Source organism: Ziziphus jujuba, chromosome 6 (assembly GCF_031755915.1).
Source record: "Ziziphus jujuba cultivar Dongzao chromosome 6, ASM3175591v1".
NCBI lineage: Eukaryota > Viridiplantae > Streptophyta > Magnoliopsida > Rosales > Rhamnaceae > Ziziphus > Ziziphus jujuba.
This window is the reverse complement of record NC_083384.1, coordinates 8,754,345-8,895,102: the sequence shown is the minus strand read 5'-3', so window position 1 is coordinate 8,895,102 and position 140,758 is coordinate 8,754,345. Positions and strand designations below refer to the sequence as shown.

Genomic DNA, 140,758 nt, shown 5'->3' with positions numbered 1-140,758 from the left:
CACAAAATCCCCTGTTTCCTCCTACTAAATACACTTCCCACTATTTCATGGAATGAATGCCTATTTATATATATATATATGTTTCAGGATCTGATGTTATTCTTGAATCTCTTCTTCTGTTAATCAAGATGAGTATTCTAGCTATCTAGCTAGCTTCTTTTCTTTGAATTTTATGTATATGGTTGTTATTTTTAAAATGCTTTGGATAAATTAAGCTAAACATATGTGTATAAATATAACAATCATTAAGGTTCGAAAAAGATTAAAAATTTCAGTGTTCGGGATTTTACTATTATATACCATAAAATGATATTTTTACTAGAAAATTTGAAGATATATGTAGAAATAAAAAAAAAAATTTTTGGGGGGTCTTTTTTGTTAGTTTATTTTATTGTAACTATTTTTTTATTTAATAGCAGATAAGGTATAGTGACCTGGAGAGCTCAATTGGAATTTGCAGTTTCATGTTGGTTAGTGACGTGGATCTCAAATTGTAAGGTGACTGTTTTGAAGCTTTATTAGAGCTGTTTGACAATGGTCTGTATCATATCTGTATTTCCTTTGTTATAAATTTGGGGGAAGCTTCATTTTCCAAACGCCAATCGTTATATTCAAACCTAAACTTTAGGTTTGGGGGAAGCTTCATTTTCCAAATGCCACTGCTGATTATATTCTCCAAATTAACCATGCAGATATTACCGTCAACATTATAAGGATCAAAACTTCCTCCCCCACAACTGTTAATTTCCCACAAATTGGAATAATTCCAAAAGCCTCCAAAACTTCTTCATTAGTTGGGAGTGGAATATTTATGTTTTTGAACATTCCAATAGTAAATAATTCCTCTCCAGAAAGCAAAAATTACAATAGAATAACTCCAACTATAAAACTATATAAGATACAAATTATTTATTTATTTATTTTTTTCCATGAATATGCATACAAAGAAAGAAAGAAATTCGGTTCCTACACTTATCTCCATGACCTACTAATTGACAACTTTAATTTCCAAATATCCATATGTACATAATAGCAACCAAAAACCAAACATTCGATGAGTCCACAAATTGGCTCTTTAGTTTTATCTTCTTGATATCTTTAACTAGGATTCCCAAATTCTGAATAGAAGACCCAACTTCTTCAGTAATTTAGTGAGCACATTTTGCAATTCTATCAATTGAGTTTTGGAGTTCCTCCCTTTTGCTTCCCATCACGATCTCTACTATCCTTTGTACGATCAACCTAGCACAAGCTTCCAATTCAAGCCCCAGATCCCAACACATTCCCACCTATAGCATCTTGACACAAAACATGCTCTTGTCGAGCCGAATCAACAGTATATTTCTTTTCTTTTGCACCCTTTTGAAGGTCTGTAGGAATAATCACATTCTGACCCACAAGAAATGGTGACCACTATTGACCAAAGCATGCTAAAATTCCAATAACTGAGAAACTGAAGCTTTGGCAAGACTCCCAAAACTAACATGTAGAGGCTATGAATCAAGCCAGGCAAGGCAACTTTGATATGCTTCCCATTGAGCGATACACGGTAAGCTAACAGATGGGAGTTTTAACCAGTTTTAGATCAAAGTTTAAGTTTAATGCATGAAGAGGTCCAAACTATGTAAGCTTTATGAAACTGCCTGGTAACATAAGGGAGGCTTTGTACTTCAAGCTCATCAAAGGTGTTGATTATGAGACCAGAAGATCCATTCATGCCGAATACATAATTATGATGAGACTGCATTACCGGGTGGTGTATATCTTTGGACAAAAAAAAGGGGGTAAATTTTTCCTTCAAGTCGAAGCACAATATTTATTTCATGATTCGTATTGTCATCTGAAAACAATAACTTTTTGTTACAATTAGTGGCACCATATGTATAAGGTCTCTAGATAATATAGTTCATGGAAATTATGTTGATTTAATGCATAGGCTACAATCATTAATTATCACAACCACCAATCAGAATTATGTTGATCAAATCCTAATAAGTGCAATATGTACATTGTTCTGTCACCACACCTTTCAAAGGTAACCTTATCCCGTAGACTTGAAAGATCGATGTATTGGGATTCTTTTTTTGATAATATCTCATCCCAGGTGTACTTAACAGATTCTTGAACGGTATATAAATTACAAACTGTATATAATATCTCAAATATTTCACAAAATCCCCCAGTTTTCCTCCTACTATACTACACACTCCCAACATCAAATGGAATCATCACCATGCTTACCATTTCAGGTGAAAGCCACAACTTATTGTACCCTCGAAGCCAACACCCAATGAACTAAAGAGCCTCTCAGACATAGATGCACAAGGCCTCGTGAGATGTCAGATTCCCTTCATATGGTATTACAAAAATAACCCTAAACCTTCAATGGAAAACAGAGACCCTGTTAAGCTCATTAAGGATGCACTTGGTAAGGCATTGGTATATTTCTACCCATTAGCTGGTAGACTTATGGAAGTCTCTAACAGGAAGCTTGTTGTGGATTGCAATGCCAAAGGGGTTTTGTTCATTGAGGCAGATGCAGATATTAGCCTTGAGAAACTCAGAGACAGAATTCAACCTCCATACTCATTTCTTCATCAAGTTCTGTATAATGTTCCAGGATCTGATAGTATCCTTAATTGTCCTATCTTATTAATCCAGGTGATTCTGTGTAGCTTCTTCCTTAAAATTATTTCTATTTGACTTAAAGTTTGGGTAGACTTCAGTCTCGAGAAACATTGTTACAAATTTTAAATACATCCATTAAGGTGTATATATATATATATATATATATATATATATATATAGATATGTATTTGGGGCAGGGGAATTCAAACTCATGTTATTATCTTTTTATAAAGAGTTAATTTTGCATTAAGTTGACTTGATAGTTTTATAAGAGTTCCTATATATGTGTATAGGGAAGGTCAATTTCATCAGGCAGAGTTGACACTTCTTTCTTTATTAGATTTTGACTAATTATAAACTTAATAACATATTAAAATCTTGTTTTAATAAAATAAACTCTGTAAGGATAATATATATATATATATATAATTAATATACTTTAAATTTCAACTTTTAAGCAATTCAAAAAGTAATCAAAATATAAATTTAATAACATATTAAAATTTTGTTTCAAAAAAATAAATTCTGTAAGGATAAAAAAAAATCATAATTAATATACTTTAAATTTCAACTCTTAAGCAATTCAAAAATTAATGATTGAAGTTATAATTGTAAAAAAATCAGGCCTGATTGGAATTGGTTATATAATAACAATAATAATAATAATAATAATAATAATATAGTTAGAATATTTCAATTTAATAAAATTAAAAAATAGTATAAATAAATTGTTGGACTGAAATAAAAATAACAGATTTATCCTGATTGATTTGTAATATATTATAAGTATAACAATTACCCATTCCATAATGGCTTAAACTATTAAAAAATAATAATAATTCAATATAATATCATACTAAAAAATCCTCAAGGTTCAAACCTTGATAACTCCATCCAAAAACAAAAGGAAAAAATATGTAAGGATCTATAAATACCTCAAAATTAATGCTAGAGGGGGAATGTTAACAACTTAAAATTTTGGACTTTGGTAAACCGAATTCTTATTTTAAATTTGATAGAATTTACGGATCTAAATATACATAATAAATTTCATAAATTATAAATTACTAACCTCCAAATGCAGCTATTGATAAATTAATTTTTTAATCCTACAAAACAGAAAACAATGTAAAGTAGTGCCTATGGACATACTACTCTTAAACCACTCTTAGATCTCTGAAAACCTTAATATCAGAATACCTTATATTATATATCTATTTGCTTGCCCTAAACCTTTTATAGTCTCAGCAAGTCATATTTACCCATTAATTTTAACACACACAAAATAATAATAATTTAATAATATAATAGTAATAGAAAAAATATGGGTAAGTCATTCGGCTTATAAAAAGAGTTGGTCCTCCAGTCCAATGGACCAACTAGAGTCTTATAAAGAGTATGTAACCAAATGCCCTACTACAAAATAATAAAACAAACTAGTCCTATTAATGACATAAATAGGCCCTGTAAGTGAGTTATTAATTATGCTAAGTCCACAATTATTTATTTATTTAACATTCTCCCATTTGGACTGCATAATCATTATCATAAATAATTCAAACTCACTTACTAGAATCTCCCGAACCATAATACCATTTCACTTAATATACAGCATGCCGATAGGACACAATAATATACTAGACTAGGCAGCAGATATTCTCCTAGTAAATCTCCCAAAACATGATACCATTTCAGCTGGCACTTTGCATGTTATAAACTCAGTCTAGGTAGTAGAGATTTACCTAACCACGTTAATCCCCCAACATACAATAATATTTCATCCGAGCGCATTGTGTATCGACAGGATACATCAATATACCCAAACTAGGTAGTAGGGACTCACCATGGCACCTGTGGATCAACATACAAATATACATAGACTAATAGTCTCAATAGGCCTGTAAATATAAAGAGCAATAATATATGTGTAATAAATCATCTTATAAATATATAATGATCCACATACATCAATGTATCAAAATAATAAATAATACTCAACATGGATATTACTGCAGAAAATATAACAAAATTCCACCGACCTATAGCAGTTTCAGCTGCCTAACAATCCTATACGGGATACATACTCCTCAAATATGCTAACTAGTAAGGCCTTGGTCAGTGGATCTGCCACCATACTGTAAGTAGGTGTATGAATAACAGTAATGAGACTTTCTTCAACTTTCTCCTTAATCACAAAATACTTTACATAAATGTACCTCGCACCAAGGGTACCTTTTAAATTATTGGAGAAAAACACTGCTGCAGTATTATCACAATACATCATAATAGGCCTCTCAATGGAGTTAACCACTCCCAAATCATGAATAAAATTCCGAAGCCAAACTGCATGACGAGTAGCCTTATAACACGCCACATACTCTGCCTCCATAGTCGAGGATGCTATCACTGATTGCCTGGCACTCTGCCAAGTTACAGCACCTCTTGCCATGATAAATATATACCCAGTGGTAGATTTCTTATCATCCACACAACCTTTATAATCTGTATCACTATAATCAACTACATCAAGCGAGTTGGTACATCGATATGTTAACATATGATTTTTAGTATCCTGAAGATACCTAAAGACTTTCTTATCTGCTTGGTAATGAATAATACCAGGATTACTCATAAATCTACCAAGCACACCTATAGCAAAAGCTATATCAGGCCGTGTACAAACTTGAGCATACATCAAACTATTCACTATTGAAGAATAGTGAATATTTCTCATCGCCATCCTTTCTTTATCATTCTTGGGACACTGATCCTTAGAAAACCTTTCATCCTTTGTGACCGGTACACTTCCAAGAGAACAATTATGCATATCAAATCTCTTAAGGATTCTATCAATATAGGCTCTTTGAGACAACTGCAACACATAATTAGTTCTATCTCGAACAATCTTGATGCCCAAAACAACAGAGGCCTCACCAAGATCTTTCATATCAAAATGTTTGCACAACATCTATTTTGTCTTAACCAACAGTTCAGTGTCATTAGTAGCCAAAAGTATGTCATCAACATACAACACCAGAAATATAAAACTGCTCCTACTGACCTTCATATATATATGCATCTATTAACAACATTCTCCTTAAAACCATTTTTTGTGATAACCTCATCAAACTTAAGATACCATTGCCTCAAAGCTTGCTTAAGACCATAAATTGACTTCTTAAGCTTACAAACCAAATTACCATTCCCTGTTTGCTGGAAACCAACTAGTTGAAGCATATATACATCCTTATATAAATCACCATTCAGAAAAACAATTTTGACATCCATCTGGTGCAACTCCAGGTCATAATGCACCACAATTGCCATAATAATTCTAAAAGAATCCTTATACAGGAGAGAATATCTTTGTATAATCAATTCCTTCCTTCTGGCTAAACCCTTTGACTACAAGTCTAGCCTTATACCTCTCCACTTGACCATTAGAGTCTATTTTAGTCTTAAAGACCCATTTGCACTTTATAGGCTTGCTACCCTCTGGTAACTTAACCAAATCTCAAACTGCATTTGATGCTATGGATTTTATTTCATCTTCCATGGCATCCAACCAAAAATTTGAGTGTGAACTGCTTATGTCCTCCTCATAAGTGATTAGATCTGAATAGTCACTTATGTCAAAATCATGTTCCTGCAAGTAAACCTCATAGTCATTAGGTATAGCTGACCTCCTAGTCCTTTGTGACCTTTTCAAAGGCACATTAGCATCTACAATAGCTGAGATATTCTGTTCCTCAATGATGGGTTCATCCTAATCAACTATTGGTTCATCAACTACTAGATTAATAATATTTCTATCAGGAACAACAATACTGGGAATGAATACATTTTCTTCTCTAAATTGAGGCTCCCTTGGAGCATTATTATCATCAAACCAAAATCATCTTAAAAATAAATAGCCCTGTTTGATTCAACAATTCTGGTGGTGTGAGATGGACAAAAGAATCTTGAACCCCTAGATCCTATACAATAGCCAATAAAATACCGGCTTATATTTTTAGGATCCAACTTCTTAACTGGGGGATTATAAATTCTTACTTCAGCTTTGCAACCCCATACTCGAAAATGATGCAAATTAGGCTTTCTTCCTGATTACAACTAAAAAAAAAAGGAGTCTTAGGAACAAATTTACTTAAAACTTGATTCAAAACATAAGTCGCTGTCCTTAAAGCCCCTCCCCACAAGTAATCTGTTGGCAAATTAGGATCACACCATATTCAACAAAGTATGATTTCTCCTCTCAGCTATGCCATTCTACGGAGGTGTACCAGGCATTGTATATTGCGTGTCAATGCCACACTCACGTAAATAAATTGCGAATGGCCCTGAGTTCCATCCAGTCTCATCATATCTGCCATAAAATTCACCACCTCTATTAGACCTCACAGCTTTTATTTTCTTATTCTTTTGAAGTTCCATCTTTACCTTAAACTCCTTAAAAGCAACTAAAGAATCTAATTTCTCACGGATAAGTTCAACATCTCCATAACGAGAAAAATCATCAATGAAAGTAATAAAATACCTATAATCATCCAAAGCAGTTGGTGTAAGAGGTCCACAAATATCAGTATGAATTAATTCCAAAACATCTCTATACCTTTCTATCTTATCCTTTCTAACCTTAGAAGTTAATTTTCCTTTCACACATTCAACACAAGTCGACAAGTCAGAAAAATCAAGATTAGGAATTATTCCATCATTCACTAATCTTTCCATTCTGTGCCTAGAAATATGTCCCAAATACTTATGCCATAATATTGAGCAATTATCATTAACTCTTGGACGTTTAGAAGCAACAATAGGGGCAACAATAGAATTAACAGAATAATCGAGACCATTATTAAATAAATTAAGTCTATATAAATTGCCACATAAAGATCCAAAACCAACAACTTTACCATACTTATACATTTCAACTTTGTTATTACCAAACAAAAAACTAAAACCTTGATTATCCAAAAGTGAAATAGATAATAAGTTCCTCCTAATTGTGGGTACATAGGAAACTTTTTGTAATTTTAAAACATATCCAGTGGCAAGCTTCAAATTGACTGTTCCCATGATATCTACCTTCACTCTTGAGCTATCTCCCATATAAACATGCTGCTCAAGATTGGTTGACCCCATTTGCCTTATCATCCATTGCAATGAATTAGTTACAAGAATTGTTGCTCAAACCACCAAGTATTCATAGGCATATTAATAATATTGATCTTAATCATTAAAATATTACTTTTCTTCTCTTGCTTTCCCTTTAAATGTGAACAATTTATCTTCTTGTGACCAACTTTATTGCAGTAGCCACATCTTCCATTGAAGTACTCTTTCCTTTGTCCTATGTGATAAGCACAATCCCTTGGCCCTTTAGGCTTCATACCAGTAAACTTCTTCCTATTAGGCTTGAATCCTTGTCTTGGCTTGAATCCTTATCCAGGCTTGAATCTTGTCCCTTCTTTTGGAAAATCCTCTTGGACTTATCTTCTTGATGTGATACTACAGTAACGGATCTCGACCTGCTTAGTTTAATATCATCCTCCTCCTTGACAACAATAGCAGTCAATTCCTCCAAGCTACAACCTTCCTTTTTGGTATTCAAACTAGACCTTATATTATCAAACTGAGATGGAAGACTCTTTAGTATTGAATAGGTCAAGAACTCCTCTCCAATGTCCATCTTAAGACCCCTCAACTTATTATAATAGGAAAAAATTAACATAATATGGTCCTTTACTCCTTTAATTCCATCATATTTAGTATTATTCAAAAGATCCAAATAATGATGCTTCTCATTCATATCAAACTTGATAAATTTCTTTCCTGTCTTTTCAAAAAGTTTCTTTACAGTTTCCACCTTTGGAATACTTGTATAAATTGATTCATCCATATAATTCTCCATCATCATCATGCAGCACTTATTAGAATGGCTCCAATCCTCATAAAGTTTCCTATCTGCTGCACTACTCTCATCAGTTGGTATCTGTGGTTAATCTATCTCGAAAGCCAAATCCAATTTCATAAAGGTCAAATTCATAACCAAAGTCTTTTTCCACTTCTGATAGTTTGTCCCATCCAATTTCATCATGACAGTCATAGGCAATAGATTCGGGGTGCTACTAACTGTGAAATAGTAAACACAACAAAACATTTTATATATATAAAACAATAACTATTTTTCAGCCCTTTAACACAACATAAAATCAATATCGTTAGGGTCTTTGTAGCACTAAAGATACCCTTTCACGGAATAGAGACAATCAACCAAATAACCACAATCAAATGCATTGAACTGAATCACCGCCAGGGTAACTCAAAACCTGCGATTCATGACATTCAATCAACTTCCACTGCCATTTCAGGCGTCATACAAAGTAACTAAAACCACCGACAGGGTAGCCTAGTTACTTGTATAGTTCTTGGTTAATAAGTGGGAGATAACAACATATTGGCAATTTCATGAAATAGGTAAATATAAAATATCCCATTTACTATACCAACATACATTACATTGGTACACATAATGCAGACAAAATAAGCCTCACGACATGTGAGTATTTAAAATTCCACACTACTATACCAACTAGGCACAAAATCTCTTTAGGGAAAGCTAACACAATCCAATTTTTTAAACATAGGTATTTAATTTAATTCAAAAAATTTGGAATGGAATAAATAAATAAATAAATAACAATTTTTTTATTTTATTTTTAATATTCCAGCTGCTGACGTCAGGTAACAGTCGTGCTAACGTCATCCTGAATAACTTGCACACATCATGAATACCAACAAGTTGTAGATCAACCAACAAACTTGGACCAAACCAACCTAGTTCAATGCTCTTTCTTCTTTAGTCCTAACAACATAAGGGCCATTAAGAAACATCTTCCCAAGCACCTCCACTACTCTTGCTCTCGCTACGAGTTGTTAACAACTTGTTTATGGAGATGTCAAACACTTGCATTGCAACTCGACCCGGAAGAGGTTGTTCGAGTTTCGATTGTTGTAAGTCTTCGAGGTATGAAGCATGGTGGCGGCGGCGGATTATTGCCTCTATCTATAGCATACTATGGCAATGCATTTGTGCTCAAAACTGCAATTTCAAAGGCTGGAGTTTTATGCAGAAACCCACTGGGATATGCAGTGGGAATGGTAAAGAAAGCCAAAGCTAAATGGATGATATTGTAGATCAAGAAGAGTATATAAGAACATTTGCAGATCTTTTGGTGATCCGAGGTTGGCGTCCTTATGTGGTAAAAAGGAATTTTGTTGTCAATGATAACAGAAATGCTGGAAATGGAGATGTGGATATTGGCTGGGGTTGCCCTGAATATGGTGGACCTGCATTGACCTGCTATTCATGTTGTCCACTGATGAAGTACAACAAGAATGTGAGGGATGGGATTTTGGAAATAATTTGCTTACCTCTCTTGGCCATGGATAGATTTAAACAAGAGATTATGAAAATGACAGAGCATCATGAGGCCAATTCTAATGCATATAAACCCGATCCACACACACAAAGATATAGCTTATGAAGATTTCTATGTAAAAATTATGCGCTTTTCTTTTGGGGGGGGGGGTGTTGTAAGGTGTATTTTTTTAATTAATTTCTTAATGTCTATTTTTATTTTGGTGAATGTGTTGTAAGGTGTATTGGTTATGGAATAAATTAAACCTGCTCTCTGTTTCATTCTTCTTCTTCTTAACAAAAGATTAAAAATTTCATTAATGATTGGGATCTTTTGCTTTTATATACCATAAAAATGATATTTCTTTGTCTTTTTGTTAGTTTGTAGTATTGTAACTATTGTTAGATCATTTACGGATCTAATGGAGTAAGAGGGAACTTCTAGTTACTGATAACAAAAATGCTGGATTTTTAAGATTTTTTTTTTTTTTTGAATTAATTTGGAGATTTGGACATTGGAGTGAGTTTGCCCTGAATATGTGGACCTGCCATGGCTAACCATCCAATTTGTACACAATTGAAGTAAATGAAGAATGGGGAGGATCGGAGTTGGTATTAATGTGCTTGCCTTTTTTGGTCATGGAGAGGTTTCAATGAGACCTTATGACAATGGTTGACCTGATCAAGAGGGAAAATTCAATACATATAACATTAAAAGCTATGAATGATTTTAAAAATAGTTTTAGAGATACCATCAAGTCTACTAAATATTTATTACTAAAATATTTATTAAGTGTACATGTGTTATTACTAAATTAATTGGTTTATATTAAGTTATACTTATCTTCTTTAAGAATTTATTTATTTATATCTAAATTATATTAATATGTTAACCCATAAAATAATAACATGTATATATTTGATAGATATCTTGATAGATAAATTAAATAATATCTCTAACATGATTCTAATTTTAAATCAATCCTCTAAGAGGAGGAATTATTACACGCCTACCATATGCCTCAAATCTCACAAATATATATATATAGTATTTGGAAATTATTTTATATAGGGATAATTTCACTTCGTTCATTTTTCAAAACTTTTTTATTTGTACAATTTATTTAAAATACATCAAGTGCATTAAATTATCAAATATCTTCTTCGCATTCTTTTTGTGGTAATAAATAGTCTTCTTCATTTTCAACAATGCATGAGCTACAACATTTTATGATCACAACTACCTAACCAAGAGCCACATTAATTAATTAGATACTGTGTAATACCCCGACCCAAACCACATCGGAATTCGTGCACGTTGACTGAGATTGACTGTTGACCGTTGACCGAGTGGGTCAAAAGTTGACTTTTTGTTCCAGTTGAAATTTCTAGTTGACCATGGTACCGTGGCGAAGTGCATGATACCCCGAGTTTGTAGACTAGTAGCACGTCGAAAACAGAGCTACGGTTTGAAAGTTATGGGCAAAACAAGTCGAGGTGCAAACTGTCCAAAAGGTGCCGAGAGTTGACTTTTTATCATTGTATATTTTTGTTTTGACTTTTGTATGGTTGTAAAGTACTCGTCGATTCGAGTTCATAGACTAGCGGCACGCTTAAATTGGACATCTGGTTAAAAAGTTATGGACGTGTGAAGTTCGTCGGATACTGTAATATTTTATTATATCTGGCTTAAGTGCACAGTAACGCCACGAGTCGTCACCTGATTGGTCCACGTGGGTGAACAGTGTCACCCACGGTGGCTTTTATTTGGCAAAAACGACGGAGAGGAGAGAGAAAGAGAGAGAGGAGAGAGAGAGAGAGAGAGAGAGAGAGAGAAACAATCGGCCGCTGGAATCGTCAAATTTTCCGGTCGATCCTTGCTACACGTGCCCAGACCGAGCCGGCGAAGCTCGGCGGTGATTTTTCTCCTCCACTGCCAGCCACTGCCGTTTGACCCGTTTCCGGCCATTTTCAGGCCACACGCGCCAGTCACCCTTCACCACCTCCTCATTTCCGGCCAGCCCACCAAATTTCACGGCCACCGAACCTCCGACGCACCGGGATCGGAGCATTTTCCGACGAGGCACCGAAAACCTTCAAACCCCGATCTCTTCTCCATTCGGCCTCCGTTTGCCTCACCGCCGGTCCCGTTGGAACCCTCTCTCCTCGATCTACAAAACCCCCAAAAATTTCAGCCATCGGCCACCGGACGTGCCGCCGCGGGCGACGGTTGCAGGTGACCGCGGCGGCTCGCTGGAAGTCATTGTTCCGGCGAGTATCCAGTTGCACCACCGGTCCCTGTCCACTAATTCCGACCTCCTGAATCCAAATCCGGCGTGCTTTTCCTCCAATTTGCAACGGTTTGGGAGAATTGAGGAGTTGAATCCCGAAAGCTTTCCTGTGAGATTCCGGCCACCTCGGGTCCGATCTCCGGGAAGTAAAACCGAATCCGTGATCCTTGTCACTCAAGCTTCGATTCGGTATATTACTCGTAATTTTTAGTTGTCGTTTGTGTTCGCTCCCCGGGTACCCATTTGGGAGTTACCTGATTAAAATATTAATATATTTGGTTGGTGTACTGTGGATGTTTTAGGTGCGCGTGTGGGTAATGGAGTTGATCCTGCGGAGGATCTTAGCTGATATACGCGCTCAAGGTGAGTGACTCACCTTTAAAAATATTTTGGGGCAATTAATTATATTTAATTGGTGTTTAATTGATATTTGGAATTATGCTCATGTGGTGCAATTTAATTATTATTTTATTGTGATTTAATTTTATTTATTACGCATGAGCAAGGTATTTTCAGTAATAAATCGTATGTGGTTTTAATATTATTTTTGAGCATAATTGGTTTAAATATTTTAAGGAAATTATTTGTTTAATTGGTGGTTTAAATTCTATAATTATGCCCGTGGTATATTATTTGTTGAACCTCGGTTATGAGAAAAAATTATTTGTATATTGTTATCGATGTTTTCGTACCGGGTATGTTAAAGAAAAATATGTGGGATGGTAAATTTGAAAATTGGTATATTTTCCACGGTGATTTTGGAAAATCGGCACGGTTATAATTAATTTAGTAATTATTTTAGACGCACCCATACAGTATTGGTATTCCGGTGTATATGTGGTTAGCGCGCAAGTTATTATGTCTCCCCTGAGTTGCCATTGGACCGTGGGCAGGCAAGTTTGATATTGGCCACAGCCGCCCCCTTCCTTGGCCAAAATGACGGTTTCAGCAGCGGTACTGTCGGGACGCCAAAGTATCGTTTGCAAGTTTCTCTCTTTAACCCCCCGCCAATCGGTGCTCGGGACGCTGGGTATCGGAGGGCATCACTAGTATATGGTGTGGTGCGTCAAGTATAAATTTTCGGATAGAAATTTCAAACCCCAAAGTGTTCAAAATTATTTATTATATTTATTTACATTTTAACTATACTTGGGGTATTTATTTACTTATTGTTTATTAAGTTGTTTGATCCCTTGGTTTTCGGGAAATACGAATATCGGGTTTTGTGAAAATGTTTTAAAAAGGGAACATTTCCAACGGAGTGAATAGTGAAAATTTTGAGAGAAATTATTACTTTCAACTGTTATTATTTATTTATCTATTTAATTGTCGGTATTAAATTAAATTTCCTTATTTGTTATATAATTAATATTAAAAGTATTCAGTAGATAGGGTCACTCACTGAGATGATTAGCATCTCACGTTTTTAAATTCTGTTCCCTTAGGTGCAAGGGGTGGTAGACGTTCTTTCGGAGTGAACCAAATCTCCGCCGCTATCGTAGTTCGAGAAGTACCTTTGTACTCGTTTATTTCAATTGTAACATTTCTTTCATCTTTGTTGTATTCTATGCTTAAATAGTACTTCATGGAGCTCTGTATATTGTTCTGGATACTTATGTATTATTTATGCACTGGATTACTGTTATTCCTATGAAGTGCTGTAAAAATTGTGGAATCAATTTGTAGTATTGTTGGAGGAATAAGGGGACGAATATAGAAGTGTGTTTTTAGTGCGGGAAATTTGTGGTAAATCCGACCCTTAGGGGAGGTTCTGCGGGATTTTTCGTTGGAGGGTCCGGTAGGGTTTCCCTGGGATCAGGGCTTGTCTAGGGTTCCGGTGAGGAATTTTGGACAGGTCCTGACATACTAGATCTCTCTTCACCAATTTTTGGATCTCTCTTTTAATTTTAAATTATATATTTTGTTGTAGATCAAAACTCTATTTATACATATGGAGAGTCCATTAATATTCCAACACAGATATATACATAATTTCACCAAAAAAAAAAAACAGATATATACATAATTTCACCCAAAAAAAAAAAAAAAAACAGATATATACATAGGAAAAACTATATGAGTTGGAGTTTAATTACATAGCAGAAATATGGAAAATTCATCATTGATTTTCTCAGTAACGCTTTGGGACATAGATGATCAAGAAGGCATGCGTTTTCATATGTCATTGATATTGTTCTATGGGAATAATAGTGGAAGTGACTTTAGGAATAACAATCAGATTGGATTTGTCCGAACCTTGAAAAATCCAATCTGACCCGATAAAAACCAATCTCAATTATACCCGATCCATTTTTTTGCTAATTGGGTTTTATCGAATCCGATCCAATCTGGTTTGAATGTGCGTAAAACATTTTTTTTTTTTAATATCTATTGTATTTTTTTTATAAACATATCTGGTTATTTGACGGATTTTCTTGAAGTTAGCACGACTAGGGTATAAAATTGAAAAACCAGACCTAAACCGATTGCCATCCCCACGTGACTTTGGAAAAGACCCTAAGAAGGTGGTAAGAGAAGCGTTTATCTAAGGCACTAGTGTATTACTATCCGTTTGCAGGCAGGGTTAGGAAAGGGGATAATAGGAAGCTCGTGGTGGATTGCCATGGTCAAGGAGTGCGCTTTTCATGGAAGCTGATACAGATATTACATCGGAAGAGATTGGTGACTCAGTATATTTACTATCATGTCCTTATATTGAAGAACTTCTATGGGATGTGCTTCACTCCAGTGGAATCCTGGCTTCTCCATTGTTGTTGATTCAGGTGATCATTTTTCTAACTTGTAAATTAAACAAAGCAATTTTTTTACTTGTTACTTTAAATCACCTGCTGTATATATATGTATATATATATATATAGCCAACCCCTTATTAAGACAATATGATTATTCACACACAATGAGTATAATTCACTGCTTTGAGTTTCATCAATGTCCGAACAGCACCACTCAAAACCCATGATTCACAAATCTTTCTTATTTAGCCATAAACAACTTTTATCAATCAGGCACACCCTTCCTCCAAACCTTCAAAATTCTTGCTCCACCTTTAAAATCCTCACTGCTTTTCTATGGAAATGCAGGACAATTTCGCTCTGCCTCGATCCTTCGGATATTGTTGGTATTTCCTACGTGGTTAATGCAAGAGGTAGGAAAGATATGCAAGTGCCTAATGGTTACTATGGAAATGCATTTGCATTGCCAATGTTGCTATCAGAGGTTAGTTTTGGTATGTGATAGGCCCTTTGGGTATGCACTAGAATTGGTGAAAAAAAAATAAAAAATCAGATGACTTTAGACTATATAATGTCAGGGGCAGATCTTATTGTGATTAAAGGACGACCTTGTTATAATACACAAGTTGAGAGCTTCATTGTGGTTGATACGACTCATGTACCGTTCGTGAAGATCGATTTCGGGTGGGGGAAAACCGGTGTCCTTTGGCATTGCCGGCGTTGTACCATCTATATATAAGTTTCTTCTCAAGGTCTGAAAACACAGGAGGAGAGGAAGGCATAGTTGTACACATATGGATGCCACCCCTTGTCATGGAGAGGTTTGAACAGGAATTGAAGAAAATTATTGACACAATAATTTCTAGTGGAATTAAATCAATGTTCTAATTATGTATAAACAAAGTTTGTCAAATTGTCTTTGTGACACTATTTAAAATAGGACAATATTAATTCATTATATACTTGTTATGTGGTTAATTGGAAAAAAAAATGCTGTAATTATATGATTAAATTTCCCTACTTATCTTTAATATCTGCACTTCTACTCAACATCTAGCTTGTTCAGAATATGAAGGAAATTATCGCTTCAACTAATAAAATCGATTAATTAAACATGAATTAATTAATCTTACATTTCGAACTCTAATAAAGAATTAATTATTATTATTAAAACCTCATTCATGTGGTCTATTATACATATCAAATTAGAAATTTTGATGAGTGTCAGATTATCTCGTATTAATTAGGTTCACAAAATCCCCGGTTTCCTCCTTCTGAATACACTCCCATGATCCCAAGGAAGCATCACCATTTGAGGTGAAATGGTGGTGTGAACCAGAACTGATTATTGCACCCACAAACCCAATACCCAATGAATATAGAAGCTCACATACACATAAATATGACCAGGACCTCTTGAGTTGCATTCACATTATAAAAATTATTACGCATACTACATTTTTAATGTCAAATGTCACTTTTTTTTTTTTTTGGTATTTTTCATTTAATTTGTGTTTACCAAAGCGTTAAATTCTTGCATTTTAATCTCATCATGTAATTTATAAAACCACTAATCCTTTCTGACTTAAAATAAAAAAAAAAAGACATAGCAAATTTAGGAAGTAAGAAGATGAAATCCATAATTAAACCAACTAGCTCTGTTCCCATAATAACATTGCTAGAAACATGAAACAAAAAAACACACAACACAAAACAATACGAATACCTATCAATCGCTATTGGTTTGGTATGAGTGGCTGGATTTACACGTAGACTTTTACCAACAACCGCCCTCATACCGCCCAACCAAGCCTAAACCTAAACCAAAGCCGTAACAGCTGCTACAACAAGGGTCCTTCATGGTGTTGCATAAAGATCTACGACATCCATCATTCCTACGGAATCCACCTTCTATCATAGACCTTGGGAGAGTTTGTTCTTCGACAATGAAGAGAAAGATGCATGATATTGACAGTGGCCCACGATGAATGGAACAAAGTTAGCCATAAACACCATGGTCACAAGCAACAAGAAAGTAGTAACTTTTTGAGTCTCCATATTTCTATATATATATATATATATAACTTGGTGAAATGTATATGTATATTAATTAATGTACATACAATGAGCTTGTTCTTGTTCTTATTTTTCTTTAGATGAGTTTTATAGGGTAGAGTTTTGCATGAATGGAGTGGTGCTACTGTTGACAGCTGGCTTTGCTAACATTGTATGCATGGCATCTAGCTTAACTTGCCTTATAATGTTGTTTGTTACTAATTTTATAAGAAAACAACACAAAACAAACACCACCTTTTTAGCCGTATGCTATCCGAATTAATCCAATTTTTTATAATTCTATATATTTCAAATTGTTTTATCAAATGATGTAACAAATAATATATGAATAGATATAACGAAAATTGACACTGCACTCCAAATTTTATTAGGTTTGCATTTTGTATTCTAAAAGTTGTTTCTGGCAATTTGCATCCTAAACTTACAACATCCTTGCACAATTGATTTTTTTTTGTCAAACATACAATGGAAAAGAGAGTGTAAAGTGCAATTTGTGTATAGGTTAGGGTGCAAATTGAAAAAAATTGCAAATGTAATTTTTCAAAAATAAAAATGAACATATTTTACATATAATAAATATTCTAAAAAAATACTAAAAATTGAAACCAATAAAATTTTTTGAATATGTATAAAAAAAAATGCATAGATTATTATAAAAATGCAAATGTAATTTTTCAAAAAATAAAAATAAAACTTTGTGCATATTTTAGAGGTTAAAAAAAATCAATTAAAAAAGTGATTAAGTATTTATAAAATACGAAAAATACTTTGAAAATTATTTTTATAAAATATGTTGTTTTATATATTATATATATGTTTTTTATACTTATACTTTAGAAATTTTATGTAATATATAAAATTTTATATAATATTATTATTTTATATATATATATATATATAATAAATAAAAGAATATATTTATAAAATAATATTTCAAAGTTTTTCTTTTATATTTTGAAATAGTTGATCACTTTTTTTTTATATATCTTTATGTTTTTTTTAATCACTCAAATATGCATAAATTATTATTTTTATTTTTTGAAAAATTACATTTGGCATTTTTATAATAATCTATGATATATTTTTAGTATTTATTTTTATTTTTTTATAATATTGATTATATGTAAAGATTTTTATTTTTATTTTTTAAAAATTACATTTGTAATTTTTTAAATTTTTTATTAACTTATTAAAAAAATAATAATCTTCTTTATAATTATTTTTTATTTCTCATTATTTTCAATTGAAAATTTTTGTAATTTGAATCATAAACTATATAAAAATTATTCTTTCCATTCTCATTTTAATGCAAAGATGTTGTGAGTTTGAAGGGTAAATTGTTAGAAAAAAAAACATTTTAAAATGCAAAATATCAATTTCAATAAAATTCAAAGTAGAATGGTACAAATTTTCCTAAATATAATTTGGTTTGAAAAATTAATATAAATTAAATATAGATAAGATCTAAAATCCAATACAAACTAGTAAAATATTCTCATATTATTTTTTTAATAAATAAATTTTATAAACGAATTTCATAATCATAAATTATATAACCTCAAATCAATACAGCCATACCACAAGTACACTGGGAGTTGAAAATAGATAATGGATGCCTCAAATCAATACACCCTTGATTTGCCTTATAATTGAAGAGTACCATTTCTCTACGTAAAAAAATTGCTAGAAATTGAATAATAAAAAAGCGTGTGAAATAAAATTCGGCTACATAACGATTTAGTCCAATGATCATCGTCGGCCGACAAGCTTGTACTAATTAAATTATTAAAAAAAAATTGAGGGAAATTGTTTTCGGAAACATGAGTCACGAGAAAAGAATTTTTAAAAGGCTGAGTATGAGGTACGGATGGAATTGACCTCGGTACTTTCATTTTCATGTTCAGAAGAAACACAGTCAAAAGACTCGTTCAAAGAAAAAAATAAAATATATATATATATATATATACACAGTCCGTTTATGGTGTGGATGGTCTTTATGCGGATCACAATATTGGTAACGGTTTTTCATAGTATTAGTGACGATTTTTTAAAAAATCGTTATTAATACTATGAAAATCCACCACTAATACTGGAGTTCTCATACAGACCATCCTCATTATAGAATTTCCGTATATATATATCTACATATATATGTGGGAGCACAATTTATTTGATATAAGAGTACAAAATAATATCAAATATATTCTTCATTTCATCACATGCAGCCCATTATATATAGTTCGACAACATTTCATAATCACAACACCAAGTGACCAAAATTCCATAAAAAATACAACACCTAACCAAAGGCCACATTACTTGTTTGGATATCTCATGTAAGCTTAGCCACTTAAATCTCTTCTTTATCTGCTTTTATATATATATATATATATATATATTATTATCTTAAACGAGATATATATATATATATATATATATATATATATTTTTTTTTTTATCTTTAAAATTTATTCAAATTCAGGATTTCAAGGAATGGGACATTGTTGCAAGGGGTATCCACCACAAAGACACATATTAAGCAATATAATTAGTTTGTATTAAATTATACTCATCTCTTTTAAGAATTTATTTGTTTATATCTAAATTATATTAATATATTAATTCATAAAGTAATAACATGTATATATTTGATAGATATCTTGATAGATAGATTAAATAATATCTCTAACATCATTCTAATTTTAAATCAATCCTCTAAGAGGATGAATTATTACACGCCTACCAGACGCCTCAAATCTCACAAATATAGCTAGTATTTGGGAAATTATTTTATATAGGGATAATTTCACAAACTTCTTTTATATTTCAAAACTTTTCCACATAGACCCTTTTAATTTTATATTTTACTGGAAGGTTTTCTTATTTTTAATTTTTAGTTTGAAATTTTTGCCTACTTTATTTGCATTTTCATTTTGCATTCTATCTTGAAAATAGTGGTTTTTGCCAAATAAATGATATTGAAGCATGACAATTGGCTTTGTTATTTTTTTCTCATTGACCATTGGCAATATCAGACTACAAATCTAGAAAGGTTTTCGATGCAACTGAAATTATTGAATCAAAGAGGGAAAAATTAGCCATTAAATATTAATTAATTATTTTAACAATTATTTTAATCAAGGCACTCTTTTTTTATCCATGACTTCATGATTATGTAAATTGCTTCATTACTTAAACTTACAATCAAAATCAAAACATAACGATTTAGAACTAATTAATATTAGAAACCTCATGTATGAAACATATGATCTACAATTAATTAAAATTTTTGATTTAATAAACATTAAAAGCTGTATGTGAAATAGCAAAGATGTTGTGAGTTTAAAGTGTAAACTGTTACCCAAAAAAAAAAAAATTAAATGCAAAACATCAATTTGAATAAAATTCAAAGTATAATGGTACAAATTTTCCTAAATATAATTTGGTTTGAAAAATTAATAAGTTTTAAAATCCAATACAAACTACTAAAATATTCTCATATTATTTTTTTAATACATAAATTTGATAAACGAATTTCATAATTATAAATTATATAACCTCAAATCAATACAGCCATACCACAAGTACACTAGGAGTTGAAAATAGATAATGGATGCCTCAAATCAATACACCCTTGATTTGCCTTTTAATTGAAGAGTACCATTCCTCTACGTAAAAAATTTCCATAAATTGAATAATTAAAAAAAAAAAAAAAAAAAAACACCACCTTTTATAAGAAAACTTGCCTTATAATTTTGTTTGTTACTAATTTTATAAGAAAACAACGCAAAACAAACACTACCTTTTTAGCCATATGCTATCCGAATTAATCCAATTGTTTATAATGCTATATGTTTCAAATTGTTTTATCAAATGATGTAACAAATAATATATATGAATAGATATGAGGAAAATTGACACTGCACTTCAAATTTTATTGGGTTTGCATTTTGTATTCTAAAAGTCGTTTACGGCAATTTGCATTCTAAATTTACAATATCTTTGCACCATTAGTTTTTCTGTCAAATATATAATGGAAAAGAGAATGTAAAATGCAATTTGTATATAGATTAGGGTGCAAGTTGAAAAAAATTTCAAATAAAAAATAATGAGAAATAAAAAAAATGAAAAAGAGGATTATTATTTTTTAATAAATTAGTAAAAAACTTTAAAAAAATTGCAAATATAATTTTTCAAAAATAAAAATAAAAGTATTTTACACATAATAAATATTCTAAAAAAAACACTAAAATTGAAACCAATAAAATTTTTTTGAATATGTATAAAAAATTACATAGATTATTATAAAAATGCAAATGTAATTTTTCAAAAAATAAAAATAATACTTTGTCCATATTTTAGACATTAAAAAAAAAGTGATTAAGTATTTCTAAAACACAAAAAATACTTTGAAAATTTATTCTTATAAAATATGTTTTTTTATTTATTATATATATGTTTTTTTATACTCATACTTTAGAAATTTTATGTAATATATAAAATTTTATATAATATTATAAATATATATATATATATATATATATATATAAAATAATATTTCAAAGTTTTCTTTTATATTTTAGAAGTAGTTGATCAAATTTTTTTAATATATTTTTATGTTTTTTTTTAATCACTCAAATATACATAAATTATTATTTTTATTTTTTGAAAAATTACATTTGCATTTTTATAATAATCTATGATATATTTTTAGTATTTTTTTTATTTTTTTAGAATATCTATTATATGTGAAGATTTTTATTTTTATTTTTAAAAAAATTACATTTGCAATTTTTTAAAGTTTTTTATTAACGTATTAAAAAAATAATAATCTTCTTTCTAATTATTTTTTATTTCTCATTATTTTATTTGAAAATTTTTGTAATTCGAATCATAAACTATATAAAAATTATTCTTTCCATTCTCATTTTAATGCAAAGATGTTGTGAGTTTGAAGGGTAAATTGTTAAAAAAAAAATTTAAAATGCAAAATATCAATTTCAATAAAATTCAAAGTAGAATGGTGCAAATTTTCCTAAATATAATTTGGTTTGAAAAATTAATATAAATTAAATATAGATAAGATCTAAAATCCAATACAAACTAGTAAAATATTCTCATATTATTTTTTGAAAATAAATTTTATAAACGAATTTCATAATTATAAGTTATATAACCTCAAATCAATACAGCCATACCACAAGTACACTGGGAGTTGAAAATAGATAATGGATGCCTCAAATCAATACACCCTTGATTTGCCTTATAATTGAAGAGTACCATTTCTCTACGTAAAAAAATTGCTAGAAATTGAATAATAAAAAAGCGTGTGAAATAAAATTCGGCTACATAACGATTTAGTCAAATGATCATCGTAGGCCGGCAAGCTTGTACTAATTAAATTATTAAAAAAAATAAAAAATTGAGGGAAATTGTTTTCGGAAACATGAGTCACGAGAAAAGAATTTTTAAAAGGCTGAGTATGAGGTACGGATGGAATTGACCCCTCTACTTTCATTTTCATGTTCAGAAGAAACACAATCAAAAGACTCGTTCAAAGAAAAAAAAAAAAATATATATATATATATATATATATATGTGGCGCACAATAACACACACACACACACACACACCCACCCACATATATATATATATATATATACTCTATAGGAAAAACTATACAACTTGGAGTTTAATTACACCGTAAAAGTATGGAAAATTCATCACTGTTTTTCTCAGTAAGGCGTTGCGAGCCAGAACTGATTCGACCGGCGAAGCCAACTCCGTGTGGATTGGAGCTTCTGTCGGAAATAGATGACCAAGAAGGCCTGCGTTTTCATATGTCATTCATATTGTTCTATAAGAATAATATTAATGGAAGTGAATTAGGAAAAGACCCTGTGAAGGTGGTGAGAGAAGCATTATCTAAGGCACTGGTGTATTACTATCCATTTGCAGGCAGGGTTAGGGAAGGGGATAACAGGAAGCTTATGGTGGATTGCCAAGGTCAGGGAGTCCTTTTCATGGAAGCTGATGCAGATATTACATTGGAAGAGATTGGTGATTCAGTATATTTATTGCCATGTCCTTATATTGAAGAGCTTCTATGGAATGTGCCTCACTCCAATGGTATCCTGGCTTCTCCATTGTTGTTGATTCAGGTGATAATTTAACTTGCAAATTAAACAGAGCAAATTTTTGACTTATTACTTTCAATTTTTGCCTTATTACATATAATGATCTGGAGATAACATGACCGTACGTAATTGGACGCCAAACACCTAGTATGAGCAATTATTAGAAATTTTATGTATCTATACATGTATATAAAGCACGGTTTGCTACAGTCACCTGTGGTTATTGTATTTACCTTGTATTGTGTGTCTGCTTGATTTTGTTTGATGGTGGTTTTTTATTTTCAAATTTTGGAATATGGAAATTTGGAATCATTGTCTCAAAAAACATTGCCAGGTCATCACCTTTCTAATCTCTTGATAATATGACTTTCAATATTGATGAACTAATTTTCTTTTCTTCTTCCCAAGTGATTTATTTTTCACGCAAAGCCACATTAATAATACTTTTCTAGATACCTGATATCCCTAAACATTGTGACTCAATATATATTTATTCTAATTTAATTTTGTTTTAATATATATATATATATATATATATATATATATATATATATATATATATATATATATATATAAATGATATTTGTCTGATCAAGCAGGTGACTCGTTTTAAATGTGGAGGATTCAGTTTTGCTATACGTATGAACCACACCATAAGTGACTCTCTCGGACTGGTCCAATTTCTTATCACAATTGGTGAAGTGGCTAACGGTGCTACTCAACCATCTCAGATGCCTACATGGAACAGAGATATCTTCAATGCACGCAAACCACCTCGTATTTCATTCACACACAACGAGTATTCACAGAATATTTTTTCCATGGAAGCCAAACACCACTCCAAAGCAATGATTCATAAAGCTTTCTTTTTTAGCCACAGGCAACTTTTATCAATCAGGAACAGTCTACCTTCAAACCTTCAAAATACTTGCACTACCTTTGAAATTCTCACTGCTTTCCTATGGAAATGCAGGACGATTTCGCTCGGCTTCGATCCTTTGGATAAGGTTGGGGTTTCTTACATGGTTAATGCAAGAGGTAGGAAAGATATCCAAGTGCCTAATGGTTACTATGGAAATGCATTTGCATTCCCAATGGTACTATCAAAGGTTGGTTTGGTATGTGATAGGCCATTAGGTTATGCACTAGAATTGGTGAAAAAAATAAAAACCCAAATGACATTAGAGTATATAAAGTCAGTGGCAGATCTTATGGTGATCAAAGGACGACCATGTTTTAATACACAAGTTGGGAGCTTCATTGTGGCCGATACGACTCGTGTACCTTTCGGGAAGGTAGATTTCGGGTGGGGAAAACCGGTATCCGCTGGCATTACCAGTCCTGTACCATCTATAAGCTTCTTTGCAAGGTCTAAGAACAGAGGAGGTGAGGAAGGCATAGTTGTGCCCATATGGTTGCCACCACTAGTCATGGAGAGGTTTGAACGGGAATTGAAGAAAATGCTTGACACAACAATTTATGGTGGAATTATATCAAGCCTCTAATTATATGTTAACGAAAATTTTCAAATGTCCTTATCACTCTAATTAAAATAGGACAAACATTAATATATTTTATATTTTGTTATATGGTTGGGATAAAAAAAAAAGAAAAAAAAAAGCTCCCATTTAAATTCTAAATGTAATAGTATCATGTGTGTTCTGTGGCTTTTTTATGTAAGATAATATGGTGCTTCCTCAACCACATGTGGATCGTTAATTAGTCCACGATCAAAATAAACATGTAAACATGGAGGTAAAATTTTGGTAGAGATTAATTATTTAATTTTGGAATTAAATAAACAGAAACCGAATGGGAGGAACTTTGACAATTAATTAATCCAGCGAATTAAAATTCCACTTCATTTTATTTATTTATTTGAATGAATGGTCATAAATAAAGATAGAAATGTTTGTTTAATTTGCCACTTATAGGAGAACTTAAAAAAGTTTTTAGTATTTAGTTTTGTACCCCAAAAAAACAAACGAACAAAACATTTATATTTAAGGGACTCACAAAATCCTGTTCCTTCAGCAAGTCTTGCCTCTTAGTGGAAGTTCGTTTAATTTTGTCCATAATCAAGTTTTTTTTTTTTTTTTTTTGTTTTTGAATTGATAAATCAAGTACTTACAAAAATTATTACGGTTTTTTATTGATCATGGAGTGTTATATATATATATATATATATATATATATATATATATATGAGATAAAGGTCAAATACGGCACTACAAAAATATTGAACTTCCTCACTAAGCTTTATTAAACTTTTTTGATGGGATTATTTTTGAGTTTGCATGGGATTTCAATGTGGTATTACAAAAACAACCCTGACTCTTCAATGGAAGATACAGAATTCAACCTCCATGTGCCATTTTCTTCATTATGTTCTATATAATGTTTTAGGATATAATGCTATTCTTGATTCTCCTCTCTTGTTAATCCAGGGGAGTACTCTAGCTAGCTAGCTTCCTTTCTTTGTATTTTATCCATATATGATTGTTATTTTTAAAATAGTTTCGATAATTTAAGGTAAATATGTGTATAAATATGACAATCATTAAGGTTAAACAAAAGATTAAAAAAATAATTTCCATATCTGGGATTTTTACTTTTATCTACATCATAAAATGATATATTTTAGTGGAAAATTTGAAGATATATTTAGAAATCAAAATTTCTTTTCCTTTTTTGTAGTTTGAACTAACTCTGAAGTCTTGTTGTTAAATAGCAGATAAGAGATACAGACGTGGAGCTCAATTAGAATTTGTGGTGGAACTTGTACCGTCGGACTAAAATGCCAAGGGCCAAACAAAACCACAAAAACCCCAAAGGGCGCAAAAGGCAACATGAAAGTAATAATAATATTTAAAAAAAAAAAAAAAAAGAAGAAGAAGAAGAAGAAGAAGAAGAAAAAAGGGAATAAAACTTGTCTTTCCTTCAAAAGTTTCAAGGGCCTGTCAACGTTTCATTGGATCGGCGTCCAAGGAAATTGTTTTTAGAAATGTGAATCACGAAAAAAAGAATTTATAAGGCTACGCATGTGTGAAAAATTGAATCGACATAAAAGTCTTTCCAATAGCTAATGCTATTTATCATTAGCATTTTTAAAAATTTGGTATCGGTACGATCGGTCTCCAATAATAGATAACAATGTCAAATTTTAGAATTAATCTCTTCAATAATACATGCTAAAAAAATGACAATACCAAATTACAAGTATTATTAAACAATTATAATCCACTTTTACCAATAAAAAAGTAAAATTATGATAATTTAAATGTTAATGGTATTTGATCCAATTTATTTTTATTTTTATTTTTATCAAATAAAAAAGTTAAAAAGTAAAATTCTTGTTAATAAACGGTATGCACCACACAAACTTTATTATGTGGATCTCATTACTAATATTTACCAATTGCAAATTTGATAATAAATTTGTTACTGAAAATGATATAGGCAAAATTTACCATTTGTCATTCCTTCTATATTATAATTTGGCAGCACAATGCCAAAATAACACTGCTGGAGATGCTCACTACTTTCATGTTCTCGCCTAAAATCAAAATGATTCCTCAGAAGAAAAAGAAAAAGGACAGCCGAAAACACTCTAGAAAAGAATATGTGGAGCAAAATTTATTTTGATATACATCAAAATATCAAATATCTATCTTCATTTTCATCACATGCAACCAATTATAGTTTGGCAACATGTCATGATCACAACAGTACCATCTAACCAAAGGCCAAATTAATTATTTGGATCTCTCTATGTAATATTAACTAACTAAAATTCTTCTTTTCAAATTAGGATCTTTTATTTATTTACGTATATACTACGTTTTGTCACTTTCATATTTAGATTTTTCATTTTAAATTACATATTTATTAAATACATACTACTATGGATTATAAAATATTTGTCGAATCTATTTATCAAATAATATATTGTGATAATATTTAACTTATTTGTTTTTTTATTCATTGATTTACTTAGTTAGTTATATGTAAGTTATATGAATATATCAATCGATTATATTTTAAGACGTATAATTTAATAAATATTTTGATACCTGTAACATTTATCTTTTACATTAATTTTCTTTTTGGAACAATTGTAAAAGAATATTTTACTTCCAATAACAAATAAAAAGAAAAATAAGATGTTTAGTTTTAAATCAAAGCCTTATATATAGGTATGGAGAATCTAAGATTATTCTGATACAGAGACATGGGAAAAATTATATATAACATTTGAGTTTAATTACACAGTAGAAATATGGAAAATCCTTCATAATTTTTCTTAGTAAGGCGTTCCAAGCCAGAAGTAATTCGACCTGCGAAGCCAACTGTTGAAATACTATTGATCCCAAAAGCTTAAGCTTATGGAAGGTGCGCTTTCATTTTATTTATATTTTTTTCTAACACTTCCCCTCAAATGTAGGTCCGCCTCTTTTGGGCTTCTCTTTGGGTGTTTACATTTGTTTTTTTAATTTTTGGGTAGAGTTGTTGAGTTTTGAATTCAGGACCTCTTGGATCTCTGGCTTACATACCATGTTAAAATACCATTAATTCCAAAAACTTAAGCTTATGGAATGTGGACTTTCATTTCATTTATATTTTTCTCTAACACCAACACCGCACAGAATGAAGCTTCTGTCGGATATAGATGACCAAGAAGGCCTGCGGTTTCATTTGTCATTCATATTGTTATATAGGAATAATATTAATGGAAATGAATTAGGAAAAGACCCTCTGAAAGGTGGTGAGAGAAGGATTATCTAGGGCACTAGTGTTTTACTATCCGTTTGCTGGCAGAATTAGGGAAGGAGATAACAGGAAGCTTATGGTGGATTGCCAAGGTCAAGGAGTCCTTTTCATTGGAGCAGATGCAGATATTACACTGGAAGAGATTGGCAATTTAATACATTTACTACCATGCCCTTATATTCAAGAGCTTCTATGGGATGTGCCTCACTCCAATGTTATCCTGGCTTCTCCATTGTTGTTGATTCAGGTGCATGATAATTCAACTTGTAAATTAAACATTGCAAAGTTTTTACTTATTACTTTCAAATTTTTACCTTGTGCAGGAATATACATATATATGTATATATATGTATGCAATTCATAAAATATATTATCTTAATTAATTATATGTAATGGGATGCGAAGCATCTACTATAAGCAATTACTTATAAATTTTATATATCTATACATGAAGATGAAGCAAAGTTTGCTTTTTTTTTTTTTTTTTTTTTTTTTTTTTTGGGTGAAAAGCAAAGTTTGCTGGTGCTATAGTGGATTGTGCTTGCCTTGCATGTATTAATGGGTGTTTGCTTTTTGGTTTTTGTTCGAGGGTGTTAGAGAGACAACTCTCAATGTTCCACCTTAGTGACTAAATTCAAAAGCATATTACAACATCAAGAAGTAAATTAAAAAAATATATATTTATTTATTTGGACATGTACATAAAGCATGGCTGCTACAATGGATAGGTGGTTATCCCGAATTGTACTGGTTGCCTTTGGGTGTCTTTTCCTTTATTTATTTATTTATTTTTATTTTTATTTTTTTCAGAGGATGGTTTTGAATACAGAGAGACAACTCTCGATGCTCCAATTTACTGACTGAATTTAAAGCATATCGCTACATCACCATGCAAATAAATATATAAATATAAATAATAAAATATTTTTGGCGAGATGCAAATTAAGCATAGGTCCGTTAGTTAAAACTTCGTTAACTTATTAATATCTTTTCTTCTTTCTAGTTGATTTTTTCTTGTTCTCTCTCTCTCTCTCTCTCTCTCTTAAATTCTGGAATATGGGAATTTTGAAATAGTTACTGTCTCAAAAAAAAAAGTTATTAAAGATTTGAAAAAGCTAGAAAAAAATAAATACGAAATATCCACGGAAGATTTGGAAAGTTTAGTAAATTATATTTGAAAAGTGGATATTACCCTGTAGATACATATTTATTTTTTTAACAAGATCTTGCTCATATTTTATTAATTAGTTTTTTTTTTTTTTGTTGGGTAAGTATTTTGTTAATTAGTTGTATGTACAATTGGAAAGTAATAATTATTCTTCATGATTTATAATATTGATTTGACATGTTACCAGGATCGAACAGTCCAGCTTGTCGACGAGATGAGGGACAATTTGATAGTCATGCCACATGTCATTATATGAACAGACGGGCCAACTATATCAATAGTTGCGTAACAAGACAGAGTTTTTGAATAATTTCTCTATTTTTATTTATTTATTTATTTGTTTTGAATGAATGGTCATAGATAAAGAGAGAAAAGTTTGTTCACTTTGTGCCATTCATCAGAGAACTCGAAAAAGTTCTTAGTATTTTGTTTTGTACCAAAAAACAAACAAGTACTCAAAAAGTTCGGAAAATGTTTTCTTAAACCCACGTGAATCACGATATCAAATATGTTCTTCATTTTCCAATTATAAATTATTCGCCGCAACGTGCCATGATCACAACACCACCTTACCAAAGGCCACATGGATCATTCTATGCAATCTTAGCCACTTAATTTTTGAAATTGGGATACCTTATCTGCTTATATATATTAAGTTGATTTAGAAGCTCTTAATTTATTAATATTATATAATGATATGAGTTTGAATCTTCAACCAAAAAAAAAAAAAAATCATATATTTTTGTTTTAGCTGAGAACTCTTAAAACCATATTAGGGAGAACAAATATAGATGGAAAATTGCCTCCAGTTTTTCTCGGTAAGGCGTTGCGAGCCAGAGCTGATTGGACCGGAGAAACCAACACCGCATAGAGTGGAGATTTTGTGTGATATACATTACGTGAAAATTGATATCTAACGATACTTATTTAGTGATTTATGAAACAAACACATCTGAAAAAATAAAATTGCAATTCTGAAATTAACGCGTCAATAAAAATTCAATAAATATACGATGCATCCAAAAATTATCGAACTCAAAAGGTAGCTAAAAATAAAAACAAGTGATACATCCATTAAAGGTCGTTGAATATGGGACTGACCAGAATCGCCATTAATACTGTATGTATATTTTATCTGAATTGTATTGTACGTTTAAATGCTACTAATGAAAAATAAATACCAACTACTAATATATATTTACATAATAATAAAATTTAATTATACGAGCTTGTTTAATTATATAATTTTTTTTTGTACAGTTTATTCTTTTAAATCTTTTAAATAGAATTCTTTTATTTCAACTACAAATAAATAGTAAAAATATTCGAGCAATATAATTGAGCTGTTTTTTTTATTTTTTGTATTTTTTTAATAGAGGTAACAGGCGATGCACTATTTAGATTGTTCATCGCCTATTGTCTTCCCTTTACTTTTAAATTTTTTTTATTCTTTTAAACAATCTAATTTTATTTTAACAATAAATAGCCAGTAAAAATATAAGAATGACAAAATTGAGATGATTTTTTCTTTTTTTTTTTAATATATAGTTAATAGGCGACGTATTATTTAGATTGTGCGTCACCTGTTCTCTCCTTCCCTTTTTTCTTATAGTTCTTTTAATCAATCTAATTTTAATTCAATAACAAATAATCCATAAAAATATTAAAGCAATATAACTGAACTGTTTTTTTTTTTTTTTTTGTTATATATGTAACAGGCGTCGCCTGCTCTCTTTTCATTTTTTTTTTTAGTTCTTTTAATTAATATTATTTTATTTCAACAACAAATAACCCACTAAAGATATTAGAGTGCCAAAACTGAGCTGGTTTTTTTTTTTTTATATGGTCAACAGGCGACACACTATTTAGATTGTGCATCGCCTGTTCTCTCCTCACCTTTCTTTTTTTTTTAGTTCTTTTAATCAATCTAATTTTATTTGAACAATAAATAACCAGTAAAAATATTAGAACGCCAAAACTAAGCTTTATATATATATATATATATATATATAGTTAACAGACGATGCACAGTTCTCTCCTCATCTTTTTTTTTTTTTTTAGTTTTTTTAATCAATCTAATTTTATTTCAACAACAAATAATCAGTAAAAATATTAGAGTGCTAAAACTGGGCTTTTTGTTTTTCCTTTTTTTTATATATATATATAGTTAACAGGCCACGTACTATTTAGATTATACGTCACTTGTTCTCTCCTCCTCTTTTTTATTTTTTAGTTCTTTTAATCAATTTAATTTTATTTCAACAATAAATAACCAGTAAAAATATTAGAACACCAAAACTGAATTTTTTTTTTTTATATATAGTTAACAGGCGACATACTATTTAAATTTTGCGTCGTCTGTTATCTCCTCATTTTTTTTTCTTTAGTTCTTTTAATCAATCTAATTTTATTTCAACAACAAATAACCAGTAAAAATATTAAAGTGCCAAAACTGAACTGTTTTATATATATATATATATATATATATATATAGTTAACAGACGACGCACTATTTAGATTGTGTGTCACCTGTTCTCTTTTCACATTTTTTTTTTTTAGTTTTTTTAATTAATCTAATTTTATTTCAACAACAAATAACCAGTAAAAATATTAGACCACCAAAACTGAGTTTTTTTTTTTTTTGTCAAATAACCAGTAAAAATATTAGAGCGTCAAAACTGAGCTGTTTTTTTTTTTTTTGGTTTATATATAGTTAACAGGCGACACACTATTTAGATTGTGTGTCATCTCACCTTTTTTTATTTTTTATTTTATTTTTTATCGGGCCTTACCAAGAATTGAATCCAAGACCTCTAACACTATTAAGGAATCACCATACCACCAGACCAAATGACTTAAATGTAATAATATAACAAGAATTGGCTAATATAGTTTTAGGCGACAAATAATAATATAACAAGAACTAGCTAATATAGTTTTAGACGACGCTAATAATATAACAAGAACTAGCTAATATAGTTTTAGGCAACGCATTCTTTTAACAAAGAGTCACCAAATAGACGCATTCTTTTAACAAAGAGTCACCAAATAGATGAAACGACGATACATTTTTCAACAACTGTGTCACCTTTTCTTTTTTTTTTCTTTTTTCAAATCAAATAGGGCCATACCAAGAATTGAACCCAGGAGCTCTTACACTCTCAAGGAATCATCACACCACCAGGCCAAATGACTTGGATGTAATAATACAACAAGAACTAACTAATATAGTTTTAGGCGACGCATTCTTTTAAGAAAGAGTCACCAAATTGATGAACAGGTGACGCATTCTTCAACAACTACGTCGTCTTTTTTTTTTCTTTTTCAATTTTTTTATTTAAACATTTAGAAACCCATAAAAAAAAAATCAAATAGAGCCATGCCAAGATTTGAACCCAGGCCCTCTCACATCTCATGGAATCACCACACCATCAGATCAAATGACTTGGATGTAATAATACAACAAGAACTAGCTAATATGGTTTTAGGCAACGCATTCTTTTAACAAAGAGTCGTCAAATATACGAAAAGGCGACGCATTTATCAACAACTGCGTTGCCGTTTCACCCAACCAATTTTTACCTTTTTTTGAGTTTGAAAGTTGGTTTTAGTAATTTTTTTAATTTTACAAAATGCTTTTTTTTTTTTAACTTGTAGATGAGCAATCAACAAAACTAATTAAAGATTAAAAAAAAAATGGAATAGGCGACGCGTTTTAATGGAATTGCATTGCCTGTTCCTTCAATTTTTATTTTATTTTTTAAGAAAAAGCAATTTAATAGATTTTCAATTTTTAAAAACAAGTAAGCTATCGTTGGCCACAAACACATAAAAGTTAAGCTCATTTAACATACTTATGTAGATAAATTGGTCAATAAATGCTTGTTGAATTAGAATTCTATATTCGGTACCCTATCTCAAATAAGGTCTTGAGATATTTTGTATCCCATCTATACACATATATGTGAATAATTGAGAAGAGCATTGACAAAACTATTTTTTGTTTTTAGATAAATGGAATTTATGTTCATTGGATTGCTACATGAATATATTTATAGATGAACAATTAAAAAACTATTTAAAGATTATAAAGAAAATATAAAAAATGGAACAGACGACGCTTTTCGACCATAATGCATCGCTTGATCCCACAATTCAAGAATAGGTGACCCTTATTGAAGAGAATGCTTCGCCTGTTCTCTCAATTATAAAAAACAAAAATTTTAAAAGACATGCAAATTTTATAAAGAATAAAGGTGTACTTGAAAACAGAAAAATAAACGGCAATCTTCGATATTTTGTTTCGTATTTTTAAGAAATATTTTCAATTTTTATTTGTAGATGAAAAATAAAAAATTAATCAAAGAAAAAAAATGAAATTGAGAGATAAGGAGCGTTTTTGCTATTTTTTGAAAATGTTTGGCGCATTTTAAAATTTTTACGCCCACCTTTAAATCTCTTTTCTTTTTTAAGACTACATCAAGTACATTATCTAATAGATATCAGATTTGGAAACAATCTAAGAGAGACTTGAAGAGTGGGATATTTCGGGTTTCATTTTTCATTTGTCTATGTTGTCGTCGACCGAAAAGCTGGATTTCTCTGTGTCACCCTTGTGATTTTCTTGGTTTCTTCTTTTTTTGTCTCCACCATTTAGGTGAGTTTCTTTTTTCTTTGCGGTTGGCGGAGACATGAGGTGGGTTGGTTTTTTTTTTTTTCATTTTAACCGCAGGTTAAGTTCGTTGAGTTTTATTAATCTTGCTTTTGTAGAAATTTTATTTGTGATATTGCTTGAAATTGTTTTACTAAGTTCAACAAGTATTTTATGTTGAAGATCAACTCGATTCGAGATGGTCTGTTATTTTAACTTCACCACAACATCATACTTTTGTTGAAGAAGATGTTTTTGGAGATACTATGATGGCTCACAATCCATTTGTCATATAGTTGCTAAGTATCGATAAAAATGATAATGAGGATGAATGTAAGAGTGACTATATTTGTAATGACTGTGAGGGGAGAAATGTGTCTCGCCAAATCTTAAGAACCATGGTAATATTCTTTAAATTTTCAATTACTAAATTACAAATTTAATAATGATTAATATTTTATTTATTTTGTATAAGTGTTAATAACTTTTTTAATTTTTCCATATGCAGTATGAGGTTGTAATATCGTCAACAAGAGGATGTCAACTTCCATCTCAATGAGTATGCATTCATGGAAGTTTAATTAATATTAAATTTGTTATGAAAAAATACGATAGTTTACAAATTATGTATAAATATGTGCATGAGATAATATTTAATTTATTTAAGAATTAATTTGTTATGACAAAATATTTATTTTAAATTTTTGTATTCTAATTATTTTGGATGAAACTAGTTTTAGTTTTTTTGTATTTTAATTATTTTTATATTTTTACTATTTTAATCACTTTCTACAAAATTAAAAAAAAAAAATAAGAAAGGGCGATGCATTAACACATGACAACGTAGCATAACATATTTGGCGACCTTTAATTGCTTATTTTTAGCGACTCATATATTTAGCAATGCTTTAAAATAAGTCGCTAATAGTTTTTTTAGCAACTTTCCCAGACAGCGTTGCTAAATAATGCGTTGCTATAAGTGGACCATCAAATTTGACACGTTACTGAGAGGGTCGCTAAAAATACATCGCTAAAAATTTGACGGAAAAATTGACGCATTTGATAAATGCGTCTGTAAAAAAAGTGTCGATGAGTTGCTAAATAGGCGATTCTATTAATGCGTCGCTAAATAGGCAATCATTAGCGATGAATATATTTAGCGACGCTATACGAAACAGTCGCTAATATATTTTTAGCGATATTGTGATGAAGCGTCGCTAAATAATGTGTCGTTATAAGTGGATTGATAGAATGCATCGCTAAAAGTCAATATGCGTCGCTAAAAACTAAAATATAGACGACTCTTATACTGCATCGCCTGTTATCTTATGGCTTTAGTGTAACACCCCGTCCCGAATCGCACCGGAATCCGTGCACGTTGACCGTTGACCGTTGACCAAAGGGGTCAAAAGTTGACTTTTTGACTCGGTGGGAATTTCGAGCTGACCAGGGTACCGTGGCGAAGTGCATGACGCCCTGAGTTCGTAGACTAGTAGCACGTCGAAAACGGAGCTACGGTTTGAAAGTTATGGGCAAAACAAGTTGAAGTGTAAACTGTCTAAAAGGTGCCGGGAGTTGACTTTTTCTTATGATGTAATTGTGAGTTGACTCTTGTATGGTTGTAAAGTACTCGTCCATACGAGTTCATAGACTAGCGGCACGCTTAAATCGGACATGTGGTTAAAAAGTTATGGACGTTTGAAGTTTACCGGATACCGTATTATTTTAATGTTTTTGGGTCGTGAACAGTGAAATGCCACGTGTCAGCTTCTGAGTGGTCCACGTGGTATGAACAGTGTCATGCAGGGTTTTAATTTTGAAAAACTCTCGGGGAAGAGAGAGAAAGAGAGAGAAGAGAGAGAAAGAGAGAGAGGAGAGAGAAAGAGAGAGAGAGAGCCACCGCCGGCCACCGGATTTTGCCACTGTTCCGGCCGAGTTACTGTACACGCGCCGGACAGAAAGCTTGCCCACCTCATTTCCGGCAAAACCTCCAAATTTCACGGCGAACGGCCGCCGGACGCGCCCGGATCGGACGTCCGAAGTTTGGCGGCGATTCTTCCCCTCCACCGCCGGCCACCGCGAATCGGCACTATTCCGGCCGATATACAGTACACGCGCCATACACCCAGCATCCTCTCCTCAAGTCCGGCCTACCCACCAAAAATCACGGCCATCGGACCACCGACGCGCCGGGATCGGAGCGTTTTCCGACGAGGGGTCGAAAATCTTCAAACGGTGATTTCTCCGCCGTCCGACCTCCGTTTTGCTCACCGTCGGTCCCGTTGGATTGCTCTCCTCACGATCTACAAATCTGCAAAATTTCACAACAAACGGCCACCGTCGGAAATTACTGTTCCGGCGACGGTTGCCGGTGACGTGGCGGCCCGCCGGAAATTACTGTTCCGGCGAGTACCCGAAAATTTCCGGCCAGCTCCAGTCTGCAGTGTTCGACCTCCTGAACCCAAATCCGACTTCCGTTTCCACCAATTCGCGACGGTTTGGGAGAATTGCGGAGCCGAAACCCGAAAAGCTTCCCGATAAAATTCAAACCCCGTCGGGTACGATCATCGAAAATTAAGACCGGATCTGTGATTAGCATCACTCGAGCTTCGATTCGGTATATGATTCGTAAATTTTAGTTATCGTTTGTGTTTTGACCCCCCGGGTACCGGGTATTATTTACCCGAATAAAATATTAATTTATTTGACTGTCTGTGAATTTTGTTCTAGGAGCACCGGTGAGTCGTAGAATTGATCCCGTAGTGGATCATGGGTTAATTGCGTGCTCCAGGTGAGTGACCCACCTTCAAATTAATTTTGGGGAATTTAATTGATGAATATATTATGTGTGAATTAAATATTTGGAATTTAATTTCTATGTGCCAAATATTTATTAGATTTATTGTAGAATTATTTATGAATTTATTGGATTTAAGAAAATGCGAATTCTACAATTTATGCCATGTGGAATTATTTTATGGTTTTGAGGATTTTGAAATTGGTGTGGTTTTAATGGTAAATTGGGCACGATTCGATTTTCAAATATTTCAAGGAAAATATTTGGTTATGTTGGTGATTTCAATTTTTATGAAATATGCCCATAAAATATTATGGGATTTGATTATGATATTTCGAGAAATTATTTATGCTTGGAAAAAATGTGGATATTTGAATTGATGGATTTGGGAGTTGGTGGATTTGAAAATCATGGAATTTATGGCATTGATTACAAAGAAATTGTGGGAAAATTCCCGGTTCAAGCGGATGGATTATGCCCGCTATGCTTATGAAAAATGTGAAATTTGTTTTATGATTTAAATTTATGGATTTTATAATTTTTAGATGCACCGTGCACGTACTGGTGTTCTGATTATGTGATATGGTATATGTGATATGGTTAGTGTGCACACGGTTGTGATTAGCGCGCAGGTGGGTGTGAGTAGCGCGCGGTTGATATTATGAGGGTGTCCTGTGGATGCCATCGGTGAGGGCGGCCACCCCCCTTTGGTCGGGACACCAGGTTAGCAGCGGCGCTGTGGGACGCCACGCGACCGTATGCCGGTTTCTCTCTATAACCTCCTGTCTGGCGGTACCTTGGGACGCTGGGTACTGTTGGCGCCACTGGTATATAGTGGGTGCATCAACTGATTTTCAGAACTGTGTTTTAAAAATAAAATGTTTGGAAACCGTATTGGAATTAAAAATATAATTATTACTGTTCTGGTATTTATTTGATGTCTTGGTTTTCGGGGAATATGAATAAAGGGTTTTGTGAAAAGGGTTTTAAAAGGGGAACCTTTCCAACTGAGAGAATTGTAAGGGTTTTGAGAGAAAATATTATTTCCAAATAATTATTATTTATACTTATTACTGTGATAATATATGGTATAGTAGTAGGGTCGCTCACTTAGATGATTAGCATCTCACACTCTTAAATTCCGTTCCTCTAGGTACCAGGTTGTCGGTGTTCACTCGGAGCGGACTTGATCTTCCTCGCTGTTTTAGTTCGGCAGTACCCTGTTATTCTTTTATTACAGTTGTACTATTTCTTTCACTCTTGTTGTATTTATTTTGCACTGGATTACTGTATTTATTTTTTTTAAGTACTGCAATTTGTGGAACCAATTTGTAGTTTGTGGGAGGAATAAGGGGATATTTTTGAAGTGTGTTTTCAGTGCAGGTAAATTTGTGGTAAGTAAATCCCTTAGGGGAGGTGCTGCCGGATTTTCCGTTGGAAGGTTCGGTGGTATTTCCCTGGGATCAGGGCTGTCTAGGGTTCCGGAGGAGGAATTCTGGACGGGTCCTGACATTTAGCGACAAGGCATTAGGCGACACCGTGCGATATGTCGTTGTTTATTTTGTGCGACACATTTATTGCGCCATTTATCAACGCGATTCTAGTAGTGGTAGATGACCAAGAAGGCCTGCGTTTTCATATGTCATTCATATTGTTCTATAAGAATAATATGAATGGAAGTGAACTAGGAAAAGACCTTGTGAAGGCGGTGAGAGAAGCATTATCTAAGGCAATATTGTATTACTATCCATTTGCAGGCAGGGTTAGAGAAGGGGATAACAGGAAGCTTATGGTGGATTGCATGGTCATGGTGTCCTTTTCATGGAAGCTGATGCAGATGTTACATTGGAAGAGATTGGTGATTCGCTACATTTACTACCATGCCCTTATATTGAAACGCTTCCCCATTATTGTTGATTCAGGTGATAATTCAATGTGTAAATTAAATGGAGCAAACTTTTGACTTATTACTTTCAATTTTAACCTTGTTATATATAATTCATGCGATATATATCACCTTAATTGAATACCAAGCACTTGATATAAGCAATTAGTTATAAATCTTATGTGTATATATATGTGTATAAAGCATGGTTTGCTACAATGGATAGTGGTTATTGTAGTTACCATTGTATTGGGTGCCTGCTTATTTTTGTCTGAGGGTGGTCTTTTGGATACAAAGAGAGAGAGAGAGAGAGAGAGAACTCTCTCAATACTCCAATTTAGTGACTAAATTTAAAGTATATCACTATACCAACAATTACAAATAAATTTTTTTTAAAAAAAAACATTATTTATAAAATATTTGGAGTAGTGCAAAATAAGCAACGCTCCTGTTGAAAATTCTTTAACTTAAAAAATCTCCTTACTTCATTCTAGTTGATTATTATAATTTTTTTATTTTTATTTTTAAATTTTGGAATATGAAAATTTAGAATCATCGTATCAGAAACAGTGGCAAAACTTCTTGTCACCTTTCTAATTTCATGATAATATGACTTTTGAATATTGACAAATTAATTTTCTTTTCATCTTCCCAAATGGTTTATTTTTCACGCAAAGCCATATTAATATTCTTCTAGATAGCCTTAAACATTGTAACTCAATGTTTTTCTGATCAATTTTTATTCTAATTTAATTTTGTTTTTTTATTATATATATGATAATTTTTCCGATCAAGCAAGTGACTCGGTTTAAATGTGGAGGATTCAGTTTTACAATACGTATGAACCACACCATCAGTGACACTCTTGGACTGGTCCAACTTCTTATCACAATTGGTGAAACGGATAATGGTGCTACTCAACCATCTCAGCTGCCTATATGGTACAGAGACATCTTCAATGCACACAAACCACCTCGTATTTCATTCACTCAGAACGAGTATAATTCATAGCTTTCAATTTCATCCGCATCCAAACAGCACCACTCTAAACCAATGATTCACAAAACTTTCTTTTTAAACCACAAACAATTCATATTAATAAGGCACACTCTACTTCCAAACCTTTAAAAGTCTTGCACTACCTTTGAAGTCCTCATTGCTTTTCTATGGAAATGCAGTACAATTTTGCTCTGCCTTTTGATCCTTTCGATACAATTGGTGTTTCTTATATGGTTAATGCAAGAGTTGCCAAAGATATCCAAGTGCCTAATGGTTACTATGGCAATGCATTTGCATTCCCAATGGTACCATCAGAGGTTGGTTTAGTATGTGATAGGCTATTAGGGTATGCACTAGAATTGGTGAAGGAAATAAAAACCCAAATGACATTAGAGTATATAAAGTCAGTGGTAGATCTTATGGTGATTAAAGGACAACCTTGTTATAATACAGATGTTGGGAGCTTCATTGTCTCCGATATGACTCGTATACCATCTATAAGCCACTTTTCAAGGTCTAAGAACAGAGGAGGTGAGGAAGGCATTGTGAAGTCCAGCCGCACCTCCACTGACAGTGTGAAACCAGCCACACTGCCACCGCTCAGCCACCATATTTGACAATGGTTGTTGCATTTAAGATCGAAAAACAACTTCCTCAACAATTACGGGCAATTGTCAGAACCGGTTGAAGATAGAGGACATGCAACCGACCTTATGAGCCTATAAATAGACTCCATCCCGTTGCATCTCCAAGCCTAGCCAAGCAATCTCAATATCATTCCAAATGAGGAGTGTTGAGAGCTGTTAAGACTCCAGAGAAAGCTTGAAAGAAGAGTTAAAACTCCAGGAGAGAGTTTGATAGAAAGAGATTCCACGTGAGAATCTAAAAGAGAAGTTTTGTGTTTTTATAATCTATTTCCTAGAGAGTAATAGAATTAAATTTTTTATTTTTCTTTTTATATTTCTTCTCTATAGTGGTCAGAGAACCACAACAAGTGGTATCAAAGCTCCAGGTTAAAAGCTTGGGTTCAAAATTTGAAGAAACAGAGCCTCTATTCTTCAAGTTGGTGTTTCGAAACATTGTTCAAATCAATAATTTGACAATACCAGGTGAACTAACACAACGAGACGAGAAAAACCAAGTTTGTCGAAGAGCAACGTGACGTTGCACGCACCCACATGCACCACCCAAAGTTTTCTGTAGTAGGTCACGCACAACACGCGCCGCACGCCCCGTTTGGAGGTTGAAGATGACCACTTCAGCTGCCACGCACCGCACGTAGCCACATCATTTGCCATGCGACCATACACGTTGTCAGCTACGTAATCGACACATCATCTGCCACGTTTTGACATGACATCACAATCTGAAATTGCGGAATAGCCCCTGTATTTGCAGAAATTACAGATTGACCTCTTTAGTTTCTGTATTTACAGTTTGACCCCAGAATTTTGGGAATTTGCATTTTTGTCCTAAAAATTTTGGTAATTATATTTTGATCTCGGAAGAGTCAAGTCCACCGTTTTCGACCATTTCGGACGCAACGGTTAACTCCATTTTGCCAAATTCGACTCCGTTTTTTATCAAGCCATTATGTCAATGGAAGAATCATCTTCAGGAGCTATGGTTAAGCTCACTGCCACAAATTATACACTTTGAAAACCTTGGATGGAAGATCTCCTCAATTGTAAGGATTTGTTTGATCCTATAAAAACTAAAGGAGTAAACTCCGATCCCAACAAAGAAGCAGAATGGAAGAAATTAAACAAGAAAACGGTCGGTTAGATCAAGCAATGGATCGATCACAGTGTCTTCCATCATGTCGCGAAGGAAACAGATGCATATGCCCTCTGGACGAAATTGGAGGACATGTACCAGGACAAGATTGCTCGGAATAAAGCCTTGTTGCTTAAACGATTGGTAAATCTAAAATTACAGAGTGGAACTTCTGTAGCTGAGCATACGAGTGAGTTCCAGAGCTTGGTAAATCAACTATCTGCTGTGGATTATCAACTAGGGGATAAGGATCAAGCTCTCCTACTTCTAAGCTCTCTTCTAGATAGCTGGGAGATGCTGGTAGTCTCTCTCAGCAATTCGACCTTGAATGGAAAAATTACTATATCTATGGTTAAAGATGCCCTATTCAATGAAAAGGCCAGGAGAAAGAACATTGGCATGGACTAGTCACATGCCTTCATCACAGAGAGAGGAAGACAGCAAAAAGTTGGTCGAGATAGGGGGAGAGCTAGGAGCAAGAGTAGAGGCAGATATACAAATGGCAGGAAATCATCATATAAATGCTATCATTGTGGCCTGGAGGGTCACTTGAAAAAGAACTGCAGAAAGTTGTTGAGAGAGCAGAGACTCCAAGGTAATCAGCCGAAGAAGGATGGAGAGACACTAGTCACTGTTACAGAAGAAGTGGCGCTCTGCTCCACCGAAGAAGGGACATGCCTTTATATATCAATCCAAGATGTTGAGTGAGTAGTCAATACTGCAGTATCCTACCATGTCATTCCACACAGAGATTTCTTCAAAACGTACATAGCAAGAGACTTTGCTAAGGTAAAAATGGAAAATTTTAGCTTTGCAAAGATTATGGGAACTGGTAATATTCAGGTAAAAACGAATGTTGGTTGTACAATCACTTTGAAGGATGTCCATCATATTTCAAATCTTCAGCTTAATCTACTTTTGGGAGCAGTCTTTGATAAGTAAAGCTATGACAACCATTTTAGCAAAGGCATATGGAAAATGATGAAAGGTGCCATAGTTGTTGCCCGAGAACATATTTGTGGAACGTTGTACAAGACTCATATGAAGATATGTGTAGATAACCTCAACATTGCAGAAGAAGAGGCGTTTCAAAATCTGTGGCGCCAGAGATTCGGTCACATGAGTGAAAAAGGATTGTCTACTTTGGCCAAGAAGAAGCTTAGCACTGTTTGCAAGGATGCTGCGTTAGATCCTTATAGCCACTTCTTGTTTGGTAAACAACATAGAGTCTCTTTCAATTCCTCTGCATCGAGAAGATCAGAGTTGCTTAGTCTGGTGCATTCTGATGTTTGTGGTACCATGGAGGTGGAATCATTAGGTGGCAATAGGTATTTCCTGACCTTCATTGATGATGCTTCTCGAAAGTTGTGGGCATATTTCTTGAAGACAAAGGATCAGGTATTGGATTACTCAAACTGTTTCATACCATGGTAGAGCGTGAAACAGGAAAGAGCCTGAAATGTCTCAACTCAGATAATGGAGACGAGTATACTTCCAAGGAGTTCGATGCATACTGCAGAAGATACGGTATTCGATATGAGAAGACGATCCCTCGTATCCCACAACATAATGGAGTAGCGGACAGAATGAACCGGACAATTATAGAAAAGATCAGAAGTATGATCAGTATGGCTAAGTTGCCAAAGCCATTTTGGGGAGAAGCTGCTCGTGCCGCCTACTATTTAATCAATAGATCACCGTCAGTACCGTTGAATTTTGAAATTTTGAAAAAAGTGTGGTTGGGTAAGATTCCCGCGGTTGTTTCGCTTATGCACATGTATCCAAGGTGCTCAGACAGAAGCTCGATGCAAGATCTACTCCATGCATCTTTATAGGATATGGAGATGAAGAATTCGGATACAGGTTATGGGACTCGAAAACAAAGAAGGTTATTAGAAGTAGGGATGTAATATTTCATGAAAACCAGACAATGGAAGACATTAAAAAACCCAGAATGTATCCAAATCGTAGTGCCAAGAATTTTGTTCCTAATCCAGCACCAGCACAAATAGCCACAGAGGATAACGAGATGCATGAAGATATGTCAGAAGCAGACTAGGAGGAAGAAGAAGACGTTGAGCAGGGGGAGACTCAATCTTCTCAAGAAGCTGCAGGACCATCACAGCGGTTAGATGATGGTACACCTTCTGAAACCAATGGTTTACAAGTTTGGAGATCTGATAAAAAAGATTTCTAGAATCTAAGTATATTCTGCTTATTGAAAAGGGGAAACCAGAGAGTTTCCAGGAAGCTGTTTCTCATCAAGACAAAGAAAAGTAGCTGCAAGATGAGATGGAATCTTTGCAAAAAAATCATACTTATGTTAAAGAATAAATGGGTGTTTAAGCTCAAGAAAGATGGCAACGGAAGGGTGGTGAAACACAAAGCCTGATTGGTGGTCAAAGTATCTCTTCAGAAGAAAGGAATCGACTTTGACGAGATTTTTGCACCAGTGGTAAAAATGACTTCAATTCGAGTCATTTTTGGTTTAGTAGCAAGTTTAAACTTCGAGCTTGAACAGATGGATATGAAGACAACATTTCTTCATGGTGATTTACATGAGGAAATTTACATGGAGCAGCTAGAAGGATTTGAGGTTTCAGGGAAAGAAAACCTCGTATGCAACCTAAAGAAGAGCTTATATTGCCTCAGGCAAGCACCAAGACAATGATACAAGGAGTTTAACTCATTTATGGTGATTCAAGTCTATAAGAAGACTGCAGTAGACCAGTGTGTTTATATTCAAAAATTTCCAGACGAAAACTTCATTGCACTTTTGTTATATGTGGATGATATATTGATCTTTGGACAAAATGCAATGAAAATTAGTCAGCTAAAGAATGAATTGTCTAAGTCCTTTGATATGAAAGACTTAGGACCAGCTCAACAAATTTTGGGAATGCAAATAATCTAAGACAGGAAGAACACAAGGCTATCTTAGGCGAAGTATGTGGAATGAGTGATAGAGAGATTCAACATGGATAAAGCCAAACCAGTCAACATTCCACAAATCATTTCAAGTTGAGCAGAGATTGTGCCCCCCATCCAAAGAAGAGATAGAGGAGATGGCTTCAGTACCATATTCTTCAGCAGTGGGAAGTCTGATGTACACTATGGTGTGTACCAGACCAGACATTGCTCATGTAGTAGGCGTCGTGAGCATATTTCTTTCAAATCCTAAAAAGAAACACTAGGAAGCGGTCAAGTGGATTCTCAGGTATCTGAAGGGTACATCAAAGCTATGTTTGTGCTACGGGGGAGGTAACCCAGTCTTAGAAGGCTATATAGATGCAGTTATGGCCGGAGACCCTGATAATAGAAAGTCTACGTGAGGTTATCTTTACACTTTTGTAGGGGGAGCTATGTCATGGCAATCAAGGTTGCAGAAGTGTGTAGTTTTATCCATTACAGAAGCAGAGTACATTGCCACAGTAGAAGCGAGTAAGAAAATGTTGTGGTTAAAGCGTTTTCTCACAGAACTGGACATCAAGCAAGAAGACTACATGATACATTGTGATAACCAAAGTGCCATAGATTTGAGTAAGAACTCAATGTATCATTCCCATACAAAGCACATGACATCCGCTATCATTGGATATGCGAAGTAATAGAACAACAATTGTTGAAACTGATGAAGATCCATACAAAGGAGAATCCAGCAGATATGTTAACAAAAGTTGTTGCTCAAAAGAAGCTGAAGCTATGCAGAGACATAGCTGGAATGGATGGCAGATGACCATCAGTTTTTAAATGCGGCTGGAGGGGAAGAATTGTGAAGTCCAGCTGCACCTCCACTGGCAGTGTGAAACCAACCACACTGCCACCACTCAGCCACCATATTTGACAATGGTTGTTGCATTTAAGATCGAAAAACAACTTCCTCAACAATTGTGGGCAATTGTCAGAACCGGTTGAAGATGGAGGACATGCAACCGACCTTATGAGCCTATAAATAGGCTCCATCCCGTTGCATCTCCAAGCCAAGACAAGCAATCTTAATATCATCCCAAGTGAGGAGTGTTGAGAGCTGTTAAGACTCCCAAGAGAGCTTGAGAGAAGAGTTGAAACTTCAGGAGAGAGTTTGATAGTAATTAGAGAGAGATTCCATGTGAGAATCCTAAAAAGAAATTTCGTGTTTTTGTAATCTATTTCCAGAGAGTAATAGAATTATATTTTTTTTTATTTTTCTTCTTATATTTCTTCTCTATAGTGGTCAGAGAACTACAACAGACATAGTTGTACCCATATGGTTGCCACCACCAGTCATGAAGAGGTTTGAACAGGAATTGAAGAAAATGTTTGATACAATAATTTCCGGTGGAATTAAATCAATGCTCTAATTATATATCTAAACAAAGTTTGTCAATTGTCTTTGTCACTCTATTTAAAATAGGACTGTTTTAAATTCAAAGTGTAACAGTATCATAATGTATCCTGTAGCATTTTATCTAAGATCGTATGGTTTTTATCTAAAAAACCCAAATGCTTGGGCAGGACTTTTACAATTAATTAATTCAATATAGCAAACTAAAATTCCCCTTGTTTTGAAATAATGGTCATAAATAAAGAGAGAAATGTTTGCTTGTTTGTTCTTTTTTCTTTTTTCTTTGGTAAATGAAAGAAATGTTTGTTTAATTTGCCATTTCTCTGCCGGCTCTTCCAAGTGTTGGCAGTCAGTGCAATGCAAGTTGGTTTTATCCGTTGATAAATCAAGTTCTTAGAAAAATTTACTTCTTTGGTTAAATTTATTCATTTATATATAACCTTTTACTATATATACTTTTGTATTGTTTATGGAGTCGTAGATCTAGCTATAGGAACACAGAGACTGAAGAAGAAGAGAAGGGCATGGGAACAGTGACAGCCCCATGGAAACAGCTAGTCTTGGAAGCCATGGATTCCAATGCCCACCTCAAAAACTGATCTTTATTTCAGCTTGTAAGCTTACAAACTCTCTCTCTCTCTCTCTCTCTCTCTCTCTCTCTCTCTCTCTCTCTCTTGAAAAGCTTTATTGCAAATATGAGTTTTTGATTGATGTTTCAGGCAACGGTGGGTTTAAATGGAAGACCTTCGAATCGAACCGTTGTTTTCAGGTACACTACTCTTCTGCTATCTCTGAGTTTGTTTCTGTCTTTGAATCTCAATCTGGAAGTGAACTTTTTTTATGGACAATTTTTTGGGTTTTGCAGGGGATATCTAGATGGTAGTGATAAGATAGAAATCAACACCGATTCTGGAAGTCACAAGGTTCTAATTCCTAATAACTGTTCTTCAATCCATGAAGTTTTTATATATATATATATATATATAGTTCCTTGTTTGCCATTGATGATGTTATTATGAGACATAGACTATTTGTTTGGTTAAATATTTGATTTTTTTTTTTTTTTGGTCACTTTTTGTGTACTTGTTATTACCAGTAATTCCAATTTGGTTTCTCTTGCAAAATGGAAAATTAAGAGCATACTTTATATTTGGGTTTCTTGGTTTGCTGGAAACTTTGGTTGAGGGAGGTGACCTTCTTTGCATAAACAAATGCAGATTAAAGAGCTGAAGCATTGTCCATTTGCTGAGGTAATGGTTCTCACTTTGAGGTTCATTCTTAGAATTTTTGCTCAAAAAAATTTCTAGTTCATTTGTTTTTCTTTGTACTACTGATTCTGAAGCTTCTTTTGGAGTATGCACTTGTTTTTTTGATCTTGAAGATATGTTGGTACTTTGCTGATTCTTGGGAGCAATTCCGGATTAAAGGAACAATTGAAATCATTGATGAATCAAGTCCTGATCCTGTTAACCTTCAGGTAACATTTGTGACACTTTTATTAAGACTAGAAAGATCTTGTTGCAGACACCATTAAAATCGAATTTTGTTTAGCAAATTTTAGGAAGCAAGTGAAAATCTTTTAGCTCTTTTTAGATGTTAATGTTTTGAGTTGACAAGCATGAGGAATAGTAATTTATGATAATGGACATGGCCAAAAGGAATAATGAAAAGTATCATCAAATCTTAGGTAACTGTTTTTCTGTTAGGGATAGCTAGTTGCTTTTTGCAATATAGTTTAGATAGATTTGGAATGAGATTGGAGAAAGAGGAAGTGACAATTTTTGCTAGCAAAGTACACCTCTTCTTATTTTTCTACAGGTAACAACTTAAAAATCAATTTGAGGAATTTGTTACACGATGGAATGGCTTATGTTTAACTTGACTAATAAAAATGGTGCAGCAAAGAGAGAAATCTTGGTTTGCCAGATCTCCCAGAACCAAAATGCTGTTTTTAGATCCTGATCACTCATACCTAGAAGAAGAACCACCAAAAGATGCATTTCCAGAGCTTTGTGGAGGTCCAGTTGCTGCATATTGTATTCTGGTTCTACATCCAGAGCAGGTTTAACAGTTTCAGTTTCAGTTTCTTTAATCAATGTGTTCCTTTGAAGCTTCATTGCTTTTTTTTGGTCCCTCTTAATTCTCTAGGACTTTTTATTCGCAGGTTGATTACATGAATGGGAAGGCAAGTCTTTACACTCAATCAAAATGCTAATGGGGACAAGTGCTGGACTTGAAAGTTTATGGATTTCTTAGAATAAGTTGCTCTCTCTTTTTTTTTTTTTTTTTTTCCTTGTCTTTTCTTTTTCTTTTCCTTTTTTTTTAATGGAAATTCTGCTTAATGGAAAAAAAAAAAGGGGAAAAAAGAAAAAAATTTTCCAATGGCATGGTGAAAATTGTGATTTTCCCCTTTTTTTTTTTTTTTTTTGTCTTCTTTTTTGTAGGGTTTTGGGGCTCAAAATATTATTGGGCCTAGAAAGACTATTCCTATTATGTTTGAAGAATCAACTTGTGGGATTTCTATGTATTTGTGTTCTTTGTGTAATATATGTATTTGTGTTGTTGATTGTTTCCATAATCAAAATTTGACACCAAATTATTATTTGGATATAGCCCCAAAACAAAATGTTTTATTTTGAGATTGCAACAATACGTAACACATAAACGGTGGTACAAGTTTATTGCATGATCTCAACCAAAAAAAAGAAGAGAAAATGCAAAATACAGCAAGTAAATGAAAAATCAACAATAATAAAAAGCAGTATAGATGATCATCAAGAATAGTTTTTATTAACATCAAATAGTTTTTATTATGGAAAAAAAAAAAAAGAAAAAAGAAAACTTTTTATTACCATTAAATAAGGGAGGTAAACAAAACTCGAAAGCCTAAAAACCAAATCACACCCATCTAAAAAACATGTGTTCAAATTCGGGCGAAACTTGATATGACTCAGAATCCGAATCTAAAAAACATGTGTTCAAATTCGGGCGAAACTTGATATGACTCAGAATCCGAATCTGTCCAATTTCTTTTTGGTTAAACTTGAATTTTAGATTTTTAATAATATAGATCTAATATGAAATTTGACCCATCAGGTTTTACGTCGAACCGTCTGAAATATAGTTTGAAACTTAACTCGAATAGCTAGTTTATGTAATTTTATAATTTTTTTTATATTTTTATTTGATATATTATAAATATTTTTTATATGTTAAATTGTATTTATTTATTTATTTGTTATTCAATAAAATAATCTATTAAAAATAATTTTGGATCCATCAAATTTATTAACTAAATATTTGATATCCAATGATGATAAAATATATATATATATATATATATATAGATATATATATTTGATATTCAATGATTTTACCTTATTAATTAGAATCATAAGATATTTATTAATTAATCATGAATTAAATAGCTATATCATTTAATATAAAAATTTAGTTAATAATTTTGCTATTTGTCATATTGCTAGTTTATTAAATTATTCTTTTAATTTTATTATTATAAAAAAAGGAAAAGAAAAATTATATTTTAAATTCTAAATCCAATATCCGAGTTCAAAACCTAATTTTAATATCCATAAAATCGGATAACGAGCTTTAAATTTGCATATTAATATTATGCAACCAGAATTCTCTCTTTAATCCCAAAAAAATCCCAAACCAAACTTATTTGAACTCAAAATTTTGAACTTAATTGGGCTTGGCAGTCCGAATTTATACCTCTACCATTGAAGCAGTCATAATACAGAGGCAACAAACATTTGTTAAAAATTCAATATAAACAGTCCAAATATTTACTTTGTGTTTTATGCCTGCCATATATGGGATTTTATATCAAATAAAAACTTAGCATTATATAATATGCTAATAACATTTCTCAAAGTTAATTATATAACATATGTGTTAATATCACAAATAATATATATTATTCCATATTTATTTATGTGGAAACATAAAATAAAATTTTAAAAACTTTTTTAAATTTTAAATGAAATTTATAAAAACAACATATCATATCATGTAGTAGTTACATAGAACACAACAATTTAAAAAACTTACCAATGTAATTATCAAACATAGCTGGGAGGTAAATAAAATTTACCCTTTGATAGATCAGTGGGACCCTAAAAGCCCAAAACCCTAGATAAAACCTCTTTCTCTGCTCCAAAGTACTCGGCGCTGGTTTGCATTTTTTTCTGCTTCCTTAATTTATAGCTCTGCTCACCACCGCCCACTCCAAGCTTCGTCGGCGATGGGTCGGAAACTCAAAGACAACTCCTTTAACAGCGAACCAGCTGCCCAAGAAATCCACATTGACACCCAAATCAAGTCCGAGAAGAAGAAGAAGAAAAAGAAGAAGAACAAGGACCACCCGAGTTCCCAACCTGAAGTCCAACACAGTCCCAAGAGAAAGCACGAAGAGATTATTGTACACGAGGACTCCAATTCCAGAGAGAAAAAGAAGAACAAGCACGATGAATTGGAAGAGAATGGTAAAGAGAGCGAAACCCATGAAGGAAAAGAAGAGCTGAAGATAGATGGTGAAGAAGACAGGTCCGTTGAAGAAGATGGCCTTGTGGTGGTAAGTGGGAAGGACGCAAAAGAAGCCAAGTACGCACCTTTGAAATCCTTTGCCGAGTCCAAGCTTCCGAATGATGTTCTTCAGTGCTGCAAGAATTTTGACAGCCCTTCTCTGATTCAGTCCCGGGCATGGCCTTTTTTATTGGACGGTCGTGATTTTATCGGGATTGCGGCAACTGGGTCAGGTGATTTTTCCAATTGTAGTATGTTATTTGAAGCAAAGTTTTTTTATTTTTATTTATTTATTTATTTTTTTGGGATTCTAAGTGTGTTATTTTTGTGATTAGGTAAGACTTTGGCTTTTGGGGTACCGGCAATAATGCATGTTTTGAAGAAGAGGAAGGGAAAGTTTTCAAAGGGGCGTAATCCACTTTGCCTTGTACTCTCACCTACTAGGGAGCTAGCTCAACAAGTATGTGCTTATGTAAACATTGCAGCTAGTTATTTATAAGTATTTTTCTTTTTCAAATGTTTCGAGGCAGCAGATTGTATTTTCCTCATTGAAGTTTTTAGTTCTAATGGTTCTAGCAAATAATTCTTTTTTCGCATTACATTAATTAACGGGGTTTATTGGAGTTTCACCTCTTTAAAAGTGGGACTTAGTAGTTGATAAGGAATGGACATATCATACTGAAACCAAAAAACAGTCAAGCATTTGGGGATTTTACAGTATTGGAAATAACTTCGAGCTAATATGTGATCTACTACAATATCATTATATCTTTTGCTTACAGGTTCCACAAAAGTGGAGGCATAAGTAATGTAAAGTGAACTCACTAAAGTTCACTTCTTTGCTATTGAGAGAAAAGATAGGAAGAGAACTCTTTTTTGGGTTAGTTGCATGCTTTGCGCCAGTATGGATACTTAAAACCTGCTCTTATAATCTCATTTTAGGTCAGTAGGATGGGAAGGGAACAAATGCTTATGCTAGCTAAAGAAAAATAATCAAAACCTCTGAAGCTTCTGGAGCGTTTTTGCATACTGCATTTGTATTATATTTCTTTGGAAGGAGCAATTGCACTTGTGCCCGAAGATTCTTAAATTTTAAAGTTTGAGAAGCATCTGATTATTATAGTAATCGCAACCATCTTACTTCTACTTTATTTGATCTTTCTTGGGTGCTTCTTCTGTTCATTTGATTCCTTGAAACTTGTTTTTTCGCTTAAGTAACCAATCAGTATCTTCATGTGCTTGTGGCAGATTTCAGATGTTCTGTCTGATGCTGGGAAGCCTTGTGGTGTGGAATCGGTCTGCTTGTATGGAGGAACATCCAAAGGACCTCAAATATCTTCTCTGAAGTCTGGTGTGGTGAGTCACTTAATTGTTCTGTTTTCTTTCTCTTTCTCTGTAGTAAAGTTCCAGCTGGTTGGTTGGCATCTCACACCAACTTTTTATGGTAAAAGTCAAATTTCATTTGACTTTATCTTATATGACTTGTTAAAAGAAATGTTTTCTGAACTTTTAGGACATTGTCATTGGGACTCCTGGTCGTTTAAAGGATCTGATTGATATAGGTGTGTGCTGCCTTAAGGAGGTCACTTTTGGGGTAAGTGCAATAGTTTATATAACTTATTTCCTTTCTGGCATTTCTTATTCTCGATGACCAAAAGCTAGCTACTTCTTGTTGAATAGGTTTTCTGTTCTAAAGGTAATTAATAATGCTGGAATTTGACTGAATTGTAATTAATAAATCTAGCAACACTAAAAAAATTGCAATGTTTATGATGTGTATGATATATCAAAAGAATTTTTGAGTGCCTCAAAAAGTTAAGCAGTGATTTTCTTCAGGTCCTTGATGAAGCAGATCGAATGCTTGACATGGGATTTGAACCAGAAGTTCGTTATATATTAGGTCAAACATATTCAGGTAACATTGCATGTTGACTATACTTGCCGTTTATTTGATTTTCTCTTTATGTTCCCTGTCTTTGTATTGCTTTCCTAGCTATTCCTTCTTCCATCCTTTCTTCATTGTCTTTTTTTGGCTTTATCTGGCATCAAGATTTTGCCTACTCCAGTGTGTTTGAATTCTTTGGGAGACCAGCCTTTTCTTTTCTTTTTTTTTTTGGGTGTTCCCTCCAAAATCTCTTCTGTGATTTTTTCTCTATGTTCCCCATATTCAGGTAATATGGCATGTTGACAATAGTTTCCGTTTATTTGATTTTCTCTTTATGTTCCGTATCTTTTTATTGCTTTCCTAGCTATTCCTTCTTCCATCTTTTCTTCATTTTGTTTTTTTGCTTTATCTGGCATCAAGATTTGCCTAATTCAGTGTGTTTGAATTTTCTAGAAGACGGTTTTTATTTTTTTCCCTTTTTAAAAAAAAAAATAAAATAAAAATCTGTTCTGTGATCACTCTGACCAGTTAATTAACATGTTTAGTCTTATATAATATAACTAAGGATATATAATCTCTCGTTTTTGTCTTTGTACAGCTCGCCAAATGGTGATGTTCAGTGCTACGTGGCCTTTGTCAGTTCATCGATTAGCTCAGGAGTTTATGGATCCTAACCCAGTTAAGGTGTGGATTTTTTTCTTCTCAAGATTATTTGACAGTTTCCTATTTGTCTTCTTGAAAACTAATATGTTGTGTCAGGTTGTCATAGGTTCAGAAGATTTAGCTGCCAATCATGATGTTATGCAAATAGTTGAGGTATAAATTTTTCACATATATGTCTATAAGTGTTACATGACAGTGTATTTTTTGTATTTACATGTTTAGTTCTGTCTCTCAAATAACATAGGTCTTGGATGAGCGTTCTCGTGATGTACGTTTGATTGCATTGTTAGAAAAGTACCACAAATCTCAAAGGTATTTGCTGCTATTATTATTCTCTTTTCCTTTTCTTTTTCTTTTTCTTTTTTTTTTTTTAAAACTATTTTTGACATGTCTGCACACTTGTTTATGTCAAATTCAAAGACCAAATTTAATTGAATATTCATATTGTAGGTGGGAGTTTTTGTTATCAAATGCAGTTCCCTGTCTTTATTAGAACAAGTTGCATTTTCAATTGTAGTATCCATACCTATTCTTTAAATAGTTAATTCTGTTCCTACATGTGGTGGATTGACTTCCTTCTGTTTCCTGTGTATACCATGTAACTGTCTTGTTGAGGAAGTCCTCAAACTACTTTTTTTTTTTTTCGTACTTGTGTTTTTATCATGGCTTTCAATATTTAGTGGTGCCACATCCATCTGATACACAGATTTTACTTTTGATCAGGAACAGAGTCTTGGTTTTTGTCTTGTACAAGGCGGAAGCTCCACGGATTGAAAATTTGCTGCAAAAGGGGTAAATTCTCAGATAATTCTGGTTACAGCTGTTTGCAACTGAAGGTATATTTGGAAAACTACTAATTATATAAGATATGCTGTTCTAGGGGTTGGAAGGCTGTATCAATCCATGGTAACAAACCACAACATGAACGTACAAAAGCATTATCATTATTCAAGACAGGAAGCTGTCCTTTGATGGTATGCTGTAGATTAATTAAGTTTTCTATTTTGTTTGTCCCCCTATCATCTTTCTTCTATTAAATATAGAACTGATCGTAACCCATTTTATAAAGCTTAAGCTTTTAGGAAATAAGGTTTCTTGTCTGGTAATATGCCTTTTCATGATGTTTCCAAATTCCAAGTACATTGTAGTCTGACTGTGGTTGGAATATAGATGCTTTAATTAGTTTTTATGCAGACTTTGTGTGGGCTTTTGTGTGTGCGGTGTCCAATTTGCTAAGATAAATTAAGTGGACAAAAGGGAGTAATTTAAGATGGAGAATTGGACAAACTTTAGACTCTTGTATAGGATTAGGGCACAAATATTTCATTCTACTCTTAGATCTTCTTTTCTCTTTACATTTTAATTGTTGTCTGTTCATATGACTTGTATGCGATAAAAGACCATCTAATCAGCAAGATGAATGGTCACTTACACTTTTATGTCGATGTGTCTGTCAAAGTAGATCTTTTAGCTTTAAGCTGTGGTTGGAGATATAAAATGCAGTGTATTTGTTTGAAATGTATGCATGCAGATAGCTACTGATGTGGCTGCTCGAGGATTGGATATTCCAGATGTTGAAGTAGTTATCAACTATAGTTTTCCTCTTACCACAGAGGATTATGTCCACAGAATAGGGCGGACTGGACGGGCTGGCAAGAAAGGTGTTGCTCATACATTTTTCACACCACAGAACAAGGTAATACTCAGTATGGGTATATGCACCCTCACAAATCTATATGGTCAGACATTATATCAAATATTATATTACTATGCTTCTTTCTAAAATTCCATCACAACTAAGATTGATATTCGTATATAATCTTTTATTTTTAAAATTCCATCACAACTAAGATTGATATTCATATATAATCTTTTATTTTTCTTTACTGTTTCAGGGACTTGCTGGAGAGCTGGTGAATGTTCTTAGAGAAGCTGCGCAAATAGTGCCAGATGCCCTATTGAAGTTTGGCACTCATGTAAAGAAAAAGGTTATAACCTATACCCTTTTTTTGGTATTTTCTGAAGGCATTCCAAGGGTTTGTTAAGTTTTACCCTTTTATCTATCATTGATTCTTTTAATACAGGAGTCAAAGCTTTATGGGGCTCACTTTAAGGAAATTACTGCAGATGCTCCCAAGTCCAAAAAGATCACATTTGACAGTTCTGATGATGAAAACTGACCTAAACTTATTGGTTCTAATCTACGAGTACCAAAAAGAAAATATGGAATGTGAGTTTGGAACTAGCATATTTACAATTTACAATTTATTATTTTTTTGTTTTGTATTTTTTGTTTTTTGTTTTTTGTTTTTTTGGTGTAAAATATTTTTTGTTTTGTATTTCGTTTTGTTTTTGCATGTTTGTTTAATGATACATTTGATTATAGCTTCTACAAGGCCCTGGAATCTTGTATTACTTCACATAATAATTTAAAGTATCATAAAGCAATTTTGAGCAACATAGAATTCTTCTGATTGCTACTTTTGTTCTTTTCTCGAGTGATTTCTTGGTGTTTATGCAATCAACCTGGGGAAGGGTAATGTTAACTGGTTCAATTATTAGAATATCCATATGAAACTAAGGTTTATTAAAGCGTGTTGATTGATTCAATTCAAATTGTGTAAATAAAAATCACATTACTTATAAATTTTAATTGCAATATTTAAACCATTGACATTTTCCAACTTAAAATGACATGCTCATTTTCTTAGCTATTTCCTATGCACAAGAAAAATAGAAGAGAAAATTATTAGTTGAAAATATCAGAAAGCGTGTTAAGATAGGAGCTTTCCTTCTAGGTTCCTGTATGCTGATGCAAAACACAAATTTCAAAAAGCCACTTGACTATATAGGGAGAATGAGCAACTTTTATGAATTGGAAACTTAAACTCCATGGGCCAATTCTTCGGAAGGGGTGGTTTTAATCATATTGGTCTCTGTGCATTTTCAACAAGTGGAAAACATGCATGACTCAACTGGGGGAAAACAAAACCTTCTCTTAATAAGTTTTCCGTCAACCCCACAAAGTATGTGGCTCCAAATCAAACATGGTGGATATGTGCCTCACAATGCTCCTAAAATTTTTGGTAAATCGAACAGTTAAAAAGAGTAAAAGGAAAAGCAGAACAACTGTACAATAAAAAACTCAAATGTGCAGTTTCGAAAACGAACACTTTGTTTTGTTGCTTATTTCTTCATCAAGACCGGGCAATGATTAGAACAGTTCCCAACTAAAATATCCGGTAGTTTACAAATACACAACACAACAATTAGAATATTTCCCAGAAATACGACTAATTTGAATCTGTAAATTAGCATTCTTGAGACTTAAGCAAATGAAGTAACAGAAAACTAACACTTTGTAATAGAGAAAGAGAGAGGCATATATTAAGCAACTTGGACTTTTCTAACTTGGAACAAAAACCACTGGCTTGAACCAGAAATGTGAGCCAGTCAAAGACTTGGACCCTTCCCTGGTTTTTCTTGCACCACCAGTTTATACCTTGATTATCCATACCAACCCAATTACTTTAAATTGTTAGAAGCCAAACGTTTAAAAAAACAAACTCAAAAAAATAACGTTAAAAAGCTTCCTCTTCTCATTCATATATACAAAAATATACAATTCCGTTTCATTTTCATAGACAGTCGAATAGAAAGAAGGTAAAGAAATGGCAGAAAGTGCAGTAAGTTTTCTTCTTGACAACCTCACACCGTTGCTGCAAAATGAGGTGCAACTTCTGTGGGGTGTCCATGGACAAGTTCAGTATATCTTTGATGAGCTAGAGCGCATCAAGGCCTTCTTAAGGGTTGCTGATGCAAAGGAAGAAAGCAATGATTATCTCAGAGTCTGGGTTAAGCAAGTTAGAGATGTTGCTTATGACATGGAAGATGCTCTTGACGAATTCATGCTTCGTCTTCTATATTACCATGGCCATGGATTTTCTTCCTCTCTTCATAAGCTTTATCACTTTATCAAAAGCCTTAAAGCTCGCCATCGAATTGCTTCTGATATGCAAGGCATCAAGTCCAGAGTTGAAAGCATCTCAAACAGTCATACGAGATTCAACATGGCCATACCAGGGTGGAGCTCCAATCGTTTGGCTTACAGACAACTGACCATTCAAGGAGATGCACTTCTGCTTGAAGAAGCTGAATTAGTTGGAATTGCTGGACCGAAAAAGCAACTGATGGAGTGGCTTTTGAACAATGAAACTGGACGCCAAGTGATTTCGGTGGTTGGAATGGGAGGGTTGGGGAAAACAACCTTGGTGAAACAGGTTTATGATGATCCCAAAGTGAAGAAACGTTTCAAGGTTCATGCTTGGATCACTGTTTCTCGATCAATCAACAAGGAAGATCTCATAGACGAGATTTTCACAGATATAAGGAAACCAGTCCCTCCAGAAGTTTCTAACATGAACATAGATCGGAAAAGGGAGACAATCAAAGATTTTCTGCAACAAAGTAGCTATCTGATTGTTCTTGATGGTGTTTGGGATGTGAATGATTGGGATTTCATCAAGCATTCATTGCCAAGCAATAACAGATATGGCAGCAGGATAATGGTGACTACTCGAAATGCTGAAGTGGCTTCAGCATCCTGTGTGGAAATTCATGATCAGGTCTACAATTTGGAGCCATTATCTCCGGAAGAGTCATGGGAACTTCTTTGTAAGAAGACATTTCAGGGGAAACCATGTCCCCGTAACTTGGAGGAAGTTTGCCATTGTATCTTAAACAGATGTGGAGGATTGCCTCTGGCAATTGTGGCAATAAGTGCTGTTTTAGCTACCAAAGACGACGCAAATATTGATGAATGGGCATCGCTTTGTCACACATTTGGTCCAGAAATTGGAGAGAATTACCGACTTGACAACATGAAACGAGTACTCTCCCTCAGCTTTAATGATCTTCCATACTACCTGAAATCTTGTTTCTTGTACTTGAGCATGTTTCCTGATTTTCGAAAGATTGAAACTATGAGATTGATTCGGCTATGGATAGCTGAGGGGTTTGTGATTGAAAAGGAAGGGATGACCCCTGAAGAAGTTGCAGAGGGTTATATCAAGGAGCTTTTGGACAGAAGTTTAATCCAAGTGGCAGGGACAACTAGCTGTGGAAGGATCAAATCATGCAAGGTACATGACCTTTTAAGGGAGATCGTCATTCAGAAATCGAAGGACCAAAACTTCGGAGTAGTGGTAAAAGAGCAAGGAATGTTGCCTGAAAAAGTTCGACGTCTATCAGTAGTTAAGACATTGCATAATGTACAAAACAAGAATCTTTCTCATCTTCGTTCTTTGCTTATATTCAATTCAGAAGATTCACTCACCGAATTTCCCAAATTGTTTCCCAGAAGCCTTAAACTGCTTAAGGTGTTAGAGTTGAAAGGTGCACCTATAGAGAATTTTCCTGAAGAAGTATGCAAATTGTTTCATCTGAAGTTTCTAGGCTTGAAGAAAACCAAGGTGAAGCATATTCCTCGTTCCATCAAGAAGCTTCAAAAGCTTGAGACATTGAATCTCAAAGATTCATTTGTCACTGAGTTACCTGTTGAGATTTTGAGTCTCAAGCGACTTCGCCATCTTCTGGTATATCGTTACCAGATTGAATCATATGTGCATTTTCATTCCAAGATTGGTGTTACTGCCCCTGATGGAATAGGTTGTCTGCAATCTCTTCAAAAGCTCTGTTTCATAGAGGGAAATCAAGAAAACTTGACAGAGTTGGGGAAGTTAAACCAGTTAAGGAGATTAGGCATAGTAAAGTTCAGAGAAAAAGATGGTTCTACTTTGTGTTCTTCAATCGAAAAGCTGATTAATCTTCGTTCGTTGTCCATCACTTCAGAAGAGAAGACCGACGTAATTGACCTGCAACACATTTCTTCTCCACCTCAGTATCTCCAACGTCTATATCTAGCAGGACACATGGAAACACTACCTCAGTGGATCAATTCTCTTCAAAATCTTGGTAAACTATTCCTCAAATGGAGCCGGTTGAAAGAGGATCCTCTAATTCATCTTCAACATTTGGCTAATCTCGTGCATCTCGAATTCCTTCAGGTTTATGAGGGAGAGAGCTTGCATTTCAAAGCAGGAGGGTTTCCAAGTCTCAAGATATTAGGCCTTGACAAACTAGATGCACTTCAATCAGTGACAATGGATGAAGGAGCAATGCCTCGTCTTGAAAAGCTGACATTTCAGCGCTGTAAATTGTTGAAGAAGGTACCTACAGGGATTGAATTCTTGACCAACTTGAAGCTTCTTGAGTTCTTCGATATGCCAGATGAATTGATCATGAAACTACGTCCAGACGGCGGAGAAGATCATTCAAAAGTTGCGCATGTTTCAGATGTATATTCTGTATGCTGGTTAGATGATGGTTGGGATGTTTACTCTTTAGAAGGGTTCACTGAAAGGGATACTGTTGCGCAGCCCTACCCTGAAATGAGAAGCTATCGTAGGAGTACTCTTTGGAAGGTGTAGGATTTAACTTGTATTTGTATATTTGTTTCTGCAAATACTGATAGCAGAACTGATTCTAAAAAAGTTTATTACTCTGTATTTAGAGACAAATTATTTATAGGGCAATTGGTTTTTTACCACTACAAGCAGGTTTTAGTGCAAATCTACCTGCTGACTGTTATCAGTTAATATTTTACACTGTTATTAGTTAATATTTGTTACAATAATTGTGCTATAGCTTGAAGTTAGAGTATCTCATACTCTGTTTTCTTATTGTAGCCATTCAACTTCTTGTAAACAAGTTATTGAAAACATCAAATTGTCAATTTTTTTTTTTTTTTTTTAATCAAGGGTCTAGAATTCTCTCTCTCTGTGTCTCTTTATTTTATTTTATTTTTTAAATAAGGTAATCTGTTTTACTAATAAGACACTATTTTCTTGGCTTATACGGTGAGACGGTTTCACTCTCATATTTCCAGAATTCCAACTGCATCAACACCTTTGATCTTTACTCATCTTTCTTTCAATTATATTAGTGCAGTTGTACATTGAGTCGACAGCATAATCTATGTTTTTGGACTGACCGTAATATTGTCACTCGCAAATAATAGGATAAACTACTAATAACACTATTTTATGCTTTGTATTTTACATTTATATGACAGTAAATATTTTGCATAAAGATGATGAATTTTCTGAAAGGTTAAATATATTAATTTGACTTAGTTGTGGCATGTTTTGGAGGCATGCATGCACCAATATTTGGACAATCCAAGGTAACGACATGGAAAAGTGAGATATATATATATTTTGACTTTGCTATACATTGATTCTCAGCAATTTTTACAGGTAGCATAGAGAGTAGGGTACAGAAAAGCAAACTAAATGCATGTATCTACAGGTAGCATAGAGAGTAGGGTACAGAAAAGCAAACTAAACACTCTCTACTAGCATAGAGAGTGTTTATCAAGCTAAAGAAAGGGTTTAATAAAGAAAGGGTTTAATTACAGTCTAAATAATATATTTTGGAATTTGGTAATGGTATGCTTGGGAATTGTTGTTTTTATTCTTTAAATTGTAATATTACTTAAACTGTGAATAATGTTTAACGCTAAACAGAAGCAAAGCAATACTCCAAGTTGCATATAAAACAATAGAGAAAGAGTTTACCAAGACTTATTAGTAGTACTAAAAACATTGAATTTAGATATGATGTGGCACAACTTGAATTTAGTCCACAATTAACAGATTCCGAGGCTGATATTGCATACAAATAAGAAAATGAAAGTATTGTCCTTTTCTCCATTTGGTCGTTGGAAGTTAGAGCTTGAAATATACATAAGAACCTTCACTTGGGATTAATCCGTTTGTAAGTTAATCAATTTCCAAATACAATCACGCATTCTTAAAACGATTTTCTGCTTTTCACACTGTTTCATATTTCATATGAATTTTGTCTCTTTAAGCCAGCACTGGTTGTTATGCTTTTTTCGGTTGGCCTTAAATTCTTATGATTATCATAATCTGATATGAAAGTTTGAATACTTATACATGTCTATTAAAGTCTTTCTTGTTGACCAAGGAAGAGATATACACAGTATCTTTCTTGTTTATACCATTGTTTTAAATTACTTATGGCTACTGATTTGGTTGCTTCAGGATTGGATAATTCCAGATGTTGAAGTAGTTATCAACTATAGTTTTCCCCTCACCACTGAGGATGATGTCAACAGAATAGGGCAGAGTGGACGGTCTGGCAAAAAAGATGTCGCTCATACGTTTTTCACTGTAGAACAAGTTAGTATTCAGCATAGTTTCACCCTTACCCAGAGATATGGTCACACATCATTTTCATGAAAGAATGGTGTCAAATATTATTTATGACGTTTTTCTTAAAATCCCCTACACAACTAAAATCAATATTCATATATAATACTTTTATTCTTTCCTGTTTCAGGGACTTGCCGGAGAGCTGGTGAATGTTCTTAGAGAAGCTGGGCAAATATATAGTGCCAGATGCCCTATTGAAGTTTGGCACTGATGTAAATAAAAAGGTAATAACCTGTACCCTTTTTTTTTTTTTTTTGGGTATTATCTGAAGTCATTCCAAGAATTTGTTGATTTTTACCTTTTTATTCTATCATTGATTCGTACAATACAGGAGTCAAAGCTTTACGTGGCTCACTTTTAAGGAAATTACTGCAGACGCTCATTGGTTCTAGTTTACAAGTACCAAAAAGAAAATATGGAATGTGAGTTCGGAATTAGCATATACAATTTATTATTATTTTTTGTTTTGTATTTCCTTTTGTTTTTGCAAACTTATTTAATAATATATTTGATTATAGATTCTACGATGACCCAAAATCTTGTGTTATTTCACATAATAATTAAAAGTATTACAAAAAGCAATTTTGAGCAACATATAATCTTCTGGATGCACTTTTGTTCTTTTCTGAGTCATTTCTTGGTGTTGTTTATGCAATCAATCCAGGGAAGGGTAATGTCAATTGGTTCAATTATTAGAATATTCATGTGAAATTATAGGTTCATTAAAGCGTGTTGATTAATTCGGTTCAAATTTTATAATCAAAATTACGTTACTTCAAATTTTCAACTGCAATGAAAATGACATACTTGTTTTCCTAGCTATTTCCTATGAATAAAGAAAATAAGAAAAAAGAGAAAATTATTAATTGAAAATTTCGGAAAGCATAACAAAATAGGAGCTTTCCGTCTATGTTCCTGAATCCTGATGCCTAGCACAAATTTGACCATAAGGAGATCGAGTGACGTGTATGAATTGGAAACTTCAAAATCTATAGGCCAATCTGGGTGCATGACTTTAATCATATTGGTTTTTGTTCATTTTCAACAATTGGAGAACATCATGATCTGATTGAAGTGGAACCAAAAAAGTATCTTATGAAGTTTTTTGGTCAACCCCACAAATAGTGTGGCTCTAAATCAAATATGTTGGACATGTGCTTCACTAAGCTCTTAAAATTTTTGGTAAAACGAACCAATAAATCCAAAAAGAGTAAAAGGTAAAGTAAGAAAACTGTCCAATCAAAACTCAAATGGTGCGGTTTCGAAATCGAACACTTATTGTTTTTTTACTTTTTTCTTCATCAAGACTAGGCAAAGATTAGACCAGTTCACAATAAAATATCTAGTGGTTTACAAATTACACAACACAACAATTTGGGACATTTCCCAGAAAGACGACTAATTCGATTTCGTGTGGCTCAAGCAGAAAATATATTGAGACACTTGGACTTTTCTAACTCGGAACAAAAAACCACTGGTTTGAACCATAAACGACATACAGATCCACAGATTATCCAGACCAACCCAATTACCTTAAATTTGTTGGAAGCCAATCGTTTAAGCCAACAAACTCAGAAAATTCACATTAAAAAAAAAAAAAAACAAAAAAAAAAAGGTCTCCTCTCTTCTTTCACATACACAAAAGTAAAAAAAAAAAAGGAGGTGCAAAGGAGGTGAAAAAATGGCAGAAAGTGCAGTAAGTTTTCTTCTTGACAACCTCACCCCGTTGCTGCAAAACGAGATGCAACTTCTTTCCAACGTCCACGGACAAGTTCGGTACATCTTGGATGAACTAGAGACCATCAAGGCCTTCCTAAGGGTTGCTGATGCAAAGCAAGAAAGCAATCCAGGTCTCAAAATCTGGGTTGAGCAAGTTAGAGATGTTGCTTATGACATGGAGGATGTTGTTGATGAATTCATGCTTCATCTTATATATTACCATGACTCTGGATTCTGTTCCTTTTGTCATAGGCTTTATTACTTTCTCAGAAGCCTGAAAGCTCGCCATCGAATTGCTTCAGATATGCAACTAATCAAGTCCAGAGTCAATAGCGTCTCAAAGAGTTATCGAAGATTCAACCTGGACATACCAAGGTCGAGATCTAAAGCCTACAGGCAACTGCCTAGTCAAGGAGATGCACGTCTGCTTGAAGAAGCTGATTTAGTTGGAATCGGCGAACGCAAAAAGCATCTGATGGAGTGGCTTTTGAACAATGAAACCGGACGCCAAGTGATTTCAGTGGTTGGAATGGGAGGGTTGGGGAAAACAACCTTGGTGAATCAAGTCTATAAAGATCCAAAAGTGAGGAAACGTTTCAAGGTTCATGCTTGGATCACTGTTTCTCGATCATACAAAATTGATGATCTCATAGAGGACATGGTTCAACAGATTTTCACCGTGATAGGGAAACCAGTACCTCAAGAAGTTTCTAACATGAACAGAGATCGGAAAAGAGAGACAATCAAAGATTTTCTGCAACAAAGTAGGTATCTTATTGTTCTCGATGATGTATGGGATGTGAAATTTTGGGATACCATCAAGCTTGCATTGCCTAGCAGCAACAAATATGGTAGCAGAATTATGGTGACTACCCGGAATGCTTCCTGTGTGGAAATTCATGATAAGGTTTACAATTTGGAGCCATTATCTCCGGAAGAGTCCTGGGGTCTTCTCTGTAAGAAGACATTTCAGGGAAAACCATGTCCTAGTAACTTGGAGGAAATCTGTCATTGTATCTTGAACAGGTGTGGAGGATTGCCTCTGGCAATTGCGGCCATAAGTGCGGTTTTAGCTACGAAAGACCAGGCAAATATTGATGAATGGGTAACGCTTTCTCGCACATTTGGTCCTGAAATGGGAGAGAATTCCAGAGTTGACAACATGAATAGAGTACTCTCCCTCAGCCTCAATGATCTTCCATACTACCTGAAATCTTGTTTCATGTACTTGAGCATGTTTCCTCCTTTTCAAAAGATTGAAACTATGACATTGATCCGGCTATGGATAGCTGAAGGGTTTGTGATTGAAAAGGAAGGGATAACCCCAGAAGAAGTTGCAGAGGGTTATATCAAGGAGCTCTTGGACAGGGGTTTGATCCAAGTTGCAGGTACAACCAGCTGTGGAAGGATCAAATCTTGCAAGGTACATGACCTTTTGAGGGAGATTGCCATTCAGAAATCAAAGGACCAAAATTTTGGAGTAGTGGTAAAAGAGCAAGGAGTAACTTTGCCTGACAAAGTTCGACGTCTATCAGTAGTTAAGACATTGCATAATGTACAAAACAAGAATCTTTCCCGACTTCGTTCGTTGTTTGTATTCAATGCAGAAGATTCACTCACCGAATTCCCCAAATTGTTTCCCAGAAGCCTTAAGCTGCTTAAGGTGTTAGAGTTGAGAGGTGCACCTATAGAGAATTTTCCTGAAGAAGTATGCAAATTGTTTTATCTGAAGTTTCTAGGCTTGAAGAAAACCAAGGTGAAGCATATTCCTCGTTCCATCAAGAAGCTTCAAAATCTTGAGACATTGAATCTCAAAGATTCATTTGTCACTGAGTTACCTGTTGAGATTCTGAGTCTCAAGAGACTTCGCCATCTTCTGGTATATCGTTACCAGATTGAATCATATGTGCATTTTGATTCCAAGATTGGTGTTAATGCCCCTGATGGAATAGGTTGTCTGCAATCGCTTCAAAAGCTCTGTTTCATAGAGGGAAATCAAGAAAACTTGACAGAGTTGGGGAAGTTAAACCAGTTAAGGAGATTAGGCATTGTAAAGTTCAGAGAAAGAGATGGTTCTGCTTTATGTTGTTCAATCCAAAAGCTGATCAATCTTCGTTCATTGTCCATCACTTCAGAAGAGAAGACCGATATAATTGATCTGCAACACATTTCTTCTCCACCTCAGTATCTCCAACATCTATATCTGGCAGGACACATGGAAACACTACCTCAGTGGATCAATTCTCTTCAAAACCTTGCTAAACTGTTCCTGAAATGGAGCCGGTTGAAAGAGGATCCTCTAGTTCACCTTCAACATTTGCCTAATCTTATGCACCTTGAATTCCTTCAGGTTTATGAGGGAGAGAGCTTGCATTTCAAAGCAGGAGGGTTTCCAAGTCTCAAGATATTAGGCCTTGACAAACTAGATGCATTGCAATCGGTGACAATAGATGAAGGAGCAATACCTCATCTCGAAAGGCTGACGTTTCAGCGCTGTAAATTGTTGAAGAAGGTACCTACAGGTATTGAGTTCTTGACCAACTTGAAGCTTCTTGAGTTCTTCGATATGCCAGATGAATTGATCATGAAACTACGTCCAGACGGAGGAGAAGATCATTCAAAAGTTGCTCATGTTTCAGCTGTATATTCTGTATACTGGTTAGGTGATGGTTGGGATGTTTTCTCTTTAGAAAGGTTCACGGAAAGGGATACTTCACCTCAGCCCTACCCTGAAATGAGGAGCTATCGTAGGAGTACTCTTTGGAAGGTGTAGGATTTTACTTGGATTTGTATTTGTTTCTGCAAATATTGATAGCAGAACTGTGTTTTCTTCTTTAAAAAAAAAAAAACAAAAAAAAAAAAATTGTTTATTACTCTGTATTTAGAGATAAATTGTTTATAGTGGCAGTTTTTTTTTTTTGGCCACTACAAGTAGGTTTTAATGCAGCGCTACCTGCTGACTGTTATTGTTTAATATTTGGTACAATAAATTTGCTATATCTTTAATTTTGTACAATCTCATAATCTGTTTTCTTATTGTAGTCATTCAACTTTCCGTAAATAACAAGTTACTGAAAGCATCAAATTGTCATTATATTTTTAATCATGGATCTAGAATTCTCTCTCCCATTTTTATTTTATTTAAATAAGGTTGTGAGTTTTGCTAATAAGACACTCTTTTCTTGGTTTATATGGTGATTCGTTTTTTTTCATTGTCATATTTCAAGCATTCCAACTACATCAACACCATTGATCTTTATCCATATTTCTTATTTATTTATATATTGGCGGTCTCATGCTTGCTTATTCGTTAGTGGAGTTAATATTAGTCGTCGACAGCATAATCTAACTTTTGGACCGACTGTTATATTGTCACTCATATAAATAATAGGATAAACCACTAAAAACACTCTTTTGTGTTTTGTATTTTACCTTCATATGACAATAAATAGTTTGCATAAAGATGATGAACTTTCTAAAAGAATAAATATATAAATTTGACTTAGTATTTTGGAGGCATGCTTGCTGTAATATTTGGACAATCTGAGGTAACAACATGGAAAAGTGGGATGTACTTTAGCAAAGTCTATACATTGATTCTCACCAATTTTTACGGGTAGCGTAGAGAGTAGGATACAGAAAAAGAAAAGCAAATGCAGTATATATGGTGCACTACTTGTCCTGAACAAGAAATTTTGAAGAACAAGATGGGAAATTCAACATGTTTTTAATATTAAATAACTTCCACAACCGAAGAAGGTGTTCAAGCTAGAAAAAAAGGTTTAATAGCAGTCTAAATAATATATTCTGAAATTTGGTAATGGTTGAATAAGCTTGGGACTTGTTGTTGTTTTGCTTTAAATTGTAATATTACTTAAATTGTGAGTAATATTTAAAGCTAAACAGAAGCAAAGCAATACTCCAAGTTGCATATAAAACCATAGAGAAAAAGAGTTAACCAAGACTAATAACTTAAAGTAGTATTAAAGACATTGCAATTAGATATGATGTTGGACAGCTTGAATTTAGTCCATAATTTACAGACTCCGAGGCTGATATTGCATACAAAATAAGGAAAATGAAAGAATTGTCCTTTTCTCCAATTTGGTCGACATATACATAAAGAACCATCACTTGTAGGTGATCAATTTCCAAATCCCATCAAACATGCTTAAAATAATTTTCTGCTTTTCACACTCTTTCAGGTTTCATTTGAACTTTGTCTCTTTACACAAGCACTGGTTGTAATATTGCTTTTTGGTTGGCCTCAAATTCTTGTGGTTATCATAATCCTATATGAAAGTTTGAATACTTTATACACACATACATGTATATATATAAATCTTGATCAACTATGGAGTTAAAGTCTTTCTTGTTGACCAAGGAAGACATATATACAGTATCTTCCTTGTTTATACCATTATTTTAAATTACTTATTGTCGTCTATTAGACCAAATAGAATTAAGCCAATGGCTGCTGCTAATCATAATTTGTCACTTCACGAAATAGGCAAAGTTTTGCTATATAAACAAAAGCAGTTTTCAACTAAATAAACAAAACCCAACTTATATAAAAAGTCACTGTATATGCTATATACATAAAAAGCAGTCTGCAAAGTGAAGGTGATGATCATCAATGGATGACTGGAGGATATACCCACCATAAGTAAAACTCAAAAGAGTTTTAATGGCAGAAAGTGCAGTGCTTTTTCTACTCGACAAGCTTGCAAATCTTGTTGAAACTAAGGTTCAACTAGTTAAAGGGGTTTGGGAAGAGATTGCTTATCTAAGAGGGGAATTGGAGAGGACAAGCGCTTTTTTGAAAGATACAGATAAAGTGGAAGAGACTAGTGATAATCAAGAACTCAAAGTTTGGGTTAAACAAGTCAGAGAAGTTGCCCATGAGCAGAAGATGTCGTTGATGAATTTATACTTGTCCATGCTCATCATCATCATGTGGGAGGAGGAATTTTTTCCAGTTGTTTGTATAAGCTATCATGCTGTGTGAAGAATATTAAAGCTCAATACCATATCGCGTTGCAACTTCAAATTATTAATGCTCGAATTAGAGATATTCATGCTGCTCATAAAAGACTTCGTCCCAGCTTCAATGAGGCTCTGAGAGGTTCGTGCTTTGACACTTCAGGTAGATATCTACAGCTAGCTTAGGAAAAGTAAAATGATTGGAATTGCTGTTTTTCTGTTGTGTGTATGGTCTATTTAGCTCTTAATTGTTCTGGTTTTATTTTGTTGGCATATTGACTAATAACGATACTAGTGATCTTTTTGGTTTGTTTTTTCATTTTTTCTTTATTATTTTTCATTGTTATGTGGAACCTTTTGTTAACCTTTTTTAATCTATGCTTTCTAGCTATAAAACTTTCTTGCCCTTTTGAATGGAAGTTGACAATATTTACTTGCATGTATTCTGTACGGTATATATGTATGCTATTTAGTTTTGTTTTCTTACATAGAAAATCAAATTCTAGGTTGGTAAGATTTCAGATTTTTCCTTTCTATTCCAATTCTTTTGACAGGAAAAACATAGCATGACCGACGTGAGGACGCTCTTTTTCTGGTTGACAATGATGCCATTAGCATAGACAAGCCTACAGGACAATTCGTAGAGTGGCTGATCAATGGTGGGTCTGAATGCGAGGTGGTAGGGGTGACTGGAATGGGAGGGATTGGGAAAACCACCCTGGTGAAGAAAGTCTATGATGATTTCAAAGTTAAGAAGAATTTCAAGATCCGTGCTTGGATCACAGTTTCTAAACCATTCAACAAAAGTGAGCTCCTTAAGGACATGATTCAAAACCTGTCTTATGTAATGAAAAGAGCAATTCCAGGAGGTATGGAAAACATGAATTTTGAAGAATTGATAATGATCATCAAAAACATCTTGCAGAAAAGAAGATACTTAATTGTTTTCGATGATCTATGGAATATATATGAATGGGAAGCTGTCAAATATCTTAACAGTAAAAATGGTAGCAAAGTTATGATCACTACTCGTAAAGATGATGTAGCCTCAAATTCCTGCATGAACTTCAAAGGCAAAGTTTATAACTTAAAGCCCTTGTCCCAGGATAAGTCTTGGGAACTTTTCTGCAGAAAGGCTTTTTCAGGGAATTCATGCCCTCCTTATTTATTTGAAATTTGTAAAGATATTCTCAGAAAGTGTGAGGGTTTGCCTTTTGCGGTAGTGGCACTAAGTGGTGTTTTGGCTACAAAAGACACACACAGGATTGATGAATGGGATATGATTAGTCGTAGACTTGGAGTCGAAATTTAGGTAATGACAAGCTTGAGGATTTGACAAAAGTACTTTCTCTAAGTTTCAATGATTTTCCTTACTATCTGAAATCATGTTTCATGTAATGGGGAATCTTTCCTGAGGGTTATCTGATTAAGCGAATGAGACTAATTCGCTTATGGATTGCTATTGAAGCAAAAGAAGAAAGGACATTGGAGGAAGTTGCACGGGAATATCTCAATGAGCTCTTGAATAGAAATCTCATGCAAGTAGCAGGAAGGACAACGGATAGAAGGGTGAAATTATACTGCATCCATGATCTTTTGCGTGAGATGATCATTTCGAAATCAAAGGACCAAAATTTTCCAGCCACTGTTAAAGAACAAACAACAATGTGGCCTGAAAGAGTAAGAAGATTATCAGTACATACTTCCTTGTCCAATATACAGCATATCTGGTCAGGTTCTCATCTTCACTCATTATTCATGTTTGGGGTGGTCGAAAATTCATCTTTGCATACACTTTTTCAAGGTAGTTTTAGGCTGCTTAGGGTGTTAGAGTTTAGAAGGGCACCTTTAGAGACATTTCCAATAGAAGTTGCAGACTTGTTTTATTTGAAGTATTTAAGCTTGAGAAAAAACTAGGGTGGAGACTATTCCAAGATACATAAGGAAACTTCAGAACTTAGAGACTTTGGATCTTAAAAAGACTTGTGTGACCCAGTTCCCTATAGAGATTCCACAGCTTCACAAACTTCGTCATCTCTTGGTATACCATTTTAAAATTGAATCTTATGCATATTTTTATTCCAAATTTGGTTTTAAGGCAGTCAGTGGAAATATTGGAAGCTTGCAATGTTTACAAAAGCTCTGCTTCATTAAGGCAAGTCAAGACTGCAACATGATACTGAAGGAGCTAGGAAAGTTGAATTAGCTCAGGAGGTTAGGCATTATGAAGCTAAGGAAGCAAGACGGGGTAGTTTTGTGCTTAGCCATTGAAAGGTTAAAGAATCGTCATGCACTTTCCATAACATCTACTGAAGAAAATGAGGTCATTGATCTTCAACACCTTTCTTCACCTCCTTAGTTTCTCAAAAGATTATACTTAACAGGATGCTTCAAAGAGTTACCAAGTTGGATTCCTTCTCTTCATGGTCTGGTTAGGTTGTTTCTAAAGTGGAGTCGATTAAGAGATGATCCACTTGTTCATCTTGAAAATTTGCCGAATCTTGTTCATCTTGAACTACTCCAAGTTTATGATGGAGACACATTGTGTTTCAAAGTTGGAAAATTCAAAAAGCTTAAGCTTTTGGGTCTTGACAAGTTTGACAAACTAAAATGTGTGCAAGTTGAGAAAGGAGCCATGCCTTCCCTCGAAAAGCTAGTGATCCACAGGTGCAGTATGTTATGGGGTGTGCCATTTGGAATTGAACACCTTTGCAAGCTCAAAGTGTTCAAATTCTTCGATATGCTAGACGAACTGATCATGAAACTATGACCGGATGGAAATGGTGAAGATCTTTGGAAAGTTAAACATGTCCCAGAAGTTTATTCTCCGTATTGGAGGGATGGAGGCTGGGATATTTACTCCATTGACAGTTTTGGAGAGAGGGAAAGCAAAAAACCACCAGGGAAAGCCAGGAGGAGTCATGATCTTCGCACCCTATGGAAGGTCTAGTAGTCATTCTAATGTAAAAATGGTTGAATAGTTATACAAATGAAAAATGTGCATATTTCTCATGATCAGTAAACTTGTACAGATATACTGATTGTAAATGATACACTGTACAATAAGTTGAACCTTTCATTGACCATTCTGTTTTATCTCAAAGTGACTGTCTAAATGTTTCAATGTATATTGTATAAAACAATGAACAAAAATAAAGCAGGTCATATCAATGGGCTTTGAATTGTGATTATGAGGGATGATTTGGAACTCTGTCTACTTGGGCTTTGAATTTCTTGGTGGCAGGGCATGCTATGTATCAACTTTGGAAAAATGTCCAAATAACCATTGAAAGAAAAAGTTAAAAGAAAAAAAAAATTAGTAATTTCTATTGATAAGACAATCCTTGGCAGAGCAAAACTAATACAAAGGTTAAAATGAAAAATACATATAATATGTAGCACATATCCAACAACATGGACCATGGTTTCACCCTTATCCTAATCTTTTATCCACTCCCAAGTCTCTTTGTTTACCAGTAAAGGTGGAAGGAACATGCTTTATTTTGTCATTGTCTTCATATATTTAACTTCCACCTAGCCTGTTGAGATTGATGTTGTCAGTTGTCTCAGATTAGTTCTTCTTGCTTCTATTGCTTTCTCTAAACATATAGTCAAGCCTGCTTCATCCACATCGTTTACACTATCACTTCTATCACAATTACACCACACGTTTGAAATTGACCGGTTAGAAATCCAGTTCAACCAGTTTGATTGCAAGTTCATCATTGTGAATTCCCAAAGAAATTCAGGTGCCATGGCTGATGGTCACCAGGGTCACTTTAGAGACTGCTCCTTGTCACTGTCTACAAATTGATGGCTATGGCTAACATATGATGTCAAATCTGGTAAGTCAGTTGTTCTTTTATGTTCTCAAATGTTTAGATTATATTCCAGTACCTGTTACTGTGGCCTCCAAGGGACATGCTGTTGATTCTGGTACTGGAAATTAAGTGGGACAGCCCAAACCAATTATGCTCTACGTGACACTTGGTTACTGTTCGGATACTAATGCATCAGTTACTCAAAAAGTTAACATCTACAAGAGCTTGTAAATTGTTGGAAAGATTGCAATCATAATTAGCCATTGTTACCTCGAGGATTAAAGTAGTTCATGGTACTAATCGGTCACCATCACTCCCTTTAATGAAACAAGTATATTCATTATTAGTGCTAGGAATTGTAATGACGTGCCATTTCGGTTCAAATATGTTTTTGTAATTAAAAATCATAAGCTTAGGCATAGAACAGGGATAGAATCCATTGTAGCTACTTTAAATTAGAGAAATTTAAAATTAAGATAAAATAATGACTATTTAGAATAAAGATTGAAACACACACAACACATAATCACATATGGAACACTGCAGTAGCATAAAAAACCCTTAACTTTGGAGGATTATCCAAATCCATTTCATAGCTTGGTCCTTTAAAGTACTACAATAGTATTGCAATAAGTAATCCAAATCTTATATCTACATGAATGGTTTAAATATATAACTACAATGCATGGTCTCTTTTGGCATCAAAAGAAATCCACTCATTCTTGTTCTTGTTCTTCTCCATAGCAGAATTACGAAGTTTACGAAAATAATCCTCCAGACTAGTCATTTCATAGTGTTCAAAATTGTCCATCGTACACTCTTTCAAATCCTATACTCAGCTCTCCAGTTTTTCATTCTTATAAGAAAACCGCAAAATCCAAGAAAAACCCAACTTAATGACAAGACAGAAAGGAAACAGTAAACAAACTTGAACACAAATTGATATGAGATAAGAAAAGAAAAAAAAAAAACTTGATAATGATAGACCAATTTACATATCCAATAAAAAAATATATACCTTCAATGATTATACTTGTGATTGCACAATGAAGGAGATAATATTTGGATAAGGAGCAAGCCAAGGCAAACTAGCAAGCACTGATGTAAGATATGCCAGACTTCCCAATTATACCTTCAGATGCTTTAGGTTATACAATGAAGGAGGAACTGACCTCGATCTGAAATAGAGCCATTCTCCAGCATTCTATTTCCCATAAAGACAAAAACACAAAGTAATGAAAACAATTGAAGCATACAATACATATAATTAATGCATATACATGTAAGAATATATACTTACATAATTAAGAGTTCTGCAACTGAGTGTCAATGTTTGGCAATGTTGACCAAAGCATTCTAAAAAATTCTTGAAACTGATATTATGCTTCTCATCAAGTAGACAGTAGGAGAAATCAAGCTTGACATCTAGTTTAGCTTTGGAGGTAATAATTACCTGAGGTGCATAAATAATGTCAGGACCATACTCATATATGAAACAATTGTTTACAAGATACAAATTTCAAACTTTTTGGGTACTCAAAATGAATCTTGATACTCTTCAATTTTCTGCATGCATGGAATTCTAAAGTATCAACAGAAAGAAACTAAGACAAGTTGTGCTGAACCCATATGTGTAGAAATTGGCCATGAAATTTCACATGTTTGAGATTTGTAGACCTGCTGCTTATGTCAACTTCAAGAGTGACAGCAACTAAGCAGGAATACGATCCATAAGTGAAGGAAACCATACTTGGAGCTTGGATTTCGACTTTATCACAAGCTACATCTTGCAACTCCAAAGTTTTTAGATTTTCAAGATGAAACTTTATCATCCCTCTCTTATTCTTGGCTGCAATCCCATAAATATCTTCTATTTTTAGAGTATGGAGATTACAAAATTCAGAGAAGTTGCTCGGATCCATCTGTCTGGTATACTTTGGCGTTTTAACTTGAAATGTTTTAAGATTTAGAGCAGTGGAGTGGCTGCTGATGTTGAATTTTGTAGTATTATAATGGCAACAACATGAAAAAGATTCAAAGCATACAGCTGTTGATTCGAAGTGAATGTAGTTGAGATCATCTTTAAGGCTTTGAGTAGTTTAGCATTAGAGGAGACCAAAGCAGTAGTTTTGAATCCCCTACAGTAAATGAGATTGAGATTCTCCATAGAAGGAGAGTTGAAGATCAAATCCTGAAACACTGATTTAAAATGTTTCAGGGTCAAAATTTTGATTCATTTAGCATCAAAGATAGCCGGTGTTAGACATTTATTGTATTTCCATACTTGTCTAAAATCTAAACTCAAGCTCTCTGACATTGTTTTGTATGGAAAAGTTTATTACCTTGTTGATTCTAGCTTCGTCCAAGTCAGTATAACCATGAGTAGCAAACCTCAGCTTTTGTAAACAACTATTGGGCATGCGGTTTTCAATAGAATTTTCTACAAAATCAAAGAAGGATCCTCTAGGTTCAAATCTGAATACAGAATTATCAAAGTCCAATATTGGGAAAGGCTGCCATGAAGAGTAGAAGAACTTTGGCAAGATGCTCATGTGGGTTGCATCTTTAATGGGTAGAAAAGACAAGACGTTATGTGGTGGATCATGGGTTCTGGTAAGCTTGACAACCCATCCATGGTAGAGTTTACTCTTTTAAAATATTACAAAGAATGACTACCATGGATGAAGAATAAAAAGTCAAACTGTAAAAAGAAAGAGAAAGATTTTATTTTATGCGCCTAATAATAAGTTTAATAGCTTTTATTTGTCAAACACGCTAACAGAAATCTAGAACAGCTCCTCAACATCTGTAAACCAACTATCCAGATCATCATATAACGGTTTGTTGATACTTTGTCATGCTGATGTGGTACTTGTTGATGACGTGGAACACTTTGAATCTGCTGAGACATTCTCTTCAATATGACACCGTGGTAGTACCACTCCAAGTGAATTGATTATGTGCCATGTATTTAACAGTTTGCCACATCAGCTTGCCATCCAACTTAATTTATTTATTTATTTATTTTCAAGAAGCAATCGATGCACATGGCACAGAATCAGCTCAGTTGGAGCGGTACAAGGGAATTAGCTCAACAAGTATATGTTGTTATGTATCATAGGAGCTAGTCATTAAATCATATCAAAGTTTTATTCCAAGAATGGTGTCAAAGGCCATTGATGGAATAGGTTATCTGTTAATCACTTCAGAAGCTCTATTTTATAATAGAGGGAAATCAAGATTAAAATTGACAGAATCGGGAAAGGTAAACATGTCAATTAGGAGAATAGACATCGTTAAAGTTCAGAGGAAAAGATAATTCAAATTAAAGTTGCTTATGTTTCAGCTGTGTATCCTATATGCTGGCTTGGTGATGCTTGGACAATTGATTCTTTGTCACTAAGAAAGTAGGTTTTAGTGCAACATTGCCTGCTGACTGTTATTAGTTAATATTTGTGATAATAAATATGCTATAGCTTCAACTTGTAGTGTGTCATATAGTATCTATTAACACTTCTATCTCTGCCTCTATTTTATCCACCTTGACCCGCTTTAATGATCAAGCTTCTTCGCCAAACCAACCCATGAACAATGTCTTAAAGGCATGGGAGGGTTGCCGGATAAGGCACCTCCGATGGTCAAGTTAGTATTTATGCCAGAAAGAGCATTAGAAGAGGAGCAGATAGCATACCTCTACATGTTGAAGCAGGTCTCCTTTTTATAGTGTTTTACTATGGATAACCATAGAGGGGAAGGGGTATCCAAGAATGTTCTTCACTGGCTTGCATTGCAAGTTAGGGTCTTGTTTAATCCCTTAGGCATCGCCAACCATGGGCCGCACAGCATGCTTCTGTCAATTGTCCACTTTATCTGACCTTTGGGCCTTTCTAATAAGAATGATTTATCTAATTGGGCCGAGATGTGTGAACATACAGGTCTTAGGGTATAACAATATCTATTAGACTATTTTTCATTCTTGTCTTTCAACTTTTCGTAAATAACAAGCATTTTTTTTTTTTGTTTTTTTTGGTAATTTTATGAAACTCGTATATAACAAGTTAATCAAAGATGCAAATTGTCATTCTTTAATAAGGATCTAGAAAACTCTCTCTCTTATTGTTTTGGTTTTTTTTTTTTTGTTTTTTTTTTGTTTTTTTTTTATTTTTTTAATAAGGCTTGTATATTCTACTCATATGAGACATTTTTTCTTGGTTTATACGATGGGTCGTTTTCACTGTCATATCTCAATAAGAATTCTGTCTCCATCAATACCATTGATTTTTATTCATCTTTCTTCTTGATCAACTTCCAGTTTTATTTTATTTTATTTATTATCAATCTCAGCTTGATATTGAATCGACAGCGTAATCTAAGTTAACATTGTCACTCATATGAATAATAGGACAAACTACTAATATAGAACTCTTTTTGTGTTTTGTATTTTACCCTTATTCAACAGTGAGTAGTTCGTAGTATAAAGAAGATGATTTTTCTGAAAGAATAAATATCTGAATTTGTCTTAGTGAAAGGCATATTTTGGAGACACTCTTAAGGTAAGAACATGGAGAAGAGGGATGTGTATTTTGATTTTGCTGTATATTTGATTCTCAGCGATTTTGACATGTAACGTATAGAGTAGGGCACAGAAAAGAAATTTGAAAGATAATGATAGGAAATTCCTCATGTTTTTTATTAATAAATGACCATAATCCAAGATGGTGTTTAAGCTAGAAAAAGAGTTAAAATTTAATTACAGTCTAAATAATATATTTTGTAATTTGGTAACGGTGTATATGCTTTGGACTTCTTGTTTTTATGCTTTAAATTGTAATATTTCCTTAACTGTGAATAATATTTAAAGCTAAACAGAAGCAATACTCGCAAGTAGCATAAAAAAACAATAGAGAAAGAGTTTACCAAGACTAATAAAAAGTAGGTCTGAAGGCATTTCATTTTCATATGATGTGGAGCAAGATGAATTTAGTCCAAAATTTACAGGTTCTGCTGCTGATATTGCATAGGAAATAAGGAAAATGAAAGTTGTCCTCATCTCCAATTTGGTCTTTGGAAGTTAAAACTCTGACATGTTACAAAAGAACCTTCACTTGGGATTGGTCATTTTTTCATTTCTTTTTGAGGTAAATCAATTTCCAATTACCATCGCACTTGCTTAAAGCAGTTTTCTGCTTTTCACACTGTTCCACATGTCAATTGAATTTTGTCTCTTTAAGTCAGCATTGATTGTGATGTCTCTTTTTGGTTGGCTCAAATTCTTATGATTATCATCATTGGTAGATGAAAGTTTGAATAATCATACATAAATACATATATATTAAATAGAACGATCTAACTTTTTTAAAATTGGTTTCAAAACCCTAATCTTTGAAATGATTAAAAAAAAAAAAAAAAAAAAACTCAGTTCAAATATAAGAAATCCAAATTCAAGGATTTATGACCTGATTTTGAAAAAAGCCAGATCGTCCTATCTTTAGCTTCATTGTACATAAATAGATATAAACTATGGAGTTAAAATCCTCCTTCTTGATATATACAATATCTTCCTTGTTTATATCATTTATTTTAAATTAGTTATTGTTCTCTATTAAACAAGTAATTTGAGCCAAAGTGGCTTTGTTACTTCACGAAAAAGGAAAAGTGCTTTGATATGTATATAAACAAAATTACCTATTTTCAGCTATATAAACAAAACCAAACTTATATACATACATATATATATATATATATAAATAAAAATAAAAATAAAAAATTGACTATATTGTACAAAGACATAATAAAGGAGGCTGCTGCAGACTGAACGTGATGGTCATCAATGGATGACTGGAGGAAATACTCGCCATACTTTTAATGGCAGAAAGTGCAGTGATTTTTCTACTCAACAAGCTTTCAAATCTTGTTGAAACTGAGTTTCAGCTGCTTAATGGGGTTTGGCAAGAGATTGCTTGTCTAAGAGGGGAATTGGAGAGGATAAGGGATTTGTTAAAAGATGCAGATGAAGTAGAAGAGACTAGTGATGATCAAGGACTCAAAGTTTGGATTAAGCAAGTCAGAGAAGTTACTCATGATGCAGAAGATGTTGTAGATGAATTTATACTCGTCCATGCTCATCACCATCTTGTTGGTGGAGAAGTATTATCTGGTTGTTTATACAAGCTTTCTTGCTGTGTTAAGAGCTTGAAATCTCAATATCGAATTGCATTGCAGCTTCAACGTGTTAATGGTAGAATTAGAGATATTTATGCTGCTCATAAAAGGCTTTGTCTTAGCTTCAGCGTTTCTTTAAGAGGTTCTTGCTTCACCCCTTCAGGTAGGTACCTACAGCTAACTTAGAAAGTTTAACTGACTGGAATTACTGCTTTTAGTTCTTAAACTTTCTGGTTTGATTCTTTGGCATATTGATAAATAACAGTTCTATTCATGATCTTTGTTGGTTTTCTTCTATTTTTCTTTATTATGTTGTTATTGTTATGTGAAACTTTTGTGAACCTGTTTTAATCAGTATTTTCAAGCTGTAAAACTTTCTTGCTTGTCTGAATGGAATTACTTATATATTTTTTGCCCAGCATATATATATATATATATATATGTATCTATATATATGCTATTTTTAGTACTGTTTTCTTACTTAGAAAACAAAATTCTAAGTTGGTAAGAGGTCAGAGTTTTACTTTCTATTCCAATTATTTTGACAGGTGAAACATGGCATGACCGACGTGAGGATGCTCTTTTTCTGGCTGACAATGATGTCGTTGGCATAGACAAACCTAAAAGACAATTAGTAGAGTGGCTGATCAATGGTGGTTCTGAACGCGAGGTGATTGGGGTGACTGGAATGGGAGGGATTGGTAAAACCACCCTGGTGAAGAAAGTTTATGATGATTTCAAAGTTGAGAAGAATTTCAAGATCCATGCTTGGATTACAGTTTCCCAACCTTTCAACAAAAATGAGCTCCTTAAGGACATGATTCAGAATCTATCTTATGTAATAAAGAGAGCAATTCCAGAAGGTATGGAAAACATGAATTATGAAGAATTGATAACAATCATCAAGAACATGTTAAAAGAAAGAAGATACTTAATAGTTTTCGATGATCTATGGAATTTATATGAATGGGAAGCTGTCAAATATGCTCTGCCTAACAGCAAAAATGGCAGCAAAGTTATGATCACTACTCGTAAAGATGATGTAGCCTTGAATTCTTGCAAAGATTTCAAAGGAAAAGTTTATAACTTAATGCCCTTGTCCCAAGATGTGTCTTGGGAACTTTTCTGCAGAAAGGCATTTGCAGGGAATCCATGCCCTCCTTATTTATTTGAAATTTGTAAAGATATTCTCAGAAAGTGTGAGGGATTGCCTCTTGCAGTAGTGGCACTAAGTGGTGTTTTGGCTAAAAAAGACACATGGCGTATTGATGAATGGGATATGATTCGTCGTTGCCTTGGAGTCGAAATTCAGGGTAATGACAAGCTTGAGGATTTGAAAAAAGTACTCTCTCTAAGTTTAAATGATTTGCCTTACTATCTGAAATCATGCTTCTTGTACTTGGGAATCTTTCCTGAGGGTTATCTGATTAAGCGAATGACATTAATTCGCTTATGGATAGCTGAAGGATTCATTGAAGCAAAAGAAGGAAGGACATTGGAGGAAGTTGCACAGGACTATCTCAATGATCTCTTGAACAGAAATCTCATGCAAGTAGCAGGAATGACAACTGACAGAAGGGTGAAATTCTACCGCATCCATGATCTTCTGCGTGAGATTATCATTTCAAAATCAAGGGACCAAAACTTTGCAGTCATTGTTAAAGAACAAACAACAACATGGCCTGGAAGAGTAAGACGATTATCAATACATACTTCACTTCCCAATGTACAAGATATAAGGTTAGGCTCACATCTTCGTTCATTATTCATGTTTGGGGTGGTTGAAAAGTCCTCTTTGCATACACTTTTTCAAGGTAGTTTCATGCTGCTTAGGGTGTTAGATTTTCAAAGGGCACCTTTAAAGACATTTCCTGTAGAAGTTGCAGACATGTTTTATTTGAAGTATCTAAGCTTGAGAAAAACCAAGGTAAAAACTATTCCAAGATATATAAGAAAACTTCAGAACTTGGAGACTTTGGATCTTAAAAAGACTTGTGTCACCCAGTTGCCTATCGAGATTCTGCAGCTTCACAAACTTCGTCATCTCTTGGTATACCATTTCAAAGTTGAATCTTATGCAGATTTTTATTCCAAATTTGGTTTCAAGGCAGCCTCTGGAAATATTGGAAGTTTGCAATCCCTGCAGAAGCTCTGTTTCATTGAGGCATGTCATGACTGCAACATGATACTAAGGGAGCTAGGAAAGTTGAATCAGCTCAGGAGGTTAGGCATTATGAAACTTAGGAGGCAAGATGGGAAAGTTTTGTGCTTATCCATCGAAAGGTTAAAGAATCTTCGTTCACTTTCCATAACATCTACAGAAGAAAATGAAGTCATTGATCTTCAACAACTTTCTTCACCTCCTCAGTTTCTCGAAAGACTATACTTAACAGGTCGTTTGGAAGAATTACCAAGTTGGATTCCTTCTCTTCATGGTCTGGTTAGGTTGTTTCTGAAGTGGAGTCTATTAAGGGATGATCCACTTGTTCATCTTCAAGATTTGCCCAATCTTGTTCATCTTGAATTGCTCCAAGTTTATGATGGAGAGACATTGTGTTTTAAAGCTGGAAAGTTCAAAAAGCTTACTCTTTTGGGTCTTGACAAGTTTGACAAACTAAAATGTGTGCAAGTTGAGGAGGGAGCTTTGCCTTGCCTTGAAAAGCTAGTGATCCACAGATGCAATATGTTATGGAGTGTGCCATTTGGAATTGAACACCTTACAAAGCTCAAAGTGCTCACATTCTTCGACATGCCAGACAAACTGATCATGAAACTACAACCGGATGGAAATGGTGAAGATCACTGGAAAGTTAAACATGTCACAGAAGTTTATTCCGCATATTGGAGGGATGGAAGTTGGGATGTTTACTCCATTGACAGTTTCAGAGAGAGACAAAGCAAACAGCCACCAGGGATAGTCATGGGAAGTCATGATCTTCGTACTCTATGGAAGGTCTAGTGGTCTTTCTGCTGTAATATGGTTGTAAATTAGAAAATAAAAATGTTTATATTTCTCGTGATCTGTAAATTTGTACATGTAGATAGATAATTGTATAGATATACTGACTGTAAATGATACACTGAAGAATAAGGTGAATCATTCATCACCATTCTGTTGTATCTCAAATTGATTGTAAATGTTTCAATGTAATATATATAAACCAGTGCACAAAAATAAAGAAGTTCATGTCAATGGACTTTTAATTTTTATTCAGAGGGATGCTTTGGAGATAAAACTGTCAAATTTCTTCTTCTTAACATCAATTTGAACTCTGTCTACTTTAGTTGGGCTTTGACTTTCTTGGTGGCAGGCAGGGCATGTTTCTTTATCAACTTTGGAAAACGTGTTCACATAACCATTGACCAGAAAAGGTGAAGGAAAAGAAAAATGAGCAATATTTGTTGATAAAGGAGTCCTTGGCAAAGTAATAATAATACAGAGATTAAAATAAAAAATACAAATAACATATGTAGCACATATCCAACATTATATTGATCCCTAACCCTTTATTTATTCATTTATTTTTTTCCTGTCAAAAGCTTATGCATTAAGATAGTTTCCATCCACTCCCCAGTCTCTTTGATTACCTGTAAAGATGGAAGGAACATGCTTTATTTTGTCATAGTCTTCATATATTTTACTTCTACCGAGCCTCCTGATTAACTCAGGAGCCATATCAACAAATTCAAGATATTTAAGCTCAGTAAGGAATCCAACTCCACAAGGAACTTTCTTCAACAATTTGCAGTCTCTAAACCATAGTTCTTCAAGACGAGGCATTGATCCTTCCTCCACTAAAACCTCTTCTAATCTCTCCAATTTTCCAAACATCAAAATCTTAAGCATTTGGAAACCTCCTGTTTGAAAACGCAATCTTTTTCCATTGTAAGCCTGTTCAAATATAAGTTGCACTAAATTTGGCAAAGCTTGAAGATGAATAAGTGGATCAACCTCTAATTTACTCCACCGTAAATATAATCTTACAAGACATGAAAGTGAAGATAACCAAGATGGTAATTTCACCAAGCGACCTGACATATGCAATCTCTTAAGGCATTGAGGTGATGATGATATATTCTGCAGATTGAGAATTTCATTGGAATTTTCTGATTCTATGCTTAATGAGTAAAGAAACCTCGTCTTCTGAACTGATGAGCATAAAGCATATCCATCACTTTCTTTTAGTTTCAGAATACTTAACCTCCTCAGTTGCTTCAGTTTTCCTAAGGATTCCATTAAACCAGCAGTAAAACTTTGACTTGCTTCAATGAAGCAAAGACTTTGCAAACACGACAATGTTTCAATTCCTGGTGATGCTTTAAAACCAATGGTCTGACATGATGCTGTAAATGGATTACATAAACGATAACAAGGATATGGCGAAGACCATGAATTTTTAATATTTCAACAGGAAGCTCTACTACATTAGTATCTCTGAGTTCTAATGTTTCAAGATTTTTAAGCTTTTGAATAGAGCTTGGAACAGAACTCACCTGTGTTTCTCTCAAGCTTAGATATCTCAGATTGTAGAGTTTGAGAATCACTTTTGGAAACTTGTCCAAAGGTGCACCACGACAATCCAATACCTTGAGAAACCTTAATCCATCTCCCAAAAACTTGGACATGGAGCAGCTTGAAGGAGAAGTATCAACATCGAAAAACAGCAATGATCGGAGTTTAGAAAGATTGTAATGTCCACCACCAAGATATTCCATTGTTCTATGCAGTGATAGCCGGCCGACTCCTTGAGGTTACCATTGATATTTTCTTCATTAACTATTGCTGCAAAGTTCTGATCTTTTGATTTGAGAAGAATAATCTCCCTCAAAAGGTCATGGACTCGACAGGTCTTGGTCTTCCTGTCATTTCCTCTTTCACCTACTTGGATCAAGCTTCTATTCAGAAGCTCAGTGAAATATGTCTCTCCAATTTCTTCAAGTGTTCTTCCTTCTTTTTTAAGCACAAATCCTTAAGCAATCCAAAACTGAATCAATCTGGATTTTTCAATCAAATAATCTTCGGGTAACATGCTGAAATATCTGGAGCAAGATTTCAAGTTGTAAGACAAATCACTGAAACTTAGTGAAAGTATCTTTGACGTGCTTTTGAGTTTGTCATTTCCTTGGAATTCAGCTCCAACACTTCTATCAACCTTTTCCCATTCATCAATTCTACGGTCTTTAGTGGCCAACAAACCACTGATTGCAATAATTGCTAGAGGAAGTCCTTCACATCTTTTCAAGATATTTCTTGAACTCTTTTCCAAATGAGAAGGGCATTGATTCCTTTGGAAAGTTTTTGCACAGAAAAGAATCCACGATTCTTCTGAAGATAAAGGCTTTAAATCATAAATCATACCTCCAAGATCAACTTTAGATGTAGATGTCAGTTCAACATTACGAGTGGTGATCATTAATCGAGAACCATAATTGTTGTTAGGAAATGCAATTTTGAGTGACTCCCAAGAATCCAAATTCCACATATCATCAAAAACAACAAGGTACCTCTTTTCACGAAGAAAATCAACTATGATTCTCTTGAGTTTGCTGTTGTCCTCGGAGTCTACTCCTTGAGGAAGTGGTTGTTTCATCTCATTGAAGAGCTGCTGAATTATTTCAGCAAGAATCTTATCTTGCTTAAACTGCGAAACTGTGACGAAAGCCTGATGTTGGAAATGTTTCTTCACTCTAGGATCAGAGAAGACTTTGCTCACCAAGGTAGTTTTGCCCAAACCTCCCACCCCAGCCACTGCAACAACTTGAAGTTTAGTTTTACCTTCAAGAAGCTGTTTGATTATCTTGTTCTGGGGTTTTTCTATGCCTACAAGCTGATCTTCTTCAACCAGTAGTGCATCTCTTCGAAGGTCATTCAAACTGTAATTGTGAGTAGCTGCAGCAGCACCAGTTGAACCCTGTTTCACGATGTTGAGCTTGTATAGATATCTCTGATGTCCATCTGATACGTTGGTTAGTCTGGATTTGATGCTTTCCAGTTCGGAAGCAATTCGACGACGAGCTCTAAAATTCATAACACTTCGAGCTTTCTTTAATAAAATGCTACTAAATCCATTCTCTTTGTAATGTGAGCAAAGAAATAGGAATTCATCGAGAACATCCTCTGTGTTAAAAGCAACCCCTCTAACTTGCTTAACCCAAACTCCGATTTCTTCATCACCATCTTCAATCATATCAGCAACTCTTAAGAAAGCTCTCATTCTCTCTAACTCATCTCTGATAGAAAAAAAGCTTCTTCTCTAATTCCACTCAACTTTTTAACCTCCTCTTGTACTAAAGCTGTCAGGTTCTCCAATAAGAAGGTCACCACACTTTCTGCCATTGATTTCTAGCAGTTTCTTTGAGCAAGAAGCTAGCTATAGGCTTCTGTATTATTTTTTAGAACCTCAAGCAACTTGATTGTCTAGTTTGTTTATTTTATTCTTTTTTGGACATAAGCCTTAATTTATTTTAATTTCCTTTTCAATCCTTTGATTGTATCCCTCACTAAGATTTTTTTGTTTTTTTGTTTTTCTTTTTTTTTTTGGCTGGTGATAATCTGGGAAGCATTCACTAAGTTTATGGCTATATATTACCAAAATAGTTCAAGGCTACAGTATAAAAATAATTAAAGCTTAGGAGAGTATTATATATTGCCAAAAAGCAAAAAATTTATATATTTATGTCATAGTTTTCATCGTCTGATATATTGAGTAGAATTGCGTGATTATCTAGAAGCTATCGTGATGATGACTTCTATGAAGAATTTTATTATTATTATTATTATTGTAAAGTCCCATATCGGTTGGAAAAGGGAACGAAAAACTCCTTATAAATGGGTGTGGATATCTTTCCCTTGCGAGACTTTTTAAAACTTTAAGGACTGGGTTATAAGAGGATCTCCAAGCCCAAAAGGATAATATCGCATGTAGGTGCTCTTGGTATAAGAGCCAGTACCCGGATCGATGTCCTAGCGAGGACGCTGGGTCCCGAGGATGTTGGACTTCAAGAGGGAAGGATTGTGAAGTCCCACATCGGTTGGAAAGGAGAACGAAATACCCGAATCGATATCCTAGCGAGGACGCTGGGCTCCAAAAAGGGAGGATTGTGAAGTCCCACATCAGTTGAAAAGGAGAACGAAACACTCCTTATAAGTGGGTGTTGATATTTTTTCCTTGTGAGGCCTTTTAAAACTTTGAGGGCTGCAGATGGTCTAGACTGTTACAATTATTTTTGAAGAGATGTGCCAAGCTATGGTAATTAACCTTATCGATCCGATTTAACTGTGGAACATGCCATGAGATGGTGTTGATGGAGACAAATAGGCATAGAACTTGATTTTACTAGTCAAGCAGAAAACAATTTGGTTGCTTGGACAAGAAGCAAACATTTATCTTAAGAAAAAAACTATGCTATGACACATGGGTTCCAATCTTTAATTATGTATGCATAAGTATTTCTGATTGGGCTTGGTCAATGGTAGTAGGGATAAGAATGTGGGTTGAGTGGTATCATATTGGACTGGAAGATTCTTTAAACACAAATATGATCCAACCATAATTGGCATATGGGTTAACTCTCTTAATTTAGAGAAACAGATCAATAAGATATTGGGGCAATTTAAAATCAATGGTCTAAACCAATACACAATCTATAGACACCCCTACAATCAGTAAAACGTGTGCAAGTTGAGAAAGGAGCTATGCCTTGCCTTGAAAAGCTGGTGACCCACAAATTTGTTTTATGCAAGCCTCCTATATATATACCTTTATGATCACCAAAATTATCCAATATGGGTCATTCACCATTCTCTGTATCTCATGATGATGGCAAATTTTTCACCACGTATATATAAAAATAAGGCAGCTTATGTCAATGGGCTTTGAATTGTTGTACTTAGGGATGCTTTGAAGCTAACTGGGAATGTTCTTAAAATTAGTTGGATTTTTTCCTATTTTAGTTTATAGTCTTATTGGTTTACATTATCTTGATCCTTATTGGGCATTAACTTTCTTCAGGGTTCAATGCAAGAAAAGTTGCAAAACAGAAAAGAAACACAATGAACATATGAAGTTTTAAGGCAATTTCCTTTATTCAACTTAATCAGAAGGGAGGAAAAAAGAAAAAAAAAAACTCCTTATTTGAATATATCTTTGTTATTATTCACTTTCTCCTTGAATTAATCTAAAAAAAATAAATAAAAAGTACAAGTTAGAAAAAGCCTATTACATTTTTCAGGCAATTTATCAATAAGTACAAGGAAACTTGCCTAATGACTAAACTTTATCCGAACTTCAATGGCTGTGATGCAACATTTTATCGATTTATTTGTATTTTTAGAGATTTAAAGAAAAAAGAAAAAAAGAAAAAAAAGTCTATTGACTCATGTTTAGACAAAAGCCATTTCATTTTCTGTACCAGCTAACAAAACAATATTATGGAATAACTAAGCAAGAAAAGCACCTTCAAGCTTACAACATTTTTTTCTAACATCAAATTTTCTTGAAACTTGTCCAGAAGATGCATGGTTTTCCACAAACACTTTCCATCATCCAAACAATCTGATATTCTTCTTGATAACCACAAAGACTTTTTAAACTTTGCTCTGCATATTTCTACTATATATACACACACACACACACACACACACATAACATAGTCCATAAGTATACAAACACAACCAAGCATATAGTTCTTGAACTGAGAAAAGTTTACTATCTAAATAAGCAAGATTCAATGGCGGAAAGTGCAGTGAAATTTTTACTTGACAAGCTCGCACCACTCTTCGAAAATGATCTCCAACTCTTAACAGGGATCAAAGAAGAAGTTGTGTTCCTCAGAGGAGAGTTGGAGCGTATCAGAGCATTCCTGAAAGTCGCAGATTCACTGCAAGACACAGACGCAGAGCTCAAAACATGGGTTCAGCAAGTCAGAGACATTGCTCACGATACGGAGGACACTCTCGACGAATACGCAATTCTTCAATCTCATCATGATGATGACCATCATGGCCGTGGATGGTACGGCTCTATACACCGTCTATCTTGCTGTATCAAAAACACTAAATCCCGTTACCGAATCGCTTGCGATTTACAAACTATAAACACGAGAATCAGAGTAATCAGCGAGACCAATAAGAGGATTCGTCAGAAAATCTATGATGCAAAACGAGATCTGGGTTCGAGCAGCTCGGGGATGAAGAATTGGGAAGAAGATTCTCGAGGGGAAGCTTTGCTTCTTGAGAAAAGTGATTTGATGGGTATTGAGAAACCCAAAGGGAAGCTCGTTGAGTGGCTTGTCAATGGTGGGTCTGGGAGAGAAGTTGTTTCAGTGAGTGGAATGGGTGGTTTGGGGAAGACCACCTTGGCAAAACAGGTCTATGATGCTGCAGAGGTGAAGAAACGTTTCAAAGTCTGTGCTTGGATTACTGTATCTCAGTCTTTCAAAATGGATGAGCTTCTTAAAGACTTAGCTGGGCAACTTTTCAGAGTTGTTAGACGACCATTGCCTGAAGGACTAAGCAGCATGAGCAACTACCAGCTGAAGAAATTGATTAAAGACTTGCTGCAGAAGAGAAGGTACCTAATTGTTTTAGATGATGTTTGGCATTTGTATGAATGGGATTCTGTGAAATATGCATTGCCTAATAACAATTACGGAAGCCGGATAATTCTTACAACCCGGAATGCAGATTTAGCTTCTCTTACCAGTTTGCAATCTGATGGGAAAATCTATAATATGGAGCCCTTGCCTTCATTGGAATCCTGGGACCTTCTTTGCAGGAAGGCCTTTCATGGGGACTCTTGCCCTCCACATTTGGAGGAAATCTGTGGACATATTTTGAGGAAATGTGAGGGATTGCCTCTTGCAATAGTGGCAATTGGTGGTGTTTTGGCTATGAAAGACAGACGCAGGATTGATGAGTGGGAAATGGTTGGATATAGTCTTGGGAGTGAAATGGAAGGAAATGACAAACTCAAAGGGTTGAAGAAAGTACTTTCTCTTAGTTTCAATGAGTTGCCGTATTATCTTAAGTCTTGCTTCTTGTACCTCAGCATCTTTCCTGAGGATCATCTTATTGAGCATATGAGAATTATTCGACTATGGATCGCAGAGGGATTCATCGAACCAAAAGAAGGCAAAACACTAGAAGATGTTGCAGAGGAGTACTTCAATGAACTTCTAAATAGAAGTATGCTGCAAATGGCTTTAACAAGAAGGGATGGAAGGATAAAGAAATTCCGTATCCATGACCTTTTTCGGGAGATTCTCATTTCCAAGTCAAGGGACCAGAACTTCGCCACAATAGTGAAGGAGAAGAATTTATCATGGCCGGATAAAGTTCGGCGGCTATCCATACATAACACACTGGAAAATATGCAGCAGGGCAGGTCTGTTTCTCAACTCCGTTCTCTGTTTATGTTTGGGGTGATTGAAATGCCATCAATACATACATTGTTTCCCAGAGGGTTTAGGCTGCTTAGTGTGTTAGATTTGCGAAATTCAACTCTTAATAGGTTTCCAGTTGAAGTTGCTAACCTCTTCTTTTTGAAGTATCTGAGCTTGAGGAAGACCAAAGTGAAAATAGTTCCAACATATATAGGGAAGCTTCTGAACCTGGAGACTTTAGATCTTAAGCATTCTCATGTCAGCGAACTCCCAGTTGAGATCCTGAACCTCCAAAGGCTTCGCCATCTCCTCGTATATCGTTATGAGTTTCTGTTTTATGGAAACTTTCAGTCAAATTATGGTTTTAAGTTCCAGGGAAAAATAGGCTGTTTGAGATCCCTACAAAAGCTGTGTTTCATTGAGGTAGACCAAGATAATATAATAGAGCTGGGGAAACTGAATCAATTGAGAAGGTTGGGAATCATAAAGCTGAAAAAACAAGATGGGAAAGCTCTATGCTCTTCCATTGAAAATCTTACCAAACTTTGTGCACTGTCTGTAACTTCAATTGAAGAGGATGAGATCCTTGATCTGCAGCACCTTTCCTCTCCTCCTCTACTGCTTCAAAGGCTGTATTTAAGAGGAAAATTGGAGACACTACCCCATTGGATACCATCCCTCCATAGCCTAGTAATACTGTATTTGAAATGGAGTAGGTTAAAGGATGATCCAATTGTATTCCTTCAGAATTTGCCCAATCTAGTTTTTCTTAAATTATGTAAGGCGTACGAAGGAGACAGATTATGTTTTGCAACTGGAGGGTTTAAGAAGCTTAAGCATTTACGCTTTGATGAATTTAATGAACTTCGAAGTGTAGATATTGAGCTTGGAGCAATGCCTTGTGTGGAAACGCTAAGCATCCAGCGTTGCAAACTGTTGGAGAAAGTTCCCTCTGGCATTGAACACCTTCCAAAGCTAAGGGTGCTTGAATTTTTCAATATGCCAGAAAAGTTGATGAAAACACTGTGTCCATATGCACAAGGAACAGACTATTGGAAAATTTCACATATCCCAGAAGTTTATTCTACCTACTGGAGAGAGGGAGGTTGGGAGGTCTACTCTTTGGAGAGTTTTTGTGAAGGACGAAGCAACCCTTGGATAAGTTCTGTCACTCAGAACCATGAACTTGAAACTCGCTGGAAGGGATATTCTGATCTGCATATTTCTTGATGTTCACTTGTTTTATTATGTATGTAGTTTTAAATGCTCGTTTCAGTTACAAATCATTTTTAATACTCGCTCTAAGCAACCTTGTAAATAGGTATTTTGTATATTTGGCAAAATTTACACTTTGATGTGCATGCTTTGGTCTGTCATGTACAATGCTAGTTGCTTCTAATTTGGATGTAACCTTTGATTTTCTGAATATACAGTATTGTTTGGTTTCAAGCTCTATGTGGTTTTATTTATTTATTTATTTATTATTATTATATGATTATTATTTTTGGACAAAACAAGCTCTTTGTATTTGAATAGCTAATATATGCTTTCTTTACTCATGATTTGTCCTTATTAGATTGACATTGACACTCAAACTTCTATGTTCTTATTTATTATTGTTTTCTTCTTAAAATGCACAAAACAATTGCAGGATTCAAGTTCTTATGTTCAGAAGAAAAAGGAAAAAATGAAAAGAGAAGAAAAAAAAAAAAAGGTTCTGTAGTATTTTGAAACTCGGAAAATGGAAGAAAATAGTGTTATTGGAAGGTAATGAAATGAAGATGCTGGTCAAAAGTCACTAGCTAATTTAAGGGAGCAGACGGAAAGCCAGCATTAATTTTGTAATGTGGATTGATATAAGAGATTGGATTTTATATATATATATATATATAACTTTTTTTTTTTCAAAGAAAGAATAAGTAGCTATAACTTTCTTGATGTAGTTCTCAACACTACCGTGAGCCATCTTTCTCTTGCTGTCAATTCTCTAATGAAACATATAGATGGTTGTAATTAAAACTCATTACTTTCCAAATGAAACAAAATTGGATTCTACTTTTGCTTCATACCAATTGGAACGGCATGAATTTGGCCTTTTTTTTTTTTTCTTTGGTTTGGACCACATATTATATCTAGTTGTGGAAGATTGATGACACTGGAGAGAGTGTGGATCACGAAAGGAATCTTAGTTGCATGTGCTGGCATTAAATTCAACAACTTTGTCTTTAGCTTAACCCAAAACTTGGATTATCAACCAGAAAAAAACAATGATATTTTAACAAGATGCTATGCTTATCCAAAAATTCTCAACCCGCATTCTTGGAAATGGTGCAGAAAATTTTGTTCTAATCTTGTACAATTCGTAATAAAATATGATGATCTAACTGTGACCAAAAAGCTGACTTTTGTCACAGTTTGATCTAAGAAAATGTTTTTAATTATTGGAAAGGATAACTATAACTGGTTTAAAATTATTTGGCATTATAGCCTTACCACAGACATTCATTTCCATGAAACATTCAAGGAAATATATTGGGCATACACAACTCCAATATATATATATATATATATATATTATATTATATTATTAATACACCAATACGGATGCCTTTGATCAGTCCATATGCTTGCACTATAAGAAATAAAATATTAAAAAAAAAAATTCCGGTATTTAGTTTAGCCCGCCTAAGAAACCTGCCATGAATGCCCACAAAAAGGAATTGTGGTTGCAACTTTATTTCAAGTAATTTTCATGGAATTCTGACTGGACACCAAAACTAAGTTAAAAGTCTCTAGCTTGAAGACCAAGCCTCAGAAAACTTGAAGCGCTAAGAAACAGCTTCAGGAGTATACGAAAAGCCAATTTACCAACAAATTAATGGTGGTAGGGCATGTTTGGGTTAAATATCCAAATTAGCCCCTTAAAATATAAAAAAGGAAAAGATGAAGAAAAGATTGCTGGAGCCTGGAAGGGCAATTTCCCTACTTTTTTAACAGTCAAACAAATATGTAACCTTTGCCTTATTTCAAAGTCTTATGCAATATAAATAAATAAATAAAGAAGAAGAAAAAAAAAAAGGTACGCTTTTTTCTTGACCAAAAAAAGGTACGCTATTTTCTTGACCAGCTTTTTTTTTTTTTTTTTTTAATCACAGCCTAATTAATTTAATCAGTCTAATACCTCACTATTAACAACTTGATTTATTAGGAATGGAGGAGTCATTTTCCCGTGACTTGGATATAAGATCAACTTCTTCAAAATGTCCTAGTTTGCCTAGTCACCAATATGGCGACGGGATTGTTTATGTCCAGAGTATCAGTCACAGAAACAATAAAATATTGAAAGCCACAGAGGTACTTCTTCAAAAAACCAAAAAGGGACCAGCCAAGAAAGCCACCTTAGCATTCAATTCAGACTGGTATTTTTGTTTGTTACTGGTAGAAAGTCAGCCAAGTTCTATTTTCAAAAAAGCTTTAAATTCTACCGTGTTTGATTTCTGAGAGTGTAATTCGATTCAATTTGGCTTCTCTAAACTTGCTCAACCAAGGTTGCAACCTAGAAATTTCCCCTTTGTGTCAATCCTCTTTTCTTTTCTCATAAACAATAATAATTTTGAGTCCCTTCTACGTTTTCAAAGCCCTGTTACTTAACCAGGTATGCAGTCTGAGCTTTCTCTATCAATATTACAAGTAAATTTAATAGTATATAACTGAAGCTTTGATTGAACCAGCAGAGATTGGTTAAAAGCAAAATGCCTTGTCCAAGACAAAGGCTATTTTAGCTGCAGAAAAGAGAGAAAATGGCTGAATGTTCAGTAAACTTTCTTATAGAAAAGCTTTCACTCCTTGTAGACAATGAGGTGATCATCATCCTGTTCAGAGGGGTCCGAGAACAAGTGGTGTATCTGAGGCTTGAATATGAGCGGATGAGAGCCTTCTTGAGGATTGCAGATGCATTGCAGGATGGTGATGAAGAGCTTAGTGTTTGGGTTAGGCAAGTGACAGACATTGCACAAGATACTGAAGACATACTTGATGAGTTCTCACTTCTCCAGGACCATGATCAAGCACATGGTTTCTATGGTTCTCTCCTCAAACTTGCTTGCTGTGTTAAGAATGCAAAAGCAAGTTACCGGATTGCTTCTGCATTGAAAGGCATAAATTCAAGGATGAAAATAATCAGCCAAGTCCATAAACATCTTCGTCACAAGTTCATCCAAGCAAAACAAGGTTCAGACTCCAATACATGGCATGATTGTCGCTGTGATGCACTTCTTTTGGACGAATCAGACCTGGTTGGTATTGACAAGCCGAAGAAGATACTAGTTGAGTGGCTGATCAAGGGTGGTCCTGGCAGGGAAGTTGTCTCTCTGGCAGGTATGGGAGGAATGGGGAAGACAACATTGGCAAAGCAAGTTTATGATGATGCAGGAGTGAAGAAGCATTTCAAGATACGTGCGTGGATCACAGTCTCTGAATCGTGCAAAATACAAGACCTTCTCAAAGACATGGTACAACAACTCTACAAGGCAACAAGGAGGAGAGTTCCACAAGCAGTCGAGAGCATGAACAACAATCAGCTGAAAAGGACAATCAAGGAATTGCTGCAAAGAAGCCGGTATCTGATAGTTTTGGATGATGTCTGGAACTTGGATAAATGGCATGCTGTGAAATATGCACTTCCCAGCAACAGCTTTCGTAGCCGGGTTGTGCTCACAACTCGAAACGCTGACGTAGCAGCCTTCACCAGTGGAATTGAATCCAATAGCAAGATCCATAATTTGGAGCCTCTACCTCTGGCAGAGTCATGGGAACTGTTCTGTAGAAAGACGTTCAAAGGAAATGCATGCCCTCCTCATTTGGAGGAGATTTGTAGAAACATTTTGAGAAAATGTGAAGGACTCCCCCTTGCAATTGTGGCAATAAGTGGTGTTTTAGCCACAAAAAGCAAGTGGAGGATCGATGAGTGGGATATGGTTAGCCGGAGTTTAGGTGCTGAGATTGAAGGCAATGACAAACTCAAGTACCTTAAGAAGGTTCTTTCTTTGAGTTTCAATGATCTGCCTTATTATCTCAAATACTGTTTCTTGTACCTGAGCATCTTCCCCGAGGATCACCTCATCGAGCATATGAGACTAATCCGGTTGTGGGTCGCAGAGGGCTTCATTGAAGCAAAAGAAGGTAAAACGTTGGAAGAAGTTGCAGAAGACTATGTCAATGAGCTCATGAATAGAAGCTTGATGCAAGTGGCAACAACTACAAGTGATGGAAGGGTCAAAACATTTCGAATCCATGACCTTCTCCGGGAGATCATCATTTCAAAATCAAGAGATCAGAACTTTGCAGCAATAGTGAAAGAACAGAACATGCAGTGGCCTGATAGAGTTCGACGCCTATCAGTACATAACTCATTGGAGGATCCACTTCCCATCAGGTCAGTTTCCCGGCTACGTTCTCTTTTCATGTTTGGGGTGATGGAAAAACCACTCCTGAATAAGTTGTTCCCTGGTGGATTTCGTTTGCTTAATGTGTTGGATTTGAGAAATTCTCCCTTAAAGAAATTCCCAGTTGAAGTTGTCAATTTATACCACTTAAAGTATCTCAGCTTGAGGGATACTAAAGTGAAAATGGTTCCAAGATACATTGAGAAGCTTCAGAACTTGGAGACTTTAGATCTAAAGCATTCCCAAGTTACTGAACTTCCCATTGAGATATTGAAACTCCAAAAACTTCGTCATCTCCTTGTATACCGTAACGAGTATGCATCTTATGAACATTTTCATGCCAAGTCTGGTTTTCGAATCATGGAAAGCATAGGAGTTTTTCGATCCTTACAAAAGCTCTGCTTCATCGAAGCAAATCTAGAAGGTAGTGAGCATATGATGAGGGAGCTGGGGAAGCTAACTCAACTGAGAAGGTTAGGCATTGTGAAGTTGAGAAGAGAAAATGGAAAAGCACTATGTTCATCCATTGAGAAGATGACAAGTCTTCGTGCCTTGTCTATATCTTCAGAAGAAGAGGATGACATCATTGATCTGCAAAACCTTTCCGCTCCTCCTGTGTTGCTTCAAAGATTGTATCTAAGAGGACGCCTGGAGATATTACCTCACTGGATTTCTTCCCTCCATAGTCTTGTGAGATTGTCTCTGAAATGGAGTAGGCTGAAAGATGATCCACTTGAAGATCTTCAGCACATTCCTAATCTTGTCCACCTTATATTATGTCAGGTTCACAATGGAGAGAAACTGTGTTTCAGGTCTGGTGGGTTTAAAAAGCTTAAGATTTTAGGCATTGATGAATTTGATGAACTTAGAAGTATTGAAGTGGAGTCAGGAGCTATGGCTTGTCTTGAAGAACTAAGCATCGGCCGCTGTCAGTTTCTGAAGAAGGTACCATCGGGAATTGAGCATCTAACCAAGTTGAAAGTACTCGAGTTTTTCGATATGCCTGTAGAACTAATCAACACAATTCGTCCAGATGAAAAGTGCAATGACTGTTGGAAAATATCTCACATTCCAGAAGTTTATTCAACATATTGGAAAGAAGGAGGATGGGAGGTTTACCCTTTGGAGAGTTTGGCTGATGGAGAGAATTGTCCCCTGCCTAAAGATTTCATTAATACCCGAGAACTCCGGACTCGTTGGAAGTAACGTTTTCTGCAAAGCTGGTGGGAAGTTCTCTGTGGATTATCATTTTGTAAAATACAAAAAAAAAAATGCTAGTTTGTGGTACAATGTATATATGAACTCGTTTGCATGAAAAAGCTAGGTTTTTGTACAATCTGTGTAGAACTAGTTTGCATCTCTGGCACATTAATGTATATTGAACTGCTATAATAAATAAATAAATAAACATGCCGTACTTCTTGTAAAGAGCTGCTTTTTTTGATTTGGCAGTTTGTGAATGTTTTTGTCTTCTTTTTTCCATAATTTTGTTTTGTCCTTTTGTGCAGTTATAGACAAGTTTGGAGAAAGAATTTGATTTTTAGTTCACGTTGGGTATCAGTTTTAATTTGATCATGAGTTTCACGTAAGTATGACAGTTAAGTTTGGGAGTCATGTTTAAGAATGATAGGATTAGGAGTCAAGTTTGATTTAGTTTAACTACTCACAAAAGAATTAAACAAATTACGCTGTTTAGATCAAGATTAGAAGCTGGTTTTGGTTAATCACCCATTAAGTATAAGAATATTCCATTGACCAGACCAAAACAATATATTCCTAAATTATCATGTCCTTCGAAGGTAGAAAGTAAAAGCAACATATTTGAATATTAATTTTTGGGTTGCTCGATCTTATGTTCAGCAAGCAACATGTTGCAAGTTGATGGGGATCTTTTAAGTTTACCTTGGGGTTTAAAAAATAAAGCTAGTTTGTTCTGTAACTTATTGTATAGAACTAGTATGTAACTTCTTGTAACTGCTAAATTTTAATGCTTTCTGGATTACTTCTTCTTGACTAGCCAAGCTTTGTTGATTGCACTTTGTTGAATTTGTATTTCTTCTTCTCTTTTTTTTTTTTTGTTTTTTTTTTTTTTTTTTGTTTTGTATGTGGGAAAGTAAGTGCATTTCTCGAATAGTTTGGAGAAAGATTGTAAGTTGTAAGTAATGAACAACGATTTATGATACAAAAAGAACCATTTAAAGAAAATGGAGAAGTTGGGTCAATTATCCAAAATTAGATAATGCATGGCACAAAATGGTGAAGTAAGCATCTGTTTTAGGCTGCTGGCGCTTAGGTATCATTAAGTTGAGGCAGCAAGATAAAGTTATAAACATTTTGAATACTTTTGTAGAAAATGAAATGAAAACCAAGTAAAATTTGAACTAAAATGAAAAACTATTTTATTTTCAAAATCATATTTATTACATGAGGGAAAAAAAAATAAAAATAAAAATAAAAATAAAAACTCCCCCTATACTCCATCTCTCTATTCCCCAATTTTTTCTCTTCTCTCTTTTTTACCTACTTCCCCAAAAATTCTTCCATCCACATTCTCTCTCCACTTCCTCTCTTCACTTTCCCAACTTCCCCCCTATTTCTTTCTATTTTCTTCTACTTCCCTCTCCCTCCCACCTCTCTAATACATTCACTCTCTACTTTCTCTCATTAACTTCTCATTTCTCACTTTCCTCTGGTCTCTTTCTCTATTTCCTTTGCTTAGTTTCTCTCCCTCCACTTTCTTTTTGCTCTCTTCTCTTTATGCACTCTCTCTACTACATTCTCTTGCCAATTTCTCTCTTTAATCTCTAATTGTAAAATTCTAGTTGCTCTCCTTTTGACACCATTGTCACAAGGTAAAATAGTTTGTTCCATAAACTATCAAATCCAATTTTGTGAAATTCCAATTTATGTCCTTATATTCTTAGTTTATAAAAATTTAAAAGTTTATCCAATTAATTTATGTCTAAAAGTGTCCCAATTTACTTGTCTAAAAATAGTTTACAATTTTGAGAAAACTTTTAAGAGAGAATTTTTGTAAAACTTAAACTTTTTCTGTTATAATAATAATAAAATAAAATAATGTAATTACTTGAATTAAATAAAAATATACTATCTTTTTAAACCTATATATATATATATATATATATATATATATATACACACTATGAACATTCTTGTTTTCAACTAAGAGATAAATATTTTTTACAGGCGAAAACTACATATGCTTAGGTTTTCTTAGAATAAGTCTATTTTTAATTGTGAAAACAAAATATAATTAGGTCTATTTTTGTATATTATTTTAGAAAATGTCTATTTTCTGGAAAATGCCTTTTCCATGTAAAAAGTCAATTGCATTTTTTTTTAGAACCTTTATTCCCAAGAAAACAAAATAAATAGAAATAAAAATAAAAATATTAAAAAAAGATCAGAAAATAGTTTTAATTCCTATAAAAAAGTATGATATTATTATTATTATTATTATTATTATTATTTTTTGAACGAAGTAAAAGTATAGTTGATTATTCTCTTATTTTTGAAACAAAAAGTGTTTTTCCTTTTCCATATAAAAAATCAGTCTCATCTTTCTTTGTTTTTGTTTTTTTATTATTTATTCAAATAAAAATAATTTTTTTTAAGGGCAAAAAAAAAAAGTAACTAAAAAATATAGTAGTTTTTTTTTTTTAATTTTTTTTTTAAGTTTTAACTTCAAGGACATAATAAGAGGAATTTTACCAACATAACAACATTGTCAATAAAAATTGCAACAAGAAAATACAAAAAGAAATTAATTTGAGAAAGCAGAAAAGAATTGTAGTAAGAAGAAAAGTGAAAAGATAAAAAGTATTAGAAAGCATAGAAGATAACTAAAACAAAAGGCCAGTAGAAATAAATAGGCAGAGAAAAGCAGAAATGAAAAATTGCAGAGAGAAAGTAAAAGAGATAAATGATAGAGAAAGCAGTGAGCAAAAAGAAAGAGAGGAAACAGAGAAAAAGTCAAGAGGGAAAAGTAAAATAGAAAATAGTTTAGCACAGAAAGAAAGGAAAGAGAAATTGGTGAGGAAGAGAGAGAGACAGAAAGAGAGAAAGGGGACACACACCACACCAAAACCCCACACTCACAGCAGAGAGAGGAAGAGACCTGGCAAATCTCAGCAGTCTTCTTCCTCCCCAAACCCAAAAAATTCTTTATCTTTTTATTGTTTACAATTATTCTACAGTTGTTTCTACCAAAATTTATAAGAAAATAAATAATTCTCAATTGTACACAATTCAAATCAAATTAACACTCTATAAGGCTCTCTCTGCAATTCTTCAATTCTTCTTTCGCATTTATGTAGCGGATTGCACTGCAAAAAGGAAAGAGTAAGTGCAAAGTGACATTAAAAAATTGAACAAAAACTGGAAAACGTAATTTTAAAACCACAATCAAAATCTGCTAACAACTAGCTGATTAATACCTTGAACTATTTTATTTTCTTTGCCTTTTTAGACTTGTTCTTCCATAGACTACTTTCTGATTCTTCAAACTTTCCCTGAAGAAAAAAGTTTGTCAAAACACAATAAGAAACAGATTATGTTCATATAGAAAAAGTAAAGCTTTTTACCAGAAACTAGAAAAAGTAAAGCTTTACCTGCTTGGTAGAAAATAATTATTCCACTTCCATCCTGAAACACAGTCAAATTCATAAACAATTGGAGAGTCAGCATTGACCCCATCTTGTTGTTTCCATTTATTTTTCCCTTTTGACCATTTTCAGATTCTTCAAAAATTTCCCTCAAGAAAGACTGTCGAGCATAAGAAATGAATTATCTGAATCTATATAAACAAGAAAATGGACCAAAACCACGGATTTTTATTCCCAGAAAACAAGAAAAATAAAAAAGTAAAAAACTTTACCTTGCTTGGAGGAAAACAAGCATTCCTCTTCCATCCACAAACATAGACTACTTTCAGATTCTTCTTAATAAAACTGTTCTGACTTCTCATTTTACAAGGTCGCGTTTTCTGCTACACACACACACACACACGCACACGCACACATCACAAAGCCATCAGAGAATTAAATATATACACACACACATACATATACAAAAGAAAGCATTGAAATCAATGGAACCTGAAATCATTAACACCACCAGTCTTAATCCTAAAAGCTATAGCATCTGTTTCTATTGATTAAATAATTCAGAGACTATATTAATTGAAGTCTACTACATAACGGTTTGAGCCAAAAAAGTAAATGGAAATGTTTCTAAATTAACAGGTTTATTAGTTAGGGAGCCAAATTTTCAGGGTTACCAAGAAAGAGTGAAAAAGGAAGATCAAGAGGGGAACGGAATGCCAAACGTACACACCTTTCATATGGATTCATCGGATTTGGGAACCAGAACTTAGACCTGCCGTGTGGTTTGAGACATCCAGTTTCTTCAGCCTTTGCTTTTGTCATCTAGGTTTGGACGAATTCCTTAAACAATAATATACAAAGAATAAAAAAAAAAGAAAAAACCCACCTTTGGGGGGTATATTATATCAGAAAGAAACCAATCAGTTTCTGTGTGTATGTGAAAAACAGAGAAAACAGAGAGATATATATATAGAGAGCGAGAGAGAGAGAGAAGAAGATAGGGTCAAATATGAAAAAAGAAAGGAAAAGTAAATATTCTTATTTGAAAATATAACCGTTGCATCAAACTAGCCGTTGCGACGGAATTTCAAATAAAACTAACCGTTGGTCTGGTCATACAACATCTGTTTTTTGTTTTTTGTTTTTTTTTTTTTTTAAAGAACAAATAATCTATATAATATTTTCTTTTTTGGAAAAAATAATCATATTAAAATTGATGGAGTAAAGTTTTTGTTACGGAATTGGGAGAAAAACAAATAGCAACAGAAACAAAGAAAGCGAAGAACAAACACACAATTAACGTGTAAACCCTTGACGGGAAAAACCACGGGCAGGGAGAAGCAAATCCAATATCGAAAGATTGGTACAAAAGGTGAGCCTGACTGCGCGATACCTTCTAAACCCTAATTTTAGCTGAAAACCAAAAATATATAGTACATAAGAAAACCCTAAAACCCGAGCCTGACTACGGTCTCGGGCCTATCGGCCCGAGACCTCCGCTTCCACCACAGAGCCCCAAATTTTTCTCCAAAATTTAGTTTTACCAAATGGATCGCACCGCGAGCTTTTCGGGTCGGATCAACAAAAATTCGGGTCACAAACTCTAACAATCTCCACCTTAACACGAATTCCATATAAGGAATGAAAAACATACAAAACTTCAATCTTCGATAAAAGTTGCCATCCTCTTCCACAAAAAACCCCTAAAGGCAAAGCTCAACAACAAACACCAACCAAGTCCAAGCAATGCTCAAACTTGGCTACTGGAAGTGCCTTGGTCATCATGTCAGCAGGATTATCATGAGTACTCACCTTGCTGACAACAATATCTCCACGAGCAATAACATCACGTACAAAATGATACCGAACATCTATATGTTTTGTCCTCTCGTGAAACATCTAATCCTTAGTGAGATAGATAGCACTCTGACTATCACAATTGATGATCGTACTCTCCTGCTCAGAGCTCAACTCACCTATCAACGCCCTTAACCAAATAGCTTCTTTCACCGCTTCAGCTATAGCCATATATTCAGCTTCTGTAGTTGATAGTGCAACTGTTGCTTGCAAAACAGACTTCCAACTGATAGAAGTATCTCCAAGAGTAAATACATAACCAGTAGTGGACCTCCTTCTATCAAGGTCCCCAGCAAAATCTGCATCAACATATCCACGTACACCCTCCTTACTTCCACCAAACTCTAAACAAGTGTTAGTAGTGTCTCTCAAGTACCTTAGAATCCACTTGACAACTTGCCAGTGTTGTTTGCCAGGATTAGCCATATACCGGCTCACAACACTAACAACATGTGCAATGTCAAGACGGGTACACACCATAGCATACATCAAACTACCAACAGCACTAGAATAAGGAACATGTGACATATACTCAATATCTCTATCCGACTGTGGTGACATATCAGCAGACAATCTAAAATGAGTAGCTAATGGAGTACTTACAGGTTTAGCGTTCTTCATTCCAAAACGCTCCAGAACTTTCTCAACAAAAGATCTTTGAGTCAAGAAAAGTTTACCTGCAGATCTATCTCTCTCAATCTCCATACCAAGAATCTTCTTTGCCGCTCCCAAATCTTTCATCTCAAATTCACCATTCAATTCTGCTTTCAATCTGTTGATATCGGATTTCTTCTTGGCCACTATCAGCATATCATCAACATAAAGCAACAAATAGATAAATGAGCCATCTTCCAACTTCCTAAAATACACATAGCTATCATATTGGCTTCTAGAATAGCCATGGCTAAACATAAACCCATCAAACTGCTTGTACCACTGACGAGGGGATTGCTTCAAACCATACAAGGACCTTTTCAACAAACACACATGATCCTCTTTTCCTTCAACCTCGAAACCTTCGGGTTGCTGCATATAAATTGTCTCCTCAAGCTCACCATGCAAGAAAGCGGTCTTCACATCTAGTTGCTCCAACTCTAAATCATGCATAGCAACTAGCGCTAACAAAGCACGAATAGAAGTATGTTTAACGACAGGGGAAAATATATCATTAAAATCAACTCCCTGTACCTGTGAATACCCCTTCGCTACTAAACGTGCTTTGTACCTCGCATCTTCAACACCAGGAATGCCTTCTTTCTTTTTGTAGACCCACTTGCATCCCACAATCTTCTTACCCTCTGGAGGTAATGCTAACTCCCAAGTGTGGTTCTTATGAAGCGACTCCACCTCTTCCTGCATAGCAATTAACCACTTTGCAGAATTCTCACATGAGATGGCTTCATAATAGTTGCAAGGATCACTGGGACTCTCGATCTCTTGTGCTGCAACACAAGCAAAAGTGACATAGTCTGCTAAACTAGAGGGCTTCTTGATCTCCCTGCGAGGTCTATCCTTGGCAATCGAATGCTCCTGCACCTCCTCAATTCTCTCTTCTTCCACATGAGTGGGTGTCTCAAATGAGCCTGAAACTGAACCATTCTGTGAAGTACTTACTTCCTCCACCCTAAACACCACCTGCTTTGGCATACTGTCTGAAACAACGAGCTCCTTTTTCGGATGCAGCATTGCCATCTCATCAAACACAACATCCCTGCTAATCACAACCTTAGATGACTTTGGATCAGGAAGCCAAACTCTGTATCCTTTTACACCCTGCGGGTAACCAAGAAATATGCCCTTCTTCGATCTAGGCTCAAGCTTACCATCATTAACATGAACATAGGCAGGGCATCCAAACACCTTCAAATCTAAATAATTAGCAGGTTTTCCAGACCATACCTCTTCAGGAGTCTTGCAATCGATTGCTGCCGATGGAGAACGATTCACCAAGTAGCAAGCTGTAGCAGCTGCTTCTGCCCAAAATTCCTGTGCTAACCCAGAATTCGACAACATGCATCGCACTTTCTCCATAAGAGTTCTGTTCATCCGCTCAGCCACACCATTTTGCTGCGGAGTTCCTCTAACTGTGAGATGTCTAACAATCCCTTCGTTTCTACAAAACTCATTGAAAACACCATCACAGAACTCCAATCCATTATCTGTACGAAGGCGCTTCATCCTTCTTTCCGTCTGCTTCTCTACCAAAGCTTTCCATTGCTTGAAGATAGCAAATACGTCATTCTTGTGCTTCAAGAAATATACCCAGACCTTCCTGGAGAAATCATCAATGAAGGTCAACATATATCTGCCACCACCCTTAGAAGCAGTACGTGCAGGTCCCCAAAGATCTGAATGAATGTAGTCTAGAGTACCTTTGGTTTTGTGAATTCCAGTACTGAAGCTAACTCTCTTCTGCTTCCCAAACACACAATGTTCACAAAACTCCAACTTCGAGATACTCCGATCACCAAGCAAACTCCGTTTGCTCAACATCGCCAAACCTTTCTCACTCATATGGCCCAATCTCATATGCCACAAACGAGTAACATCCGAATCTGACATGGATACTGAAACAGCAGCCGACCCCATTACCACAGAACCCTGTAGCCTGTATAATGTACCAACCAGGCTAGCTTTCATCACCACCAAAGCACCCTTCAGAACCCTCAAAACTCCACCTCCACCAGCAAAAGAACAACCAGACTTGTCCAAAGCAGATAAAGAAATTAAATTTTTAGACATACCTGGAACGTGACGTACCTCAGATAGTGTTCTGATAATTCCATCATGCATCTTCACCCTTACAGTTCCAATGCTGATGACACAGCAAGGATGATCATCTCCCATCAGCACAACACCTTTATCCACCGGAACATAAGAAGAGAACCAATCCCTATGGAGACAGATGTGAAACGAACAGGCTGAATCCAAAATCCATCCCTGCTTGCCCGAACTATCCTCAGTCACTGAATAAACATCTCCATCTTCAATTTCCTCATGTGCGACACTGGCTTCGGCATGTTCCTTACTCTTTTCATTATTTTTTATTCTGAAGCTTACGACATTCAGTTTTGATGTGCCCCTTTTTCTTACAGTAGTGACAAATAAGGTTTCTGAACCTTGACTTCGATCTTGGCCGACTACCACCATTGTTATTTTGATCTCTAGATGATGTTCTACCTCTAACAATCAAACCCTCTCCTCCGGAACTCCCAAAATTATTGTTATCCGAACTGCTGGTCAACTCCTTATCAAACAACTCCTTAGAATATAAAGAAGCTTTCACGTCCTCCAATTTTAGGGTTTTATTACTGTAAATCAAAGTCTCCCTAAAATTTTTATACGATGGAGGTAAGGGACGCAGTAGCATTAGGGCCTGATCTTCATCATCATATTTAATGTCCATGTTCGCCAGATCCAACAAAATAGTAGAAAAGTCATCTATGTGTGTTTTAATAGATGTACCTTCAACCATAGAAAGGGTGTATAGACGGTGCTTCGCAATCAGTTTCGTTGTGAGATTCTTTGTGATGTACAAAGATTCCAACTTGTCCCATAAGTCCTTTGTTGTCTTCTGATCAAGGACCTCTCTCAAAACTTCATTGGACAAGCATAGCTGAATGGTGGATAGGGCACGCTCATCAACCTCGGCTTTCTTTTCGGCATCCCACGAAGACGGCATCTGCTCCTTGCCAACCAACGCCTTGTGTAAACCGTTCTGTGTCAAAATCGCCTTCATCTTGACTTGCCACATGGAGAAACTCATGTTACGCTCAAATTTCTCAATGTCGAACTTTGTTACCATGATCGAAAAAAAAAAAAAAATTCCCAAATAGATCGACGCGGCTCTGATACCACTTGTTACGGAATTGGGAGAAAAACAAATAGCAACAGAAACAAAGAAAGCGAAGAACAAACACACAATTAACGTGGAAACCCTTGACGGGAAAAACCACGGATAGGGAGAAGCAAATCCAATATTGAAAGATTGGTACAAAAGGTGAGCCTGACTGCGCGATACCTTCTAAACCCTAATTTCAGCCGAAAACCAAATTTTTCGGCTTCCACCACAGAGCCCCAAATTTTTCTCCAAAATTTAGTTTTACCAAATGGGTTGCACCGCGAGCTTTTCGGGTCGGGTCAACAAGAATTCGGGTCACAAACTCTAACAGTTTTATTAGAGAAAATTTTCAAACTAGAAAAGTTACAAATGGAGAACCAGATCAAACAATGAATTCAAACTTAGTGAACCATTTAGAAAGCAACTCTTCCACAACAGAAAAATAATTTCAAAAAAAAAAAAAAATTTGTTCAATCTTCTTTCCTTGAAGAAAGATTGTCAAAAACACAACAAAGGAATTATTTATAATCTATATATACATTTTTCCAGGTAAAAAAGAAAATTGGACCAAAATCCAGATTTTATTTCTCCCAGAAACTAGATTCAAATATTAAAAAAGTGTTTTTTTACCTGCTTGGTAGAAAAGAATTATATTCCATTTCCATCCAGAAGAAAATAGTCGGTCGAAGTAATACAAATGATTGTTGATGAAAGGGATTTCTCTTCATTGAGACAGAATTAGGAGGAAAAAAAACTGAGTCTTCAGAAAACAAACAAATAATACTTAAAAAAAGAAAAAGAAAAAGAAAAACTTCATTTGGAGAAAAACTTCAGCTAGATGTATTTGGAGAAGAGCCAGTGCTCAATTTATATTAGAGTTAACAAATTGGAATTATGAAAGAGGACCGTTGGTCATCGAACTAAATCGCTGGAATTTCAAATAAATTTCGATCGCCATTTGGGCCTTGCGAGGATTAAGCCGAGTATAGGTGGCAACATCTTAGAGCTAGTGGATTGGGCTGAATTTGGGCTGGCAATTGTAAAGTGCGAATTACACGGGTGGTCAACATTCGGACACTTTTCGCTTTTTTTTTTTTTTTTTTTTTTTGCCTTTTTTTTAATTTTTTTTAAAGTTTTTTGGGTAAATTGATGCTTTTCATATCCATTATTTTTTGTAAATTAATTTTCCACATTGATTATAAACAAATATATTTACATCCATTGAAATTATAACAAAAAAGTTTTCATATTTCATCATATATAAATAAATATGTATCATCATTAATTAAATTGAAAAAAAAAAGAAAAAAAAAAAAAAAGAAAAGCTAGAAAGAGCTAAGGTGTGTGAAATCTTTGTAATAAAGTCAAATTTTGCGGCCAATCCTTTTTCAATTTGATATTCATAATACAGACAAGTTTTGCGGCCAAAGCAACTAAAACTAAGTCAATACAACCAAAAATTGTCAAACTAGTTGAATAAAGAAGGAATCTAGCGAAAGTCAAATAAAGAAGGAAGATCAAAGATTTTTAATTTGCAGAAATTGAAAACAAAAACAAACCCACAAGAGAAAGTTAGCGCGCAGAGAGAGAGAGAGGTTGAGAATGGCAGAAAGTGTGGTAACCTTTCTATTGCAGAAGCTGGACAGCTTTGCTCATGAAAAAGCTAATCTATTGGGTGGAATCCGGGAAGAAGCTGAGTATGTCAGAGACGAACTGGAGCGTATCAGAGCCTTCTTAAGAGTTGCTGATGCAAAGGAAGAAGGTGATGAAGAAATCGGAGTGTGGGTCAAGCAAGTCAGAGAAGTCGCATACGACATTCAAGACCTTCTTGATGAATTCCTACTTCGCTTCTCGAATCATGGAAACCACCATGATTTTTATGGCCGTTTATATAATCTTGCTCGAACCATCAAGAATCTCAAAGCTCGCCATCGAATAGCTTCTGGGTTGCAAGCCGTTAGATCCAGAGTGACCAATATCTCTGAGGGACATCAGATATATCGTTACAAACTAAACTCCATTGAAGAAGGGTCTTCTTCTTCCTCTGTCACTGCGAATAACAATTGGCACGACCTTCGAGGAGATGCCCTTTTGGTAGAAGAAGCTCAGCTGGTCGGGATTGACAAACCCAAACGAGATCTGATTGGTGGGCTAATAGGAGGAAGATCCGAGTTTCAAGTTATTGCAGCGGCTGGAATGGGTGGTTTGGGGAAGACGACCTTGGTGAGCAAAGTCTACAAAGATGATGCGGTGAAGAGGCATTTCCAACACCATGCTTGGGTCACTGTTTCCCAATCGTTCAAGCTTGAGGATGTTGTCAGAGATATTGTTCAACAACTGTTCGATGAAATCAAGCAGACACTTCCTCATGATGCAGATTCATTGGATAGCGATAAGCTCAAAGCCATTCTAGCTGGTTTTCTTCATGGGAAAAGATATCTGGTTGTGTTGGATGATATTTGGCAGGTGGGTGCTTGGGATGCTCTCAAATATGCATTTCCTACTAACAACAATGGCAGCAGATTAATGCTCACCACCAGGAATTCCAAAGTGGCATCTTTACCATCCAGCTTGGAGGTATGGTTTATGATTTAAAGCCTTTATCTTCAGAAGAATCTTGGAATCTTTATTGTGGGAAAACTTTCCAAGGCAATGATTGCCCTCCTCATTTAGAGAATATTTCTAAGAATATTTTGAAAAAGTGTGAGGGGTTGCCGCTTGCAATTGTTGCAATTAGTGGAATGTTGGCTACAAAGGACAGGAATAGAATGGTCGAATGGGAAATAGTTGAGCGTAGTCTAGGGGCTGAATTAGAAGGAAATGATAGATTGCGAAGTATGAAAAAGATACTTTCTTTTAGTTTCAATGATTTGCCTTACAATTTAAAACATTGTTTCCTGTATATTAGCATATTCCCTGAGGACTATTTGATCGACCCCAAGAAGCTGATTCGGTTTTGGATAGCAGAAGGTTTTGTTCAAGAAAAGGTAGGAAGAATACTTGAAGAAGTTGGAGAAGGCTATTTTAATGAACTTGTCAATAGAAGTTTGATCCAAGTGGTTGATAAATACTATGATGGGAGGATCGCAAAATGTCGAATCCATGATCTATTGCGTGAAATCATACTTCTCAAATCGAAAGATCAAAATTTTATGTCCATCATCAGTGAACAAAGCAGCTCTGCCTGAAAAGGTTTGGCGACTATCAATACATAAACCATTGGAAAATGTTGGCGGAGGGCATGACTTACATAGCTTGCACTCTCCGTTCTATTTTGGAGCAAAAGATGACTCCATTTCTAACTTCTCAATGTCCATCTTTTTCAATAATGGCTTAAGGTTTCTTAAGGTGTTAGACTGCAGGGAAGCACCTTTAAATACATTTCCAAAGGAGATTCTCAAACTATACAATTTAAGGTATCTAAGCTTGAGAGATACCAATGTGAGTTCCATTCCAAAATCAATTGGAAAGCTTCAAAAGCTTAACACAGTAGATCTTAGATATATTAATGTTACAGAGCTTCCTGCAGAAATTTTGCAGCTTAAGCAACTTCGGCAATTACTTGTTTATCGTTACGTCCATAGATTCACTACATCTCTTGAGGTCGTTGGTTTCAAGGCCTTAAGAGGTTTAGAAACATTGTCATCCTTGCAAAGTCTTTGCTTTATCGAGGTCAATCAAGGTGATTCTAATTTGATGAAGTCCCTAGGAGGGCTGACACAGTTAAGGAGGTTATGCATTCTAAAGTTGAAAGCAGAAGATGGAAATTATCTATGCTCGTCCATTGAGAAACTGAGGTTCCTTCTCTCATTGTCCTTGAACTCAGTATCCCCAGATGAAGTTATTGATTTGCAGGACATGTCATCACCTCCTCAATGCCTTCAACGGCTGATTTTAACAGGAAAGTTGGAGACTTTTCTCCATTGGATACCTTAACTTTCAAATCTTTGCAGATTATGCTTGAAATGGAGTCGTTTACAGGTTGATCCATTTGAATGTCTTCAAGCTTTGCCAAATTTAGTGCATATTGAGCTTGTTGAAGCTTATGATGGAGAAACATTGTGTTTCAAAGCTGATGGTTTCAAAATGCTTAAGGTGTTATTACTAGGGAAATTTGACAGATTGAAAAGAGTGACAATTGAGAGAGGGACAATGAGTTCTCTTGAGAAACTAATGTTAAGAGATTGTAAATTGTTGGACGAAGTGCCAACAGGGATTGAATGCCTTAGCAACCTCAAAGATCTCGAATTCATTGATATGTCTAATGAGTTTCTCATGAAGCTAAACCAAAGAACTGATTTGTTGCACATCTCAACCATTTTTGTTGGTTATGAAGCAGACTGGGGACTGGATGGATATTTGATTTAGTAATAAGATTTTTGGCATTTTTTTTTTTAGCTTTAAATTTTCTTTCATCATTTTGTAAACGGATGGAACACGGGCTTTGCAGTTCCTGTCATTATTCTGTGGTTAAACATTGTTATAACATTCTCTGTATTGTAATTTGTTTTTTTTTGGGACAAATGTCAATGAACTCTGTTTTCACTAATTCCTTTCTACTTAATAGAACAAAGTGAGCTTTGATTTTTTTTTTTTTTTACCCACCTTTTAGTTTAAACCAATTTTCCAGTAAAACAAGTACAATTTTCTAAATGAATTTATTATTTAAAATTTGTTAAAACAATGTGACTAAAGCTAACCTTGCCTTCCTCCACTTGTAAAAATGACTAATATTTGCTACTACAAATTTACAAAAAGTTGAACTGAAGAAGAAATACAAAGTTTTTATGGTATGTGATTTCCCAAATATGTGAACACCCTTTTATCAAAAATTCACGCCTACACCTAATTAACAACTTCAGTGTCCCTGACCATCGGTCTCTTCATGGCATTAGAAGAACTTCCATTCCACTGATCCTTTGGAGATGATCTGTTAGCAATATCAATGGTCAAACTGGCCACATCTCTCCTTCTGTTAATAGTTTCAATGCAAATGCAGAATATGCAGGGCTGGCGACAAGTCTATTCAGAAGTCTTAGAGCCTCCCTTAGTAGAAAAATCCTAAAAATAAAATTGTCCATATTATAAATATCTAATACAAGAAAAATGTAATAGCTTACCGGAAGAAAGCCGCTCAGCTTTCACACCTAGGAGTTTTGGAGTTGAGGTTCAAGTCTTGACAAACTCCGTTATTGCCTCGGCATAGGATGTTAAGGTTCGAGTCTTGGTAAACTCCGTTATTGCCTTGGATGGTCCTATGCCCCAATATCTCGTGGCGCAGGACTACAGCCTGCTATCTATGATACTATCAGGAGGCATCTTTTTTTCTTTTTTTTTAAATAGCCAAAAAAAAAAAAAATACAAGATATACATATTACTTAGATAAACACATACAAATATAAACGTAGCACAATTATCAAAAAAAAAAAAATATATATATATATATATATATAGCAGAGTAAATGGCATTGGAGGCTTACAACAATAGTTGTTGGCAATAGTAAACAAGAGAGCTTATGATTTTACACCGACTGAACATACTGTTAGAAATTTTATGGATTTAAATATACATAATAAATTTCATAAATCATAAATTACTAACCTTCAAACGCAGCCATTGATAAATTAGATCTTTAATCCTGCAAAATAAAAACAACGTAAAGTAGTGCCTATAGACACACTACTTTCAAACCACTCTCAGATTTTTGAAAACCCTAATCTCCAAATACTTAATGGTATATATGTCTGCTTGTCCTAGACCCTTTAAATAGTCTCTGCAAGTCAGACTTATCCATTAATTTTGACACACATAAAATAATAATAATTTGATAATATAATTATACTAGGAAAAATATAGATAAGTCAATGGGCTTATAAAGAGAGTTGGTCCTCCAGTCCAATGGGCCAACTGGAGTCTTATAGAGAGTGTGTGACCAAGGGCCCTACTACATAATAATAAAATAAGTCAGTCCCATTAATGGCATAAATAGGCCCTGAAAGTGAGTAATTGATTATGCCAAGTCCACAAATATTAATTTAATTCAACATTCTCCCACTTGGACTGCATAATCATCATCATATAAAATCCAAACTCACTTACTATAGAATCTCCCGAACCATAATGCCATTTCATCCAAATATATATAGTATACCGACAGGGCACAACAATAAATTAGACTAGGCAGTAGAGATTCTCTCAGTAAATCTCCCATAACATTATACCATTTCAACTGAGTACTTTGTATGCTATAAACTCAGTCTAGGTAGTAGAGATTTATCTAACCATGTGCAATCCCCCAACATACAAAAACCATTTCATTCAAGCACATTGCGTATCGACAGGATACAACAATATACCTAAACTAGATAGTAGGGATTCACCATGGCACCTGTGGATCAACATACACATATACATAGACTAATAGTCTCAACAGGCCTGTAAATATAAGGAGCAATAATATGTGTAATAAATCATCTCATAAATAAATAATGATCCACATACATCAATGTATTAAAATATTCAAAGAAATAAATAATACTCAACATGGATATTACAACAGAAAACATAACAAACTCCCACTGACCCACAGCAGTCTCAACTGCCTAACAATCCCATACGGGACACATGCTCCTCAAATATGCCTACCGGTAAAGCCTTGATCAGTGGATCTGCCACCATGCTATAAGTCGGCATGTGAACAACAGTAATGAGGCCCTCTTCAACTTTCTCCTTTACCACAAAATATTTCACATCAATGTACTTCGGACCAGGAGTACCTTTTAAATTATTGGAGAAAGATACCGCTGCAGTATTATCACAATACATCATAATAGGCCTCTCAATGGAGTCAACTACTCCTAAATCACAGATAAAATTCCGTAGCCAAACTGCATGACGGGTAGCCTCATAACACGCCACATATTCTGCCTCCATAGTCAAGGATGCTGTCACTGACTGCTTGGCACTCCGCCAAGACACAGCACCTCCTGCCATGATAAATATATAACCAGTGGTAGATTTCTTATCATCCACACAACCTTTATAGTCTGCATCACTATAACCCACTACTTCAAGAGAGTTGGTGCGACGATATTTCAACATATGATTTTTAGTACCCTGAAAATACCTAAAAACCTTCTTAACTGCTTGGTAATGAATAGGACCAGGATTGCTCATAAATCTACCAAGCAAAGGCTATATCAGGCCATGTACAAACTTGAACATACATCAAACTACCCACTGCTGAAGAATAGCGAACATTCTTCATTGCCATCCTTTCTCTATCATTCTTGGGACACTGATCCTTAGAAAACTTTTCACCTTTTGTAACCGGTACACTTCCAGGAGAACAATTATGCATATCAAATCTCTTAAGGATTCTATCAATATAAGCTCTCTGAGACAATTGCAATACATAATTAGTCCTATCTCGAACAATCTTGATGCCCAAAACAAAAGAAGCCTCACCAAGATCTTTCATATCAAAATGGTTCAACAACATCTGCTTTATCTCAGCTAATAGATCAGTGTCATTAGTAGCCAAAAGTATGTCATCAACATACAACACCGGAAATATAAAACTGCTCCCACTGATCTTCATATATATGTATCTATCAACAACATTCTCCTTAAAGCCATTTTTTGTGACAACCTCATCAAACTTAAGATACCATTGTCTTGAAGCTTGCTTAAGACCATAAATAGATTTCTTAAGCTTACAAACCAAATTACCATTCCCTGTTTGTTGGAAACCAACTGATTGAACCATATATACATCCTCATATAAATCACCATTCAGAAAAGCAGATCTGACATCCATCTGATGCAACTCCAGGTCATAATGCGCCACAATCGCCATAATGATTCTAAAAGAATCCTTTGTGGATACAGGAGAGAAAGTCTCTGTATAATCAATTCCTTCCTTCTGGCTAAACCCTTTAGCTACAAGTCTAGCCTTATACCTCTCCACTTGACCATTGGAGTCCTTTTTAGTCTTAAAGACCCATTTGCACCCAATAGGCTTGCTACCCTCTGGTAACTCAACCAAATCCCAAACTCCGTTTAATGCCATGGATTTCATTTCATTTTCCATTGCATCCAACCAAAAATTTGAGTATGAACTGCTTATGGCCTCCTCATAAGTGACTGGATCTGAATCATCACTTATGTCAAACTCATGCTCTTGCAAGTAAACCTCATAGTCATCAGGAATAGCTGATCTCCTAATCCTTTGTGACCTCCTCAAGGTACATCAGCATCTGCAATAGCTGGAACATCCTGCTCTTCAACAATGAGTTCATTCTGACCAACTACTAGTTCATCAACTACTGGATCAACAATATCTCTATCAGGAACAACTATACTGGGAATGAAAACACTTTCTTCTCTAAATTGAGATTCCCTTGGACCATTACTATCACCAAACCCAAAATCATCTTTAAAATAAATGGCCCTGTTTGATTCCACGATCCTGGTGGTGTGAGAAGGACAAAAGAATCTTGAACCCCTAGATCCTATACAATAGCCAACAAAATATCCACTAATGGTTTTAGGATCCAACTTCTTAATTTGGGGATTATAAATCCTTACTTCAGCTTTGCAACCCCATATTCGAAAATGATGCAAATTAGGCTGTCTCCCTGACCATAACTCAAAAGGAGCCTTAGGAATAGATTTACTTGGAACTTGATTCAAAATATAAGCAGCCGTCCTTAAAGCCTCTCCCCACAAATAATCTTGCAACCTAGAATTTGCCAACATAGACCGCACCATATCCAACAAAGTTCTATTCCTTCTTTCAGCTATGCCATTTTGCTGAGGTGTACCAGGCATCGTATATTGCGCATCAATGCCACACTCACGCAAATAAATAGCAAAAGTCCCTGGGTTCCTTCCAGTCTCATCATATCTACCATAAAACTCACCACCTCTATCAGATCTTACAGCTTTTATTTTCTTATTCTTTTGAAGCTCCATCTTTACCTTAAACTCTTTAAAGGCAACTAAAGAATCTGACTTCTCATGAATAAGCTCAACATGTCCATAACGAGAGTAATCGTCAATGAAGGTAATAAAATATCTATAACCACCCAAAGCAGTTGGTGTAAAAGGTCCACATATGTCAGTATGGATTAACTCCAAAACATCTCCACACCTAGCTAACTTATCCTTTCTTACCTTGGCAGTTAACTTCCCTTTCACACATTCAACACAAGTCAACAAATCAGAGAAATCAAGATTAGGAAGTATCCCATCCTTCACTAACCTTTCCATTCTGTGCCTCGAAATATGTCCTAAACGTTTATGCCATAACATTGAGTAATTGTCATTAACTCTTGGGCGTTTGGAAGCAACAATAGGAGCAACAACAGAATTAACAGAGAAATTGAGACCATTATTAAATAAATCAAGCTTATATAAATTGCCATATAAAGTTCCAAAACCAACAACTTTACCATCCTGAAAGAATTCAACTTTGTTATTTCCAAACAAAAAACTATAACCTTGACTATCCAAAACAGAAATAGATAACAAGTTTCTTCTTATTGAAGGTACATAAGAAACTTCTTACAACTCCAAAACATATCCAGTGGCAAGCTTTAACTTGATTGTTCCCACAATGTCCACCTTCACTCTTGAGCTATCTCCCATATAAACATGCTGCTCAAGATTGGTTGGGCCCCTTCGGCTTATCATCCCCTGCAATGAATTAGTAACATGAATTGTTGCTCCAGTATCTAACCACCAAGAATTCATAGGCACGTCGATAATATTGGTCTCAATCATTAAAATATTACCTTTCTTCTCTTGCTTTCCCTTTAAGGTCCAACAGTCTATCTTTTTGTGTCCAACTTTATTGCAGTATCCACACCTTCCATTGAAGTACTCTTTCCTTTCTCTAATCTGAAAACCACCATCCCTTGGCCCTTTAGGCTTCATACCAGAAAACTTCTTCCTATTGGGGTTAAAACCCTGCCCAGGCTTGAAACCTTGTCCTGGCTTGAATCTTTGTCCCTTCTTTTGGAAAAACTTCTTGGACTTATCTACCTGATGTGAAACCATAGCAACAGACCTAGACTTACTTAATTTAATATCATCCTTTTCCTTGACAAGGATAGTAGACAATTCCTCCAAACTACAACCTTCTTTCTTAGTATTCAAACTCGACCTTATATTATCAAACTGTGATGGAAGACTCCTCATTATAGAATAGGTCAAGAACTCTTCTCCAATGTCCATCTTAAGATCCTTCAGCTTATTATAATAAGAAGAAAGTAGCATAATATGGTCCCTTACTCCTTTAATACCATCATACTTGGTATTATTCAATAGGTCCAAATAATGATACTTCTCATTCATATCAAACTTGATAAACTTCTTTCCTATCTCCTCAAGAAGTCCCTTTGCAATATCCATTTTAGGAATACTAGCATATATGGCCTCATCCATATAATTCTCCATCATCATCATACAGCACTTATTAGAGTGCTTCCAATCCTCATAAAGTTTCTCAGCTGCTGTAGTACTCTCATCAGTCGGTATCTCTGGTGGATCTATCTCCAAAGCCAAATCCAATTTCATGAAGGTCAAATTCATAACTAAGGTTTTCTTCCATTTCTGATAATTTGTCCTATCCAATTTCATCATGGTAGTCATGGGCAGAAGGTTTGGGGTGCTACTAGCTGTAAAAAATAGTAAACAACAAGACATTCAAAAATTTAAGACAATTCAATTACTATTTTCCAGCCCCTCAACACAAAAAACACAAACATAAATATCGCTTAGGGTCTTTATAGCACTAAAGATACCCTTACGCGGGCTAGGGACAGTCAACCAAATAACCACAATCAAATGCATTAAACTGAATCACCAACAGGGCAACTCAGAACCTGCAATACATGGCATTTAATTAACTTCCACTGCCATTCCAGGCGTCATACAAAGCAACTAGAACTACAGACAGGGTAGCTTAATTACCCTTATAGACCCTGGTTAATAAGTGGGAGAAAAATAACATATTGGCAATTTCATGAAATAGGCAAATATAAAACATCCCATCCACTATGCCAATATACATTACATTGGTACACATAATGCAGATAAAATAAGTCTCACGATAGATGAGTACCTAAAATCCCACACTAGTATACAAACTAGGCACAAAGCCTCTTTGGGTAAGCTCACACAATCCAATTTTCCAATCACAAATATTTAATTTAATTTAATAAAATTGGAATGTAATAATTAAACAAATAAACAAACAATAAATAAATAAACTGAACAATTGAATCACTAAATTAATTAATAAATAAACAACAAATAAATCAATAAAAAAAAGTTTTTTTTTTTGGGCCTGCTGACGTCATCTGTTGACGTCAGCAAACGACGTGTCGTGCTGACATCAGCAGATGATGTCAGCAGTCAGCCCAAACGGCACGTCGTTCGTGCCTTCTTCTTCACCCAACCAGGTCACGGGTGACCCGGTTCCAATCCAAACGGGTCACGCGACCCGCTAGTCTTACCCGGCCATATCTTACCGGCGGCTTTAGTTTCGTCTTCCCTTGGGCAACGTTTCCCACAAATCAATTTGATTCAAAATCAACCCAAAATAAACATCCAAGCAAGGTTTTTATTCGGCCATGGAAGTTTCAAAATCAACAGTTTTACAAGGTTTTGAACCAAATTGATTGATCTAATTCACTCCATTCAAACTGAAAAACAATTTCCAAGTTAACCTAGATCATAAATTCATACAATACAAATTTTCCCCAAAATTTTGGAAAACAAATACACGCGCCCGATATTTACAATTTTTTTTTTTTAAGGATTTTCAGATCCAATTAGAAATAATAAACAATATAAAACACAATAAAGAAGAATTTTTCACCATACCCAGGTCTTAATTCGATCTAAAATAAAAATTCACATAATTTGCACAAACTCAATATAAACTCGTTATTGCACAATAGAAGAGAAATTAATCAATAAAATTATATTAACCATGCTCTGATACCAATTGTTAGAAATTTTATGGATCTAAATATACATAATAAATTCCATAAATCATAAATTACTAACCTTCAAACGCAGCCATTGATAAATTAGATCTTTAATCCTGCAAAATAGAAACAACGTAAAGTAGTGCCTATGGACACACTACTCTCAAACCACTCTCAGATTTTTGAAAACCCTAATCTCCAAATACTGTATGGTATATATGTCTGCTTGCCCTAGACCCTTTAAATAATCTCTGCAAGTCAGACTTATCCATTAATTTTGACACACATAAAATAATAATAATTTGATAATATAATTATACTAGGAAAAATATGGATAAGTCAATGGGCTTATAAAGAGAGTTGGTCCTCCTGTCTAATGGGCTAACTGGAGTCTTATAGAGAGTGTGTGACCAAAGGCCCTACTACATAATAATAAAATAAGCCAGTCCCATTAATGGCATAAATAGGCCCTGTAAGTGAGTAATTGATTATGCCAAGTCCACAAATATTAATTTAATTCAACACATACCATAAATTTCTTTTTCTTTTGCATCTTCTTCTATGTCCATCTCTGCATCTTTAGGTAGCTTGTGGAATACAAGAATTTCAAAACCAGATTTGCCTCATAAGGCCAGGAAAGGTAGCAATTTGATTTCCTTCGAAGTTTCAATGCCTGAAAACACAACAATTTCAAAGTATATAAATACTTCAATATAACAGCATGAATTTTAATATACTCCAAAAGCGGATGGCCACCTCTGAACCATTTCCATGGCATGCCACACAGTCTGCCAAGCCTGTGCTGCAAATTGCAGGATGGTGATGCAAGACATTGCCCACGATACCAAATACATTGTTGATGAGTTCTTGCTTATCCAGCACCATGATCCACACAGTTTCTATGATCCTCTCTGCAAACTCGCTTACAGTGTTGAGAATGCCAAAAAAGCAAGTTACCCGATTGCTTCAAAGCCAAAAGGCATTAATACATGGCTCAAAATGATCATCCCGATCCGATTAAACACTATGTTATGCGAGTTTATGAAAAAGAGAAGAAGATTCAGACTCAATACATGGCAGGACTCTGGTTGTGATATGATGATGAAGAAGTGAATAAGCATTTGAAGTGGTTACTACACTGTAATGCTGCTAGTCGAATTATCTCTGAAATGGAAGTAGGCTGAAGGATGACCGATCCACTTTAAGTCCTCCAAGACTTTCACAACCTTGTCCAACTTATATTATATCAGGTTTACAATGGCGAGAAACTGTTATGGGCTCAAAAAGCTTAAGATTTTTTTGGCTTTGATGAACTTAGAAGTATTTGAAGTTGAGACAAGAACTATGGGTTGTCTTGAGGTAATACATGAAGAAGTGGATTCAAATGTTATGTTTGGATAAAGGTAATCTAGAATATTGCAAGGACCAAGCTTTGCACAAAAATTAAACCAAAAAAAAAAAGAAAAAAAAGAAGAAGATAGTTTGCGATATAATAAATGTATATGAACCAGTTTGCACAATGCTAGTCGCATTACTTCTTGTAAAGAGCTTTCTTTTTGTTGAACGCTTTTATTTATTTCTGTACTTATCTTTTTCCCAGTTTTTGTTTTTGTTTTTGTATGTGGGAAATAAGTACATTTCTAAACTAGTTTGGAGAAAGAATTTGATTTTGAGTTCAAGTTTGATACACGGTAAAACAAAATTATGAGAAGTATAGTAAGTATAAATCTTCTCTTACAATGACCATCCAGAGAGCCAAATTTGATCACGAATTTCACTGGTGCATGTTAGTTATTTTGATAGTTAAGGCTGCATGCAATATATATACATATATATATATATATATATATATATGTGTGTGTGTGTTTTTTTTTTATATGCAATATAATGTTATGAATGCGTTCTTCGAACTATTTTAAGTTCTTTCGTTCAGAGTTTTTTATTTTTTATTTGGAATAGAGTTCTTTGTTGAGAATGTAATGAAAATTAATGAAGTAAATATTGTAAATATTGAACAATCATTAGATCCAAACTATTTTGAGTTCTTTGTTGAGAAAGAAATGAATTTATTGTAGAAAAGTACATTCAAGATATTACATGATAATTATATCAAAACCGAAAAAAAAAAATAAAGAACAAAACAAAACAAAACAAAACAAAAACAAAAACTTCCCCCCTCTCCATTCTATCACCCTATCCCCTCATCTCCCTGCTATACAGCTCCTCTCCTCTCCTATACATTCTCCTACCTTACATTCTTTCTCTATGTCCTCTGTTCAATTTCTTTCTTATTGTCCTCTATTCTCTTTTCTCCCACATCCTTTGCTTAGTTTCTCTCCCTCCACTTTCTTTCCACTCTCTTCTCTTTCTACATTTCCTCTATTACACTCTCTCTAATTTCTCTCTTTAATTTCTCTAGTTGCAAAATTCTAATTGCTTTCTTTTAGACACGATTGTCATATAATAAAATGTTTTGTTCCATTAACCCTATCAATACCAAATTTAGTAAAATTCCAATTTATGTCCTTATACTCTGTAATGAAGTAGTTAGTTTGCTTTTTGGATAACGTTTTGCAAGTTCAAGAAATTTATTCTATAAACTTTGTCTAAAATTTAGGTCTTTGTTTATGTTTAAAAATAAGTGTTGGACCGTAAAAATGCTTTAAAATATGTCCCCTTCCTATTTTTTTAAATTTATGAGAGTATTGTCAAAATATAACACATTTCATTTTTTATTAATAATAATATAAAGTAAATATCTTTTTAAAAAAAAATAAAAACCCATAAAAGTAATTAACCTTTAAAATATTTTCCCTTCTTATTTTACGTACTTTTTTTTTATTAAAAGAATCCTTAAAAAAGCATTCTTATGAATATTATAGAAAAACATTCTTACTTTTTTTTCTTTTTTTTTTTGGGTGAATATCATAGAAAGACATCTTATTTTATATATATATATATATATTATAGGAAAACATTCTTATTATATAAATATTATCAAAACATTCTTAGTTGTGTTAATTAAAAGGTCCATCTTTAAATATTTACCAAAATCAAAATCTCATTTATTTTTGAGATCTCATTTTTCTATTACCACCGATTACTCCAAAAATGTATATTATCCAAAAATCAGTTTTTATTATTTTTTTGAAGACAAATAAAAATATAGTTTTCTTTTTCTTTTTTCTTTTTTGTTTTTTTTGTTTTTGGTTTTTTTTGGGGGGGGGGGTGATAATTAAAATTGGCTTTTTTTTTAACAAGATAAAAAAAGATAGTTGATTATAAAAATAGCATTTTCTATTTTTTTTAAATCTTTTTTTATATCATCTTTAAGGACATAAATGGAATTTTATAAAATGTAAAATTGATAACTTAAGGAAAAAACTACTTTTACAACATAACAATAGCATCAATAAGAATTGCAACTAGAAAGTGCAAAGAGAAATTAATTTGAGAAAGTAGACAAGAATTGTAATAAAAAGAAAATGAAAAGATAAAAAGCATTAGAAAGTAGAGAGGATAGCTAAACACAAAGACAATAGAAGTAAACAGAAAGAGAAGAGAAAAAGAAAGATTAAAGAGAGAAAGTAAAGAAAGATATAAAAGAGAAAGCAGAGAAATAAAAGAAAGAGAGAAAACAGAAAAAGAATCAAGAGGGAAATGTAAAAGAGATAGAGAAAAGAGAAGCAAAGACAGAAGTAAAGAGAAATTGGAAAGGGAAAGAAAGCAAGTGAAAGAGAGAGAAGGGGACATACACCACACCACACCCACTCGCAGCAGGGAGAGGAAGAGACCTGGAAATCCCAGCAGTCTTCTTCCTCCCAAACCCAAAGTATCTTTTATCTTTTATTATTAACAATTATCTTTTACAACTCAGTTTAACGTAAATGAATCAAATCCAAATTTGAAACAATTGGATCAGTATTTTTCATGCTGTTGAGAGTACTTTTTCCATCTTCTTTTTGGTCCCTTGTGGCTCAAGTTTATTTTAGTCTCAAAAGTCATTGATGTAATTTTGATACAATTGTATTCTATAGCATGCATCCACAACTTGCAATTGAAAGGAAAAACGATAAAATGCCAGATTTAAATTGGAAGAAGACATTAGAAAGATAAGTCCTGCTTGCAACTTAATATGTTGCAAAGGAAAAATGCAAAACATAGAGACAGATTCTAACCAAAGAAGCTTCTCTTTGTACTTCCTTTTTTACATTATTTGCAAGCCTAACATACAACTGGCAAACATTTGGCAAATGTAATGACGAAGAAGATTATTTTATGCTAAATTACGTTTTTACATTTTAACTTTTGAAAAAATAAAATAAAAAATAAAAAACTATCAGTGAATTCTCCCAATTATACTGTGTCTCTCATCTACGATCCCATCTTTGCAGCAATACTGGTGGGAAAGTAGTCTAGAAAATCTTTAATTCCCAGTTGAAAAAAACATGTGCAAATTCCAATAAATAAGTATGCAACGAGAATGTTAGCACCATATTTGTTGAAAGCTTGAGATAGAGCTAATACATACATACCTTGTAATAATCCATGAATTCAGAAAACACAAGAAATTATGGTTGTACCGGCTTGTAAGTTTGTTCCATAACACAATTTGGTGAGAAAAATTTTTAGACTCCCTGCTTGTAAACTTTCCTCCTCGGGGCCAAACCTGCAAGAAACTTGTGATGAGTCAACATGCCAAAAATTTCAGAAAGGTCTGAAACAAATATAAAGAAATTACAAGGTAAGGGTCGATGTTCAAAATGCCAATACTAAGCAATGAAAGTTGCCTCAGCATATTTAATTCCAAGAGGCATTAAGCACCTTTTTGTAGCATTTTTCATTGTAATCTCTTTGACTGATAACATCATCTGAAGGATTAAAATCCCTGCAAATGATCAATTAAAGAGAGCTCCTATCTGAGTAAATGTTAACTATATCAAAATATTGGCCAAGCTTGCAAATTCTGGAGAATAGCTCCCTTAGGAAGCATATTTCTCACTTAAGGAAAGAGCTATACCATTAAAAAAAAAATGGTTTCAGAAAATAATTCAAAATAAATAAATAAATGAGCAGAAAAAAGGATTCAGAATTTTACAGAAAGAAGATAGCAAAATTATGCATGGACTAACAGAACCAGACAGCACAAACAAATAAGACAAATAGAACAAGAATAGCAAAATGTGAAACACATTGCCACTTCTTGGTTCTTCAAACATGTTTGACAATATGATATGGTTTGCTTGATTATGATTTAAATGCCAACATTAACAAAAGGAATCTAAAATCTGACTTTCATCAAACTGTATTTCCCAAATACTCATCAAACCCTATTTCCCAACAAAAATATAATAAAAAAAAATAAAAAAATAAAAGCGATAATGCCCTTTAAATTCAAAAGGCACTCATGCTCATCAAACAGCAACATATTCAAGATTCACAAACCCTAATGTCCAAAAAATCATGAAAATTTTAAACTCACAGCAGCTATACATAGACACAGTCTGTAGGATTTTTTAGAACAAAAAACATAGCAAAAACGAAAGAGAAAGAAGCTTAAACTGGTGTTTTAAAAACACCCTCTTTCATTTTGGACATAACATATAACCACAAGTTTTCAGAAATAGTAAACCACCTAATTTTCACCTACTACTGCAATAATCATATTGCCAAAAGATAAGCCATACTTTGGCTACCTAATACAACAGTGCTTTTATCAAAAACTGAAAGTACATTAATTAATCATTACAAAACAACTTATGACAGCAACAAAGTGACATTACACTAACACTCCTCCTTGGCACTTTTGTTGGAAACACTAAGATCATTTCTTAATGTTTCAAACCTGTTCCTTGGCAAAGCTTTTGTCAAAATATTAGCATGCTGGACCTCAGAACTACAATGAACCAGCTTTACTTCACCATTTCTTTAAGCTTCTCTCACAGCATGATATTTGACTAGAATATGCTTTATTCTTCTATGTTGACCTGGATTTTCAGCAATGGAAATTGTAGACTTGTTATCACAGTATATTTTGGTAGCTTCTTCTTACCTCTCATTTAAATCAACAAGCAACTTCCTTAGCCATAAAGCTTGATTTGAAGCAGCTACAATAGCAATATATTCAGCTTCAGCTGTGGATTGAGCAAATGAACCCTGTTTTTGTGAGCTCCATGAAAAATGACATAAACCAAGGGAAAATAAGTACCCTGAAGTACTTCTTGAATCCTCCATACTTCCAGTCCAATCACTATCAACATAGCCCATCAACTTGCCTTCATGCATTAGATTCAAGGAGTCATAGTTAAATTGACCAAGTTTTTTTATGCCACAACTTAGATTCATCACTAGTTTTGGTAGATTCATCACTAGTTTTGGCATAAAAAACATTATTTCCCTTCTTGTTCCACTCTACCACAAAGCTTTTATTTTTCATTCCAACATTAAGAATTTCACTTCCATGTTGATCACTTCCATGTTGATCATATATTATGCAAGACTTATCTTGAAAATTCAAAGAATATCCATTTTCAAGCATTTGTCCCACACTTAACAAGCTTTGATTAATTTCGGGTACATATAACACATTTGAAATGAGTTTAGTACCTGTTGAAGTTACCACAGTGACTTCTCCTTTACCTTGAACTTGAATAAAATCTCAATTTCCTATTTGCACTTTGGAAACAAAGCTTCTATCCAAGGTCTTAAAGACATCAGCATCATGAGTCATTTGTTGAGTGCAGCCACTATCCACCAACCAAGCTTCTTTGCTACCGTTTTCTACATAACATGTAGCAACAAACAGCCTTTCCTCACTTTGCCGTGCTTCATCAGCAACTTGTACTTGGTGTGCTTGTTGCACTGATCCTCCTTTGTTTTTGCAAACTTTTTCAATATGTCCAAGTTGTTTGCAAGCTCTACATTGAACATTAGGCCTAAACCAACAATATTTTTCAGGATGGTTGTCCTTTCTGCAATGAGAGCACTTCATACACTTCTTTCTTTCACCCTCTCTGCTTGTACCAGCACCATATTTTCCTTTGAGATTACTTCCTCCACCTTGCTACTTCCTTTGATTATTGTTTGCTGGAGCCTTACCTTTTTATAATGCTAAAAAAGCACTTTCTGAGGTTTTTTCTTGTCTTATAGATCTTCTTTGTTCAATTGCTTGTAAAGCATTAACAAGCTCTGACAAAGAAATATGATTTAGGTCTCTTGACTCCTCCAAGGATGAGATCTTTGCTTCGAACTTTTCTGGTAAGCTGACCAACTTTCTCCACCACTCTTCTATCTCCTAGCTGCTCTCCAAGAATTTTGATCTAGTTTACTACCTTCATAAGTCTGTCAATAAAGTCTTTTACCAACTCAGAATCCTTCATTCTTAAAGTTTTGAACTCCCTCCTTAAGTTCAATACCTGCATTTGTCTTGTTCTTGCATTTCCCTGGAACTTTTCTTTCAGCTTGTCCCAGACCTCTTTAGCTGTAGTGCAAGCCATAATTCTGGTGAACATCACTTCTGAAACACCAGCATGTAAGGCATATAAAGCCTTAAACTTTTTAGCAACCTTCTCACTATATTGCTTTATTTGAGCGCTAGTGGGATTTGTTATCAAAGGGGGAGGATTTCTTTCGGTCTCTACTACTTCCCACAAGTCAAAAGCTTGAAGGTAAGCTTTCATTTTTATAGACCACATGGCATAATTTTCTCCAGAAAATATTGGAGGTGATGGAGCAGAAAAATGAGTTGAAGCCATTTAAAAAAGGAAGGAAAGGTAGAAAGAAGGTTTCTGTATTTTTTTGTTATTTCACTCACAGCCCCACTAAGATCATTAGAGCTCTGATACCATTTGTAGGATTTTTTAGAACAAAAAACACAGCAAAAACGAAAAAGAAAGAAGCTTAAACTGGTGTGGTAAAAACACCCTCGTTCATTTTGGACATAACATATAACCATAAGCTTTCAGAAACAATAAACCACCTAATTTTCACCTACTACTGCAGTAATCATATTGCCAAAAGATAAGCCATACTTTGGCTATCTAATACAACAGTGTTTTTATCAAAAACTGAAAGTACGGTAACTAATCATTACAAAGCAACTTATGACAGCGACAAAAGTGACATTACTCTAACACAGTCAATCATACATAAGGGGAAACTGGCATGGAAAACAGACCTGGAGACAATGGATCTACGAATTGATGGAGCTTGAGGGTGGGTCGGCTGGTGGGCAGAGCCTCTTCTGGTACCACCGACTCCATCGAAAATGAATCAATAACGAACTGGGTTTCTTAGGAAAACAAGGGAGAGGAGAGAATAATAACTGAACAAAATTGAAAAAGAAAAAGTGAAAATGTTTTTACTTTTTCAATTGGTTATATATATATATAGGGAAATAAAAAGTGTTTAAGTTCAAATTACTTTACCGTTAGCAATTTAAATTCAAATTTTTTACCGTTAGAATTCTTCTATGCTCTTCAAAATAGAAAATGATCGTTTTTTGTTTTTTTCTTTTTTATTATGACTATTGATAAAAAGAGAATTGGATTCCTTAGGCGCTAAGCTTCTTTTTTTTTTTTCTTTTTTTTTTGCGATAAATGTTATACACTAAACAGAGTTAATTTTACATTTTTGCAAGATTAAGTAATGAGTTAAGCTTAACCTTCTTTTTAACATAAACTTATTCTGAAAAAATATGCAACAAATAGCGGAAAAAATAAAAATAAAAATAGCAGACCAAATAGTCATCTGAATATTTGGAAGGCAATGTAGATGAGTAACTACTGTAAGAAGATTTGATTAAATTCAGAAAAAAAAAAGAAAGAAAAAGAAAAGAAAAGCAATTTACATGTTTTCCCAGCAGAAGGAGCTTTAGGGTCAGAGACCACACTGCTCTACGTATAAAAATGAGGGAGTTTCTGGTTTGGGATTAAATTTGAATTTGTGAGCGTTGTTTTAGCCATTGGAATGGTCGTTATTTGACAACTAATTGGGCCTTGGGAGAATTAGGCCTTGTTTGGGCTAGCAATACCTTATCAACTAATGGTCACTAAAAAAAATAATAAATAAATAAAATCAAATTAATTCGCATATAGATGAATTATTCATTTCTAGACCCTAGGATGGTGTTTGGTACATAAGATAGGTCCGAATCAGATAGGATATGTTCGGATTGAATAGGATAAGTCCGGATCAAGATAGAATAGTATAGTCCTGTGTTTGGCATAACTCTGGATTGAATGGTAGACTATTTGTTCCATGTTTGGTGCAGGATCAAACTGGATTAAACTATTTTGTAATTTTTTTTAAATGAAAAATATATAAATTATATTTATATTTACAATAAAAAATGTTATACTTAATTAAAGTTGTAAATTTATATATTTATATTTACAAACAAAATTTTAATTTTTTTTTTTACACCCACATATCATATCAATATATAAACGACATGATCATACAATGATATACTAAACATTAAGGAATTGGTTCCAATGCTGCAGCATGTAAAGTCTGATTTAAATTTGGCAAAAATTGATTCATCTATAACTAAAAAATAATCAAGTTAGTGTCTGCCTATCGATCAAGATTACATAATATCATAAAACTCAGTTGCGGCACCACTTGCTTAAAACGAAAGCAGAAATGAAAACTGCAATGTGGATGAAGGACCTTAGATGACATTTTATTCAACAGAGCTCTATATTTCAAGTCCTTTTTAACTTCTTTCTCATGGAGCATCCCTTAGCACTTCTCAACCGAGCCCCAACAGTGGCATAAAGTTCTCAGCTTCTCAAGGATCCTCCTCTCACTGATGAGAAGCACCAAAGAATGGCACAACTTATTCTCTCTTACACAACAATACCTTGCTAGTGCTTCAGCATCATCTTTAATCGAATTTGTACCACAAAATCCCCCTCATACAACCACCAACCACTCAATACATCATAACAAATATTAACTACAAATATTAAAAAAATTTTAAAAAAAGCATCAAAATCTCACAAATGTATATTCATTACCTTAAACAGTTAAAGAAATCAACATATCAAATCAAGGCATTGTATGAAATCTTTGATAAAGCAAGTGTTTGAAAAAAATATTCACAAATGGATGTTGCATCCACATTAGCTTATAGCTGGCAGGTCTAAAATAAAGCCATTATCATCTTCATCTCGATCATCCTCTCCTTGTTCATGGCCATCAATTTTTTCCTTTAGTGCTTGTCAACCTTCCTGTGCTCTCAGGTTCAACGAAATCCCCCTCATCATTGTCAACCTCTTCATCATCATCATCATCATCATCAACCGCATCTTCTCTGTTTTTCGCTGTCATCAATCTCATGAACCTCCACCACATCATCATCCTCAACGTCCTCTTCATCAATTTCCTTTCTGGATTCACTATCTTCATCCCCATCCTCTTCATCCTCATCTCCCTCTCTTCCTCCCTCCACTGAGGCAACGCCAAACCCATTTACTTGGTGGCCAAAAATTAAAAAGAAAAAAAGAAAAATAGAAAATTACAAATGTCCAAACTAACCCATATTCTTAGCATAATAATTAATCCAACCCATGATTTCTAAGCATATATGTACAACATTTCTCAACAATTATTCATATCTGAGCAGGAATTTATTTTTCAAAAGAAATGGATAGATGTTAAACACGTACGAATGTAGATCGTGAACTAAAATTGCAAATTTGTTTTTTTTTTAAGAAGGGAACAAAATCAAAAATCAAGATTAGAAATGTTGCTATCAGATACATAAAGAAAGGAACGAATACCATTGTCAAGCATAAATGTTTTGAGGTTCAGAGAGGAACCCTAGTTGTGGAGATGTAGATGGAGGCCGCGAACCAAGATGAAGAGGTGCGGAGAGGAGACCACGCTCACCAGCTGTGTTTGTTCCTTAGAGAGATGCATACATTAGGCAAGAGAGACGATTGTGTTTCTTTTTGAATGATGCAGATGTCCGGTGAGAGAACACTGGTGAGCTCCTTTGATTTTCCACTATGAGCCAACGATCTGCTTTGGCAAGAGAACACTAGTGAGAGAGAGTAGGGCTTCATTTGAGTTTGGGACAAAAATGACCCAGGGGGGAGACGGGTCAGATGAGTCCCAATCGATTGGGATAAAAATACTGTTTAGGATAAGTTGTTCCGATCTCAAATTGACAAACCAAACATCAGACTGGGACACAGTCCCATCCAATCCTGGCCAATCCCACGTACGAAACACACCCTAGTGGTGTTAATTCTGATGCTTTTTAACATTCAAATATATACATATACTATATCCCAGAAGACTTCTAATTTCTAAACTTCTATTTCACATCAAATAAGTGATTTAGTGCACATATGATCCATTTTTAATGGTCATGGACATTTACTTTAGAGATGACATTTTTTTGTAATCTTATCATGGAACATTTTTTTTTTTTTATTTCCTTCCATAATCTTTATGGTTAAATTCAGCTTCCTCCCCCTTCAAATGAAATCTTTTGAGATCATTGGCGGCTATTGTTGGTTGTGTATCCAAAGAATAAAGGTTACTTGTTATAGCTTTCTAACTATTCTAGGTTGAAGATCTTCACCACCACATTCAAAGCCTTTTAGCCCTGCACGCTAGGCTATGTTTCCACAGGCACTGGTAGCCATAAGAAAACAATTGGACTGTTGTAATTTGTGATTCTAAAAGAGTAAATCACCAGCAAATAATAGTAAAACCAGAAAAGATAAATACATATATATAGAGATAGGCTAGTATGAGGAATGACTGCATGGGTTATGTGCGGACCAAAAATGTGATCAAAATGGCAGCCCCTCGATTTGCATAGCTTCATCAACGGCCTAGCTTCTTTGCAACTCTCACATGAGAATTTTGCTTTTCACTCTCCCCTTTGCAGCTATCCCATTCGCAACTCTTCTCTTTGCATTCACACCTCTTTTCTCTTCTCTTATCCTCATCTCCTTTGCTTGCACATTTCCACCCACAGTTCCACCGACGTTGAGCCACCACCGTCTTCAGCTCGCATGTGACGTTGAGCCACCACCATTCTCTGCGAAGTTGAGCCATGTCAGTCCGTTGATTTTCTCGACCCAATCAAATATCAAATTCCTAAAACAAAAAATCCAATCTCATACTGATTCCTGAAGCCGATCTATTCAGGTTTGTTATTCTTCCTCTTTTTCTTTTACCCCCTTGTTTTGATTGTTTTTGTTTCCGCTGATTTTACTTCTTAGTTTTTTTATTTTATTTTTTTGGATCGCCAATAATTTTTACTGTTTTTGCTACCTCTGATCTGTTCTTCCCTTTTTTTTTTTTTTTCTAATGTGTTTTTCTAATGTATGCTCGTGTAATTAATGTGATGATTTTTTTATTATTATTTTCTTAATTGGCTTTAAATTGAAACTCTTTGTTTGGATTTTGGTTCTTTGACTATGGATTTAAGGTTAGTATATATGAATGTTTTGATTTATGTTCCTTGAATTTCAATGGAATGTGAGAAATGGATAGGGCTTCTGTGAAAGTGAAATTCTTTGCCCCATTTGCTGAAGTTAGGGCAAGATAGTTTCTTTTTTTTTTTTTTTTTGAATTGAATCCTTGCGTGCACAATTTTGATACCAAATTGTAGTAAAAAAGAAGAAGATGGTGATTAACAGGTAGAATTTTTAGTTGGGGGTTTGAGTTCCATAGCAGGGCTTCTGCTGAAGCCCTAAAGTTTTTATGCATGTTACTTGTGATGAGGGTGCTGGCATATTGTAGGTTGCTGGTCACATTAATACTTTATGAAAGGTGTTTCTTTATTTTTATTTTTATTTTTATTTTTATTTTTTACCACTTATCATTTTGGCATTGATATTTCATATAATGTTTGATGTGATTCCGCCCGAGCCCGCTCCACCGATAACCCGCTGGGGTGCTGACTCGACACGGATGAAGACTAGGCCAATCACAAAAGCTCAAATTAAGAGATTTAAGGGCAACCTGGGAGTATTTATACAGAGGGTAATCAATCTCAACAGAGCTTGTCCATACTTGAAGATACAAAGCCTATTCGAAGCATCCAAGTGGTGGAAGCCGATACGGACCCGGGTGACGGTTTTGGTACATTTTTGGAGTCCGGGAAGCATGAAATGGTTCCAATGCTTTATGGGTTCAATACATATGCCTAAGAGGTCATGGAATCAAGTTAAAGCAGCCTCAAATGCAATCAAAAAGGGCTTGTACGGACAGCATCAACAATTTGGCCGAATTTGCTGTATTGCTTGCTGGCTTTACTGTATTTTACTGTTTTAGCCTTTTCTTATTTTTCCAAGCATGGGCAACGTGTGGGACTTCATATTCAGCTTATTTGGCATCCTACAAAGCATCTAGAAGCTGATTTGAAGCTCAAAGAGGTCAAAGATTGATCAAAGTCAACTTGATCAAAAAGGCTAGCATTTTTAGTTTCCTAATTTGTTTTTACTTTTTGTTTTAGGAAACTACCATTACTTTTTGGTTTTTATTTATTTATTTTCTGGAAAAATAACTTTAGGAAGGTTTTTATTTTATTCTTTCAAGGTTTTTATTTTATTCTTTCCATTGTAAATTAATTAATTCCTAATTTAATATAAAGGAATTAATTAATCAAACTTAGATTAGGAAAGGAAGTATATTTTCAGCCAACTAGGTTTCTTTATGTGTGGTGGCTGGTTTTCTTTTGTTTTTAGGGTTTTATTTCGTGGCTTTGTAGCCTATTTAAAGGCTTATTTTTCAATAAGAAAACAACTTTGATTTGATTGAGAAAATACTAGTGAGATTAATTATCTCTTTATTCTTCAAGAACACCTAAAACACCATTAGAGAATTGGTTGTTTTAGCTTGACTTATCAATAGGTTTTCCATCCCCTATTGTGGCGTCTACATTATACCAAGGTTTCTAACCACAGGTTGGTTAGGGGTTGAGGTCCATTCCATTAGAACTTGAACTTAATTAAAGATCCGGGCTAATATAATACGGGTTTAGGAGCAGGTCGTCCTAGGTTCGTATCATTTGGTATCAGAGCTAAATTTTGTTCAGGTTTGATCTATCTTTATTTGCTTTATTTTTTTTTTTGTGTTATTCTACAATTTCAGCATTAGGTTAAGGTTGCATCCATCCTATACACGTTCAGCATCTTAAAAAAAAAAAAAAAAAAATTCCTAGTTGAATTAGGATTTCCTAGTTTTATCGTATTTTTGTTTCCTAGTTTGTTGGTTGTCTTTTATCATTGTTCTTGTTAATTTGGTTTCTGTTGATTTTTCTTTGCTGTTTTAGTCTTAAATATTTGCATTCATATATTCAAAAAAAAAAAAAAGAAAACAAGAAAAAAAAAAAAGAAGTTTGCGGCAACATTTTAAAAAAAAAACTGCACATTTTGTTTATTTGGAGGTCACGGGTTTGGTGTTTGTTTTGGAGTTGGAATTGTAATTTTGGTAATTATTCTTGCTACTGCAGTTGTTTATGTTCTGTGAGTGAAAAAAAAAAAAAAACGAAGGTAAAGCCGAATAAAAAAAAAATAAAATATTTCGGTTTGTTGGAGTTTGATTTGTTTGCTGGAAATTTGTTGGAGCTGCTGGTTTTTTATTATTTATTCAATATTTGAGTTGCTGGAGAATTATTTTTGCTGCTGGATATTTGAATTTTGGGTGCTTAAATTATTTAGATTAAAATTAGATAAAGGAATTGATACAAAACTTGAATTACAAGAACAACAACCAACACTTTTCTATATTTTTGTTCTCTTTGATTCTTGTTCGTATTTGAATTTCTTTTTCTGGAATTTTATTCTTGAACTCATAATCTACTACCATCTGGTGCAGTTTTAAAAAATTCCAATGTTTTCCCATTATTTTGTGTTTTCTTGTCTAGAAAGCCGAAAAATTAGGATTTGTTGGATTCTTTCGGCATTGCCTACTTTTTGCTTACTGTTTGTTGATAAGTTTAATTAAAACATACTAGTGATCTAATTGCTATTTTGTGGGTGGTTTAATTAGAACTTTGAGATAATTCATTGAGTGGAAAAAGGCAAGAGTGTGTGAGCTTAAAAGAGAGTAAAAAGCCGAAACAAGTGTGCAAACACGAGTGTCGAGTCCTCATTTGAGTGAAACACGTAAGGGAGTGAAATTGTAAGGTCCTATTTTATTTCTATTGCATTATTATACTAACATGACAGAATCAAGAATGAGGAGAGGGGAGCCACCCTTGAGGATCAATGAGGAGGAGTCTGTTGCATTCCATGGCGATGCCCGAGCTACCGAGAGTGGAGACCAAGTGGACATGAGAGCTGTTTTGGAGTCAATACAGCGGGTTAGTGCTCAAGTTGAGCATGTGAATCAAAGGATGGGAAGACTAGAAGCCTCACAAGGAAGGCCGAATACAAGAAATAGGCAAGAATTCCATGGAGGACGAGGAGGTCGCGAGAGGCCGAGAGAGGAATTTGATGAGGAGCCATTTGACGGCGACTTTGAGGAAGGTATGGATGAAACCTTTGCTGTCCAAGATAGAGCTGGCCATGGGAGATATAGGAGGGAAGATACAGATGATGATTTGGGAAATATCAAGGTTAATATCCCACCTTTTATGGGTAAAAGTGATCCCGAAGCTTATTTGGAGTGGGAAGAAAAAATGGAGATGAGCTTTGACTGCCATAACTATTCGGAAGGTAAGAAGGTGAAGTTGGCAGCAATGGAGTTTGGCCATTATGCACTCCAATGGTGGACAAATGAGCAAAGCACCCGAAGGAGAGTTGGTGATGACTTAATTACAACATGGCGACAAATGAAAGGAGCCATGAGGAAGCGGTTTGTGCCATCCCATTACCATAGGTTGCTGCATCAAAGGCTTCAATCTTTGTCTCAAGGAAGTAGGTCCGTGGAGGATTATTACAAAGAGATGGAGATGTTAATGATGAGGCTAAATATGAATGAGGATAGGGAGGCAACCATGGCAAGATTTCTTGGAGGGTTAAACCGAGACATTGCTAACCAACTTGAATTACAACAATACTTGGAATTGGAGGAGATGTTGCATGTAGCCATTAAGCTTGAGAACCAATTCAAGAGGAGGGGTGTTAGTACACGGTTTGGAGGAGTTTCTAGTAGTGGAAGGACAAGTTCAAGTGGCTGGAAAAGCAATTCCACTTATGAAAACAAGTTGAAGCCGAAATTAGGAGAAGAAACTACCAACCGGCCAAGAAGGGAGGTCAAGACCGAATCTGTCCAAGCACTTAGAGGTGAGATAAAATCTGATCCTAAACCTCAAAAATCCAGAGAAATAATTTGTTTTAAGTGCCAAGGAAGAGGACACATAGCCAGCCAATGCCCAAATAGAAGAATCATGGTATTAAAGGGTGATGGTGAGCTAGAATCCGCAAGTGAAGAAAGTGGGGCTGAAACCGAGCAAGAGGAGGATTGCAATGAAGATGAAGCCGAACCTGTAGATACATCTAATGCCGAGTTGAGCTTGGTTTCAAGGAGAGTACTTGCTGTCTACAAAGATGAAGAGCAGATACAAAGAGAAAACATCTTCCACACTCGCTGCGAAATACAAGGTAAAATTTGTAGCATGATTATAGATAGTGGGAGTTGTACTAATGTGATAAGTAATCTTGTAGTTGATAAATTAGGCTTGAAAACAATTAAACATCCAGAACCTTATAGATTACAATGGCTTAATGATAGTGGTGAGATGAAAGTAAACAAACAAGCCAAAGTAAAATTTAATATAGGTAGATATGAGGATGTAGTTTTATGTGATATTGTACCCATGATTGCTGGACATATACTATTAGGTAGACCATGGCAATTTGATAAAGATACTACTCATTTTGGTCGAGAAAATAGTATTGTTTTCAGGTTTAAAGGGAAGAAGGTCAAGCTGGAACCATTATCTCCTAAAGAGGTTTACAAAGACCAATTACAAATGCAACAAAGGAGAGAAGCCGAAAAGCTCAAGGAAAAAGCAAGTATGGCACCAACGGCTTCACCGTCCTTTCAAGAAGGTAAGATTGAGGTTACTGACCAAGGTAAGGTTTCTAAGGTTCATATTGAGTGGAAAGATCAAGGGAAAACCAAAAGAGAGGGAAAAGGAAGTGGCAAACCCGCGAGCTTGGAGAAGGAAGAGAAATCCGACGGTTTGCGTCAATCTAAGGGAAAAAAAGAAAAAGAAAGAAAGGAAAGGTTAAGTAGCAATTTTTATTTGAGTTTAGGGGATATTAATAAGGTTATTGAGTGTAAGAAACCTTTGCTGGTCATGCTTTACAAAGAAAATTATTTTAATGATCAAACTAACTTTGAAGAACTTGAATTGCCAAGTTCAATGATTTCTCTTTTGAAGGAATTTGGAGATGTCTTCCTAAATGAAATTCCAAGTGGACTACCATCCAATCAAGAGGGACAAGGTGAGCTTGCTGTCCAAGGTAAGTCTTCTAATACTCAGGTTGTGTGGAAAAATTTTAATAAAAATTTTGGTGTAAAAGCCGAGAGTGAGGAAGGTGAGATGGCCGTGAGTGAGAAAGGAAAAGGAAGACAAGAAAGGAAAAATACAAATTTTTATCTTCGCTTTGGTGATGTTAATAAAGTAATTATGAATAAGAAATCATTGCTGACCATGAATTTTAAAGATACGTATTTAAAGATGTCTTTATTGCATAGAACTTTATCTGCATTGTTGAGAGCTTTACTTAGTGGCAATTTGAAAATTTGGAAAATATTGTTTGCTAACTTTAAAAAGTGTAATTTTTACCATAATGAGCATGTATTTCTAGATTTTGTTGTAATAGTATTTGACCCAGGAGAATTGTTTTGGTTGCACTTACAAAAGGAAAGGTTTCCTAATCAAAGAAAGTCAAAGCTCATGCCGCCTATGGATGGACCTTTTCAAGTTTTGGAGCCCAATAACAAGAATGCCTACAAGCTTGATTTACTAGGTGAGTATAACATGAGTGCTGCATTTAATGTTGCTGATTTAACTCCTTTTGCTGCAGGTGATCATCTTGATTTGAGGACAAATCCTTTTCAAGAGGAGGGGAATGATGTGATTCCGCCCGAGCCCGCTCCACCGATAACCCGCTGGGGTGCTGACTCGACACGGATGAAGACTAGGCCAATAACAAGAGCTCAAATTAAGAGATTTAAGGGCAACCTGGGAGTATTTATACAGAGGGTAATCAATCTCAACAGAGCTTGTCCATACTTGAAGATACAAAGCCTATTCGAAGCATCCAAGTGGTGGAAGCCGATACGGACCCGGGTGACGGTTTTGGTACATTTTTGGAGTCCGGGAAGCATGAAATGGTTCCAATGCTTTATGGGTTCAATACATATGCCTAAGAGGTCATGGAATCAAGTTAAAGCAGCCTCAAATGCAATCAAAAAGGGCTTGTACGGACAGCATCAACAATTTGGCCGAATTTGCTGTATTGCTTGCTGGCTTTACTGTATTTTACTGTTTTAGCCTTTTCTTATTTTTCCAAGCATGGGCAACGTGTGGGACTTCATATTCAGCTTATTTGGCATCCTACAAAGCATCTAGAAGCTGATTTGAAGCTCAAAGAGGTCAAAGATTGATCAAAGTCAACTTGATCAAAAAGGCTAGCATTTTTAATTTCCTAATTTGTTTTTACTTTTTGTTTTAGGAAACTACCATTACTTTTTGGTTTTTATTTATTTATTTTCTGGAAAAATAACTTTAGGAAGGTTTTTATTTTATTCTTTCAAGGTTTTTATTTTATTCTTTCCATTGTAAATTAATTAATTCCTAATTTAATATAAAGGAATTAATTAATCAAACTTAGATTAGGAAAGGAAGTATATTTTCAGCCAACTAGGTTTCTTTATGTGTGGTGGCTGGTTTTCTTTTGTTTTTAGGGTTTTATTTCGTGGCTTTGTAGCCTATTTAAAGGCTTATTTTTCAATAAGAAAACAACTTTGATTTGATTGAGAAAATACTAGTGAGATTAATTATCTCTTTATTCTTCAAGAACACCTAAAACACCATTAGAGAATTGGTTGTTTTAGCTTGACTTATCAATAGGTTTTCCATCCCCTATTGTGGCGTCTACATTATACCAAGGTTTCTAACCACAGGTTGGTTAGGGGTTGAGGTCCATTCCATTAGAACTTGAACTTAATTAAAGATCCGGGCTAATATAATACGGGTTTAGGAGCAGGTCGTCCTAGGTTCGTATCAATGTTAGAATCCAGTTGAATTGTCTGATTAAGTGTTTGGAGGACTATAAGGCTTTTGCAACATACATAATTATAAACCCAAGAGTAACAACTCAATCTTTAGGTGAATTTGGAGAAAACCAAAGGTTGTTTTGTAAAGCATTTATTTTCATTGCCCTTTGCTATACTCTCATTTTGGAGTGTACTATCCTGACAGAGAGAATAACTTATAGTTTTCTATGAATTCATCTCTCTTGATTTCTCCTTTCTCTTCAGTTACTGGATGTTCTTTGTTACTTTATTAAATTATATGAATAGTTAGAGGAATTGTTGATGTTGCATTGTCTGATCTGAATGGTATGCTTTTCTACTGTCTTTATTTATCGCAAGATGTTGATAGATTTCTAGCTACACAAACCATCTACTATCAGGATTTTTTAAGCTAAGCTACAGTATATGGAGTTCTTTTGTTGTGACTTTACAAGTTATTGCTTAGCCGTGTTAATGTTGTACCATGTACATCTCTCATGACATCTGAAAGTAGCCTACCCCATCTGACTGTCTGAGAACTAGAGTTTATTATATATGTCTTTTGCCTTTCTATAGGTTATTAAATCTTGCCTTATCTTCTTTGGAAGTCAAGCTGGAAACTAGTTATGTAAGCATGTCAACAAGTATAGTGATGGTCAGCCAATCTGAATATGCTCATGTGGCCAATATATGTATCTAAAAACATCAAGAACAGATAAGAACCCAATTCTGGAAATGCTTAGATGGAGAACAGGTCGTATATAATTGCTAATGTGATGAGTTTTCATTTCTTTTTGCTTATAAAATAATTAACATTTAACGTGTTTACTTGACACAGGAAAAATGATGTGGTAAATTCATTTGGCCAAAAGAAGGAGAAGCCAAACTTGACAAAATAGATATTCTTATCGGTGAAATTCGACATTTATCTTTGCAAGTGGAGAAATCTAATAATATTCTTGAAGTAATTCAGAAAAATACTAAGATGAGCAACCAATATGACGTTAAAACTGTTATAGTGCTTGTACTTTTATTATTTATTTTCTTTAAAATGTTTGCCTAGTGACGTAGTCAAGTAATATATGTGTTTGTTTGGTTGGTAATTTATGAAAGTAACATGTATGATACATGTATCAACATTTCAAACTTTGTTTTCTATGAAAACACTGGTTTTGGTTTGTGGCTATATGAAGATGGAGGCTGATGAAAGTAACATGGAAATGTACTAAATGAGTAATTGTAATAAAAGATGCTAATAACATTTTGTTGAATTTATATTGTTAAATTGAGCAGCAAAAAAACACTCAAATACTAATTCTTTGAAATTATAGATATCTTTAATTTATTTTGGTAGTAATCGGTCTCTAATACTCATAAAAACACAAAAAAAAAAAAAAAAATTACCCAACAACCCGAAATGTCAATTGAGTGGGGAAGAAAAATGCAAAAATTTATCTAACTCCTGCAACCACATCGGTATAGGCTTCAGCCTATGTATTTATATTACTTATTAACATGCACTCTCAGAAAGTGAATTCAGAAAAAGCATGGATGTATGCATGTTGTTTTTCTTTCCTCGTGTATAAATACTACTGTTCACGCATACTGTTTACGTGAACTGTTTACCTATGTTTAAACATCCCTTTTTTTTTTAGATTTTTTTCTAAAATATCTATATATAAACATCAATCTCCAGCTTCTCCTTCCTACTAACTGAAGTAAACCACATTGGCAAAATAAACAGCAAACTAAACTAAGGGCAAACTAGCATACATTTAGTCAAATAATCAAACAAGACTTCATGTTTGCAATACATGGCAAGTTAAGGAGTCTATGATCATAACTCAACTCTCTTTTAGTAACTAAGCTGATAGTTATTATAATATGACAAATATATATATATATATATCAAAAATCAAGACGACAAGCATACAGGAAAAACATATTAGGCCCTCAATTTGCACCAAGCCACATGATGAAGTAAAGAATAATTGATATTTTGTTTATTGAGATTGATGTTTATACACAGGTATTTTAGCCAAAAAAAAAATGTAAAGAAAAAAGATGTTTAAACATAGGTAAACAATTCACGTGAACAGTAAGTGTGAACAGTAATCGTAAAGCTTTCTTTCTTAAGTTTTCTATACTAGTTTGTACTATGGCTTTTTTGTCCTAGTTAACAAATATACCAACCAATGACAGAAACTCATGAAAATAATCTAGTTTTCTACAAAACCAACGAACAAAATATCAGCTTTTTATTTTCTGCAGAATTTACTACAACATTGAGCATCCTATTCCTTAGAGCACTTTCCTTTTTCTTTTCGATTATCAATGTCCCATAGGATATTTCTGTGTGCTTCATCTAGCTTAAGACTTTTTTTGTCTTTTTTTGAGATGCCAATCTATCCATTGACAAACACACCTAAGTAGAGGCCAAAAAATTCCTAATAAGCATAACTCCAAAGTAGAGAAAGGTATTTCTTTTCCCTCTTCTTCTTCATTTTTTTTTTTTTTTTTAACTTTGAGAGGGAAAAAGTAAAATGTGTTGGAACAAAGATCAGCAATTTTCTAACCCCGCAGATGACTAAAGGGAACATAGCCTTTACAAGTATTAGACACCACAAACAAAGACCTCCCCACTCTCCAGTTATTCATTAATCATCTTTTCTTGTACCTAATCAGACAAGTTTGGGGTCCACAACCATTTCCTCAAGGCATATTGACTATTAAAAATATAGATTAGTAAAAAGACAAACACCTTGTCCCCCACTCCCTTAAATAAAAAGAGTAAATAAGTTTTCTATTAATCATATTTCTCCCCACTTCTACACTAGGCCAAAATGCAAATAACAACTCTTCCACAACCACACAAATATTCCACTGGGCCACCACCAGTCAATGAAATCTAGGAGAAATATGCATAGAAAAAACGTGAGAACCAGCATGAATGGCATAGATAAAATAGCAAACCAGCATGAACAGCATAGATAAAACAGTAAACTTTCATGAACAACAAACCAGCAAAAACAAGCCTAGCAAAAACGGCAAACCAGCAGGAACAGTAAACCAGCAGAAACAAGCATAGAAAAAACATGAGAAAGATGAAATAAACAGGTCAATAAGTCTTCTAACAAATAAACTAAGTTGGTGATGTACAATGTGGCATTTTAGAAGTAAATCAATAACATGACAGATTAGAAGATTGAAGTAGAGCAAAATGGTAGTGGTATGTGGAAAAACATAATCTGTCATAAAAATGGCTGCTCTTCTCTTCTTTATCATGATATACAGAAATTAAATGTTCCAAACACAAAGAGTAGCATGTGAATGTACGGAAAAACCAGCATACATCCAGTCCAATAATCAAAACATATCTCTATTTTACATAGTCAACTAATAGTGCTTGCTATAAGACAGAAAATCCTAGACAAGCACACCAGAATAAAAAAACAACTTATTCTCCCAAATCTGTTGCAAGATAGGTCAGCCTTTCATTTTCTCATGTAAACCTGCCAAAATCCAGCAAGCTCTTAGATTAGCAGCATGTTAGTTCAATAAAATGTTGAAGACCATAAGACACCACTTAGTTTCGTACCTATAGAAGAGAAACTATTAGCTTCAGAATCACATTCCGATGCATGGTTTTGTAGGACCTATATAGATGAGCAGCATGGTTTTTACAAAGTATGATCATACAAATTGCATAAGAATAATAAATAGTAAATGTATTATTTTCTTACGGATTGTTGAGGAGTGGATAATTTCTTTTGTCGTGCGATTGCCCAATTTTTCCACATCCATTGCAACGTCAACCTCTATACTTTGCGGCATTTATTGCCTTCTCCTTTCCCCTTTTTAATCTTTGTCCACATCCTTTTACCCTCACAATAGATGGGTCTTTCAAAGTTTCATAGTCATGAGCAGTGCTACCTTTTTCAGAAATGCTTCTACTCTTCGTGTTGCTAACTATAGATTCAATCTTGCCTAGCAAACTTTGAAAACCATCATTCACAATTACACTTGCCTCTTCATCTTCATCAATTATGGGTTTATCAATGACTTCCGAAGAAAGTTGAAATAGTTTAGCTCGCCAAGTCAACATTGAACTATGCTGTAAACTTATCTCAACACCTTGTTTATTGGTTATTATTTGACATTTTGCACCTCTAGTCCACCTTTTCATAATAAATTGATTTGGCAAAGGAATGTTACCAAAGAGTCACAAGAATTCCAAGATATGTCTACAAGAAATTCTTTCACTCTTAAACTTCTTACATGCACAAGATGCAAAGTCCAATTCTTTATCATAAACAATTTCCCGCACTCTACAAACACCTTCTTTTGTACTACTCTCGACCACATACATTTTGTGTGTAACATTTTCACGAACAAATTATGGTATTGTTACTGAGCTATGCCACAACTCTTCTTGAAACTTAAGAAAAATCTTGCCTCTGTAAATCTTAGCCATTTGCTTTTCCATTTCCAATGGCAATTTGAAAACAAGCTTCTCATTAATTTCAATATGATCAGCCCCTAACTCTTTGTGACGTTGACGTGTAAATGCCCTATTAAATCGAAGTATGAAATCCATCAATAAGTTTCTCTTCGAAACATATTTCTTGAAAAATGCATGGGAGTTTTTCGCACGTTGGCTACTTGACATTCCAGCTAAGAATATATGGTTAATATATGCAGGCACCCATCTTGAACGTAGCTCAAATATTGATTTTAACCAATCATTGTCATATAGGCTTGCCTTCTCGATGGTAGTCACCCATTTTCTTTCAAACTTTTCAAGGCATTCTAATTCCCAAATGCATTGTTAGAAGTCCTTATAAAAATCTCTATAGGTAATTGCATTTAAATACGTAGAGAACTTCTCAAGTTTGTGCCAAATACAATACCTATGAAATGTATTCGATAAGCTCTGAGCTACAGCCTTTGTCATTGCAGGATCTCGATCGATAATGATCATCTTTGGGTTATTAGTCGGCATGCTATCCTTTAATAGCTCAAACAAGCAAACAAATAATTCTGTTCTTTCATCACTTAAAAAGGCACATGTAAAAAGTACCGTTTAACTATGATTGATCACCCCTACCAAAGGTGCAAATATCATACCATATTGATTAGTGTTGTAAGTTGTATCAAATACAACTACATCACCAAAACATCCATAAGCTATTCTAGACACCGAATCAGCTCAACAACAACGCTTCAATTTACCATCATCATCTACATCTATTTTAAAAAAGAAGCATGGATCCCTTTCTTGCTCGGTTAGGAAATATTCATTTAATCATTCTGCATCTTGTCCTCTTAATTAATTCTGCACCTTAACTTTATGGTTATATATATCCTTCTTTGTACACCCAATATTCTCTATACCTCTAGTTTCAAATTCAAGAATGCTTATTTGTTGATGAGTTGGCACATTTGCTGCTGAAAACTGCAAGGTTAGTGACTTCTTCGCATCAAACACACTACAATGAGACCTCAATAAATGCACTCTTCGAGGGGTTGATAATGGATGACTATGTTCTTCAACAAATATAGTGATGACAAATTTCTCCAATTTGGACCTAACCACAGCAAGTTTAGCTTTACAATTTTCTTTTGTCATCC

General features: G+C 34.4%; 13 protein-coding genes, 3 long non-coding RNA genes and 1 pseudogene across 19 annotated transcripts; 14 read left to right on the top strand and 3 right to left on the bottom strand.

Moving 5' to 3' along the window:
- The first annotated feature begins 14,625 nt into the window (after positions 1 to 14,625).
- LOC125418830 (uncharacterized) lies at positions 14,626 to 16,137 on the top strand. The gene is made up of 2 exons (XR_007237850.2): positions 14,626 to 15,122; positions 15,441 to 16,137. It is a non-coding gene; the product is annotated as an uncharacterized LOC125418830 (long non-coding RNA).
- A 6,666-nt stretch (positions 16,138 to 22,803) lies between these two features.
- Positions 22,804 to 25,006, top strand: LOC125419207 (methanol O-anthraniloyltransferase-like). Its single transcript, XM_048464689.2, has 2 exons — positions 22,804 to 23,329; positions 23,905 to 25,006. Exons 1-2 carry the CDS (start codon positions 22,880 to 22,882, stop codon positions 24,808 to 24,810), a joined length of 1,356 nt encoding a protein of 451 aa, XP_048320646.2. The 5' UTR covers positions 22,804 to 22,879; the 3' UTR covers positions 24,811 to 25,006.
- Positions 25,007 to 39,748: 14,742 nt separating this feature from the next.
- Positions 39,749 to 40,192, top strand: LOC107434548 (alcohol acyltransferase 16-like). Its single transcript, XM_060817858.1, has one exon. It carries the CDS (start codon positions 39,749 to 39,751, stop codon positions 40,190 to 40,192), a length of 444 nt encoding a protein of 147 aa, XP_060673841.1.
- A 5,696-nt stretch (positions 40,193 to 45,888) lies between these two features.
- Positions 45,889 to 47,936, top strand: LOC125418978 (pyridoxine/pyridoxamine 5'-phosphate oxidase 2). Its single transcript, XM_060818398.1, is given in 7 exon segments — positions 45,889 to 46,289; positions 46,395 to 46,444; positions 46,541 to 46,598; positions 46,893 to 46,925; positions 47,057 to 47,152; positions 47,576 to 47,737; positions 47,840 to 47,936. Coding segments are annotated over 7 exon segments (540 nt in total). The 5' UTR covers positions 45,889 to 46,199; the 3' UTR covers positions 47,891 to 47,936.
- Positions 47,937 to 49,852: 1,916 nt separating this feature from the next.
- LOC107434551 (DEAD-box ATP-dependent RNA helicase 5) lies at positions 49,853 to 55,236 on the top strand. Its single transcript, XM_016046025.4, has 13 exons — positions 49,853 to 50,456; positions 50,559 to 50,683; positions 51,472 to 51,579; positions 51,737 to 51,817; positions 52,060 to 52,138; positions 52,707 to 52,792; positions 52,868 to 52,924; positions 53,016 to 53,083; positions 53,495 to 53,563; positions 53,652 to 53,745; positions 54,303 to 54,467; positions 54,667 to 54,759; positions 54,856 to 55,236. Exons 1-13 carry the CDS (start codon positions 49,943 to 49,945, stop codon positions 54,949 to 54,951), a joined length of 1,635 nt encoding a protein of 544 aa, XP_015901511.3. The 5' UTR covers positions 49,853 to 49,942; the 3' UTR covers positions 54,952 to 55,236.
- Positions 55,237 to 56,138: 902 nt separating this feature from the next.
- LOC107434534 (disease resistance protein RPM1-like) lies at positions 56,139 to 59,570 on the top strand. Of its 2 annotated transcripts, XM_025067526.3 has the most exons (2): positions 56,139 to 58,744; positions 58,837 to 58,970. In XM_025067526.3, exons 1-2 carry the CDS (start codon positions 56,443 to 56,445, stop codon positions 58,842 to 58,844), a joined length of 2,310 nt encoding a protein of 769 aa, XP_024923294.3. In that variant the 5' UTR covers positions 56,139 to 56,442; the 3' UTR covers positions 58,845 to 58,970. The 2 variants fall into 2 exon arrangements, with proteins under 2 accessions (XP_024923294.3, XP_015901495.3); XM_016046009.4 differs by having other exon boundaries at positions 56,143 to 59,570.
- A 1,097-nt stretch (positions 59,571 to 60,667) lies between these two features.
- LOC125418833 (uncharacterized) lies at positions 60,668 to 61,615 on the top strand. Its single transcript, XR_007237852.2, has 3 exons — positions 60,668 to 61,035; positions 61,196 to 61,292; positions 61,400 to 61,615. It is a non-coding gene; the product is annotated as an uncharacterized LOC125418833 (long non-coding RNA).
- Positions 61,616 to 62,536: 921 nt separating this feature from the next.
- On the top strand, positions 62,537 to 65,803 carry LOC107434565 (disease resistance protein RPM1-like). The gene has a single exon (XM_016046038.4). It carries the CDS (start codon positions 62,750 to 62,752, stop codon positions 65,558 to 65,560), a length of 2,811 nt encoding a protein of 936 aa, XP_015901524.3. The 5' UTR covers positions 62,537 to 62,749; the 3' UTR covers positions 65,561 to 65,803.
- A 1,671-nt stretch (positions 65,804 to 67,474) lies between these two features.
- Positions 67,475 to 71,720, top strand: LOC107434559 (disease resistance protein RPM1-like; annotated as a pseudogene).
- A 5,252-nt stretch (positions 71,721 to 76,972) lies between these two features.
- On the top strand, positions 76,973 to 80,967 carry LOC125418181 (disease resistance protein RPM1). Its single transcript, XM_048463366.2, has 2 exons — positions 76,973 to 77,916; positions 78,302 to 80,967. Exons 1-2 carry the CDS (start codon positions 77,457 to 77,459, stop codon positions 80,710 to 80,712), a joined length of 2,871 nt encoding a protein of 956 aa, XP_048319323.2. The 5' UTR covers positions 76,973 to 77,456; the 3' UTR covers positions 80,713 to 80,967.
- Positions 80,968 to 81,294: 327 nt separating this feature from the next.
- Positions 81,295 to 82,469, bottom strand: LOC132803982 (disease resistance protein RPP8-like). The gene is made up of 2 exons (XM_060817857.1): positions 82,248 to 82,469; positions 81,295 to 82,086 (listed from the first exon to the last, which is right to left on the bottom strand). Exons 1-2 carry the CDS (start codon positions 82,467 to 82,469, stop codon positions 81,295 to 81,297), a joined length of 1,014 nt encoding a protein of 337 aa, XP_060673840.1.
- Positions 82,470 to 82,723: 254 nt separating this feature from the next.
- Positions 82,724 to 83,968, bottom strand: LOC107434546 (disease resistance protein RPM1). Its single transcript, XM_060817856.1, has one exon. It carries the CDS (start codon positions 83,966 to 83,968, stop codon positions 82,724 to 82,726), a length of 1,245 nt encoding a protein of 414 aa, XP_060673839.1.
- A 2,127-nt stretch (positions 83,969 to 86,095) lies between these two features.
- LOC107434569 (disease resistance protein RPM1) lies at positions 86,096 to 89,585 on the top strand. The gene has a single exon (XM_016046045.4). The coding sequence runs from the start codon at positions 86,484 to 86,486 to the stop codon at positions 89,364 to 89,366; it is 2,883 nt and encodes a 960-aa protein (XP_015901531.3). The 5' UTR covers positions 86,096 to 86,483; the 3' UTR covers positions 89,367 to 89,585.
- Positions 89,586 to 91,363: 1,778 nt separating this feature from the next.
- On the top strand, positions 91,364 to 95,008 carry LOC125419124 (disease resistance protein RPM1). Of its 2 annotated transcripts, none has more exons than XM_048464369.2 (2): positions 91,364 to 91,791; positions 91,989 to 95,008. In XM_048464369.2, the coding sequence occupies exon 2, from the start codon at positions 92,063 to 92,065 to the stop codon at positions 94,784 to 94,786; it is 2,724 nt and encodes a 907-aa protein (XP_048320326.2). In that variant the 5' UTR covers positions 91,364 to 91,791; positions 91,989 to 92,062; the 3' UTR covers positions 94,787 to 95,008. The 2 variants fall into 2 exon arrangements, with proteins under 2 accessions (XP_048320326.2, XP_048320325.2); XM_048464368.2 differs by having other exon boundaries at positions 91,871 to 95,008.
- Positions 95,009 to 95,195: 187 nt separating this feature from the next.
- LOC107434564 (uncharacterized) lies at positions 95,196 to 99,156 on the bottom strand. Of its 2 annotated transcripts, none has more exons than XR_007238108.2 (5): positions 98,936 to 99,156; positions 98,478 to 98,588; positions 98,212 to 98,365; positions 98,038 to 98,112; positions 95,196 to 97,926 (listed from the first exon to the last, which is right to left on the bottom strand). It is a non-coding gene; the product is annotated as an uncharacterized LOC107434564 (long non-coding RNA). The 2 variants fall into 2 exon arrangements; XR_007238107.2 differs by having other exon boundaries at positions 98,478 to 98,585; positions 98,936 to 99,155.
- A 6,200-nt stretch (positions 99,157 to 105,356) lies between these two features.
- Positions 105,357 to 108,408, top strand: LOC107434555 (disease resistance protein RPM1-like). The gene is made up of 2 exons (XM_016046029.4): positions 105,357 to 106,480; positions 106,812 to 108,408. The coding sequence occupies exons 1-2, from the start codon at positions 105,506 to 105,508 to the stop codon at positions 106,821 to 106,823; spliced, it is 987 nt and encodes a 328-aa protein (XP_015901515.2). The 5' UTR covers positions 105,357 to 105,505; the 3' UTR covers positions 106,824 to 108,408.
- On the top strand, positions 106,979 to 108,271 carry LOC125418894 (probable disease resistance protein At1g58390). The gene is made up of 2 exons (XM_048463596.2): positions 106,979 to 107,808; positions 107,857 to 108,271. The coding sequence occupies exons 1-2, from the start codon at positions 106,979 to 106,981 to the stop codon at positions 108,269 to 108,271; spliced, it is 1,245 nt and encodes a 414-aa protein (XP_048319553.2).
- Positions 108,409 to 140,758: the final 32,350 nt, after the last annotated feature.

Bases quoted from the DNA above. Each gene is read 5' to 3' on its own strand.
- LOC125419207 (XM_048464689.2), top strand. From the start codon at position 22,880: ATGGAAAATTCATCACTGTTTTTCTCAGTAAGGCGTTGCGAGCCAGAA. The intron at 23,330-23,904 runs GTGATAATTTAA...CTGATCAAGCAG, and splicing joins CTCCATTGTTGTTGATTCAG to GTGACTCGTTTTAAATGTGG.
- LOC107434548 (XM_060817858.1), top strand. From the start codon at position 39,749: ATGCAGTACAATTTTGCTCTGCCTTTTGATCCTTTCGATACAATTGGT.
- LOC107434551 (XM_016046025.4), top strand. From the start codon at position 49,943: ATGGGTCGGAAACTCAAAGACAACTCCTTTAACAGCGAACCAGCTGCC. The intron at 53,746-54,302 runs GTATGCTGTAGA...GTATGCATGCAG, and splicing joins CAGGAAGCTGTCCTTTGATG to ATAGCTACTGATGTGGCTGC. The intron at 54,760-54,855 runs GTTATAACCTAT...CTTTTAATACAG, and splicing joins GCACTCATGTAAAGAAAAAG to GAGTCAAAGCTTTATGGGGC.
- LOC107434534 (XM_016046009.4), top strand. From the start codon at position 56,443: ATGGCAGAAAGTGCAGTAAGTTTTCTTCTTGACAACCTCACACCGTTG.
- LOC107434565 (XM_016046038.4), top strand. From the start codon at position 62,750: ATGGCAGAAAGTGCAGTAAGTTTTCTTCTTGACAACCTCACCCCGTTG.
- LOC125418181 (XM_048463366.2), top strand. From the start codon at position 77,457: ATGGCAGAAAGTGCAGTGATTTTTCTACTCAACAAGCTTTCAAATCTT. The intron at 77,917-78,301 runs GTAGGTACCTAC...TTATTTTGACAG, and splicing joins TTCTTGCTTCACCCCTTCAG to GTGAAACATGGCATGACCGA.
- LOC132803982 (XM_060817857.1), bottom strand. From the start codon at position 82,469: ATGGAATATCTTGGTGGTGGACATTACAATCTTTCTAAACTCCGATCA. The intron at 82,087-82,247 runs GTGAGTTCTGTT...GCATCATGTCAG, and splicing joins TAAGCTTGAGAGAAACACAG to ACCATTGGTTTTAAAGCATC.
- LOC107434546 (XM_060817856.1), bottom strand. From the start codon at position 83,968: ATGAGAGCTTTCTTAAGAGTTGCTGATATGATTGAAGATGGTGATGAA.
- LOC107434569 (XM_016046045.4), top strand. From the start codon at position 86,484: ATGGCGGAAAGTGCAGTGAAATTTTTACTTGACAAGCTCGCACCACTC.
- LOC125419124 (XM_048464368.2), top strand. From the start codon at position 91,937: ATGGCTGAATGTTCAGTAAACTTTCTTATAGAAAAGCTTTCACTCCTT.
- LOC107434555 (XM_016046029.4), top strand. From the start codon at position 105,506: ATGGCAGAAAGTGTGGTAACCTTTCTATTGCAGAAGCTGGACAGCTTT.
- LOC125418894 (XM_048463596.2), top strand. From the start codon at position 106,979: ATGGGAGGATCGCAAAATGTCGAATCCATGATCTATTGCGTGAAATCA. The intron at 107,809-107,856 runs GTTGGAGACTTT...AAATCTTTGCAG, and splicing joins CGGCTGATTTTAACAGGAAA to ATTATGCTTGAAATGGAGTC.